The 144,179-nt window shown below is 44.1% G+C and overlaps 5 protein-coding genes, 1 long non-coding RNA gene and 1 pseudogene across 11 annotated transcripts; 6 read left to right on the top strand and 1 right to left on the bottom strand.

Annotated features, from left to right (window-relative positions):
• Window positions 1–23,865: 23,865 nt before the first annotated feature.
• On the bottom strand, window positions 23,866–55,314 carry LOC133136673 (SWI/SNF complex subunit SMARCC1-like). Of its 3 annotated transcripts, none has more exons than XM_061254319.1 (28): window positions 55,077–55,314; window positions 52,888–53,007; window positions 51,737–51,822; window positions 51,436–51,517; window positions 51,061–51,153; window positions 50,535–50,604; window positions 49,118–49,187; window positions 46,906–46,981; window positions 46,243–46,368; window positions 45,011–45,096; window positions 44,500–44,627; window positions 43,785–43,844; window positions 43,561–43,598; window positions 42,688–42,806; window positions 42,112–42,183; window positions 41,674–41,787; window positions 39,074–39,227; window positions 35,369–35,479; window positions 34,736–34,795; window positions 34,041–34,299; window positions 33,488–33,616; window positions 31,540–31,595; window positions 30,486–30,621; window positions 29,616–29,767; window positions 29,072–29,206; window positions 26,565–26,769; window positions 26,310–26,429; window positions 23,866–25,877 (listed from the first exon to the last, which is right to left on the bottom strand). In XM_061254319.1, the coding sequence occupies exons 1-28, from the start codon at window positions 55,311–55,313 to the stop codon at window positions 25,807–25,809; spliced, it is 3,165 nt and encodes a 1,054-aa protein (XP_061110303.1). In that variant the 5' UTR covers window position 55,314; the 3' UTR covers window positions 23,866–25,806. The 3 variants fall into 3 exon arrangements, with proteins under 3 accessions (XP_061110303.1, XP_061110302.1, XP_061110304.1); XM_061254318.1 differs by having other exon boundaries at window positions 45,011–45,120; XM_061254320.1 differs by lacking the exon at window positions 26,310–26,429 and having other exon boundaries at window positions 45,011–45,120.
• A 721-nt stretch (window positions 55,315–56,035) lies between these two features.
• LOC133137979 (KAT8 regulatory NSL complex subunit 1) lies at window positions 56,036–68,555 on the top strand. Of its 2 annotated transcripts, none has more exons than XM_061256409.1 (12): window positions 56,036–57,974; window positions 60,051–60,192; window positions 60,481–60,578; window positions 61,030–61,201; window positions 61,669–61,822; window positions 62,609–62,803; window positions 64,363–64,484; window positions 64,787–64,914; window positions 65,124–65,244; window positions 65,631–65,734; window positions 66,293–66,473; window positions 67,324–68,555. In XM_061256409.1, the coding sequence occupies exons 1-12, from the start codon at window positions 56,170–56,172 to the stop codon at window positions 67,720–67,722; spliced, it is 3,621 nt and encodes a 1,206-aa protein (XP_061112393.1). In that variant the 5' UTR covers window positions 56,036–56,169; the 3' UTR covers window positions 67,723–68,555. The 2 variants fall into 2 exon arrangements, with proteins under 2 accessions (XP_061112393.1, XP_061112394.1); XM_061256410.1 differs by having other exon boundaries at window positions 67,354–68,555.
• A 2,369-nt stretch (window positions 68,556–70,924) lies between these two features.
• On the top strand, window positions 70,925–76,138 carry aste1b (asteroid homolog 1b). Its single transcript, XM_061254941.1, has 5 exons — window positions 70,925–71,481; window positions 71,922–73,261; window positions 73,693–73,906; window positions 74,401–74,593; window positions 74,973–76,138. Exons 2-5 carry the CDS (start codon window positions 71,927–71,929, stop codon window positions 75,250–75,252), a joined length of 2,022 nt encoding a protein of 673 aa, XP_061110925.1. The 5' UTR covers window positions 70,925–71,481; window positions 71,922–71,926; the 3' UTR covers window positions 75,253–76,138.
• Window positions 76,139–86,657: 10,519 nt separating this feature from the next.
• Window positions 86,658–91,297, top strand: LOC133137571 (protein asteroid homolog 1-like). Its single transcript, XM_061255904.1, has 5 exons — window positions 86,658–86,788; window positions 87,443–88,812; window positions 89,226–89,415; window positions 90,455–90,647; window positions 91,027–91,297. Exons 2-5 carry the CDS (start codon window positions 87,451–87,453, stop codon window positions 91,295–91,297), a joined length of 2,016 nt encoding a protein of 671 aa, XP_061111888.1. The 5' UTR covers window positions 86,658–86,788; window positions 87,443–87,450.
• Window positions 91,298–95,502: 4,205 nt separating this feature from the next.
• Window positions 95,503–110,228, top strand: LOC133137964 (protein asteroid homolog 1-like). Of its 3 annotated transcripts, none has more exons than XM_061256393.1 (5): window positions 95,503–95,662; window positions 103,460–104,832; window positions 105,190–105,403; window positions 106,452–106,644; window positions 107,031–110,228. In XM_061256393.1, the coding sequence occupies exons 2-5, from the start codon at window positions 103,468–103,470 to the stop codon at window positions 107,296–107,298; spliced, it is 2,040 nt and encodes a 679-aa protein (XP_061112377.1). In that variant the 5' UTR covers window positions 95,503–95,662; window positions 103,460–103,467; the 3' UTR covers window positions 107,299–110,228. The 3 variants fall into 3 exon arrangements, with proteins under 3 accessions (XP_061112377.1, XP_061112376.1, XP_061112378.1); XM_061256392.1 differs by having other exon boundaries at window positions 103,463–104,832; XM_061256394.1 differs by lacking the exon at window positions 107,031–110,228 and having other exon boundaries at window positions 103,463–104,832; window positions 106,452–107,015.
• A 1,506-nt stretch (window positions 110,229–111,734) lies between these two features.
• On the top strand, window positions 111,735–113,122 carry LOC133137572 (protein asteroid homolog 1-like; annotated as a pseudogene).
• A 3,882-nt stretch (window positions 113,123–117,004) lies between these two features.
• LOC133137424 (uncharacterized) lies at window positions 117,005–119,777 on the top strand. The gene is made up of 2 exons (XR_009709602.1): window positions 117,005–117,050; window positions 117,437–119,777. It is a non-coding gene; the product is annotated as an uncharacterized LOC133137424 (long non-coding RNA).
• Window positions 119,778–144,179: the final 24,402 nt, after the last annotated feature.

Consider the following 144,179-nt stretch of genomic DNA (forward strand, 5'->3'; position numbering starts at 1 on the left):
GTCAGTGTCTCATGGCAGGAACAACGTATTTTTAACTGAAACACTCCATTCAGTACTTTTTGCATCGTATTTTAATAATTTGTTGTACCACTTTTAGCAGCAGCAACTGCAAGTCAAACACTTTTTATAATTTAATATCAATCTTTCACGTTAAGTAATCAAATAAATCAAAGGATTGAATTAATTAACTGAAGTCTGGGTAATGTTTGGTGCAGCGAGCTTCTCTCAGCGTAAATGAGAAAATTGTAAAACTTCCTCAAAATGGTTTCCAAAAGATGCCTGACAGGCTATGTGTAAGAGAGGGTAAGTGTTGCATTCTCAACTGATATAAACATCGAATGTAACATTTCAGTAGCCCCTGCCCTGCAAAACCAGTCATTAAATCATATGCATGCAAGACCAGCTCAGCACAGGACTTTCCTGGGAAACAATCAAACCGTGGCCACACCACCAGAAATGCGATCTTTCATTATGAATAGCAGGCACCCATTGAAAAACACTGCAGATCATGTCTAATAAGGTCAATCTTCTCTCTCTTCCCATCTCAATGGCTGCTGTCCTGGTCTGTCGCTCTATACCCCAGTTTTCCTACTTGCCTCTTTGAAAAATGATGTACACAGTTTTACAGTGAGTTGGCCTCGGTCCTAAAATAGATTGACCTGGCCTACAGAATGTGTGAGTAGTTCCTCCTCTCTTTATTTAAGTGCTGTCAGTGCAGTGTTGCTATTTCCGGCTCTGGGCTATGGCTCTAGGAACACACACTGCCAAACAGAGCAGAAATAAAATGTTTGCGCCCCCGCCCCCACCCTCGTTCCCACCCCCCTCACACTGTCCCTCACCACACACACACATAACATTTCCACTTTATTTCTCTCAATCCCAGCCATTACACTCCTCTGTCTCTCTCACCCTGTGTGTGTGTGTGTGTGTGTGTGTGTGTGTGTGGGTATATACAGACCCAGAAGCACTAAAATATTCAAGACATTGTGTAGCTTTCAGAGGCATCTAAGATGCTCACAGACTGCCTGGCCTTCCACATCTCTCCTTTTTTTCCAATTTAATCCTCCTCACTCCTGTTCTGCCTGCCATTAGACATCAATGCAGCTGTCAGCTGAGCTGCAGTGTTTCTCCAAAATATTAGTCAGCCTGACCTTCTTTATTCTGAAATGTTTATTGTGCCATAAACAGTTATCCAGTCAAGGTAATGGCTGTTTCCAGTGATGGGTGGGCATTCAGCAGTTATTATCTTTATCTTTGTGGCAGCAACATTAAAGTTCATTGCAAGCAATTATCTGCGATCCAAACAACATTACCAAAGCAAATATAATTATATCCTGTTCCCTGTGTCATGTTCTTTTAATGACAAGTCGTCATATGGCAGCAAGGTATTCTAGCAATCACTTAAGTACTATATGGTATGGCTGCTGCAGACTGTATTACGGCAAAATGTCATTCAAGGACAGATCCCAGACAAATAAATATGTCCAAAGGCAACCACTCAGAGTCAGTTAAGCAGAACCATTTCTCTGTAGTGAGCTTTGAGGTTCCAGGACATTGCTCATTATTGGCTTTGATTCCTTGTCAGTGTGACATTGTTGATCCTGCTTCCATTGACTCTTTAAAAACCATGAATAACATATTGTTTAGCAGACAAAACCAGCTTATTGTGCCTACCTATCAGATGGGAATAATATACAGTACCTGTACTTATATAAAAACAAATGAGATTCAAGAGAACTGCACTCTCATTTATTTGGTATATGTAAAATGAGTTCAAGTGAAGCTAGAAACAGTACACTACTTATAGAATTATTCAAGACTGCAGCATTTATTCAACTGTTCACACTCTCTGTGAATCATAGCATTCTACCCACATTAACCAATGTGCACACCATGGTATGCCCATCCAATGAACTATGTGGACATTCTTCACCCCAAATGCACTGAGATATGGACCCAAACACAATGGCTGTCCCTGGTACAAAACAGTGTGATTGCATCTACTGTAAATGATGGTCCAGTGAATCTGATGTGTACCAGCTTAGGTACTTATTGTACTTATTTTTTTAGACTTATTAAGACTTCTGCTGCTGTAGACTATCCACTAAGAGGTTTGACACATTGTGTGTTCAGAGATGCTCTTGTGCATACCATTGTATAAACTCTAGAGACTGTTTTGCGTGAAAATTTAAGTCATTTAGATCACATTTCTTCCCCATTCTGACATTTGGTCTGAACAACAGCTTAACCCCTTGACCACATCTGCATGCTTTTATGCATTGCTGCCACTTGATTGGTTGATTAAATATTGGCATTAACAAGCTGGTGTACAAGTCTCCCTAATAAAGTGCTCACTGAGTGTATATGTTCATCTTAATCCATCCATCCATCCATCCATCCATCCATTATTTTAACCCGCTTATCCTGAACAGGGTCACAGGGGGGCTGGAGCTTATCCCAGCATACATTGGGCGAAAGGCAGGAATACACCCTGGACAGGTCGCCAGTCCATCGCAGGGCACACACACCATTCACTCACACACTCATACACTCATACACTCATACACTCATACACTCATACACTCATACCTACGGGCAATTTAGACTCTGCAATCAGCCTAACCTGCATGTCTTTGGACTGTGGGAGGAAACCGGAGTACCCGGAGGAAACCCACGCAGACACAGGGAGAACATGCAAACTCCGCACAGAGAGGCCCCGGCTGACGGGGATTCGAACCCAGGACCTCCTTGCTGTGAGGCGCCAGTGCTACCCACTGCACCATCCGTGCCGCCCTCTTAAACACTCTTTTTTCATAATTATACTATATGATTTTTCGAATTTAAAAATTTGGTGGGATTCAATAGTAAACATGCAATAAACATAATGCTATGCTAAATCCTGTACCAACTTGGCCTAAACATGTGGGATTATCTTGACCCTCTGTAACGGTATAAATTGTCAGAAAATATACAACGATTTTTATTTTTATCTCAGATTTCTTTGTGAATGATTCTGGTGGGATGGGCAGCATGGATGGTGCAGTGGGTAGCAGAAGGAGGTCCTGGGTTTGAATCCCCGTCGGCCGGGGCCTCTCTGTGTTGAGTTTGCATGTTCTCCCCGTGTCTGCGTGGGTTTCCTCCCACAGTCCAAAGACATGCAGGTTAGGCTGATTGGAGAGTCTAAAATGCCCGTAGGTATGAGTGTGTGAGTGACTGGTGTGTGTGCCTTGCGATGGACTGGCGATCTGTCCAGGGCGTATTCCTACCTTTTGCCGAATGTATGCTGGGTTAGGCTCCAGCCCCCCAGCGACCCTGTTCAGGATAAGCGGGTTAGGATAATGAATTAATGAATGATTCTGGTGGCACTTTCCCATACAGGTGCCAAACTTTCACTGCACCTTAGGATCTAAAATTAGATGTTTCTCAGATTTTTCATATTTATGGAGAAAAGGCTAGTCATTTTGAAGACAATAATGAGGTGACACCCAATGTATCAACATTTTTCTCTCACAATAATTTTGTGTTTATTTAAACTGTTGGGCTCAATTTGACCCCAAATGTAAAACCAATCATAAAATCATCATACATGTAACATAATACTGTACAAGGGTTAAACACATTTCCATTGCCGTACATGTGCCTGTGGTCACAAGTTACCACTGTAAGCTATCTGTCATGTGTCAACATCCAGCACAGTGAGACCACGCAATGGGAGAACAAGGCAGATCACAAAATGACGCACAGTCACGTGAGAGGACCATAGACAGCTGCCAAGTCATTCAAAGCAGGTAAATGCCCTTCTTGCAAGCCCTTCACAGGGTGTGATAACACACAGAAATCACAGAGATATGGAAGTTAACAGAACTGAGTGAATTACCTATATCGGGTACAGCATCAAAGCTCATCGAACTGGATGAGCCAATCACAGGGCATAGCTCTGAGAACAGAGGAGGGTGACGATGAAGGGTGTCAGAATGGAGGGGCAGTGAAAGGAGAGAAAGGGGCAGTGAGGGCTAGGGGACAGGAAGGAAAGAGAGGGAGTAAAGGAGGGAGAGAGGAAGAGGGATGGAGCCAAACTGCAGTCCAGCAGGCCTGGAGGCAGCGCACATCAACGGCCATCATCTCCATCGTGTTAATTAGCCTCTCATATCTCCTCCGGGGCTCTCAAGATTACACACTGTCATATTAATAAAGACGGCAGGGAAAACATGCACACAACATATGCACTGAAACACACGCACACACACTCTCTCTCCACTTCAGCACCTCCACTGTGTCGGTACTCTGGTATTCTGCACACACAATGCAGAAAAGCGCTACAGGACAAACAAGGGGAGGACACTAAAGGAAATAAATCATGGGGAAAAAACAGAAATAAAAGATTTCTACCAAGATTCACTGGATCCAGAATATTACACTCACAACCTTTTCACATGAACCTGTTTACGGCTTGCTTGTACCCTGTTCCAAGCTACATCCTAGGTTTGAGATCTTAGGAATTTAAAATAAGAACAAGGTGCGGCAATATTGCATGAGTGTAAATAAGCACCAGCGTGACTTCTGAGAAGCTCAAATATAGAGTCACACCCTGGGCATTATAGTAAATGAACACAGCTTCGGTGCCTGGCCTTGTGGTGGGGTGCAGACTCAGACCCAATCCGAGGCAGGGGGCGCAGATGGGGCACCGCGAGGGTCCGGGGATTAGGGCATCGTCCAGCAGGCACGGCGAACGCGTTCGAACAGCGCACGTCATCCACCCACGGTCTGTTCTGTCCTCTCCTCTGTCAACCAGCAGGGGGCGCCCACTGTAGAGGCCTTCACACAGCTCTACACTGTAAATCTCTGGGCCCCTTCTGAACAGACAGGCCCTCAGTATATACATAAAACATTCATATGCATTGTGCAATGTTTCAGTTAGCTCTGCATTATAGCAGCTCATTTTCATTTAATTACTGTCCTAATCACTTAGTGAACCCAGCTGATTCCGTACGCCATGTCATCAGCATTAAAATTAATGCCAAACGTGGTGGTAGGTTATGACTCCAGTCTGAACTAATTTCCTGTCAACTTACTCGGGTGGATATGGAAGGCACTCAAGTGAACCGAGAGGATTCTGAACGGGAAAAAAGAGTGTGGGGATGAAATGAATCGATGGAAATTCTGCACAGACTTCAGGCCCTTTGAAGTAGGGACACAGGGGCAGCTGATCCTCCCTAGAACAGCCTCGCTTTTGTAATTATCACAGTGGTGTTTCTGCAGCATGTGACCTGTTCCTCAGTCTCCCTCGCCATCTCAATCTGTTACAAATACATACACAGTGTGGCTACGCTAGCTCTGTGCTAGTGTAGCTAGCTAAGACTGCACAACTGAGACAAAAACAGCCGCGGAACATGATTGCTGAAATCAAAAATATTTACTACTTTATCGGTGCTTTAGAATGTTGAATTTGAATGGTCTTTTACACTTTCTGACCTCTTGCACTAACTCGTTGTTACCCACCCGGATTGGCTCAGAAACAGGGCGAAAGAGAGAGTTTGGGCTGAGCCGTCTGGTGTGTGATAGGAAGTGGGGTGTCATTGTGTGGTCGAATGCCAGAGTCCCTGTTTCTGGAATCAGTGGACAGGATGAGTATTTGGCAGAGTAATCAGAAGCTGGCAGGAGACAAGCATTACCTCCAGGCTGATAGGTACTGGGTCCCTGGTTGGCCATGGAATCAAGTCTGGGGGGACGTCCCTCCTGACACTCCTACCGCTGAAGACCAGGCCCAAAACATATGATGAGACCAGTGCTTACAGAATCAAGCAAATCTCATCTGGCCATGCCTGTTTTTCTGTTTTGTGATTGTGTGGTTGGACTTTTAAACTATGTCTGGGTTTGAGTGTTTTGGGATTGTCTACCATCTTTCGAAGACGTGGAAGTTGACCAGATGGCTTGTGCTTGAAACCTGAAGAGAATCTAGGCCTACGCTTGGGATGGGCTCAAGACTCTTCCCAAGGAAATGTTTTTAACTACGGAAAACTTCACTCTCCCTCCAAAAATTATCTGAGAGTTGTGAGTCCACTGGCCACTGCATTCCAACAATAAGCACATTTTTGGATTTTATTTTGAACATTTCTTTTTATGTGCATTTGTCTAGGTAAAAGCTGTGTTAATTGATACGTATGGGGGCTTGTCTATTGTTTTAATACCACCAGATATATTTAGTGCTGAGGAGTAGGTTGCTTGCAGCTTATTTCACCATCTACATTGCTGGCGCAGGTCCCTAGATTTAAGACATAAATGGAGTACAGTTTGGATGTTGCTGCCTCGGTTTGCTAATCGCACAATAATTAAATTTTATACAAGTTAAAATGTATTCTTTCCTCTGCTATTTCAGAGTCCATTTGATTGAGACATGTGTTACCACTTTTACTGTTCTTAAAAGTCACAAACAGCATTTTAAACTTGTTACATGTCATTTCTTGTTTTGTGATGGCTGCTTGGTCAAAGCATCTTCATCATGCATATTGCTGACATTGTCATACAGAACATAATAAAGCTAAAGGCAAATCTGTGCTTCATACCAAAGGGAGTGAACAGCCTGCAAATAGACATGGACATCACGTTGAAACAGGTGAAGACTCAGGACAATCAGTGAGTATTTATTGAACCAAGTAACAGAAACTATACTTTGAAAAGTATATAATTCTGTTTTATGTGCCTTTTGTGTAGGTACAAATTTCAGTAATGTCAACAGGGTCACCATCCCCAGCACTAAGCTGTGAACCAACTGGACAAATAATACTTTTTTAATAGCCTAAGTATGTGTATTTTTTATTTATTGCTGCTCTATTAATTGCTCTATTAATTGTTCAATGAATTACAAGAGCAACAAACTCAATGTAGATGGAGAAAATGGAAAACACACCAATAAAAGATATGTGTACCCTGTATTTGCTTGTCTACAAACTATCTTAGTGCAGACTTGTATCATATAAGAGTTGAAAAATACTCTAAATGTAATAAAACACATTGTCTTTCCTGTTTTACAGTGGTACTGGCATTGGTAATTGTGTGAAAACCAAAAACACAGTGAAGGTGAAAATATCAACAGGAGCTGTTGTAGTGGTTGCAGCCATCGTCGCTGCGAAAACTTTTTTGTCTCCATGTAAGTTTCTCTCTCTCTGGATATCAAACTTGTGAAACATGTCATACATTACATTAATGGCATTTGGCAGATGCTCTTATCCAGAGCAACGTACAGTTGATTAGACTAAGCAGGAGACTAAGCAATGTAGGGTTAAGGGCCTTGCTCAAGGGCCCAATGGCTGTGTGGTTCTTATTGTGGCTACGACCTTGCGGGTCCCAGTCATGCACCTTAACCACTACGCTACAGGTCGCCCCTAGCACATTACACAAGTGTTACCTCCTTGCCTCACTGGCTCTTGTCTCTGCAGTGGGCACACAGCAAAACAGTAAATAAGAACCTGCTGCAGGAATCGGTTACGAAGGCACATCTCACCTGTTCCTGCGCTTTCTTGGTCTCTGGCTGGAGCCTCCATAGTTCTCTGCAGTTTAAAAATGGCATAAGTGTTTGAACAATACTAATAAATCCTTTGCTGATGCACTGTTGTGTGTTCCTGCTCATTGCTGATGCATTATTACTCCAAAACAAACATACATTAGGAATTTCTGTTATATAAAATACAAAAAATAAAAAGAACTGCAGTAAAACGGTGTTCTGCCTATTTAATCAATTTTGAACAGAATTTCCATGTGAAACTAGAAAAGGGTGTACACATTTGAAATTAGGTATCAGCTAAACTGCATAAAGATATAGGGAGTTGTAAATGCATATGTTCCACACTCTGAGTAAGTTTGAGTGTAGATGGACGGGCAAATTGAGTTTTTATCCATATAAGATCTACAACACAATAAACTTTAAGGGGTCTGAATACATTCTGAAGCCACTGTACATAATGACACAGCCCTCTATGACCTCAAAATAAGAGTTCCAGGTTGCAGTTCAGTCAGACACACAGGCTGGTATGTACCATACAAAAAACTTTTATTTATTCAACTGTGATGGTATGAATTCAACAATAGAAAAAGGTACAACCATTCAAGAACAGAGGGAGTCTACGCAGAAATCAATATTACAGAAAGCAGCACAATAACAGTAAAGCAATAACAACAAGCAAAGGGCAATGCTCTTCTGGTTTCTGCCATTATAGAATTTAATTACCCATTCTGGAGGACTGGGAGGGGAGATGAGCGGAGAGGTTGGGATTAAAAGGGAAAGTTGATCCACGGAAAGAGCAACAGACAGTCCACACAGGTCCACGCAAGTCCTGCAGCCAGGTGGACAGAGGCAGCACTGACACCTGAGGCCGAACACGATGAGTCTGTGCTGAGGGTCACACTGTGACAGAAAGACTACACACTGCTCCGCACACATCTCACACATTCTGCATTCATCAGTACAAAAAGAAACCCAAACTCTGCATCATTTCAGCTGTATGTGACTGTATTTGGACAGACAACACGGCCCCAGAAACATGATCTTGATAATGTCCAATGACAATTCTGAAAGGTTTGATTATAAAACAATTTTAGCCCCCCTAAAAACGGTCCTGCTTTAAAGCATAGGGCAGTCACTAGGTACAGTGGGAGCAATAATTATTTGATCCCTTGCTGATTTTGTAGGTTTGCCCACTTACAAAGAACTGTGTAGAATTTTAATCATAGGTACATTTTAACATTGAGAGACAGAATCACAAAATAATCCACAATAACATCATATAAATATAATAAATTTAATATATTTTCACATGAAATAAGCATTTGATCCATAGAACAATAGGACTTAATACTTGGTGGAGAAACCTTTGTTGGCAAGCACAGAGGTCAGACATTTGTTGTAGCTTTTCACCAGGTTTGCACAGATCTTGGGAGGGATTTTGGTCCACTCCTCTTTGCAGATCCTCTCCAAATCCTTAAGGTTCCGAGGCTGTCGCTTGGCAACTCAAAGCTTCAGCTCCCTCCACAGATTTTCGATGGGATTTAGGTCTGGAGACTGGCTAGGCCACTCCAGGACCTTAATATGCTTCTTTTTGAGCCACTACTTTGTTGCCTTGGCCGTATTTTTTGGGTCATTGTCATGTTGGAAGACCCATTTTCAGTGCTCTCACTGAGGGAAGGAGGTTGTCGCCCAAAATTTCCTGGTACATGGCTCCATTCATCCTCCCCTCGATACGGTGAAGTCGTCCTGTCCCCTTAGCTGAGAAACACCCCCAAAGCATAAGGTTTCCACCTCCATGCTTCACAGTGGGGATGGTGTTCTTGGGGTTGTACTCAGCATTTCTCTTCCTCCAAACACGGCGAGTCGAGTTGATGCCAAATAGCTCTATTTTGGTATTTTGGTCATCACCTTCTCCCAAGCCTCCTCTGGATCATCCAGGTGTTCTTTGGCAAACTTCAGACGGGCCTGTACATGTGCCTTCTTCAGCAGAGGAACCTTTAGGATTTTAATCCTTCACGGTGTAGTGCGTTTGTTACACCCCCCTCTGATGGTCGGAGGCCGCCGGCGTAACAGTGAGGGTGTGGAAATGGAGGAGGCAGTGACACCAAATAGTTGTAACAATTTATTAACAAAAAAAAAAAACAACCGGAACACAGGGCCGAGACACAACATGTACCCAACCCCCTGAGCTATGCAGCGACTACTAAAAGAAAAAGCCCAAAACAAACTAACCCTACCTAAACACACAAAAACAACCCCAGGCCTAATCCCCCTAGCCTAACCCCCTTGACAGGCGTGCTAGCACCCCAAAGACATGGGTTAGTGTCGCCGCTCTAACTGTTAATACAGAGAGTCTACATGTGGTGCAGGACAAGATGTAGACCTGCAGGCGGATACCTAAGTTCCCTACCTCTCGAACCCTGCGTCCGGCTGAATCTAGAAAAGACAAAAAGAGAACAAAGTTACCAAACAGCTGGTAAACTGAAACAGGTAAAAGTGAATCAAACTACATAATCAAAACCGAATCAAAAGTATCAAACAAACAAACAGAAATCTGAGACCTGCCACATCCCCTGACAGGGAGCAAACAAATAACTTAAATAGGGTGTGTGTGTTCATAGATTGATTGGGTGACTCCAGCTGCAGGCAATCCAGATGATTAGCTGACAGAGGAATCTACTAAGGGATGACAAAAGTGAATTACTGAAATGAAACCAGAGGGAAAACACACAACGAAACAGAACAGAACTACATGTACACAGATCCAACTATGAACATGTACAAAAACCCCACCACCCGTAACAGTGTTACTGATGGTTCTCTTCGTGACTGTGGTCCCAACTGCCTTCAGGTCATTAACAAGCTCCTCCTGTGTAGTACTGGGCTGGTCCCTGACCTTTCTCATGATCATTGATATCCCACTAGGTGAGATCTTGCGTGGAGCCCCAGACTGAGGGAGATTGGCAGTGACTGTGTTTCTTCCATTTTCTAATAATTGCTCCAACAGCTCCAATTGCTCTCACCAAGCTGCTTGCTTATTTTCTTGTAGCCCATCCCAGCCTTGTGCAGGTCTACAGTTTTGTCCCTGATGTCCTTAGACAGCTCCTTTGTCTTGCCCATAGTGGAAACATTGGAATCTGATTGATTGCGTGGACAGGTGTCTTTTATACAGCTACATAACGATGTAACGAGTTGACACAGGTGTTTTGGGTAATGAGTTGAGATTAGGAGTGCTTCTTAATGGAAAACTAACTGGTCTGTGTGAGCCAGAATTATTGCTGATTGGTAGGGGATCAAATACTTATTTCATGCAAAAATACGATAATAAATTTATAAAGTTCATATGACTTTGTTATTGTGGATTATTTTGTGATATTCTGTTTCTCAATGTTAAAATGTACTTATGATTAAAATTCTACACAGTTCCATTCTTTGTAAGTGGGCAAACCTGCAAAATCAGCAAGGGATCAAATAATTATTGCTCCCACTCCCACTCAAGAAGCACATTCCAACAGTGTTAAAAATGTGAAAAAAATGCAGTAATTGTAATTGTCCAGGGGCCTCATTTATAAACGTTGCGTAGGCACAAAAGAATGCATACGCCACTTTCTAAGCAAACCTTGGCATTTATAAAAAACGAACTTGACCGGAAAATGTGCGGTCCTCCACGGAAACTCTGACCCATGCGTACGCACATTAACTGGAGAAATTAGAAACTGTGCCTTTAATGCTCATGACGTAAGACCAGGAAAATGGGAAGTGAAACAGGATTTAAAAAGGTATAAAGATTTTCCGGGAGTTGTGGCTGGGTATGGCTGCTGTAAGGACGTGCTTCGTCCCTGTTATACTTATTAAAGTGTTGTGTTGTTGAATCTCGCTATACGGGCTCTCTCCCTTCCTAAGTGCAACACAACATTTGGCGACGAGAGAAGTCGAAAATGATATACAACAGATACCACTGTGTAAAATAAATCGAAATTGATTGTTGTTGATTGTACTCCTGTTTCTTCTTTCTTATATCATCTCATATTTAATTATCATCCTATGTTGTCTGTTTCTTCTTTCTCGTATCAACTGATGTTTAATCCTTAAACATTCTATTTTCTTTTCTTTCTCGTATCATCCTATGTTGGATTTGGATTGGATACATTTATTACTAAATGTAATAAGTGTTGGCTAGGTGTGGAGCTCTGTACAAGCCTGTAAGGGCTTCGCTCCCACCTTGCACAGATTTGTTTCATGCTTACGCAACCTTTTGACGTGAATCCTAAGCACAGTTTTATAAATGAGGCCCCAGATCTTTAATGCACCCTGTATCCCAGTCATCCTTCGCAAAAACATCACACTCTTCCCTGAGCATTTGCTTTACTTGCTGCTGTTGGTCTTCTGACAGATGGCTGAGGTCCACGGGTGGGTCCCAGGGCTCACCATGTGGCTCTCCACTTGACTGTCGCGCTGGTGGACCAACACTGCTGTCTGATGCCTGAGGCGTCTGTGCCTCAGAGGCCTTGGTCTGCAGTGGGTAGATGGCATCAACACTGTGCAACAGGCCAAGTGTAGTGCGACTGCAAAGCACAATGTCGTTATCAGTCATATTTTCTACAGTCACCTCAATTTTACCATTATCTTCTGGAGGGAGCTTGATTAACTGTTCTCTAATGGCAAGGCCTGTTGGCCATGGGGCCTCATAGTTTGGCTCCAGCACTACGTGTGACGCACTCAACATGCTCTTGTTTAGCCAGCCGCACTGCACCGCCATCACTTTGTTCTTCGGGATGGTCACTGGCTGTCTGCCTACTCTGGCTAAGTGGGGTTGGCTTTCAGGCTTTTGCTTTTTCAGAACAGATAAAACAGATCTGGCAGTTTTGTATCCTACCTCCAGTGCTGAGCACAGTCTCTTTACCATGTGACCAGAAGGAATACAGTCTTCATGTGTGTCATTTGTCAGGGATAGTTCTTCAATTACATTAAAGCCAATGATTGGGCGTTCAATGTCATGGCTAGCAAACAGGATCGGCACCAGAACAGGTTTGTCACTCATCCCAGCCACAGCGTCTTTGGACAAGGTCACTTCAATTTCCATCCATCCCTCATACGGTATGTCTGTTCCACTTGCAGCTGAGAGCTCCAATTACCCGTTTTCAAGCAGCTCTGTCACTGGTCTTACCTCAACATCTGGCAGGTACTTCCTTTTCCAGTTTGTTCCCACTATTGATGCCTGTGAACCAGTGTCCCACAGTATCGTAGTGTCAATTCCCCCAGAGAGGCTCGAACTAGACATCTCTAGTTTCGCTGTTTGCCACCAGTGAATGGTGCTCCTAGACTGAACAGATCTACTTTCTCTATGTTTTCGGGAGGATGGTGCAGAATTTCAATTTTGCTTGTGCTGGCTGAGACGTTTTTCTTTTGACAATCCGATTCCCAGTGTTCTGTGCTGCCGCACTTGTAGCAGTGACCACACTTTCCATCAGGATTGGACCGTTGACATTCCTGACACTGTCTGCTATTTGTAGTCTTACGCTGTGCTCTGTATTTTCGATCTGGCTCTTCACTCACTCTCCTCTGTTGAGACGGAGGGGTCTGCTGCAGGCTTGTGAGTTGGGTAGTAAGATTCTGGATAGCTTCACATATGGCTTTGTTACCTTTATCAACCTTTTCCATCAGTGTATCACAGCCTGTACCTAGACATGGATGGCAAACAGAAGTAACATATGTGAATATAATATAATAAGACTGACAGACTGGTTGCAGTGTGTTATGTCCTGTTCTTGCATTAAGTGATGCCTAGGTGGTGCGAGTGAACATGTATGAGATTAACCCTCCTGTTATGTTCAACTTTAGGGAACAGCAATAATGTTCCCGGGTCAAATTGACCCGGTGCATGTTTCACCATCTGAAAGTAGTTTAGAAATATATTTTTCTCCATAAACATTATCTTTAGCTCAATTAATATCAATTTAATTCATATTTACTGTAATCAAGTTACAGAACATGGTTTACTGATGAGAATCCATTCGTTTTCCATTAAAAAAATAATTTTTTTATAATAACTTTTTTTCTGTACACTGGCAAAATTTGTCATTCACCACATTTGCTTCAACACATTCTTATTTTATTCTTATTTTTTTTAATAGTTTCTGTTATGGGGGCATGTTAATTAATTCAAACAATACATCTCTTCTATTAGGTGTCAAACTGTCCCTTTAAATTCAAATATACATGTTGAAACTACATTGAATTTTTGACAATGTTTACAATGTTTACAACAGGAAACCTGAACAAGAAGGAGAGAACAATTTGTTTGTGTGTGTGTGTGTGTGTGTGTGTGTCTATGAAGCACATGAGTGGCAGTAGGTCACCACATGTTTTGTGCAAATTTATTTTTTGCACTTGAAGCATGGTACTCCTCCAATAGGCTTACTAGTGTAAACCTGCATGTTCAATGCATAGCTTGAACAAGCTGCCCAGATCTTTATGCCATATTTTGCTGGCTTTGAAGGCATGTATTGCCTAAAGGGGCAGCGACCTCTGAATGCCACCAGGCACCCTGGTGCTGCCTTTATTATGTTTCCAGCTGATGTTGTTCCCTGACGCCTGTTCGGGGATGAGAACCATTCTATTTGACCATTTTTTGATATGAATGACTTTCTTGGAGTTGATGAGGGTGAGACATTGCCCTCATCATCTGAAAATTCATCATCATGATTAGAATTGATCTCAAGATAATCTTCACTTTCAGAAACTTCCTCCTTTACTTCACTATCCTGACCAAAAATGTGTTCCAGAGCCTCTTGGGCTATCATATTGAGCCTCTCTTCTGCTCATATTGCTCATCTTTTCAACCTCTGAGAGAGTACAGAGGCATAATGTTGGTAGGACTACATGCAGGGGCCCTTTTATATATGAATCTGCTCACTTATTCAAAAGAGATAATACCTGTAAAAGGGTGTATGCATGCCACAGTATGTCATGATGGGTTTTTTACTACAGGCTCATTAACAGTGGTTAAGTCAGGCACTGCTCTGCTAGGGCTAGATTTATTTGTGGCATTGCACATGCGTATTGAGGGCAGTAAAGTAATTAACTCGACAGGCCGAAATGACTTTTCTGCTATGCAGATGAAATGCGCAGTACCAAGCATTACTCCACAGGCTGCACCAGAGGCCCAGGTGCAGGAGATTGGGTGTGCAAAAGGATTTGTGCATAAAGTACAACTTAAACCAGATGCTGTGCCAGTACAACAGAAACTGCGGAGGCTTCCACTCTCGGTGAGGCAGGCTGTGACAGATGAGCTCAAAGACCTACAGGAAAGGGGCATTATAGAACGTATCGACGCATCACCATGGGTCTCCCCCATTGTAGTGACCCAGAGAAAGGAGGGAGAAAAGCCTTGCATGTGTGTTGACTTAAGGGAGCCAAATAAGGCAATTGTCAGTGATTGTCATCCTTTACCCCATATGGATGAGCTGTTCGTTGAACTGCGAGGAGCCACAGTCTTCACAACCATTGACTTAGCCTCTGCTTACCACCAGCTCTTACTACACCCAGACAGTCGTGACATAACTGCATTCATAACACACAAAGGCCTTTTCCGTTTTCGCCGGGTTCCATTTGGACTCGCATCCGCTCCATCTGCTTTTCAAAGGATGATGTCGACCGTACTGGCAGGTCTTCCGGGGGTACAGGCCTACCTGGATGATGTGATCTGCTACGGTGCCACCCAGCAGGATCATGATGCTAACCTACGGAGGGTGCTGCATGCCCTGAATGAGGCGGGACTCAAACTGAACATGCACAAGTGTAAGTTTAACCAGACCTTTTTTAGTGCCTTTTCTAGGCCACACTGTATCCAAAGAAGGACCTCACCCTGAGATCGGGTCAGAGCAGTGGCCGACGCCCCTGTCCCAAAGGACACATCCTCCCTGCGATTCCTCCTTGGGCCTTGCATCATGGTACAGTAAGTTTATTCCCGACTTCTCTACCATTGTTGAACTGCTACGTGCAACACTCAGGGAATCTACAGACACAAGGTTCAAATGGACTGCTGAAGCGGAGTCCAGTTTCTCTGATATTAAGAGACTGATATTGGAGAGCCCTGCCTTGGCTCTATATGATCCTTTGTTACCTACTCATGTGACTACTGATGCCTCCGACTATGGACTGGGGGGTGTACTCACACAACTTCATCCAGATAACACAGAGAGGATTATAGCGTTTGCATCCAGGACACTTTCACCTGCTGAAAGAAAGTATTCAACTGTTGAACGTGAGGCATTGGCATGTGTTTGGGCAGTAGAACGGTGGAGAACATATCTTTGGGGACCCCACTTTGTGCTGCGTACTGACCACCAAGCACTTACAACCCTGCTCATGTCCAAAGGGACTGGCCGCGCAGGACTGCTAATTGCAAGATGGTCAGCGAGACTGCTTTGTTTTACTTATGATGTTGCTTACCGTCCAGGGAAACAAAATGTGACAGTTGACTGCTTGTCCAGGCTTCCCCTGCCTACTACAGCAGATGCAGACGAGGAACCAGACATGGTGGCTACGGTCTTTCGACAATCCCTACAGGCCATATCTGTCCCAGAGTTCACCACTGCCTGTGAGTCCTGTCCGGAATTAACACAACTGCGACACCAGATACAGAAGGGCTGGCTGAAAAGCCGAAAGAATGTGTCAGATGAACTTGTTCTACAAGTTCAGATGAACACATGCTACAACTGGAGCTACTCCTTTTGAGTTGCTGAAGAATAGGAAGATGCGGACACAGCTGAATGTCCTTCCTCACACAAAACTAAATCGCACAAACAAGTACAAGAGACTGTAAGACATAAGCAACAAGTGAGTAAGGAGTACACAGACCGAAAGAGGAGTGCAAAAGTACCCAAGTGAATGACACTGTACGTGTCCAGAGACCTGAACATGTTAACAAGGGATCATCCAAATTCACAAGACCTCTGACAGTCATTAAGAAAGTGGGACCGAGCACTTATCTCCTCAGTGACGGTCGAAAGTGGAATGCATCAAAATTAGCCCATTTCCCAAAGGAGCTGCTAACTGGTACCGCTAATGATAATGAGACTGTGTTTGACGGGCTTACTGTGTCCGACCATGTGATTCATAGTGCACATGAACCAAGTCTAAGGTGGAATGTGAGAGAAAGAAACCTGCCTCGGTGGTTGACAGACTTTGTAAGGTAAAAGAAAATGGACTGAGAATGTTGTCCTGGGTTAAATTGAAAGGTTCTGATGCTGTTAATGTGAAAAAAAAAAGTTTTGCATAAGAGCCACTTCTGAGCTCTCAGTTATTCATATTGCTCCTTTGATCCTTGTTACTAATTACTCCACGGGATATGATTTCAATCCGAGTGTTTATTTTTCTGGGTTATATGAGATGCAATTCCTTCACGAAAAGGGGAAAATGTTGTCCTGTTCTTGCATTAAGTGATGTCTAGGTGGCGCGAAAGAGATTAAAAGAATGAGAATGCTTGGGGGAATTCGGAGAAGAAGAATAAAGTTGAATGCATACTAATGGTGACATCATGAAACACATTCAAACAAAAAATGAATGGGAGGAGCCTGTTTGAAACTGTATAAAAGCCAGTGTGAAATAGATTTTAGGTCCCTTTGCAGAGACACCACAGCTTTACGATCCGCATATGAAGAAAACACAAACTGATCCAATACAAAATGTTTATGTGAGTATTTATCTTGCTAACTATATGCTATGATAAGATAAGATAAAGATAAGAAAAAAAATAATAATTGGCCCTCGTCCTTATCTTTGTTGTACAGGTAGCAGTTGAAATTGTACTTCCCTCTAGGGTCTTTCAGCGAACTTATCCCTGGTTATGGGTATGCACTTTGTTGTACGCCGCTCTGGATAAGAGCGTCTGCCAAATGCCAATAATGTAATGTAATGTAATGATTTATTGCTAATTACAGCAGAAAAACAAATACACAGTAATAAAACATCTTTTTTTCTGTATTACAGGCATGTGAGACATCGTTTATACCAGCTAACACTTAAGATGACACCTCTGGAAATGGTCATTGGAACTTTAGGAATATATGGCATGAAGGGTAGGTCCTCTCTTTCTTTATGTCAGTACAATACCACTGCTCAAAGCAGAACTAGCAAAACGTGATAGTCTATTCACTGATACCAATGCACTGTAAGAAGTCTTCAGAAAAACCCTTTTAAAAATACATATATTTTGTTTTTTTCTTTTAGATTTTTATTGTCATTATTTTAAAAAGAGAGCATGTGATAAAGACACTTCGCTTTGGAAAGAATCTATGGTAGGTCCTCTCTTTCTTTATGGGAAACTTGAATTTAGTCAGTACAATACCACTGTTCACTTTAGAAAATATAGAAATAGTAAAACATGTGATGGTCTATTCACTGATATCTGTGCTCTTCTAACGTTTTAGGATGAAAGAGAAGACATGTCCGGTCAAGAAATTAAAGTTTCACTTAATTTACTGATGCAGCATCTCAACTATTGTAACTGTAACTGTAACTGTAACTGTAACTGTTTACTGTAACACTGAATTCTTCTGCAAATGTTTTCAATAAAAACATAGAAACATAGTGTCTGATTATCTTTCCCAATTTACTTACAAAATTAGCCAATATTGTGTTCCTATATCTTGTTTATAATGTACAGATATTAGACATCGTTATTTTCATCACAATGCAGTACCTACTTTTGGGGTTTGCATGTGTTTGCATTAAGAAATATATTTTTAATAGTCCAGGCGTTTTGACCAATGCCATATTTGCAGGCAACGCCTTCTGCAGATGAAAGGGACATTTACATAATCACAGTCGAGTGAGACACACAGGCTGGCATGAACCATACAAAAAACTTTTATTTATTCAACTGTGATGGTATTAATTCAACAATAGAAAAAGGAACAACCATTCAAGAACAGAGATAGTCTACACAGAAATCAATATTACAGAAAACAGCACAATAACAGTAAAGCAATAACAAGAAGCAAAGGGCAATTCTCTTCTGGTTTATGCCGTTATAGAATTGAATTATTACTACAGTATAGACTTGATCATTTAAATAAAACACTTTTCATGCAGGTGCATTTACCATTAACACAAAGTTTTAATTTTGTTATATAGTATAAACAATATTAAATGACATGCTCTCAACAATAGAGCAAAGGAATCCAAAAAAGCCTCTATTTTCAGTTGTCAAATATATCAATACTATACATTACATTACATTACATTTATGGCATTTGGCAGACGCTCTTTTCCAGAGTGACGTACAACAAAGTGCATACCCATAACCAGGGATAAGTGCGCTGAAAGACCCTAGACGGAAGTACAATTTCACTGCTACCTGTACAACAAAGATAAGGACCAGGGCCTAATTCTTTTTTTTTTTTTTAACAAACAAATAAACAAACAAACAACAAAGCAAAAGTGACCAAACTTAACTATCCAAACACTGCTTACCTAGCCAACTAAAAATACCGACACACAAAGTAAATCACAAAGACAACAATTAAGGTTCACAGGGAGGTAGGGAGGGACGGGGAGAGGTGCGGCTTGAAGAGGTGTGTCTTCTGTTTGGAAGACAAAGGAAGTTCTGAACTATGAAAAAAAACCTGACAGACTGCTTGCATTGGGTATTATGCGAGTCCAGAAGCACATTCCAACGCTGATGACGCTGACGCTGATCACACCCAACTCTTTATTTCCTTCCCCCCCGACACCCAAGTCACCACACAAATCTCTGCCTGCTTGGCTGATATCTCTGCGTGGATGACTTCCCACCACCTGAAGCTCAACCTTGCCAAAACCGAGCTTATCTACATCCCTGCTAAGTCCTCTCCGTCAATCAACCTCTCACTGACTGTTGAGGACTTTGTAGTTTCCTCCTCCCGTACGGCAAAGAATCTCGGAGTGACTCTTGATAACTGCCTTACCCTGGCTCCACAAGTATCCTCCACTGCCAGAACCTGCAGGTTCTTTCTGTATAATATACGCCGTATCCGTCATCTCCTGACGGAGAAAGCCACGCAGCTCCTAGTCCAGGCGCTCGTCATTTCCCACCTGGATTACTGCAACTCCCTCCTAGCCGGTCTCCCAGCGTGTGCCATCAAGCCCCTCCAGCTGGTCCAGAATGCTGCAGCCTACCTGATCACCAGTCAGCCCAGGTCGGCTCATGTCACCCCGCTTCTCTTTGGCCTCCACTGGCTTCCTATTGCCGCACGCATCCGATTCAAGGCCCTAGTGTTGGCATTTCAGGCTGCTAAGGGGACTGCCCCACCCTACATACAATCCTTGATCACTCCCTACTCCCCAGCTAGACCACTCCGGTCTGCCAGCTCTGGTCGCCTTACGGTTCCCTCTCTACGTGCACCTGGCGGTCGAGCTGCACGTTCACGCCTGTTTTCCGTTCTGGTTCCTCAGTGGTGGAATGACTTGCCTACCACTGTCAGAACAGCAGAATCCCTCCCCCTATTTTGACGCGGACCAAAAAAACACACCTTTTCAAACTCTATCTTAGTCCTCCCTCTTGATTTCCCCCGCCACCCTTTCTGTTATCCCTATCCTCCTTGTCTAACCCCCCCAAAAATAATAATTTAATATAAATTATATAAAAAATAATAAATTAAAACAATTGCACTTATCATGACTATGGGTCTCATTCATGAAACGTGAGCTGAACGAATTTGTGTGTAAAATGCGAGTAGAGGGAAATTTACGGGTTTTTGGCATTCATCAATATTTTAGTAGCTCTGATCTTTTCGTAGCTACTAATAAAATCTACACCTGCTGCTGACCACGCGTAGTGCTTGTGTAAATTCAAGAATGCACATAAATAATGCTTGTCACTATTGGAAATTTACGTTTTTATTCATATTGCGCTCTGTTATGTAAACAATACGCAGATGCCTTTGAAACACGTGATATGAACATGACCATTAAAAATATCATACATTTAGTTAAATTAGTTGGCAATTAGCAGGTTTAAGATCCAGATTAGGTTCATGATTGTGAATTATCTATGAAACTCAATAGATTACACATTCTACACATTATGATGCATTTGCTTACATAAACCGGAAAAACTTTCATTCCGTTAATGTGCAACTGATCTGTGAGGCACACGCTGCTACTCAGGCCGTTGTGGAGCGGACAAACGGGGTCTTGAAGGCAAGATGGATCTGCCTGGACAATAAAGGTGGTACCCTTCTTTATGCACCCGTGAAGGTGTGCAAAATAATATTAGCCTGCTGTGTCCTGCACAATGTGGCCATTAAACAGGGCCTTCCCCTGCCTGAAGTCCCCAATGCAGAGGAACGACTGCCTCCGGAACCAGCTCTTGGGCCTCGAAATGCGGCTGCTATACAGACACGCCAGCGACTTGTAGAGCAATTTTAAGGTAAGTGTTGCTAAGACTGAATAAGCTGTGCACATTTTAGGCCGACAAGCTTTGCAAAAAGTTAGTTTCATTTGTATTTTGTTTTATATTTATATACAACATCCTGTTTCAGTTGGCTACCTCAGTTCATTTTCAGGTCATGCTCTTTAAAATGTATACAAATAGGCTATATTTAATTATCAGAGTAAAAGAGAGTAGCTTGATTATCTTGTAGTAAATAAGTGTTTTCCCAGGATAAACACAGACATCACACAATACTGACAACATAACACTTTATTGTTGAGGACGCAAAAGTGCCTTGCAGATTTCCTTCAAGCTGGTGTTAATTTCTTGGAGGGACGTGTTGATTTGGTTGACTGCTGTATGTAGACTTTCTTGATTCCTCAGGACCTCATCCGTAAGGACAGCCGGATCACCTCTTCGGCCTCGGTACCTGGGTGCAGCAGGTGGTGGAGCCACATCATGGGAGGAGCACTCGCCAGCTAGAAATATGATACAACGTTTGTTTTTTTTCGTTTGATGTGTGGCTCTTTTTTCATTTGAAAGAAACATTAAATAAATCTTATTTGAAAAATGTTCAATTTACGTTGGCTGCAGACTGACTTATTTTTACATTACATTACGTTACATTACGTGGCATTTAGCAGACGGTCTTATCCAGAGCGACGTACAAGTCAAACACAAGAACACGTGCAAAAGTGGACCTGAGAGGACAGTACAGTTCCGAGTCCTAGTGTAAACATACAGAAATTCAGAACCCTTGAAGAGTTGTTTGGAGCTGTACAGTATAAAACAGAGCTTTAGGCTATTAAGATTCAAATAATTTGAAGACGATGCATACGAAACTGCAGTGGGCTATACGCTATCCGTATCCTTTCTTGAAATGAATGTTAAATAGCTCTACATTCCGACACTGATATCCATTACGCACCATATCGCACAATATAACATTACTGGTTTCCCGTTTCCACTTCATTCAATCCGAAGAGAAACCCCCACAAATGTTCTGTTTGTTTGGTGGGACTGTACGACCTAGGTTAAACTATACTAACCACTAAGCTATCAGTGATGGTTTTCAGAATGTATTATGATACAACAATTATCACCTTACCATCTGGGTTTGATGTTGTCTCCAGTGGAGGCATGTCGGTGTCTCCGTCAGGTATAATTCCTGACAGAGAGGTCTCCCCAATAATGCCAGCGATGCGCGCAGGTGATATTTGTGCCTGTGAGCCTCCTCCTCCTGTGGCTGATGCATGTTTTTTTTGTGCGCTTATGCGTTTCTTTGCCTCCAGTTTCATGTCAAACCATTTACGTTTAACCTCGGATATGGTTCTATTGTCTACAGAGGCAACATTAACAGCATCTGTCACCTCCTTCCAGGCCTTCGCTTTGCCTGTCCCTGTCACAACACCACTACTGATAAAGAAAAGAAAATATTTTTTACCCAATAAAATATATTTCACCCAAGATGATTTCGATCTCCGCTTCGGAAAAGTTTAAATTTTTTTTTTTTTTTTTTTTCTATTTCCTTGTTTGCGCCATGATGACTGACAGGTCGACTGGATGCGTCTACACCTCCTTATATGGCAATCATTGTCTATTCATGGGCGGGGATTTATGCTAATAGCTGATTACCGGGAGCGCGCTTTCACTTTACGATGGATTGGCATTCATGATCATACACACGAGTTTACGATCACATCTGAGTTTCCCGCGGCGTTCATGAATCCGGAGTAGGTTTTTAGTAGCCTGGACGTTTATGTGCAAATCTGCACATAGACTTACTACCGTTTCATGAATGAGACCCGATGAGTCTGTGCTGAGGGTCACACTGTGACAGAAAGACTAGACACTGCTCCGCACACATCTCACATTCTGCATTCATCAGTACATAAAGAAACCCAAACTGCATCATTTCAGCTGTATGTGACTGTATTTGGACAGACAACACGGTCCCTGAAACATGATCTTGATAATGTCCAATGACAATTCTGAAAGGTTTGATTATAAAACTATTTTAGCCCCCCTAAAAGCTGTCCTGCTTTAAAGCATAGGGTAGTCACTAGGCATACTCTATTACTACAGTATAGACTTGATCATTTAAATAAAACACTTTTCATGCAGGTGCATTTACCATTAACACAAAGTTTTAATTTTGTTATATAGTATAAACAATATTAAATGACATGCTCTCAACAAGAGCAAAGGAATCCAAAAAGGCCTCTATTTTCAGTTGTAAAATATATGAATACTTGAATTGTAGCAGCAAATCCAAAATGAAATGCATTTCTAAAATAGAAATGGATTGCTGTTTTATTAGAGGAGACAAACACTTCCAAGTCTTTCATACAGCAGTGTATATGAACACCAACGCGACTTCAAGGGGAACAGGAAGACAAAGTAAGTTCTGAACAATAAAAAAACCTGACAGACTGGTTGCATTGGACATTATGAAATTATTAAGCACACTCCGCTTCTCATTGGCCTCCACTGGCTTCCTATTGCCGCATGCATCCGATTCAAGGCTCTAGTGTTGGCCTTTCAGGCTGCTAAGGGGACTGCCCCACCCTACATACAATCCTTGATCACTCCCTACTCCCCAGCTAGACCAATCCGGTCTGCCAGCTCTGGTCGCCTTATGGTTCCCTCTCTACGTGGTCGAGCTGCACGTTCACGCCTGTTTTCCGCTCTGGTTCCTCAGTGGTGGAATGACTTGCCTCCCACTGTCAGGACAGCAGAATCCCTCCCCCTATTTCGACGCAGACTCAAAACACACCTTTTCAAACTCTACCTTAGTCCTCCCTCCAGATTTCCCCCACCCCCTCTTTCTGATATCCCAATCCTCCTTGTCTAACCCAAAAAAATAAAAGGGACATTTACATAATCACACCGCCCTCTATCACATCAGTTCCAGGAGGCAGCGGAGTGAGAAACACAGGCTGGCATGTACCATACAAAAAACCTTTATTTATTCAACTGTGATGGTATGAATTCAACAATAGAAAAAGGTACAACCATTCAAGAACAGAGGGAGTCTACGCAGAAATCAATATTACAGAAAACAGCACAATAACAATAAAGCAATAACAACAAGCAAAGGGCAATGCTCTTCTGGTTTCTGCCATTATAGAATTGAATGACCTGGAGGACTGGGAGGGGAGATGAGCGGAGAGGTTGGAATTAAAAGGGAAAGTTGATCCACGGAAAGAGCAACAGACAGTCCACACAGGTCCACGCAAGTCCTGCAGCCAGGTGGACAGAGGCAGCACTGACACCTGAGGCCGAACACGATGAGTCTGTGCTGAGGGTCACACTGTGACAGAAAGACTACACACTGCTCCGCACACATCTCACACATTCTGCATTCATCAGTACAAAAAGAAACCCAAACTGCATCATTTCAGCTGTATGTGACTGTATTTGGACAGACAACATGGTCCCTGAAACATGATCTTGATAATGTCCAATGACAATTCTGAAAGGTTTGATTATAAAACTATTTTAGCCCCCCTAAAAGCTGTCCTGCTTTAAAGCATAGGGTAGTCACTAGGTATACTCTATTACTACAGTATAGACTTGATGATTTAAATAAATCACTTTTCATGCAGATGCATTTACCATTAACACAAAGTTTTTTCATTTGTAACATATATGAATACTTGAATTGTAGCAGCAAATCCAAAAAGAAATGTATTTCTGAAATAGAAATGGATTACTATTTTATTAGAGGAGACAAACACTTCCAAGTCTTTCATACAGCAGTGTATATGAACACCAAAACGACTTCAAGGGGAACAGGAAGACAAAGTACTTTCCCCATTCTGGACAATAAAAAACCTGACAGACTGGTTGCATTGGACATTATGAAACTCGAGAAGCACATCCCAGCAGTGTTCAAAATGTGAAAAATATAAATGCAGATATGAAAGGCCAAATTCAAAAAGAGAAGAGCTAAAATATATGCGGGGCAGAAAGAGACAGGTGTCCAGAGCATGATTAACGAAGCAGACATGTCTGTGCAGACAGGTGCGGAGCACAAAATGGAGAAGGCTGAGGTCAGGGGTGAGTGTGCAGTGATGATGATGATGGGGTACAGCGATGTGGGCAGAGCCATCAGTCTGGCGGGTAAGCTGTCTGGCTGTGTTACCCTGCAGAAGAACCCCCCTGTAACTCTGTATCTGTTACTCTGTAACTCTGTAACTGTAACTCAGTAACTGTGCAACCTGCACCGTGCTCACCGCCCCTCCCCTGGCCAGCGTGGACGGATGCAGACGGCAGCTGAAGGTGGACAGAGCAAACATCGATGGTCGCGGTAAGTGAAACAGACAGCACACAGTAACCACAGCGCTAGGCGAGGCAGAGGGATGGAAATGGGCAGTTCTAAGAGAAAGCTTCAGCTCTGGCCCCACGCAGGTCTGACGGCAGTGGTGAAGGAAGAGCTGCCCCCAAACTCATAGAGGTCCAGCAGAAGCCTCTGTGCCCACTACTTACTTAGTCCTGACTGAACAACAATAAAATGCAGACATCAACCAGTCACACACGAGAGGACTCCTCCAACTGCCAGCCTGCCTGTCTGTTGCCACAGCTGGCCTCTCTGGAGCCCTCCAAAAGACAGAATGAGAGAAAAGCAGCAGTGTCCAAAACTAAAACTAACAGGTGCTGGCCGGCATAAGCACCCTCAAAGCTGCCTACCAGAAGAGATGCTTTTAGCTTTTATCTGCTATGAGAAAACTGAAAATCCTTGTCATGGTTTGTTATAGTTTGTCATGGAATGCATGTGTGTGTGTGTGTGTGTGTGTGTGTGTGTGTGTGTGTGTGTGCGCGCGCATGTAACTGCAGGTATCACAGAGTTGTGTACAGATTTTTTTTGTTTAGCAAGGCTTCAGTTTTAGCTCTCAGCTCCTGCATGGATTGGAGCAGCTGCTGTCCCATCAGGCTGTGCGGGGGGCGGAGTCGGGTCTGAAAGGGAGAGAAGTAAAAGCAGAGATTAGTGAGCCAGCAGGATGGTCCCTGCCGAACAGGGAAGGGGCTACAAGTGAAAGTGAACCACACAAGTCTTCTTTTTTTGCAGTGCACTCTTATGCCGATCATATGCTGCAGCTCTAGCCAGTTCCCTGTATTGAATGAGATTTTAATCTCAATGAGTTTCGCAGAAAGGAGGGGCTAGCAGGTTAAGTGTTGCACAGAGAGGAGGGGCTAGCAGGTTAAGTGTTGCAGATAAAGGAGGGGCTAGCAGGTTAAGTGTTGCACAGAGAGGAGGGGCTAGCAGGTTGAGTGTTGCACAGAGAGGAGGGGCTAGCAGGTTAAGAGAGGAGGGGCTTGTGAGGCAGGGTCAATGGAACTGCCAGGCAGATTTAAACAGAAGCAGAAGGAAGGAGCCACGGGACTCACACATGCCGTTAGTGGCCCCGGGGAGCCGGGACCCCATCATTGGAGGCTGATGAGGGCCACTGGGGGGAGCAGCAGGCATCATGCGCCCTGACATGTCTTGGCCGGGGCCCCCCATGGACCCTTGTCCCATTCCCATCAGCAGGCACAAGACACGGAGGAGAGAGAGACACATGCAGATATTAGCAGACCACTCCCGCTAAGCCCAGGGTGTGGAGATTCCTGCCCACCCCACACGTGGAAGCCCATGGCCCTCACCGGTCTGTGGAGCATGGTGGGGGCCCAGTGAGTGGTGCATGCTGGGGTAGCCCTGCAGGGGTACGTGGAGTCCGCCGGGGTTCTGGGCGGCGGTGGCAGACTGCTGCTGCTCTATCTGCTGACGGGCCTTCATCTCCGCGTACTTCACCTGCTCCATGTGGAAGGCCTGCCTCTCAGACAGCAACTGCTGCCTCTGCTGCTCCAGCTGTGTGGGTGTGCAAAAGAGAGTGCGTGTGGGAGAGAGAGAGAGAGAGAGAGAGAGAGAGAGAGAGAGAGTGCGTGTGTGTGTGTGTGTGTGTGTGTGAGAGAGGAGAGTGTGTGTGTGAGAGAGAGAGCGTGTGTGTGTGTGTGAGAGAGAGGAGAGTGAGTGTGTGTGTGTGTGTGTGTGTGTGTGTGTGTGTGTGTGTGTGTGTGTGAGAGAGAGAGAGCGTGTGTGTGTGTGTGTGTGTGTGTGAAAGAGAGGGAAAGAGAGCGTGTGTGAATGAACGTGAGATGTGTGTAAGAGAGAGAAAAAGAGTGTGAGTGTGTGGGTGTAAGAGAGAGAAAGAGAGAAGAAAAAGAGTAGGAGGGAAGAAAGTGATGGCCCAGGAGGAAGGCGGGAACAGTCAGAGGTGGGATTATTAGCACTGTAGTACTACTTCAGAGCACCAGAAAGGTTCCTCGTATCCATCAATCAGACCCTTAATTATGTTGTTAAAGTGCTTCAATTACAAATCTCAGTCCACAGACACTTAATCAACACCATTTTAACTGATGACAATCCGCACAGAAGACTTTAGTTTTAGTTTCTTCAAATGAACGGCAATAAAATTGGGGGTAAGAAACGAATGGCAATAAAGTGGTGACAAGGTGTCCCTGAGCACAGCGGTTTGAGAATGCAGGGCCTGCTCCCTGCCGTAAGCGCAGGGCCGTACACAGCATTACGGCGCTTTGGGTCAGAGAAGTGACCCCCCCACCCCGTCACCTGGCACCGTGCGAGAGGAAACCTGGCTGCCATATTTATGGCTGTGCTCACCCTTTCCAAACAGCAGCAAGAAACTCAACCATAGAGAGAGGCTGATGTGCTGTTTTTAGGGCGCGTCCAAACAGAAGCAGAGGACCATGGCTTCCTGTCACGACTCTTACACACCGAAACGCCCCCCTCTCCACCCCCCCACCCAACTGCTCACTGGTCCACAAAGGAACTGGCTGGCAATTCATATCGAGCTTTTATCCAAAGTGATGTACAACTGATGCTTCTCATCCACCCATTCATATACGCACTCGCACACCAACGACGGCTGGCTGCCATGCAAGGAAGAGATAGGAGACTCAGTTTGCGGATTCTCCTCCCCTGACCCTGCCAACAATGAAATACAGCCCAACCAGTCCTTGGTATAAAACACTACTTCCTCTTTGCCTAAGTGGAACCGTCAGCAGAAAGAGTGAAATGGCAGTGCTTTGATGGAGAGTTCTCCTGGATCCTCTCCAGCTCCTGTTCTCAATTACCAAACTGCTGCTCTGATTTAATTCCAGCTGCCACTTCTGACAGCGGATCTGACTGTATGCTTCCTGTCTGCGAGAACCTGCCCACAGTCAATTATCATTATGGTCTGAAAAGGCAAAGGCTGGATTCTGGTGAACAGAACCGTTTAACCAAGGAGTCAGGGAGCAGGGAACTGGAACAGGGCTGTGACATCACAGGGCACAACTTTCATCCTGGCCCCATGGGTGGGTAGGGCAGAATCGCACAAATAAAGACACGGCGCTGTGTGTGTGTGTGTGTGTGTGTGTGTGTGTGAGTGTACGTGTGTATGAGTGAGTGTGTATGTGTGCATGCGTCTGTGTGCGTATGTGTGCATGTTTGCATGAATGGGTGTACGTATGTGTGTATGTGTGTGTGTGTGTGTGCATGGGGACTAGAAGCTGTACTCATAAATTTACCTTGCAAAATGCTGAGTGAAATCTGATATAGCATAATGTTCTTGATCCTATCACTGAAAGGCAGTGAGAAAGCAATGGTGCTCAGTAATTCGACATGCGGAATGTAGCCCCTGAACGTCAGTAACTTGGGGTGATGAGGTCTATGTGCTGTAGGGTGGAGGTGGGTCTGCAAGCTTTAAGGTGATGGGGTCTATGTGCTGTGGGGTGGCAGGAGGGTCTACGTGCTGTAGGGTGATGGGGTCTACAAGCTGTAGGGTGTCAGGAGATCTACGTGGTGTCGGGTGATTGGGTCCACATGCTATATGGTGAAGGGGGGGGCCTACGTGCTATAGGGTGGTGGAGGTCTATGTGCTGTATGGTGATGGGGTATCCGTGCTATAGGGTGAAAGGGTTCTTTGTGCTGTATGGTGGTGGGGTCTAAGTGCTGTATGGAGGTGGGGTCTAAGTGCTGTATGGAGATGGGGTCTAAGTGCTGTATGGAGATGGGGTCTAAGTGCTCTATGGAGATGGGGCCTACATGCTGTATGACTTGTGGAATGAGCCTCTGGAGGAGGTGCAGGTTTGGTCGCAGGGGAGAGGCTCACCGCTTCCTTCTCCCGGTCCATGATGGTCTCCAGCTCCTCAAAGTGCCTGAGCTTGATCTCCAGCTTCTTCATCTGCGTCTCCACCAGCAGGGCCACCAGAGATTTGATCTTCCTCTCCTCCACCGCTGCCAGATGCTACAACAGAGAATGGGAGAGAGGGAGAGAGAAAGAAAGAGAGAGAGCAGGAACTATAAACAGAACTGGACTCCTAAAGAGGACACACTGAGCAAAGAACCATGACAAAGTCAAGCAGCAGCTAATCTCCTAGTGGACTGGATACGTACAGTCTGCTCACATCAGCTGTCCAGGAAGTCTACACCTCCAACACAACAAGCTGACCACACACTGAAGACATGCACGCAAGTGAGCAGTCACCAGAACCCACAGACAATATTTCAGTGATACAATAGGCCTATAAAACAATTAAACAATCCACCTTGGGGGAAATGATGAGGAGAAGCTCTTAAAACGGAAAGGCAATCAGTGTGGTAATATGCAATGACGACATATGAAACCCGTTGTTTCTTGGGGGGGTGTGCCTCACCTTGGCCTTGGTGGCGGCAGACGCCAGGGCGGCCGCAGCAGCCGTGGCGACATTCCCCTCCCCCAGCCCCGAATCCAGCCTCCTCCTGCCCTCCTCCCCATCCGCCTCCTTAGGGCCCTGGTCCGACTCCACGGCCTCCACCTTCTCACACTCTGAAACAGAGACAGTGTGAGACCTCCTTCTCCTCCAGCTCTGAAACAGAGACAGTGTGAGACCTCCTTCTCCTCACACTCTGAAACAGAGACAGTGTGAGACCTCCTTCTCCTCCAGCTCTGAAACAGAGACAGTGTGAGACCTCCTTCTCCTCCAGCTCTGAAACAGAGACAGAGTGAGACCTCCTCCTCACACTCTGAAACAGAGACAGTGTGAGACCTCCTCCTCCTGCTCATTGGGAGACCTCTATTTTCTCCCTCACCCATTAAACCATTAAGAAGCAGAACCGGACCACAGTTTGGTCTACAGTGAGGGAGAGTCTGCTTTTCAGTGGCCGTCACACCCACTAGCTTCATCTGATGAGCTTTATTTCAGTTTCATTGTCGTCATTCTTTGTTTCAGACAAGAAAATTTCATTTTTGTTTTTCAAGCCCATCATTTTTATCATCATTTATCATCATTACTTCTATTAAACCGAGTCTTTGACTGTCTGTGGTGGGCATTTTCAATGGAGACTTCTATAAAATATAATTTTCAATTTTTGATCTTGCACAAGCAGAAAACATTTAGCAAGGCATTCAGTGCAAGAGCGATGGACAGACGAGCACGCACACACCCTCCCGCTCCTCATGAGCGTGTGTACGCACACACTCCCGCTCCTCATGACCGTGACGAACAGGACGTCCGCCCACGCCCCACTGACGGTCAGACACCAACCCGTTTTACTTTCTATCGCTCCTTCACTCTCCGCCTCGTCTCTCTCCGCCAGCTCCATGCGCTCTATCTTCAGGCCTCCCTCCGCTGGTCTTTCTGCCGATTGGTTGGGTCTCTCAGCCTCCTCGCTGTCCTCAGCCTACGACAGAGAGGCGGGTAAGGTGGGGATCACAGCACCAGGGCTGCCCTGAGTCCCTGGAGCTCACACAAAGGGATGCATTCACCTGCGGTTTATATGCAGGCCCCTGTTATCTGAAGCCCCCCTGAGCAACCGTTCATAATCATCCCACTGCAGTACCCAGTCATCACAGACATTTCATTTACAGTAACTGCATATTAGTTCAAGGAGCCCATATTAATTCAGACCCATATCGTTGTATGTATGTGTATTAAGGGCAAATCAATTAAAATGAAAAATGGTAACTGGTACAAAATATGATTTGTCAACTGGCTGCTACTAAAAGGTAATATACTGAATTTGTATATGTGGTAAGGAAGCTGCTGCAAAATCTAAGAAGTCTGCTCCTTACAGCTACACTCCGAACATTCACAATAGCACTTCACATTTCTCCATAATTTGTGGAACTTTCTGAAGTCCTTGATTAGAAAGTTCCATGGGCCATTGATATATGATGACAACAGAAAAAAATAAAAACCAAACTAGGAGGAGTGGGTGTTCAAGGAAAGCTTTTAGATGCCATTGCTCCTTCTATTTTCTTACTCGTATTATTCCATCCAGTTAATGGGCTTATTTTTGGACTGCACAAAATTCATGACTAATCGTTGATGATTCACTACCTACTCGACTGCCTACATATGCGTTCTGAAGGGAATACGGACATAAGGTGGACTTAAGCTCAACTGCAGGCAGCTGAACATGGCTGAGAAAGATGAGTTCTAAATTACAGATATGCACTCACACCTGTGCAGATGTGACTCCCGCTGAACCCAGACCAGTGTTCCTATAACACCCAGTGAGCTGCCGATGACCCCAGATTACCGCTCATCTCTCACCCTCTGACCCACCACTGACCCCAGAACAGCAGCCCTACTTCACCTTGTCAGGCTGCTGGGACTCCGAGTTGGTCTCCATCTTCTCAGGCTCTGCCGGTCCTGCACAAGAGACAGAGAACGAGGAGCTCAAGCAGCTTCCTGTTAAAAAGGGCCCCACTGCAGGGGCCAAACACCGACTTTTATTACACATGTCTATGGGAACGAATTCCTTAGAGGACAGTGGAGAGTTTCTGACAAGAATGTGGCTATTTTTGTCTGGACAGGGTACAGAAACCAGATTGTGAACTGGCTAAGCAACTTAGGAAGGGTGAGTCCTTTACTCTATTTACAGAGACATATCTTCAGTGGCATCTTGTTCTGCGCACCATGACGTCAAACGGTGAGGAATGCATTCAGGAATGCTCAGAATGGTAATGAAACATCAATGAGATAAGATAATACATTGCTTTGTACATTGTTCATGACACCTTCTGACATGACTGAGAGCCATGGCATTGCTGCTTCTTGGCCAATCAGAGGCCATCGGGAGAACTGTGCACAATCAAAGAAATAAAAAGTCAATAATCCATGTTTTATTAAGTAAATCCCTCAGTAAAATAGCCACTAAACTGAACAACGTGATTCCGGGTTGTGATTTGGCTACAATAAGGGCAGTGAAACAGGGGAATTGTTGCATGTACAGAAATAAACAGCTGGCTGGTAATAGCCCTGGTCTGTAGATGAAACATTTCCTGGGCGCTTTTCAGTGCGGTCAGTCCCAGTGTGTATAACTACACAGCGACAGGGTGCAGAGGGCCTGTAATGCCCATCCATTATACAGGAGGAAAACACCGCTCAGTGACGGGGCCCAATGAAAAATTAATGCCCGTTTCAAAGCGGCAATAAAACCTGGCCGAGCCCCAGTCTGACAGACAGCCTCCCGTCTCTGGTTCCAGAGCGTGAGTCCGTGTGGTCGCATATTTGAGCTCCAGAACAGACCCACAGCCAGGACGTCCTCCAAGAGACACGGCTTCAAATCTCTCGCGCACCCTCGGCGTCTAAACCGGGCGGCTCCGACCGTATGCGGCCGGCGATTTCACGAATGTCAGAGTTCCTTTTTGTTTCTATCTCAATGGACGTTGTGCTGTTGAACAAACTTTTATTTTATTTTATTTTATTTTTTAAGTTCCTGATTGGATGCCTTGGTCCTGGTCCGGTTGTAGTTCTGTTTCGGTTGTATTTGGGTTATGTTCGTTAGCTGCAGGGGTAAAAATGGCAGTAGGGCAGACTGTGGCACACACAGAGCTCACACTGACCCACTTTCCACCTCCCCCCCAGCCCCCCTTCCTCTCCCACACAGACCCATCTGCCATGGTGGCACTAATCTACTCATCGCCACGGAAACACTCCCCCTCAGATACGCATGCGCACACAACGCCTTTAACACCGACCCCAAGTGCCATGCCACACCCTGAGCAGGCATCGCCCCCTCTTCCCACTGCATGCTGGGACGCCACTGCTCGTTTTTTCAGCATGAATCATTTATTTTTCTATGACAAACCGGTGATTTTCCTGCTCTCTGCCCCTCTGCACTATACTCATACAGTAAGGAACAGAGATGCAGAAAGGTGCAGAGGAGAGGCGGTCAGGAGACAAGCCTACTGACCCGCAAACTCCGCCCAAAGCAGCCACCCAGCACTGCCCCTGCCCATCACTCCTGGGGCACTGCTGCCCTCTGCTGGCAGCACACTGAACAACACCATTACTGAGACACAGAACACTACACACAGGGCAACCACCTCAAGCCTTACTGTTTTAGATAACAGCCATAAGAGTAGGGCTATTTTCCCCAATGTGTGGATACACACGGACGCGCCTCTCCACATTTAGACACCTAATCTCCCCCTGCATCTGATTGGCTGCACAATCCCATGCATTGTGTCGCTCTCCCGGAGATGCTCAGCCGACCTACCTGGTGAGATAAAGGTCATTGGACTAAAAATAAAGGGTACCGGTCTTCTCCAGCTCCTCTGGGGCGGTGCTCTCCAGGCTGAACAAAGCGCGCGCCCCCTCCTGCACCCTCTTCACGTGACTCTCCAGCAGCTCCACCGGGACCTCCTCCCGCACCCGCGAAAACTCCTCTGGAGAAAGGGATATAGGTTAACACACGCGCAAGCACGCGCGCCATGCTTAAGCACAACCGCTCTCAAAATCCGGTGAATTTACTTCACCAATATCACAACACAATTCTTCTTTCATGTGATTTCACGTTTTGCAGGTAAAATTTGGTTTCACTGAATCTGAATCTGCAAGGGTGTTAAAGTGTTCAAATGTATGTGAAACTCACTCACTCACTCACTCACTCACTCACTCACTCACTCACTCACTCACTCACTCACTCACTCACTCACTCACTCACTCACTCACTCACTCACTCACTCACTCACTCACTCACTCACTCACTCACTCACTCACTCACTCACTCACTCACTCACTCACTCACTCACTCACTCACTCACATACGCTGACTCAAACAGCTGCTCACTCTCTCAGCAGAGTGCTCACCCAAGGCTGCCTTGGCTGCAGCAGCTGCCACTCGGGGGTCGACCACGGAGGCCAGGAAGGCCACGGTGCTCATGACGGGGTTTCCCGATTGGCTGAAGGGGATGGGCTGGTAGGCCAGGGGACCGAGGGAGGCGTCGGAGTCCTCCAGGTACGGGTCTTCGATGGGAAGCCGCAGGAAGTGCAGGATGCACTCGTCCTGCGTGCGGCTGCCCACGTGCTCCGACACCTTATTCCAGTCATCCTTATACATCTCCAGGGCCTGGCAGGATGGAGGGACGGAGAGGAAGAGAGAGGGGGGGAGGGAGAGAGAGACAGAGAGAGAGAGACAGAGAGAGCGAGAGGGCGAGAGGAAGAGAGGGAGAGAGGGGGGGAGAGAGAGAGACAGAGAGCAAGAGGGAGAGAGGGAGAGAGAGACAGAGAGAGCGAGAGGGAGAGAGAGGGAGAGAGAGAGATGTGAGAAAAAGGAGAGCATTTCGGGGCAAGGGTTGGCCCAAAGGCATTACAGAGATATGAGCAGAAAAAGAAAACACATTCCCCATATGACCGGAGATTCCCAAAATGTGTGATGAATCGGTGCCGTTTTTCCACCGATGACGGTGAAGCAGCGCTTGTTCATGACTGGTGGAGTTTAAGCAGTTTCTGCTTTTGATCGGTGAGGGGAAAAGCGGAGGCTCAATTGGTCATCAGTGACTCACCTCCAGGAGCAGCAGGGTCTCCTGCTCGGTCCACTCCCGCCCTGCACTGGCGCCTTTACTCTGCAGAGACGTCCCGTCACAGGCGAGAGAGCACAGTTCAGCGCCACGCACACACACACCACACAGCCGACACACTCACCGCAGCACAGAGCCAGCCGCTGCACACGAGCCTGCAGGCCCGACAAATGTGCACCTACTAGTCTGACATCTGCTTTAATGGAGAACTCTACTCTTGACATACTGTACACGAGTGAGCATTCTAGAGAAATCGATGCGATAACTTTCCCGGACTGGCAGCAGTGACTCGCACACAAGAAATATGTCTGCGCTTCATAACGCTTGCTTCCTTGCTGGACCCAGATTTTAACAAGAAACATTAAGTCGTGTTTCAGTTGTGAAGTTCTTTAACCAAAAGTCTCTACTATTCCTGAGACGGACTGAAATGAGAAACGGGGTTTGGATACAATGAGCGTTTGCGCCCAACCTAAAAATAGATCCCGTGAAAATTGAAACGATTAAAACTAATTTATTTTGGTGAGCTCAAACCCTGCCTAAAATCAGACAGAAACTAGCACGTGCAGTAATGCCTGAAGGAGAAATGCTTCAGCCTGGGCAGGAGAGGGCAGGACGCACTTTGGGGTTCTTCTTGGCGTAGATGTCGGTGCGCAGGCCGAAGTTCTGCAGCTCCACGGGCTTCTCCCGGCCCTTCTCCGGGAAGCTGAGCATCTGCTGGGAGGCGGACACCTGGAGGGAGGGGCGGGCGTGGCCGTCAGGGGGAGGGCTGGCAGAATGAGGGCACGGCTCCCCGATTCTGTCACCCGTCTACTTCACACAGCGCTCTCCACATCATGCCAACATCCTGCTTATCTACTCTAACACAGCCAAGGCATGAAGGAAAGCATCACATCACACAAACACTGCTACCACTCCACTAGTGTATGACTGGCACAATCTCAGTGCTCTGTACTGAAGGGGGAGGCAGGCTGTACTGAGGGGAGAGACAGGCTGTACTGAGGGGAGAGACAGGCTGTATTGAGGGGAGAGACAGGCTGTACCTGAGGGGAGAGACAGGCCGTACCTGAGGGGAGAGACAGGCTGTACTGAGGGGAGAGACAGGCTGTACTGAGGGGAGAGGCAGGCTGTACTGAGGGGAGAGACAGGCTGTACTGAGGGGAGAGACAGCCTGTACTGAGGGGAGAGGGGAGAGACAGGCTATACTGAGGGGAGAGACAGGCTGTACTGAGGGGAGAGACAGGCTGTACTGAGGGGAGAGGCAGGCTGTACTGAGGGGAGAGACAGGCTGTACTGAGGGGAGAGACAGCCTGTACTGAGGGGAGAGGGGAGAGACAGGCTATACTGAGGGGAGAGACAGGCTGTACTGAGGGGAGAGACAGGCTGTACTGAGGGGAGAGACAGGCTGTACTGAGGGGAGAGACAGGCTGTACTGAGGGGAGAGGCAGGCTGTACTCAGGGGAGAGACAAGCTGTACTGAGGGGAGAGACATGCTGTACTGAGGGGAGAGGCAGGCTGTACTGAGGGGAGAGACAGGCTGTACTGAGGGGAGAGACAGGCTGTACTGAGGGGAGAGGCAGGCTGTACTCAGGGGAGAGACAAGCTGTACTGAGGGGAGAGACAGGCTGTACTGAGGGGAGAGGGGAGAGACGGGCTGTACTGAAGGGAGAGACAAGCTGTACTGAGGGGAGAGACGGGCTGTACTGAGGGGAGAGGGGAGAGACGGGCTGTACTGAGGGGAGAGACGGGCTGTACTAAGGAGAGAGACGGGCTGTACTGAGGGGAGAGGGGAGAGACGGGCTGTACTGAGGGGAGAGACGGGCTGTACTAAGGAGAGAGACGGGCTGTACTGAGGGGAGAGACAGGCTGTACTGAGGGGAGAGACAGGCTGTACTGAGGGGAGAGACAGGCTGTACTGAGGGGAGAGACAGGCTGTACTGAGGGGAGAGACAGGCTGTACTGAGGGGAGAGACAGGCTGTACTGAGGGGAGAGGCAGGCTGTACTGAGGGGAGAGACAGGCTGTACTGAGGGGAGAGACAGGCTGTACTGAGGGGAGAGACAGGCTGTACTGAGGGGAGAGGCAGGCTGTACTCAGGGGAGAGACAAGCTGTACTGAGGGGAGAGGCAGGCTGTACTGAGGGGAGAGGGGAGAGACGGGCTGTACTGAAGGGAGAGACAAGCTGTACTGAGGGGAGAGACAGGCTGTACTGAGGGGAGAGACAGGCTGTACTGAGGGGAGAGACAGGCTGTACTGAGGGGAGAGGCAGGCTGTACTGAGGGGAGAGGCAGGCTGTACTGAGGGGAGAGACAGGCTGTACTGAGGGGAGAGGCAGGCTGTACTGAGGGGAGAGACAAGCTGTACTGAGGGGAGAGACAGGCTGTACTGAGGGGAGAGACAGGCTGTACTGAGGGGAGAGGGAAGAGACGGGCTGTACTGAAGGGAGAGACAAGCTGTACTGAGGGGAGAGACAGGCTGTAGTGAGGGGAGAGACAGGCTGTACTGAGGGGAGAGACAGGCTGTACTGAGGGGAGAGACAGGCTGTACTGAGGGGAGAGGGGAGAGGGGAGAGACGGGCTGTACTGAGGGGAGAGGCAGGCTGTACTGAGGGGAGAGACAGCTGTACTGAGGGGAGAGGCAGGCTGTACTGAGGGGAGAGACGGGCTGTACTGAAGGGGGAGGCAGGCTGTACTGAGGGGAGAGACGGGCTGTACTGAGGGGAGAGACGGGCTGTACTGAGGGGAGAGACGGGCTGTACTGAGGGGAGAGACGGGCTGTACTGAGGGGAGAGACGGGCTGTACTGAGGGGAGAGACGGGCTGTACTGAGGGGAGAGACAGGCTGTACCTGAGGGGAGAGGCAGGCTGTACTGAGGGGAGAGACAGCCTGTACTGAGGGGAGAGGGGAGAGACAGGCTATACTGAGGGGAGAGACAGGCTGTACTGAGGGGAGAGACAGGCTGTACCTGAGGGGAGAGGCAGGCTGTACTGAGGGGAGAGGCAGGCTGTACTGAGGGGAGAGGCAGGCTGTACTGAGGGGAGAGACAGGCTGTACTGAGGGGAGAGACAGGCTGTACTGAGGGGAGAGACAGCCTGTACTGAGGGGAGAGACAGCCTGTACTGAGGGGAGAGGGGAGAGACAGGCTATACTGAGGGGAGAGACAGGCTGTACTGAGGGGAGAGACAGGCTGTACTGAGGGGAGAGACAGGCTGTACTGAGGGGAGAGACGGGCTGTACTGAGGGGAGTGACGGGCTGTACTGAGGGGAGAGACAGGCTGTACTGAGGGGAGAGACAGGCTGTACTGAGGGGAGAGGGGAGAGGGGAGAGACAGGCTGTACTGAGGGGAGAGGCAGGCTGTACTGAGGGGAGAGACAGGCTGTACTGAGGGGAGAGGCAGGCTGTACTGAGGGGAGAGACGGGCTGTACTGAAGGGGGAGGCAGGCTGTACTGAGGGGAGAGACGGGCTGTACTGAGGGGAGAGACGGGCTGTACTGAGGGGAGAGACAGGCTGTACTGAGGGGAGAGACAGGCTGTACCTGAGGGGAGAGGCAGGCTGTACTGAGGGGAGAGGCAGGCTGTACTGAGGGGAGAGACAGGCTGTACTGAGGGGAGAGACAGGCTGTACTGAGGGGAGAGACAGGCTGTACTGAGGGGAGAGACAGCCTGTACTGAGGGGAGAGGGGAGAGACAGGCTATACTGAGGGGAGAGACAGGCTGTACTGAGGGGAGAGACAGGCTGTACTGAGGGGAGAGACGGGCTGTACTGAGGGGAGAGACGGGCTGTACTGAGGGGAGAGGCAGGCTGTACTCAGGGGAGAGACAGGCTGTACTGAGGGGAGAGGGGAGAGACGGGCTGTACTGAAGGGAGAGACAAGCTGTACTGAGGGGAGAGACAGGCTGTACTGAGGGGAGAGACAGGCTGTACTGAGGGGAGAGGGGAGAGACGGGCTGTACTGAGGGGAGAGGTGGGCTGTACTGAGGGGAGAGACGGGCTGTACTGAGGGGAAAGACGGGCTATACTGAGGGGAGAGACGGGCTATACTGAGGGGAGAGACGGGCTGTACTGAGGGGAGAGACAGGCTGTACTGAGGGGAGAGACAGGCTGTACTGAGGGGAGAGGGGAGAGACGGGCTGTACTGAAGGGAGAGACAAGCTGTACTGAGGGGAGAGGCAGGCTGTACTGAGGGGAGAGACAGGCTGTACTGAGGGGAGAGACAGGCTGTACTGAGGGGAGAGGGGAGAGACGGGCTGTACTGAGGGGAGAGACAGGCTGTACTGAGGGGAGAGGGGAGAGACAGGCTGTACTGAGGGGAGAGACAGGCTGTACCTGAGACGGGCGGTGCTGCAGGGGCATCAGGCCAGAGGGCGTGTCCGCCAGCACGTTAAAGTGGGGGGTGGGCGGGGGGCCCATGGGGAGGGGCCGGCTCTCTGCATCCACCTGGTAATTCACCAGCCCCCACTGCTCCAGGAAAGCGTGGACTCTGAGTGCGGCGGGAGGGCACAGGGGTTAGTGAAGATGCGTACAGAAATGTATAAACACCATGTACATGGGTCAATGATGTGACGTGTCCATTCTGATGTCCAGAACACATTTATGATATAAATATAAGTATGTTTTTTTATTAAAACACAAAAAAACAATACATTTTACATTTTACATTTTAGTCATTTGGCAGACGCTTTTAATCCAAAGCGACTTACAAGTGCATAGGTTCTACCACAAGTCAAAGCATCACATCCAGAACTAGGACAATACTATCCGTAATGAGTTAAATTATATAAAACAAACTATTAGAAATGTCTATTGGAAATGTAAGGGACTGTTAAACTTCAAATTTGCTAAATGTCATACAGGACAACTGTCCGCACCAACATGCCAAATGCAAAAATTATACAAAACTAGTAACTATCAACATATAAAAATATAAAAATATTTCTAATTAAATATTCAAAATGAATAAAGTTTAATAATTGTTTAGGCTTCAAAGCCCTTTCTCCCAGTGCCAGCAATGTCATCCTGGAAAACAAACAATCTGGAGAAAATTTAGAAAACATTATTTTGAGAGTTTGAAAGTGTTTTTATTCACCTTTTACTCAGTGGTACACAAGGTTGCAAAGCCATACTGGATAACTACTAAAAAGCATTAATAATGTTGTTTAACATTAACATATTATAATAATATAATGTAAAGTGACTGTAAGGTAAGGTAACAGACCGTGCTCCTACTTTCCACACGTTGTTGTTTGTTAACATCGCTTCATGATACGCGCTCATCTTGGGAGACTGAATTTTCACACTGAATTACCTCATTTCTCCTCCTGAAACCCTGTGTCCTCGAACGAAGACAATACATTCCAGCTTCCTCAAGCTCTATGCAATAGCTCTCTTAACATACGGGACATTCAATTACAATCAAATAAAATACATTCGTGAAAATATCCTCCCTGCAACTTCCTTTTGTCATCTAAGACAATTGTATCATGTCAAAAAAAAATCTATAATACTTTTGCTTTTTTTCTCCTGGGTCTCAGGAGGATATCAACTATGATCAATTGCTAAGGAAAGGACGCTGACTTGAAAAAAACATAGAAAAACCTGGAAAGTCTGACCAACCACCATGTTACTCCTTTAATACTTGTTTTACAAGTACAGATTTCAGATTTATGGCCTGCAAATTGACTATTATTGCTGACCCATCAGCTAGAGAGGAGTTTCTTGCAAAAAAAGAACAAGAAATTAATATAGACCAGCTAAGTAGGAAGTGCAGTTCATTTAAAAGAAAATCTGAGCTATGAAAACGTTCTTTTATCATACTGTCTGTAAATGATACTATAGTGGTCTATTTCTGCCAGACTAATCAGTAGGTCATTATTTATAATCACATGGCTGTATTAGTTACCCATTGGATCAGCTAAATAGCAAGTGCAGTTGAAAAGAAAACCTTCTTTTATCATACTATAGTTATTTTATCATATTATGCAAGTCTATTATTGTGAGACTAATCAGTACATCATTACTTAAAAAGACTGCCGGGTAACAATTTCAGTCAGGTTGGATAACACAGATTTTATGTGATGGGTTGTTGAGTTGAGAACACAATAACAGTGTGGTGACATGTATTAGAAAGCATTTACGTTTTGTGTAAGAAACATAATTCGACATAATTAATTGAAACTTAAATAAATAATTAAGCAATGTTTTATTTCCTGAGTACTACATACTTTTATTATCATATTACTGGGTGGTAATAAAAGCAAGAAAATAAATATTTCTAAAATGTATCTGTTATCCCGTAGGACATTTGTGACCGATGTGATCATATTATTAAAACAGACATATAAATTACAATTGCTGAAAATAACAATTTTGAAATAACTAAATATTCTAATGAAGGTAAAAACTACTTTTTGTTGCATTTTTTTCTTCACTGGAAGCCCTTATTTGTCACTGACCCACATACAAATCCAGCCCTTCTTACACACACAAACTCCCAACTCTAGCACAATGAAAACACACTGCTCGTCTCACACACACACAACACCTCACTGATACACAACCCGTGTCACAACAACCCAAAACTGCTGGGTGACTCACTCACTCACTCACTCACTCACTCACTCACTCACTCACTCACTCACTCACTCACTCACTCACTCACTCACTCACTCACTCACTCACTCACTCACTCACTCACTCACTCACTCACTCACTCACTCACTCACTCACTCACTCACTCACTCACTCACTCACTCACTCACTCACTCACTCACTCACTCACTCACTCACTCACTCACTCACTCACTCACTCACTCACTCACTCACCTCACTCACTCACTCTCAGAGAAGGGCCTCGCATCCCTGCAGCTACGAGACAATCCGGAGTTACGGCTGGCAGACACCCATCATGCACCGCTCTCGGCCCTCACCTCAGGACGGCGCACACGTCCCCGGTCAGGTTGCGCCGACAGGACGTGGAGGTCAGGTACTCCTGGGGGTTGAGCCGGTACGTGTCAATCATGAAGTTACGGTAGGCCAGGTATCTGAAGGGCGCGGGTAATCAAACGTGAGTGCATGCAGGGGACAGATGCGGCGTCCTACAAAGAGCTTTTCTAAGAGCACAAGCCCCTGGTGGTCATCTGTGTGTGGAAATAGAGGGTGCTGTGTGGAGCTGTGTACACAATGATGTATGGGTCAGACACTGTATATAAAATGAGTGTGTGTTTTGTCTGAACGGGTGTGCATTTCTGCGTGTGTGTATGCTTGTGTGTGCGTTTGTTGGCATTAGTGAGTTTTTGGAGTATTGTATGGATCATGTAGAGTGAGTCTGGGTGCAAGTACAGGGCACAATGTTTGTGCACACTTACATCTCCGGAGACTTAGACTTGTTCTTTCCGTTGAAGAACTCTGGGAGAGCCCGTCTTTCGATCTGGTGAATACTGCAGCAGAGTGTGGGAGTGAGAGAGGGGCGACCACAGGACACCCACATGCAGACACACACACACACACACACACACACCATTCCATCTGATGTTTAGGCATTCCACTGGCCTTGGGCATGAAAATAAAGGCATCTTTCAACTCAGTGCCGCAGTGAAACAGTCATAAAAGTCTATTTGTTGAGGCTGCACAGGTGACTTACGACCAAAAACACTGCATTCATCAACACACACATGCCTGGTTTTCTTAAATACATATTTTTTATTTACATTAAACATAGCTGCCAGCTGTTGAGCACCATAGATAGCAACAGAAGCTAGCAGGTTTGACGGCTAGCCTGAGTGTGACGCTGGAGTCAGAGTAAAGACTGGGGAAAATGTGACACGCTGCTGCTCTACTTTAACATCTGGCTAATCCACCAGAAACGGGGATAAGCAGCAGCCCCAATAAAGCACAGAAAAGCCGCACGCCATCACTGCACGCTGGGGACGTGGAGCTCTCACCAGTTGTAGTCAAACCAGGAGGAGTAGCTGGGGATGATGATGTGGTTGGTCTGCTCCGTCACATTGTCTTCGCCCGAGTCTATCAGCCGATTCATCTCCACCTTGCCCTCCTCCTCGTCCTGTGAGGGCCGGGAAGCCAATGTTTATCCAACGTTAAACCATTGGTTTAATGTTTCACCAACATTAAACCAACGTTTCACCAACATTGACAGCATTTCACCAATGTTAAATCAAAGCAAATGTTTGCCCAATGGTTAATCAATATTAACCAATGTTTCACCAATGTTTAGCCAACATTAGACCAAGATTAAACAACATTTACGCAATGATTAACCAACATTAAACCAACTGTTCACCAATGTTTAAGCAACATAACACCAATATTTAATCCATATTAAACCAACAGTTCACCAATGTTTAACCAACATTAGACCAACTGTTCACCAATGTTTAAGCAACATTACACCAATATTTAATCAATATTAAACCAACAGTTCACCAATGTTTAACCAACATGAAACCAACATTTCACCAATGTTTAACCAACATTAACCAATGTTTCACCAATGTTTAACCAACATTAAACCAACTGTTAAGCAACGTTTAAGCAACATTAAACTGATATTTCATCAATATTAAACCAACAGTTCGCCAACATTAAATCAACTTTTCATAAGTGTTTTAACAATGTTAAACTAATGTAAAAAAAAAAAAAATCTGTGTTTATGTTTGGTGACTGATTTACTGTCATGGGTCAGAGCTTCAAAACAGATTCAGGAATGCTGATGGTATATTGCAGGCTATGTGTTTTGTAGATTTAGGAATAATACTGGTATGCAATTGAACTATTCAGCACAATGCTGCTGATGTTACCTTGCCTAGAGAGAGCATGGATTCATCCTCCAGTTCATCTGAAAGGAGGAAAAATAACTTGATTAACATGACATTTCCTTTTCTCGCAAGATGGCCATGCCCATCCCAACCCACAACAGCAGAGCACACTCCCCGAGTAATACAGTGGAACAGCAGCTAACACGCTAACCTTCTAAACATGGAGGCAGACACGAGCATGGGCGGACACACACACTGTCACTCACCCAGGTCAGCCATCACGCCGCCCTTCACTGGAGTGTTCTCACTGTCCTTCTTAGGGTTCACTGCAGACCAGGGCAGAGAACATGGCTCATAGCAACACATCTCTAACGGATGAGGGATAGCATGGTGGAGCAGTGGTGTGAGACGGTGAGAAGGGTGGGGTTAGTGGTGTGAGACAGTGAGATGGGTGGGGTTAGTGGTGTGAGACAGTAAGATGGGTGGGGTTAGGGGTGTGAGACAGTGAGATGGGTGGGGTTAGTGGTGTGAGACAGTGAGATGGGTGGGGTTAGGGGGTGTGAGACAGTGAGATGGGTGGGGTTAGGGGTGTGAGACAGTGAGATGGGTGGGGTTAGTGGTGTGAGACAGTGAGATGGGTGGGGTTAGGGGTGTGAGACAGTGAGATGGGTGGGGTTAGGGGTGTGAGACAGTGAGATGGGTGGGGTTAGGGGGTGTGAGACAGTGAGATGGGTGGGGTTAGTGGTGTGAAACCGTGAGATGGGTGGGGTTAGTGGTGTGAGACAGTGAGATGGGTGGGGTTAGTGGTGTGAAACAGTGAGATGGGTGGGGTTAGTGGTGTGAGACAGTGAGATGGGTGGGGTTAGGGGTGTGAGACAGTGAGAAGGGTGGGGTTAGTGGTGTGAGACAGTGAAAATAGTGGGGGTTAGGGGTGGGAGACAGTGAGAAGGGTGGGGGTTAGGATTAGATTACTACTCTCACCGTTTTTGGGCAGGGTGACCTCCTCCATGTTGGGCACGGGGGTGGGGTCCTCCATGTCCTTGGTGAGGTCCTCCTCTGGCTCCTCCTCCTCCCGCTGCCCGCGGCGTTTACTGTGCAGCCCCGCGCTCCTGAGGGAGCACCACACACTCACAACACAGCACTGAGTACAAACTGACTAAACCAGAAGACATCACTCTACAATCAAAGATTCATAGAGTCCTCACTATTGATTTACCCCCTTCCCCCCACAATATCCCTCTTGTACGCCCTATATTAAAAAAAATAAAAAAATTAATCCGATGACTAGTTTTTTGGTTAGAGCTGCTCTTCATGTGTGTTTTGCTATTTATGGATTTGATGCTTTAAGCTGTTGAAGAACTTACGCACTTGTAAATCGCTTTGGATTAAAAGCGTCTGCTAAATGACTAAAATGTCAATGTAAAATGCAGAGTCCTACACTGAGGTTTGTGGTTTTATATGAAACAGGAAGATTTGGGAAGTGAACCCTTACCCCTTCTTGGCCCCTTTCTTGCGTGACTCTGAGGTGGGGGAGGGCGAGCGCCTCCTCTTCTTCCCCGCGGTGGCCGCCTTGCGCTCCTTGCGATCGAGTGTACGGGAAGACTGATCAGACACCGGGGTGTGGGGATGAGAGGAAGCGAGACGATGAGGAATGAGGAATGAGGAAGCCACACGCACACGCGCACGCACACACGCGCACGCGCACGCACACGTACACGCACATACAGCACACACGCACGCACATACAGCACACACATGCCGACACGAGCACATGCAAACACACACACGCAAACACACACCCGAGCACACACACACACGCTCATGCGCACACCCATGGGTATGAGCAGGAAGGAGGCAACAAGAAGTAAGAAGGCGTACATGCCAGCAGAAGCGGCGAGAAGTTGGAAGGCGAGTAGGAAAACTGAGAAACAGTTCACGAGATCAAACGACTGGGAATGGGAATGATGTTCAATTGAACATTTAAACTATTAAACTGGGGTGGGAGATTAATCTTGAACATCAATTGCCCTGTTTAAGCAACCATGTTCCCATCAAATACTTGGATTAGACTACATATTCTTGTTTTAAAATATAAGCATGTCATGTATAAGCATTTCACACTGATTTTGTACTCTTATGCACTCTTAGGAAAATATTTTCTGAAATTGTTATCAGCAACACAAAACTTTTCTAGCCATGCTACAAATAAATGTTTTTTATCAAGATAGAACTGCACTGTTACAGTTGAGGAGAGGCGTTCCAACTATACATTCACGGACGTTAAATTGTGTATGAGTCGTTAGGATGGTTAGAAAATGACATCGCCGTGGTTTGGCTTAAAATGGCAATATTTTTGGTAGATGAGAAAGAGAAGGCAATACGTTTGAGTTAGAACAAATATTATATTTTGTTAACACATAGAGCGTTATCCACTAAATCGTTTAAACCAGGGCTCTCATCCCTAATTTGTTCTGATATAGAAATGCTCGAGCACATATGAAAACATTGGCTTGCAGAGTATGTAATATACACAAGGTTATTTTTGTCAAGCGCGGGTCACAACCCATCTCAATCGCTCTCACGACCCACTAGGGTCACAGCCCAATTCTTGGGAAGCACTACGCTAAGCTACTTCACCCCGGAGAAGAACAGCAATCCCCCCGCGCTCCTCTCCACCTGCTGACCCCAGCGCTCTCTCAAGTCTCCGAGCCCGCTGACTCCTACCTCCTCCTCCCGGGGGAATATGCGCTTGCGGACGCCGGCGGCCTTCTTGCTGTCCTCGACCTCGTAGTCCTCCTCGTTCATCCACTCGTTGAAGGCGTCCGTGTCCAGGACCCACTTGGCATGAACCTGCGAGAGGCAGAGGAACAAAGAGGGCAAGACCGGTTCGTTTAGCCGGCGAAATCAGTCCCAGAGGCGCGAATTACACTGACTTCCTCAAGAAAACTGCAAATCAATTCCGCTCCCCAGGTAGACACAGCCCATAAGATATTATTTCACTCTGCCACAGAGGTGATAGCTGAAAGTGCCGGCAGGCGTTTTTTAATGTCCGTATTTAAACGTCGAACTGAAAGATGAAGAGCTGAAGGGCTAAAGTATTGCACAGCAATAATTACGGTCAGTAAAAGCTATAACTCTTCTTAATCTGCTGGCCCGATGGCCTTATCTGTGACTTACATGGCACAACTTTTGTAACATTATATGTGTACCCAGCTGGAAACGTACTGCAGCCATTCAGGTTAAGTACTTTGTTAACGATACAAAACCACAATACAGGCCTAGTCAGCATTCAAAACATTTTTGAGTCTGGCTATTCAAACCCTTAACTTCAGCATCAGAAACAAGGATGACAGAGAGATGAGGTATGGATGGGGGGTCAGATCCTACCTTCCAGGGTTTCTCTGTGTTGGGTGGGTCCTCCACGTCTGCCTCCAAATCACTGGTAGACACCCAGGTATCGTAACTGCAGGATGGTAGGGCAGTAGGGAGCATCCCCAAGGGCAAATTCAAAACCATGTCAGGGCAACAAGTTTATTTTATTTATAATCCGCAGCGAATTCAGAGCTGCCGTTTCGCTATGTAACCATAGAGAAGTGCACACCGTTCGCAGATGTTGACTTTGGGGCAGATCCCACCAAACACGCTATATCAGCTGGAGGCACCTTTATTTACAGTTATTTTCAATGGGTTTGAAGCGCTTTCTATGCTGCTTTACTGCACCATGCGCCTTGAATTCCCCTGCCTCGGGCACACCGCTGTTTTTAGCTGGGCATCCAGCTACAAACGATCCCATTGAGATGCGCTTCGAGAAAAAGAGCCCCATGTCACGGTCATTCTTTTCTCTGCTGTCCACTGAAATGGAGGCAGGTTTGATTTTACTAAGACAGAGGAGAAAGTGGTCACCGTTTAGCCCCATAGACATACGATTTTGGAAAAGTTGTTGTCTCTCATTCTCCAAAAAAACCTTTAACGGACTGTCCAGTGAAGTAAGTTTTGCTAATGCCATTAATATCATTAAGAACGTTATCAAAGCAATTGACAGGAGTAAAGTGTGGTTGCCTTACGCTAAAGACTAGGCTTCATAAAATCATATATGTAGTGCCCCTCATGTTTTCAATCGAGTTTGGTGGAATCGGCCCCTTAAGTGCCCAAGCCAACCAAAAACATGCAATATTAGAGAAGACATTTCTCCTGGACCTGGCTGTCGCTCCCTCTGTGGGTGTGGGGTGTGTGTAGTGTGGGTGTGGGGGTGTGTGTAGTGTAGGTGTGGGGGTGTGTGTAGTGTGGGGTGTGTGTGGGGTGTGGGGGTGTGGGGTGTGTGTAGTGTAGGTGTGGGGGTGTGTGTAGTGTGGGTGAGGGGGTGTGTGTAGGTGTGGGGTGTGTGTAGTGTGGGTGTGGGGTGTGTGTAGGTGTGGGGGTGTGTGTAGGTGTGGGGTGTGTGTAGTGTAGGTGTGGGGTGTGTGAAGTGTAGGTGTGGGGTGTGTGAAGTGCGGGTGTGGGGTGTGTGTAGGTGTAGGAGTGTGGGTGTGGGGTGTGTGTAGGTGTGGGGGTGTGTGTAGGTGCGGGGTGTGTAGTGTGGGGTGTGTGTAGGTGTGGGGGTGTAGTGTGGGTGTGGGGGTGTGTGTAGTGTAAGTGCGGGGGTGTGTGTAGTGTGGGTGTGGGGTGTGTGTAGGTGTGGGAGTGTGTGTAGGTGCGGGGTGTGTAGTGTGGGGTGTGAGTAGGTGTGGGGTGTGTGTAGATGCGGGGGTGTAGTGTGGGTGTGGGGTGTGTGTAGTGTAGGTGTGGGGGTGTGTGTAGTGTGGTTGAGGGGTGTGTGTAGGTGTGGGGTGTGTGTAGGTGTGGGGGTGTGTGTAGTGTGGGTGCGGGGTGTGTGTAGGTGTGGGGGTGTGTGTAGTGTGGGCGTGGGGTGTGTGTAGGTGTGGGGATGTGTGTAGTGTGGGTGTGGGGTGTGTGTAGGTGTGGTGTGTAGTGTCGGTGTGGGGGTGTGTGTAGTGTCGGTGTGGGGGTGTGTGTAGTGTAGGTGCGGGGGTGTGTGTAGGTGTGGGGGTGTGTGTAGTGTAGGTGTGAGGGTGTGTAGTGTCGGTGTGGGGGTGTGTGTAGTGTAGGTGCGGGGGTGTGTGTAGGTGTGGGGGTGTGTGTAGTGTACGTGTGGGGGTGTGTGTAGTGTGGGTGCGGGGTGTGTGTAGGTGTGGTGTGTGTGTAGGTGTGGGGGTGTGTGTAGTGTGGTTGAGGGGGTGTGTGTAGGTGTGGGGGTGTGTGTAGTGTGGTTGAGGGGGTGTGTGTAGGTGTGGTGTGTGGGTGTGTGTGTGTAGGTGTGGGGGTGTGTGTAGTGTAGGTGTGGGTGTGTGTGTGTAGGTGTGGGGGTGTGTGTAGTGTAGGTGTGGGGGTGTGTGTGTAGGTGTGGGGGTGTGTGTGTAGGTGTGGGGGTGTGTGTAGTGTCGGTGTGGGGGTGTGTGTAGTGTCGGTGTGGGGGTGTGTGTAGGTGCGGGGGTGTGTGTAGGTGTGGTCTGTGTGTCGGTGTGGGGGTGTGTGTAGTGTGGGTGTGGGGGTGTGTGTAGTGTCGGTGTGGGGGTGTGTGTAGTGTAGGTGCGGGGCTCACCTGTCAGGGTACATGCCCCAGTGCACGAGCAGCTGCTTGTCCCTACGCATGACCGGCCGCAGCCACTCCTCTGGAAGGGAGGAGACAGCACGCATCAACCCAAGCTCCAGCGCAACCATATACAGCATCCATACACGTCCCACACACACACCCTAACTCAGACAACACTACCGCGGCCGTCTGCTTTCACTCATCTCATCTTCCGAATGGCATTGCTCAACTACGGGGAGAAAAAATATGCCTATACAATGCATTCATTCCCAATATACTATTCAGGTTTACTGCCGTATACCAGTGTATCATCTTAGACGAGTTTCACTAACTTGCATGCCAACAAATGAAGAAAAATGGGGAACGCTATGCAAAGCAGGCAATATTCATATACAGTGAGCAGCATAATTCATTGGACAGTGACACATTTTTTTATATTTTGGTTCTGTTCTCTAGTACTTGTTAGCACTTTCAAACCAGCCTCTAGTTTGAAAGGATATAACATTTCTGCTTTAATTTGAGGACATTTTCATCCATATCGGATGAACCAAATATTTCATTGTTCTACTTCCGATCACATGATCGACGAAGACAAGTCAGCCCGTTCCACTGGCAGCCATACAGGCCCAAGCCATAACACCCCCTCCACCATGTTTCACGGAGGAGGTGGTATGCTTTGGACCATGGGCATTTCCTTTTTTTCTCCACATTTTCCTCTTTCCATCACTCTGGTGTTAATTGTTGTCTCATTGGTCCACAAGACATTGTTCCCCTAAACTCTGCAGGCTCTTTTAGGTGTTTTTAAGCAAACTGTAAGTTCGCCTTTCTGTTCTTCAGGCTTATCAGTGGTTTGCATCTTGCAGTGTACCCGCTGTAGTCCTGTCGGTGCAGTCTACTACATATGATAGACTTTGACACATCTACACCTGCATCCAGTAGAGGATTTTTTATTTCATTTTTTATCTGTTGGGCCATTGTCAGGGGGGGGTTTTCCTCACCATAGAGAGCGCTCACTCTCTCACTCTCTCACTCTCTCACTCTCTCACTCTCTCACTCACTCTACCAGGTGTCTTCACATAATTGAGTTCACAAGTTGCTTTTTTTCTTGTTAATAATGAACCAAACTGTTGAAACAAAAGACCCTCAAATTAAAACTGACAGTCTGTACTTCAACCCCATTGTCATTGTATCCTTTCAAACTCAAAGTGAAAGAGTACAAAACCAAAATAACAAAAAATGAGTCACTGTTCAATGAATTATGGTGCTCACTGTACATTAGAATAATTTGAAGGTTTAATTCTAGAGTAGATTCAATCTGTTCAACTTCAATAACAGGAGAGCCAACAGGTTCTGCCCCAGTTTGACACTGCATGTGTCCATGGGATTGCCTGGGCCTGAAATAATCTTGCCAATGCCAAATACTGACCTTCATCCACCGAGGTGGGAGATGGGGAGATGTGGTGTGTGGCTTTAGCCTTCTCCTCAGTGACAGACCCCTAAAACAGTCAGACACAGGAGAGTTTGAGTGGCATAAACACAAGAGGAGAAGTTTGAGCACTGTTGTCTGTTTGCAGAAACTTTGCAGCAATGGATGAAAGTACAAGTAGTAAAGTGAACAAGAAAAGTTAACCAATGTTGCAAAACAGGCCGCTACACTGTTAATCCACCAAAATCTAAATTTTTCATCCCACCTAGGAATCGAATCTGCAACCTTTGACTGGCAAGCCCAGTTCCCTAACCATTATGCTTCACAAAGCTGTCCACAAAGTTCCAGTTAAAAAAATCCCCGTTGACTTCAGTCAGGACTGTAATGTGAAGTATCAAACTTGACTGTCAGCAGTTATTTCCCCCCACATGGTTTACACCTCCACCTCCCTCCAATAATGACCAACGACCTCCCATCTCTCTCCCTTCTCTCTCCCTCCCTCCCTCCGCTCCTCCCAGCCCAGCACCTGGTGTCTCTTAACGATGTCCTTGAGCTTGCTGGCCTGTTTCTGCTCCATTTCTGGGGCCAGGAACACAAGCGGCCGCACCAGGCAGTTGTTCTGAAAGCACATTTAGGTTAGGGCGACGTGCTCCGCTACACGCAGGCAAGGAGTGTTCCAAACAGCAACACCTGCTGGACCAACTCCCAACACCCAACAAACAGCAGGACGATGTTCAAACCACGGCTACAAAGAGGAAAGGCAAATGACAGAGAGCTATAAGGTAAAATTACTAAAATGACAGTGTTTGGTAGTTAAAGGGAAGACTTTGTGTTGTATGGAAAAAGAGGTGCTTGGAGTGATAAGTCAGAGGGTTCAGCTGGGGACTCTTTGAAGTAGTACCTGTATGAGGGTCTTCTCCACAGTCATGAACATTTCCACATTCCTGTCCACCCTGGAGGGGTTCTGCAGATCAAACCTGCGCCTGTGGACACAGGAGAGGCCGGTCACTGACAGTGTAGTTTCTGTTACAGGCTTGAGTCTTCATGGTAGATAAACAACAAAGAGCTAGAGGCTTGTGAGGTGAGGCTACTAATGACAAAGCCCATATGAGTATTGGGTACCATAGCTCGGACGGTCACCCTTTCTATTTTGGCAATGAACAGCCCATCCACCACTGATAAAGGCACAACCTCTAACTCACCAGCCTTGTTCAGTCTTGAACTTGTATGCCGAGCCCAGGATATGACATAGACTACCCCCTGCTTTGAAGTCCAGGAAGCACTTGGTCTAATAAGAGGGAATTGACAAGAGAACACTCAGCATAATTATGGACAATCACTTACAGCAAGCTTTGGCAAGGAAAATTATGTGGACAGAGGTTTCCTCAGGGTGAATTTCTTCAAGTAAATCTACATGAACATTATGCAAACTTTAAGAGTAACTTTATAGATATTAAACCTGCCGATTCATAGCTATCTAGCTAAATGTGGGTGGCAAATACTAAGGTGGATTACACAACAATTAATTTTAATGCTATGCAACATGCAGGCAAGGAGTTAAGGTTAATGCTCTGCTTGCATGAAACCAAACAATGAACCATAATGATTAGCAGCAGGGCATTTTGCCATCGTATGTCTATTTTTTGGCACACAAGATACTCAAGATACTGTCTAAAAAGGGGCTACATATCTCTAGATAACTAGTTAACCAACAACTAGTTACCCTTCACCAGTCCGTGAACTGGCAAGCAAGCTCGGTAGTCAGTTGCCCTAATTACTGTGTGTCCACTAGACGTAGCATACCCAGCTCATAACTGCCATGTGTGTGGACAGAGATAATAGTTCAACCAGTAGAATTATCCTATGTGCTGTGGATTAGAGAAGATAACTGTTTAGTTGTAAGTAAGCAAAGGTTAGATAAAAATCAAGCAAGATGGCTTGCTACAATGAACTATTATTGTTCAACTAGGTAGTGTCCTCAATTTTTCCATCGGATTCCCCCACAATGGAGGTATATTTTAATGCACATCGGAAAACATTAGAACAAACTTGGTTCACATTTCTTTCACTGTGCAAGTTCAGGGCTTTAATGAATGATCGGCTGAGACTTATTAGTCTACAGAAATATCGGTGAGGTAACCGCTGTTCAAGATGAAGAATGAGCAGGTGTTGTGCCTGGGTTAGGCGTATTGCTTTTTCCTGAAGCACACATATTCATATTTAGTTAACGGAGCAGCATTTAGCTACCAGATGAAAGTACACTTTCTTATTTTCAGGTAAAAAGGGCAAAACGGACACTGGTAGGCAGTGTGTTGAGAGACCCACTGGCAGAGTGAGAGGAAAGGGCACTCACTGGCAGCTTGGTGAGGGCAGGGTTGTTCACTCTTCTGCCAAAGGCATCTTCCTGGAACTGGAGCAGCTGGACCACCAGCCCAGCCAGTGACTTGCTGGAAGGAGAGTCTGTCTGAACATACTACAGAGGAGAGGTGCTTGTATCACACACTGAAAGCAAGTCCATTCGAATGTTGGATGTTCTCATAACAAACATACATAATCTTTCAGAACGATTGCATGACCAGGTGGTATATTTCTTGATGCTATTAGTTTCAAACTCAGTACTAGTTGGGCACCAACAGCTCATTGTTATTGATTACCCATGCTGGTATTTCCACTTCTTTCCTGGAGTGATTATTCAGTCAAACAGAAAATGACACACTGTAAAAAGGCAACTACTGAATTTGTACAGCAAACACCCAGGAATCCTATTAACATGCACAAGCCTGCTTTGACATTCATTGTAACTTGCAAAATGAGTGATACATTGTAAATCATTTAAAAACATTTCCAGTGAAAACTCAGAGGGAATAATAGTACAGTTAGGCAAGCAGATCCATGATTGCAATTCGTGCAGCATATGGATCATTTGGATGGGTCTGCCCACAAATTGTATAATTGTATAAAGTGGAAGATTGGATAAGTCCCCGCAGACAATAATAACATACTCTTCCATGAAAGAACATCAGCTACCACATTAGTGATGATGATCACAATGACGGATTGCATTTTCAGAGACTCAAAGCAAATTACAGTGTAGAAGGAGCTTTGCTAGTCAGCACGGATGGTGCAGTGGGTAGCACTGCCGGCTCACAGCAAGGAGGTCCTGGGTCAGCCAGGGCCTCTCTGTGCGGAGTTTGCATGTTCTCCCTGTGTTTGCATGGGTTTCCTCCGGGTACTCCGGTTTCCTCCCACAGTCCAAAGACATGCAGGTTAGGCTGATTGGAGAGTCTAAATTGCCCATAGGTATGAGTGCGTGAGTGAATGGTGTGTGTGTGCCCTGCGATGGACTGGCGACCTGTCCAGGGCGTATTCCTGCCTTTTGCCCAATGTATGCTGGGATAGGCTCCAGCCCCCCTGCGACCCTGTTCAGGATAAGCGGGTTAGGATAATGAATGAATGAATGAATGAAGGAGCTTTGCTACCAATCACTACCAATTCCTAGCACCCACCAGTGTGACGCAAATTGGGCAGTTTGTGCTATAAGGCTACTGCAGATGTGGACGTTGGGAAAGTAAAACACAGCTGAGGATGTTTATGCGGCCAGATTTAGAGTTGGTTGGGAATTTGGCTAGGACTAGCGTGAACACCCTACCATTTCCGAGACGTAGCGTCTGATATTGACAACAATGAGTCAGGCATTGAGTTTCACTGTATGGGGGGAAACTGTATTGCAGGAATTCAGAGACTCGTGCGTGCGCTAACCAGTGTTCTTTTCGGGAAGTGGCACCCAAAAAAGACTTAAGTCGACAAGTTTCTATAACTCGTAGTCCAGCTTGACACTGCTCCGCCCCTTGCGCACGTCTATTTGTGCCAACCCACTTGTCAGAATACAAAATAGCATTGGCCCAAAGGGCTGACCATAATGGAACAGGGAATCCAGAGAACAATATTAAGTTCCATCTCAACAAAGACAACGCTATCGGTCTCCTGCCACTTTTGCAGCACAATTTGTTAATTTACTTGTAAAACAGAGATGTGTTCGTGCTGTCCAGAAGACTTGGTGTTTGCATCGTAAACTTAGTTAACATCTGACTCTCAAGCAAAATTGGAGTGGACCACTAAGCAAAACATGCTGATGTACTCTGTATCGGCCTATTTTACTAAGTTACCGTAAAAGCTAGCTGGCAAGCAAACGACATATGCCCAGCTAATTTATAACCACCACAAATGACCTACTGCTATCATGTGTAGACAGCTAGCTGTATGTCATACTAATTATTGTGCAGAACCCATTTCATCCCTCCTTTAGCTTGCTAACCTACTGTAACGTTGCTGCTTGTATACGGTTAGCTAGAAACTATATACATACTATCTATATTCATTGTTTACTAGCTATAGTCTTTACTATAGTCTATATTAAGTTAACGTTATGTGTGCTTAACTAATTAACTGCTAACGATAATATATGCTAACGTTATGTGTGTTCGGGTTCAACAACAAGTCATATAACTTAGCTAATGCATTGCCTTGGAGAAGCAAGCTAACCTTTTTGTAATGTTTTCCAATCCACGTACGAACAGATTCCAGTTGCGAGACTGTTTCCGAACTTTCCCAAAATTTCGAGGAAGGGCCACCATCCTTTTTTCTGCTAAGCGAGGTTCCAGTTCCCGCATGGCTGGCTTGTGGTGACCCTGAAACCGTTTCCCCACTTGCCGCAACCGTCGAAGCCATTGCCGTTACCGGTCTTCTCCATCCGCAGAGGCCGCGAGAAACCTTGCGCATCCGCCCCTTCCGAACACAGATCTCGCGATAAAGTACAGCGCTTAATGGGAATAGTAGTTCGCTCAGAATTGGCACAAACAATTGAGTTTGACAAATAGCTACATTACTACATCTGTACAGGTCCAACATAAGATATGCAGGCCATATTGGAGTTAAGACCATATTAGAGGTCACAAGTAAATAATACATCTGATATCTGGAAAATGTCTAAAAACTTTTGTGTAAATATGAGAATTAATGTAGCCTTGAATCACTGTTCAGTAATTCGTGAAAAAGCAAGCACATCCAGCCTGTGGATGTATTGGTCTGATCAACAATCACTGTCAGGTCTCTGAAAATTAAATGTGAGATGGATGCGTTGCCAAATTAAGTAGTCATATAATAAGGCACGAAACAAACTAACGGCAAATGGGAAGGCATTGTGCTTGTCATGCTATATTTAGTGAATAAATCGGATAACACAAACATTTTATACTGCACATTACTACGACTACTAGCCTACTACTAAATACTACTAAGTTACTGTTATAAGTACTAACTACTAACATTGCCATGTGTACGACTAATTACTTTACGATTATTCCATAAACGTTGTTAATTATACGGTTATTCATTCATTTTATTTTTTTAATTAAGGAAACTTACTAAATTTCAAGTTTATTTCAAAATACAATATGAGCGTTGGCAATTGTCTGGCGCCTGCGCATTGCGTAAAACGAGAAAGCTGACTGCCACACGGAGGGGAGAGGCAGTGACGGGCTAGTCAGCAGCCTCTCTACCCGAGAACGCAAGGTCGCTGCGGCGAAAGTGTTTAAATTTTGCTGCTGCCTGGCCATGCCAACGGGCCGACAAGGGGATGTATTATTATTTCAATTGGCCTAAAATGAGCGGTAATGCAGCGGGTGTGGGAGGTGGGGCTGCTGGGATACTGCACAGAACACTGGGCAGCGGGGGAGGAGGCTGCGGCGAGCTGGTCAACGGTGACGGAACCTGCGCTGCGGCTGCTACCGCTACTACCACAACTCTAGCGCAGTGCTCTGAAAGAGAAACCAGCGTCGCCGAGGCCCAAGCGTATAACAATCGGAATAATACTTCCTACATCGATGCAGACGTAAAAGGGGAAAATAATGACGGGCATGATGTGAACAATATGGATAATGCAGATGAGAACAGGGGGTGTGCGGATTCGGGAGAATACGTGCTAGGTTGCCTCGGTGCAGTTAATGGACAAGACGTTCATCTGAAGGAAGCTGGTAGCATTAATATTGATCACAAACCCAGCGGCTCCCAGCACGGGGGCGGGCATAGCAGTTTTATGGCCGCTGCGTCGAGGAAGACTGTGAGCAGGCAACAGCGGGGTAATACTGGCACAAGTAAGAATACAAACGGAGAGTCCGTCTCAGCCGAGAACGAAGGAAGCTCGTTAACGGCAACCGCTGAGAATGGCTCTCGGAAGCCTGATCCGACTGTCACTAAGCGCCGGGGGTGCAGTATGAGCAGAGCGCCAAAGAGGGTGTGTTTTGCAGGAACAACGACAATAGCACACTGCGGCATCTCGGATTCTGGGGCTCGTGGTCCTAGGTTGGGTTACTCTCCGCTCAGGAGCACCGGGGGTAAGAGTGTTTTATTACTAAAAAACTATAACCACACAGATACTCCGCAACCCGGATACCGAACACCCACCACAGATGGACATCATCGGGGAAGCAGCCGTGAGTATGTACCCGGCTGTGACAGATCAGATAACTCGATCAGACAAGCCTCAGTGTGTCCACCAAGTGCGGTAACAAACAGCTGTGTGGATAATATTAATAGCACGGATGGACGGCCGCCCAGAACTGCAAAGGGCCGCGTAAGATTGTACAGGGTCCGCTCTTTCGTGGCTACAACACTGGGATACAATAACAGAGGAAACGGTGGTGTTGCTTTGAACGGCGTCACAGATGGCACGTCGGGCGGGAGTACTGTCAATCCAGTGCTTCCTCAGGCACGTCCTTTAGGTGGCCATAAGGGTCTCCCAGACGGCCAAGAAGGGCAGTCGGGGTCTGGTGCCCAAGTGTGCGGTCTCGCCAGCAGCCGTGCTATTGGCAGAAAAGGCCTAGAAAGACAGACCAATAGCATTGTTCAAAATAATAGCATTCAAACACCTAAGGAACAGACTGTGGAACAAAATGGTGTGGAATTAACCCAGAACAATGCCAGCAAGGGGGCCACCAGGGTCTGTGGGGTCCCGGCTGAGGGTACAGCCCTGGGTGCAGAGAGGGTCCCGGTGGAGACCCTCAGTGCCGAGGAGCTGGAAGCAGGTGCCAGCCAGGCCCAGCACAGGCAGGGACAGCTGGAGGAGCGTACTGAGAGGTTGTGGCGCCGCCTGCAGGTGGTTCAGGTAAAGCAGATGGAGAGGCACGTTGTACAGCAGTTGCAGGGGTTGGCGGGGGCCATGGACCAGAGGAGGGAGGGAGGACGGGCCCGCTTGCAGCAGGCCTCTAGGCCCCCGAACATGCCCAGCTCTGGGGAACTGAGCAGGCTGGCAAGGAGCTGCAGTGAAGCCCTCCGTACAGCAGAGGGAGCGCTAGACTCTGACCACACCGCCAGTAGCTCCGGAGGGGAGAGTGAGGGTGAGGAGAGAGATGGGGACTCCATCCCAGCTCGGAAGAACTCAATGTGAGTATTGCACACACATTAACAGTATATTTGTTGTTAACTGCATCTATCCTGCATGCTATGAAGCTATCAAACTCATCTTAGCCTGCAGGGTTAGGATTCAATCTTCCAGATATATCCTACTATATACATGTCTAGACTTGTCTACAGAGTGTATGTATGGCAACTAATTTCCTCTGCAATAGGTATCTTTCTGGGTTTGTGTATGTGCCCTGCCTGCACAATGCAGGTTAGTTGCAGAACAGTGGTTTTGTTATATTCAGCTATACCCTGAATACAGCTACACTGCAGTTGGGTATATACAATGAAGCACAGTGGTGTTTCATATATTTTTTAATAATCCCTGAACATACTCTCACTGCTACAGGAAGTCAGTTTTTTTTACATTCACTGGGCCCCTGGTCCTCGACAATTCCCCCTATACCTGCTAAAGGCTAACCATCAGTACTGGAGTTTTGCGGTTATAAACTGCCATATAAACTGCTTCAATTCCAAAGCCAGATCATTGTGCCCCCAGTACTTGTCAAAGTATCTAGTTCCATTTTCCGTTATGTAAATTCAGTGCAGCTTCACTGTTACATAAAATACTTTACAGAAGTACAAGAATTGAGAGAATTGCTTGGAACAGTTTTGAAAAATGGGTTGTCCCTTTATCCCTCTCTCCTTTGTGATGCTTAATAGCATTTTTTATATATTTTTGTGAAGGAAACCCTTTGCTGCATTTGTTGATTATTTTATTTACATTGCTTTTGAGTGCTTGCTTACTCTTGCTTTGATCACCACAAGGGTGTTTGCGATTACAAACTATTACAAACAGGTCACAAAATATTTCATGTATCATTCAAAAAAGGTAACATTTGCACCAATGTAATGGGGAAATTTAATGTTATCCAGACATTCCATTTTGTTTTAGCAAAACAAAATGGCCGTGCTAAAAGGAACCCATTTCCTTCACTTAGGATCTGAAACATCCAAATCAAGGTCCCAGTTCTGGCATTGATTTGGTATTTAGCGTCTTGAGGAACCCTCACCCTCTGTAGAGCATTTGATGCTTCTACCATAGACATTATGTAAAGTAATAGCCTAATAACAGCTCGTAAACACATTGAGCAAGACATAATGTCTAAGCAGATGGGCTTTTCAGGGCCACGCATGATGACTATCAATGGTTATTTTCATGATGATGATGATGGTCAGGGCCGAAGTCATATGATGATGAGCAAGAGGCTTACCAAGCAGGCCAAAAATAGCCTCTATTGAATTGCTAAGCTGAACACTTCACGACCAGCTGCATTGCACCTGATGAGAAAACACTGTTGGGAAAAGACCTCAACCTTAATACAGATACTGGGTCAGGCTTGGCACAGATGCTAGATTAGTTTCTTTAATATGGGTTCATCTTCCTGAGACTGCCACACGGTTAGTACTGCGCTTAGGGCTTTCTTTGTTGGGTTTTCTGGGGGAAAGCCACAGATATCCAGATGCTCCGATGTTTCACGTTTGCAGTACCGTTCTTCTGTATCAGCAGTGCTAATGTTGGATTAGTATGTGCTCACTTCACTCCTGCCTCCCAGGAGAACTCTGAGTAGCAGAGGAAGCAGACGGAGTTGTCTGAATGCTCTTTCCAATTGCTTCTTTTTCTCCTCACTTTTCTTTTACTTACTCCTGACCCGGAAATCGAAAGAGGTCCACCATCTTTAAGGACATTCCGACCTGATAGTTGTTCCTTGTAGGAGCTAGAAGTAGCTAGGAACTGCCCATCTTTCATTTCAGCAAGAAAACATCAGCACATGCTTTGCGGAAGTATTTGTTTGTGGACCTGTTTGCGGATCCACAAACAGGTCCGTAACCAACGTGGTTTCGAGCTGATGTTCAAAGGACATTCCATTTGCCTAAACCACGCTTTCTTAATTTCCCCATCTTCGTTTCGTTTTCCTGCTACTTTTCCTAGCCTCTTCCGATAGGTGCAGCCAGGAGCAAAATAGCCAAATAGAAAAAAAAATCAAAAAGATGAGAGAAATAAGCGATTTTTATGAGTCCACGGCGTGTTTAACTCCTGCTTTCTCCCTCGCCCAGCCAGAACAGCACTGAATGGCAGTGGGCGAAATGCAGGGCAGGGCTGGGCAGCAGGTGGGTCTGGCTGCAGGCTCAGGTGTCGGAGCTGGAGTACCGAATCCGCGCCCTGACGGAGCTGTATACCCACCTGAGACAGGGCAAGGTACCTCTCTACCTGACTGACGTACAGATAATGCCATTCACAGTCTGGCAGTCTTTGTCTTTATGTTCGTATGTATGTGTGTGTGAGGCATTGTGGTTGAAGGACTGGGAGAATGACCCTGCTTGTACACTACTGAACAGTGTATGTTGCTTGGTGTGAGTGCATCAGGCCCCTGGGGTTAAAAGAGCGGCACATTTTGCCTGTATTGTTTGCTGCAGCTGCTATTTCTGCGGTATATGTAGGGTTGCCCTGGTAACAGTGGCTGTAATTCTGATCTGTCTTCATCAGGGTAGGGGTGTGCTACAGCCCACCAGCAGCCTGCCCCTCCCAGTGACCCCCTTGCGTGCATCCCGGCCCCCTCGACCTGCCAACAGCTCCCTCTGCAGGTTAGTAAAATCAGAGCACTCTTGGACAAGTGCACACACACATATATATATACACACACACACACACACAGCTACCATTCTGGCCAGGTATGCTCTTCTCTAGCCCCTGCTGAGGAAATTGATACCTGGGTTGTTCACCGTCATTTGAATGTACTGCTGAATTTGACTGGGCTGAAACTAACCCTGCTGTGATCTGGCCTGTTTATCTTTCTTCACTGTGGAGATTCATCAGGCCTTAGTCATTTAGCATCAAGGACACCCTGTGCTTCATAGTTGTGTTCAGTACAGAGCAACCCAGGACAGGGAGTGAAATGTATTCTCTGTATTTTAGCAATGTTACGTACAGTCTCAAAGCCCTTATTCCTGCGGACGCCATAGCAAGTGCTGTAATGCTGTGACTGACCTAGTGCTCTGTGTGGTCACTGCACTGGTTCTCCCCTGGTCCTCCCAGCACCTCCGAGCTGTCCCAGAATGCCCTCAGGAAGAAGCCCGCGGAGGAGACCCCCCACCCGCCCCCCGAACCTCCTGGCTCCCCCTCTTCGGCCGCCAGGGTCCGCCCCCTGCTTCGACAGCGCCGTCGCAAGCTAATCCGCCTTGGGGCGTCCGCGCCACTCGCTGCAAAGGTGACCGAGCCAGAAGCATCCGGAAACATCTGCAGTTATAACAGCACCATGGCAGTTTGTTGCCTTAAGTCAGTGGTACTCCATCCTGGTGCTGGACAGCTGTCCTTTCGTTGACTCGGCACTTATCCCATCGATTAAAGCAGATCATCATGCAGCTATCTGACCTCACGTGGTCTCCTGAGTTCTAATCAGTTCATGATTTTATTTGGAAAACAAGTCTTCAGGACCGGGTCGGTCTCCCTTGCGTTACATAATGCAGTTGGACATGTACTGTACAATTTTGGTGAAGTTCCTTACCCTTTAAATTCTGTCAGCAGAGAGAATTTGTAGCCCAAGGATATTGTTATGAGTCCAGCTAAACCGTGTATCCATACTGCCCTCACCACTAGTGATGCTACATGCAGGGCTAGCTGCCTGTTCCACAGCAGTCAGGTTTTTTTTCCCCCCTTTCTCTTTCCCTCTCCCAGGCTGTCAGTGTGCAGTGCTGGTGTACACCCCCAGCAGTCTGCGTGCTGTGTGCAGATAGCCCTCCCCGCTGTCCTGCTCAGAAAGGGGCAGCGCCATGGGTACAGTGGGCCCAGCTGGACCTCTGTCTGCACCCTGTCCTGTCCTTTCCCCCCGGTGAGTGCTGTGTGGAGGAAGGGTGGATGCCTCTGTTAGCCTCAGGCTATCTGGGGCGGCCTGTAGCATAGTGGTTAAGGTAAATGACTGCGACACGCAGGGTTGGTGGTTCTAATCCCGGTGTAGCCACAATAAGATCCGCACAGCCGTTGGGCTCTTGAGCAAGGCCCTTATCCCTGCATTGCTCCAGGGGAGGATCGTCTCCTGCTTAGTCTAATCAACTGTACGTCTCTCTGGATAAGAGCATCTGCCAAATGCCATTATTGTGATGTAATGTAATCTATCTGACGAAGGTCCTCTGATCATGGTCAAGATAATGCCTTTTTCAAAATTAATCAATGTTTCTTAGTTTTTTTTTTTAAGTTCTTGAAGGGTGCGGGTTTCAGTCAGGTGAAAACCATGGTAAATGGACTGCATTTATTTTGCACTTTTATCCAAAGTGCTTTAAAATGGATGGCTCTCATTCGTCCATTTTCACACCCACACCAACGGCGACTGGCTGCCATGCAAGGCACCAACCAGCTCATCGGGAGCAATTGACATTTGTGGATATGTAATCTGAGACATGCTGATATGAGTCTTTGTGTTCAGTCCTTTGTCCTGAAGGTCTGGTTGTTTAACATAGTCAACAGCACTGAGCTGTTTACAGAGAGCGATGTTTGCGGACATGCGGACCAATATGCGGACATGTGTCTGAACATTGTGTTTTTGTGTGTGTGTGCGTGTGTGTGCGCGTGTGTGCGCGTGTGTGTGCGTGTGCGTGCGTGTGCGTGTGTGTGTGGACAGACGTGCCCCTGGCGCTGCGGTGTGGAGTACCACCACGGGCCGGCCCCCGCTGCCACAAACCCGCGCGGCCTGCTGGAATGCCTCCTCCACCCTCCTGGCTGGCCAGGCGGGGCCAGGGCTCCCAAAAGCCCGGCAGGCTGAAGAGAAGGCCAGCCTGCACCCCCCTGCCCCACGGCCACCTCGTCCCTACCCACGGTACTGCTGGGCCCCGGTCACTGACACCGAAGTGGCCAAAACCGGCCATAACTGGCCTTCTTTTCTGAAGCTCATTTCCTGGTCATGAGACGGTGCTCACTAGCGCCACTGCGGTTGGCTCCAGTGTAGGTCATTCAGGCCCGTTTTCAAAGTAAAGTCAATGATACAATTGCGGTGAAAATACAGTGGGCCAGATTTACGTACATAAAGCTCGCAGTGCCAAATGCGGCTTGATGAGCGTATGTCTACTTTACGAAGGTTACAGCTCATTACGCAATCAGCGAATGGGACTGCCTACCAACCGCATTTTGCAAGAGTGATCTTAAACAGAGCAGTTAAAACACGTGAATATCTTCATTGCGTGTGGTGATTTCCACGTAAAAGCGTATCCAGTGCAGGACAAGATGTGTACATATTCCAGCTGTGGTGGCTAGTGTAGTTTGAATTAATGCAAGATGTAACGTTGCAATGAGCTTGCTTTTTGCTAGGATAGAACGGGAACGTCATGTGGGTGGTACCCATACATCTTTTATATCTCACCCTACAAGAGTAATTATTTGTATGGCTGGGTGTTTGTCACAGAAGTCGCAGGTGATTTTCTCTTTTTTGGCAGTCCCTGTAATTCCCTGTTTCTTCTCCGTGATTGTTTTGGAGGATAACTAATAAAAACAAGCTCTTTCCACGATGGACAAAAGCAATTCAAATCAGCATATCATTGCATTTACTACTCGTATTATTTACTAGCAGCAACACTGATTTTTTTCAACTTACTGTCACTCCGGTTGAGCAAGTTATTTCACTCACTTCCCACTGCTTTGCATTTAAATCAATTATTTAGTAAATATTTTCGGTGACAAATACCCAGCCTTAATTGTTGCTTGGCTGTAATCATTCATTAATATTTATACATAATCACTTATATCTCCACCCTTTGTTTACACGATCCACCATTATATGCATATGCATATGCATTAAGGACATAAGCAGGTCTTGCAGTGACTCGAGTAGATCACACGCATACTGTGGTTCTAGTTTGATACATACAACGAATGTGTTATATGTGCACTTAAAAATTGTTGCAAAAGGCTTGCAGTACATGTGGCAAATGTAGTCGGAATCTGTGTTTTCTTTTTTTTTTCACCATGAGCAGACTTTCTTTAAGTTATTGTGTTATTAGGACAATGCAGCCATACTTTGTGGTAAGATTACATCACTCTCTGACACACTCAGTGGTGGCTTCCCTACTGCGCAGTCTCTGGCTCCAAATTTTACAACATGGCGGTGCTGGTAAACTTGACTTCCCAGGCTTTTCACAAGCCCATAGATAGTCTGCGGGTGACGTAAGAGGCACTGGGTCCGTAATTCTCGACAGTCTACGAGCAGAACCCTGTCCTGGCCTATCGCAGTGTGGTGTGGTGTGGAGCGGAGCTAGGGCTGTCGTTGTCGGACAAAGCTGTTCCGCCTTCTTCTTGTTTTTGGTGTTTTTGGCGGTTTGGTTAGAGTTTGTCTGCGGTGACGCCGAGCGATTCCCTCAGTCTGCGTCTCTCACACCTCTGCAGACAGATCAGCCGAGCGGTCCCAGAGAGGCCTGGTCAATCTGGCGTTCCTCTCCCACCGGACGTGTCCCTCAGACCTCCCCCTCCGACCTGCCACCCCACCTACGCCCGACACCCCCACACAGGTGAGCCTGCTTTCCGGGTGGAGGAGTAGACACAGCGGAGGTCTGGCGGGATCGTCCTCCCAGGGCTCTCCTCTCTTTGCACAGAGTGCTCTCAGGCCTGCAGGCTTTGGAGGTGTATGGAAATACAGCTACACACTTTAGAATAATGCAATGCTGCGTTAAGAGCCCTTCAATACACAGTTTACCTTTTATATATTAGCAGTGATTTTGTATGATTTTGCTGGTCACATTGTTCAAAACCATTTAATAGTCTCTCTCTCTCTCTCTCTCTCTCTCTCTCTCTCTCTCTCTCTCTCTCTCAGCCCACACGCCGGAGGCGAGGGGAGAGCTCTTTTGACATTGATAATCTGGTGATGCCTCTGGGCTTGGCTGGTCTAGGGGGTGGGGCCAGAGTACAGAAACTGCAGTACAAAGAGATCCTAACTCCCAGGTTAGCCAGACACACACACACACACACACACACACGTGTGTATATATAGACAGACCATACACACACACACACACACACACACACACACACACACACACTCACTGGTACGTAAGAGACACAGTCTCTGCAGACACGATGGCCGCACACTTAGTACATTATACAAATGTGTTATCTTGGCCATTTCGACAGTTGTACTCCCTCTCTCGTAGCTGGAGGCAGCTGGAGTCTCCGTCTGCGACCCCTGCTGGCCAGGAGGCCCCCAGCCCTGATCCCCCTGAGGAGGAGCAGAGGGCCACTGCAGTGCAGGAGAAAGAGCAGGAAGAAGAGGAGGTGGGACTGATGGGATTTTCATTGGCTGTCAAATCACCTTAGTTTTCTACATTGAATTCAATGGGCAGCAAGCCCTTCCCACTCAACGTGTGCAGTAGGCTTCCCCTCCCCTCTCCAGTTCCATGGTGCGCGTGTATTTCTGAATGCATTTTGGTGTTGGTTTGTGTGTACATGCCTGCGTGTGTGTGTGCGCATACTTGTGTGTGTTTTTGTGAATGCTTTTCTGTGTTGGTTTGTGTATATGTGCCCGCATGTGTACACAAACTTGTGCATGTTTTTTGTGAATGCTTTTCTATGTTGCTTTGTGTGTACGTGCCTGCGTGTGCGTACACGTACTTACGCGTTTGCGAATGCTTCTCTGTTCGGTTTGTATGTGTGTGTCCCAGGTGGAAGATCTTTCGGACGCTGCTTTCCTGTGCCGTCACACACAGTGTGAGCGGAGGGAGAGAAGTCGATGGGGAAGCTGGGCACAGCGTCGGCGTAGGGGCAGGTACACACACATACACATACACACACACACATACACACACACACACACACATGCACACACACACACACATACATGCACACACACATGCACACATACACACACACACGCACACACACGCACACACACGTACACACACACGTACACACACACACATACACATCCACACACACACACACACACACACACACACATATTCTGGGCGTGTACCGTTTCAGGCATACACAAACTACGATATCTATGCCCTGCTGTTCCACAAGCAAATATTATATTTACAGATATGTCTATACATTTTACAAGACAATGCAAACGTGCAAACCCATAAATACTGTAAACCCCTGATCGCCCCGGAATCACGGTCCAGGCCTTGAGACGACGCGGCGTGTCGTTCTCCTTCCAGCCCCTGGGGGGCAGGGTTGTAGCAGTGTTTCCTCAACAGTACATGGGGGATTGAAAATATGGGGGTACAATTAGCCAAATGGGGGGGAAATCAGAAAAAAAAAGCCCCATACATGCTTGCTTTCGGCCATGGTGGAATCGATGACATCCACTCTCTCCCAGGTCCTCCTATCGCGGTGACGGGAAGCTGGGTCCCCGGACCCCTGAGCAGCCGCCCTCCCCCGAGCCCAGGCCCTGTTTGCCTTCAGACTGCGGATCGTGGCCTCCCAGTCCGCAGGAGACCCCCGGCACCCCCGGGCCTGCGGAGGAGCCCTCCTCCTTCGCTCTGGAGGAAGAGCAGCTGGTGAGGAAGGGAGCTGCTTATAGCGCTGTGCTGGTGTAAGAGCCAAGCGTTCAGACCGCTTCTGCGTTTCTCTGTGCGCTCTCTGTAGGAGACCGCAGTGCTGTCTTTGCATTAGAGCTGCCCGGGTCCACTCGAGCGTCGGTCTGAGAAACGGTGCCAAAGGGTCCGTGGAAAAATTCATATTTAACTGTCCCGAATTCTGAATTCTGAATGACAAAATGGTAAATGGTTGGCATTTATATAGCGCCTTTATCCAAAGCGCTGTACAATTGATGCTTCTCCATTCACCCATTCATACACACACTCACACACCCACGGCGATTGGTTGCCATGCAAGGCGCCGACCAGCTCGTCAGGAGCATCTGGGGGTTAGGTGTCTTGCTCAGGGACACTTCGACACAGCCCGGGCGGGGGATCGAACCGGCAGCCCTCCAACTGCCAGACGACTGCTCTTACTGCCTGAGCCATGTCGCCCTCAAAATGAAATTAAATCGATTAAATAAAGCGCTGATAAGATAGTCATGACATCGCCTTACTGGTAGAAAACAAAGAGGAACTCAACTAATCAAAGAATGTTAATATCCAATAGACAAATTGTAATTTCTTAGGTCTACTTTCTGGCTCCCAATGGAGATCAACAGGATGCAATCCACAAATTATTATTAGCCTTATTCTATTGGATGTTACCAACATATTCCTTGATTGGTTGAGTTGCTCTTTCTTTTCTAGTAGTTAATAAGATGTCATGACTGTCTAATCTCTGTTTTATAATGCCTTTACTGTTCTGGCTGAGAGCTGAGGTCAACGTGCTCGGTACATGTTTTCATGTTTCGCACATCTTCATACGCAGGCAGTGCACAGAGCTGTGTTTCTGTGTCAGGCGGCGTTGCCATGGGAGCGCCGGTCGTTCCCACTGTCGGAGGCAGAGCTGCAGTGGCTGCAGGAGGAAGAGGAAGAAGAGCCCCCCGAGGACCCCAGCTCCACCAGTGCCCGCAGCCAGAGCACCGACTCAGGCATCTCCGTGGGCAGCCTGGAGCTCTCCCCCATTGGCCTACTGCCTCCACCACCAGTCCGCCAGGGTCAGGACCTGACCCCCAAGCCCCTGGGCACTCTGGCTGTTGCCTTCCGCCCCGAAACTCAGGACTCCCCCTCCCTCCAGTCCCCTGAGTCGCCCCTGCACCCCCTTCCCCTCTCCCTTTCCCCAAAGCCACCTGCTCCCCTGCTGCAGACACGCCCAGCCCCCAGCTGAAATACGGAAGGAGGGAGTACCTCGACACGCCCACTGCAGCCAGCTGGAGGAGGGCCCTCGCTGGGTCTGCCCCGCCCCCCGCTACACCCTGCCCTTTCTCTCTCCCCCCCCCCCCCCCCCCCGCAGTCCACTTCACCTGGAAGTCACGCATGATTGGACGACCCAGTCTGTGTAGCATATTCTGTTCGTTCGTTTGATATTTGGTTTGATATTTAATTTCGTGTAAGCTTTTGTTCGTCTGTTTTGCCACCTATCCCCAGAATTTTCTGTTTAATAACAAATTGCAGGCTGTTAGTCTGTCTCAGCTTGTTATTTAAGCAGACATGTTACCGCCGACATGAGCATTGTATTTACTCAACCACAAATAGCCACAGATTCAATCCTAACCTTGCAACATTTAACAAAATTAATTGGACCCTTAGATCAGAAAAGTAAACTGGACATCCACTGTAATAACAGCATAATCTCTACAAGTATTTTTTCAAACATTGGCTGTGTGTCATTTCATTGGTTTCTAATGCAGTACCTGATGGGAAAACTGCTCTCTCAGAATGAATATAAATGTGATTATGAAATGGGTTTTTTTTTGTTTTGTTTTTTTTAAGGGACAAAATGTCAATTTAAGTATCTGTCCCAAATATATGATATTTAATTTAAAAGAATGGAATATGGAATTGGATTTCTTGTTAGGTATGAGTAAATATGCTCTTTTGTTCTTTTCAGAAGCACATTGTGAGATGTGCCTTTGTCCTCCTGCTTGTTTGTTGGTTTTGTGGAGATACCCAGCACCCTGTGTGTCGGGGGACCCCCATCACACCCGCCCCCCCCCCACCACCGCCACCCCCCCTTCCCTAGCGGACTGGTCCTTTCCACTGACAAGAAAGGCCTTGTTGGAGGAAAGAAAAAAAAAATTGTATAAAAAAAAAAAAAAAAAGGAATCACTACGAGTAATAATGAAATACATTACCAGAAAACGCACAGTGCTCTAAATGCAAAGATAACAAAATAAAATGTCTCAAAAGAGAACTGGCCTTTGTTCGGTGTCTGTTATTCAGAACAAGCTAATTACATACAGTATAAGGAGAATATGTAAGGAGTTTTTGTAATTTTTCACCCCACTAAAAAGGCTATTGTGGTAACTTGCATGGCAGAGGGGTCATTGGAGGGCAACAGCTACAACAAGTGACAATAGAACATACTTTAAAATGACACTCAGATGGTACTAAAATATCAGCTTACTACAGTTGAATTTAGCGGAGACATCATTTCTAGCCATTATCCAGGCTTTAAAATAATCTACAAATGTTATTTTGTGAGTGGCTCAGCACCTTTGTGGGATTTATGAGATGTCGGTGTAAGCCAGACTGTGAAATAGAGCAGTGGGGACCATTGAGGAATATCTGTAAATTCTACAGAGCAATGCTGTTATCATCCTCTGCAGTAGGTGTGTCAAACTCCAGTCCTGTCGGGCTGGGGTGAATTAAGGCCTTGAGAACAAGGTGTGTGGACTGTAGCTAATTGATCACTTGTGCTGAAACACACCAAAAACCAGCAGACACTGCGGTCCTTCAAGACTGGCATTTGATACCCCCGCTCTACAGTCTAGACCTGTGCTATTCAACTCCACATCGGCATTTGCTTTAGCCATGTGCTACACCACCTGATTTCACTAATTAGCTTATTATCTGAACCAAGCTGGTAAAATAATTAGTGAAATTAGGTGATGTAGCGCACTTGTGTAATGCAATTGTGTCTAGAAAAGTATAGATGGGAAGATGGAAATTAGCGAAAAATATTCACACCAGGGGGCACTCTTGCCGAATTTATTAATCACATATGAAGCAGGGGAGAGTGTATGGCCAATGTGTATAGATGATTTAACAGTGCACACCACACACACCACACACCACATACAATTAGTTCACTCATAGATTAGGCCAAAGCAAGTTCCATAAAGGGACACGTCTTCAAACTGTCATTCACCGACATATTATGAAATTTATCAGATTGGGTTAATTAAATTAACAGCCAAAGTTGGCATAAGATACAGAAATGGATACTGCCTTCCTTTCCCTCTCCAAGCCTGAACCATATTTTTTCTCACTCTTTCAGTTTATTGCCTATTTGTCAATGTCGCCACTAGGAGGCCTCATAACTCTTAGACTGGTGTCTGCAGGAAGATTGCTGGCCAGGGTCACGTGGGATTATAAACTGGGGGTGGGGGTTATAAACAGTCCCTCCACACAAACTTCCTCTGCACCAGATTATTTCCGTTTAGTGCTCAGTATATTAGGAATAATTTTCACTTATCAGTGCTCAGTATATTAGGAATAATTTTCACTTATCAGTTACATTATCTGGAATGCAGTCTAGAGTCTGGGAACTCACTGAAATCTTGTCTGATGAGAATATTTACTCACTTTGCTTCAAATAAGAAAAAATGTACTAATTTTAAATCTCATAACGTATAAGGAAAAGCATTGTATGGATGAAGGGAGTTTGCAATTGTTACCATTCTATTACCTATTCAAGACCAACCATACATATGTATTTAATTTCCATTTTTAATTAAGTGTTCCCTCTTTCTAGCAGCTTGACATATTTTAAGGGAGACCAAGTGCTTCTCTAAACTTTCACAGATTCACAGAGAAGGCAGCAGAGATGAGTGTGAACACTAACTTCAGATTTATGAATGACCTATATTGCTCTCAAGAGTTCATATCTCTGAGGGTCTAATTAATGTCTTATTTTCTGTGCTGCAGTACAGCATGGTGTATAGATAATTGGTTTTGATGCTCAAAGTTCAAGGGTTCATTTTTCAGAGGAGGCACTGGATTTGAATGCAACTCAGAGCATTCAAGCTATAAATTGTTACAAAAACATAATGGCACCTGCATGCATTTTTAGCCAAAGCTGCCCATCATTTTAAGTCTTCTTGTTCCTGAGTAGTCACTTCCTTAGTATGTCTATCTATAAATAATGTTTCATCTGATTGTCTGACTTCCTGTTTATTCTCACTTGCAGTAGAGTTGTGCCTGTTTTGGATTGCAAAACAAAATGGTCGTTTTAAAAAATGGTTTTCACAACTTCCCAAGGAGAATGAAATGTGCTGAGGGCTTGTGAAATCCAGACAAACAAAGGATTGCCAAAGTGGTTTAATAGGTGTTTACAGCTAAGTCACTCCTGTCATAACTGTGACATGAAGGTTTCTTGTAAATCTCAGTTATCTTTGTCTAATGTCTTCCATAATGTCTACAGTGAATGATTTGGTTTCTTAGTACTTGTCAATCATTAAGATCCATTTACCTGCATGCAAGATATTGCAAGATGGGTTGAAAATGGGGTTGAGGTCTTTATTCTTGTTGACATTAGACATGTAATAGACCTGTTCTCTTTTTGGACTGAGATCTTATTGAAAGATTTTATTTCAAATTAAATGGGTGGATCACTAACGCCTCCGATTAAGTCTAACTGTGGCAACTGCAACATTTTCACAAAAGTGATCTGAGAAAAATTGAAACGACGACGCGCCTCCTTTCGATTCAGGACTACATTTCCCAGGTTTCAGTGCGCCCCGTCGGAAGCGAATGATCCAAAATCGGAGGGTGTGCTTTGGCAGTGCCATAAGGAAACTGCGGGCAAATAACAGGAGTAAATATGAACAGTTATGTTGTTAAAATACGGCGAAAACAGTAACTAATATGTTCTGAAGGCGTGTAACTTATTTAGATAGTAGCACCTCTGCGTTCTGAATACAGGGTAAGACCAGTTGTTTCCATTTCTTAATGTTGATAGCTAACGTTTTGCCTGTTACTATTCTTCGTCTTTTTAAGTTGGCTGCATTAGCTTTAGCGCTCACTTTGCTTTTATGTAAATGATGCCGTGGCTGTTCATTTATTTTAAATTCACATCGTTCAATTTGGTCAGTAAAAGGTATGCATATACCAATAGATCTTTCGGGACGTCATAACATTGCTATACTGTACTTTAAAAAGTCGCGCCTTAGCAGACTCCATAATATCTAGGTTAATATACAGTATCGTAGTAAAAAATATTTTATTATGAAAGCCTTAGTCTTATTTGCTTCCAATATTTTGTATTGTAGTCGATTTTATAGTGTCTGAAGCTATGAAGAAGAAATGTTAGTTGCTGGTGGAGACTAATTACCTTGCCAACTGTGATCATTTCTTGAATTTCAGAAACCATGGGTGTTCATGGACTCACGAGTTACATTGAAGAAAACGGCAAGCAGTTCTTTAAGGACCTGAAGTTAAGAAACACCACACTTGTAATTGATGGATGCAGCTTGTTCTTCAGATTGTACTTCACCTCAGGCTTGGACCAGCAGCACGGGGGAGACTATGAATCCTTCGCCAACCTCATCCAACAATTCTTTGAGGCCCTTTCCATGTGCAACATACGCCCCTTTGTCTTGCTGGATGGGGGGATTGATTACACAAACAAGAAATTTCCAACGCTAGTACAGCGAGCCCAGAAAAAGATCAAAGAAGCTGACGCTCTGTCAAGGGGGTCTCACGGTTCAATCTTACCGCTCCTCACCAGACAGGTGTTCAAACAGGTGCTGTACAGCCTTCATGTCCCCTTCATCCAGTGTGTAGCTGAGGCTGATTGGGAGATTGCCTGCTTGGCCAACCAGTGGAACTGTGCAGTGCTAACCATGGACAGCGACTTCTATATCTTCGATTTGAAGGGTGGCTACCTCCCCTTTGCATTCTTTCAGTGGCAAAACGTTGGTATGTGCCAGAAGACCTCGGAGAGGTACATTCCAGCCTCACATTTCTCCATCAACAAGTTTTGCTCCCGCTTCCATCACATGAACAAAGAGCTGCTCCCTCTCTTTGCGGTGATGGCTGGCAATGACTACACCAGCCCAGGGTCCATGGATAAGTTTTTCAGCCGGGTTGTCTTCTCCCAAGTGGCCCAGCCTGCACACAGCAGGACACACGCCCGCATCGATGGCCTGCTCCATTGGCTGTCCCAGTTCTCTGGGCCGCAGAAAGCGATGGACGCAGTTCTTCAGATTCTCGGGAATAGTGATCCCAGTATCAACCGGGACCTGCTGTCCTCCGGGGTGCAGGAGTACAAACTGTCCCACAGTAACCTGGCGCGGTACTTCACACACGGAGCTGCGGTGACCAACCTCCCAGAGCCTGTGAGACACTTGCCGGAATGGCTCCTGGCTGGACTGACCAGCGGCCGCTTGCCCTCCTTCATCCTCAACGTCCTGGTGCTGCAGAGGAGCTTGCTGATAGTGCAGGTGGAGAACTGCCGGCTTCCCAGCAGCCACACAACCTCCCTGCCAATCCGCCAGGTCCTCTACGGGCTGCTTCTGGATGGGAATAGGAAGCTTCTCCAAGGGCACGGCAGCAAGCAGAGAAAGTCCACTAACCCAACTGAGGGCAGCCCGCTCTACCGCGTGCAGGAGTTTGACAGGCACGGTCTCAACTTGAGGGGATCCCCTGTACAGGCTGTTCTCCCAAGAGGCATCCAACAGCTGTCTCTGGACAAACTGAATGAGGTAGCTAAGCTAAGTCATGGTGTCAGTGAAGCTTTTTCTTCATAAAGTACTCAGTGGGGCCTTTAGGGAGCATTTGGTTCAGATTAAGCTTGACTGCACATCTTTGCCAATTACAAAGGAACATTCATACAGTTGCAATGTGAGAATTAGACTAGAGACAAATGAAAATATTATTTGTGTTTATCTCATTTACCTCTGAACCTCTCAAGGTCTTTTTTCCCATGCAGTGCTCAGTAACGGGGCATTGACTCACTTAATCTAAATATGATGCCAAAGGTGTTTTAACTGTATTAATTTACACCAAACATCTCAGATTAGGTCATTGATGAATGGTGGAGAAATTTCATGAGCTTCCATTACAGCCAAACTCCCAGTCCATGTGTTCACCACTGTTTCCTTGACTATGTTTCATGTACTCACTTGTTTTGTAGGTGCCTTTACCTGTCCGACTCCAGGTTCTCCTGGAGACTCTGGGAGTAGACGAGTTCATTGCCACAGCTCTCCCTCCTCACCTCAGCTTACCTGTGTGTGTTACCTGCTACTGGATAACCAGCTCTGAGCCTAAACCTAACCTGCAGATGGTCCAGGCTCTGCTGCTGGGCATTGTGTATGGAGAACTCTGCAGACTTGGAGGCAGCCAGAGAGGTACAGCATGCACATTCTTTGGCATACTGTCTGTGTGCTATGCTAGCACTTACTATCTGCCTTATGCATGGGATATCTGGTGAAACTGCTAAGATCTACATGTTATTGGTGGCAACTAGTAAACACTTTCAGTCATCTGTAGTTGGGAACACATTGTAGTCCCATCTACACTGAGATGTGCAGCACATGATCTATAGGTGGGTACCTACTCTGCTCTATGTACGAGGATGTACATTGAACTATCCATACTGGAGCACACATTCCTCAGGGTTGTGTGGAAATAATGTACCCAGTGGAATACCATGACTCCCAAGCGGTTCATTCTTTGCCTTTTTCCTGGTCTCTCTCAGTGTAGCATCGGAAGAGTTATGTCTGTAGGAAGCTCAGCGGCTCATCTGAACTGATGTCAGTCACTGATACTAATGACAGTCACTGATGCCCAGACGGGTGGTGTTACATCATCGGTAACAGTCGACACAACTCTCTCCCTCTAGGGCCAGCGGCTGGGTATCCAGGAGTGAGGGCAGTCTGTGATAGGCTGGGCAGGCTACGGGTCAGAGCGAATGAGAGGAGAGGGCCTGATTTGGACGTGGCTCATGCTTACAGCCAGTGGCAGTCCTGCCTGTGGATGAGCATCTACCTGAACCAGCTGCTCTGCTGTCCACTTCCAGAGCCAGAGTGTGCCTGGTACAGTATGCCTGACTGTGCCCTTTCTCACAAAGGGCTGTTTACCCTTTCAGATAAAACAATATTCCAGGAGAAGTAGTCAGGATAAACATGAATGCTCAAATTGTCAAAAACAAGTATGGCTTGTTTTTTATTTTCTTACCAGATACTTTCACGAATAATGTCAGTGAATCATTAATTACACAAATCCTAGAATTCCAGGAGTGTTGTCCCATGAAGTTGTATTAGCTATTCACATGATCACTGCAATGATCTAACCCCCTATTGTTGACACTCCCAATCATGAGCAGTTCAGGTCTTCTGAGTGAAAGGCTCTTAGTTAAGTGGTGAATTAGCTTGTGCCTGGGTCATGCAGACTTTCGTGTCTCTCTTGGGACAGGCTGTACGGTGGGACATTTGTGCACGGTGCCGTGAAGGAGATGAAGGGGGGCAGTACCCCAGAGGTTCTGCTGACGGGAGCCCCCTTTCCTGCACAGCTCTACAGCGCCATCCAAGGGGCAATGTGGCACTCTGTGGGTGCTGACTTCTTTGCCCCCTCCTCCACAAAGAAGAGAAGAGGACGGAGGCCAAATAAGCGGGGCAGAGCCCCACGTGCCCAAGGTGTGGTCAACAGGTTCGCTCTGTTAACATGCGAGGATGACGATGCTGATGAAGAGTAGGCAGCACTCAGTGCCCATTTTTAAAGTTGCAGGCTTAGGCGAAGACATTGTGGCATTCCATGTGTAATTACAGCTCAGGAATTGCTTGCCCATTTGAATTGCTTGCCCATTTGCACTGTGTCTAAAAATATATTTTAATAGCACAGCTGGATTTTTTAAACTTTTGCAATGTATTCAAATCATCAAATTCTTTTTAATGCACATACATTTCCTTATGTGTATATTTCTATTTATAGAGGTCGTATTTTAAAGCCTTAATTATTGTAAACACAATATGCGGCAGCTAAGTGCATAGAGAGGAGATCCCTTGAAATACACTTGTTTAAAAAAGGATATTGTAAAAGTGAATGAATGACCAAATATCTTTTTGATAATGTACAGCTGACAAAAGGTAAAATAGGCTCAAATAGGTGTGGAGGATATGAACAGCTTGTTTTTATCACTTGTATTTTTAGACTGTATTTGTGCTTTGCAGTTGGAGACTGAAGTATCTTTCATTTTTGAAAGTTCCAGCTTAGCTTTGTATTTGAATGCATTATGTACTGGCAGCACAAATAAAATTGAGCATAGCAATGCAAACAATATGAGTCAATTTATATGGTGATACTACATGCTGCCAGTCTTCACTGCCATTTGTACCACTGCAGTGGTGCAACGAGCACCATCTAATTTCTAGAAAAAAACAATATAGCTTTATGTTCTAGCCAATAAATATTTGTTGATGCTGCATTTGGGTAAGTTAAAAACTGTCCCTCATGACAAAGAGGTTTTCACTCAAACGTTTGCATGAAATGCACTGTGATACATCTCACCACAAATATATTTCCCCTGCATACTGTATTGATGCGAATTAACTGTAAATAAAAGCTTGATTTATATTGCTTTAGATTATGCTGCTGTGAATTCTTTCTGCTGGATTTAAGTTAAACATAGTAACAGGTGGCACCCAATGAATAACTGTTCATGGAAGTTGTAGTGCTTCGCACATCTGGTGGAGAACCTGATAATTACAGCCACAATAATTGTTAGTCACACCCATGTCCCATGCCTGGACAATGGCACTGTGTGATGAGCTTACGATTGTTAGTGTAGTTCATATGCATGATACAGTGCTTAGAGAATGGGATTTACCCAACAGGGACTGCCTCTGTACTGTTCCACTGTGAGTCCCAGGTGGATAGGCACTGTGTCTGTTAATAGCACAAAAGCACTCTCACCTGCAAACCTCAGGTCAATCTGTACAGCTGTCAGTCAGTCCAGACACAATGTGAGCTGCTGTGGCATTTGGAGCTGAAGCGCTTTGCAGCTTGAAATGATGAAAAGAATTTCACATGGAAATGATGTGAAAATATATAACTTGGGGTCAATACAATCTAATACCCTTTGGAAGTACTTTGGTATAAGCAAAATATAAGCATTTGATCATAAAATATTGGAAGGGTTATAGATTGGCTGTCCATCTGATATGTAAATTAGAAGCAGAATAAATGTATGTTTACAATAAATGCATGGTCATATTCCGCTTCATTTCTGCATAGATTCATTGATCTGCGTCAATCTTTGTACCAACCATAAGCCTAAATCTCAAATAATGTATAGGTCATTGAATGGATACATTTTAAAAAAATACAACAAATGGGCTTCATTCCTTCCCCGATCGTAATCTGCCATACCATTTTTAAGCACAACAGTGCCCTCTACAGAACTTTGTTTTACATAGGATCTAGCACACATGGAATGGTATCTTTATATTATGATCCTATCTTGAGCTTGTAATTATTCTATTCCATAGACTAAAAAATATATGTGAACTTGATTAATATAGATTGACCATTTGTGGCTGACTTAATTCTTGTTTTTATTTGTACAAAAATATTTGCCATGAGATTATAGTACATTGATGATAACAAGGAGATATAAGCTTTCAATCACAGCTAATCAAACAAGGTATTTTATAACGAATGTCTCTACTCAAGCTCCTCCAACTTCCCTAAATACATTATTCCAAAGGTATTTTTCTATGAAAGACATACAATTTAGTATTTCCAGGCAGGACACCATGGATCTTCATCCAAATTGAGCCACGTAGGGGCAACTGCAAAATACAAGACTGATTAGCTTTTTTTTCTCTCACATAAGTCTCCAGCAATCATGTTTATTTGTGAAAAAAATATTCTGTGCGGGGGTAAAGAAAAAGTGAACAACATTCTTCCAGCAAATTCTCTCCAAGTAGGAGAGGTTGTTGTTTACATAAACCCCTCTGTTGACATTGCTTCAATTATCCACCACTTCCAATTGTTCTTTTATATTGAGGGTGTTTTCTGATTTCAACTGCAACTGCCTAAATATTTTTATTTTTTGGCGTGATCCATCTCTACCGTGAGATATGCAATTTTCAATATTTTATTTTCTGTTACTATTTTATACTATAATTGTCTTGTTAATGTATTCTTTTATTTGTAGGTACCTAAGGTACTGGTATTGGTTCTGTAAATTGAATTTGTCTTTTAATTCCTTTTTTTAACACAGTTTTACCTTGATTATCTCTATCTGATAGCTGGTTCAATAATGTGGTATCTCCCAATTATTGCATTAACTTACACCTCCTCTCTTACTGTCCACTCAATTTCTTTCCATCTGGCCTTGTAGTTGCATTTTATTCTGGGTTTATTTCCAATCCATCTACACTCACCAAGCAGTTAATTAGGAAGTACTGGGGGAACAGACGTTATTTTCAGGCTATTCACGTGTTGCTATTTATTTGTTTATATATATTTTTTATACCCAAAGCGAGTTTCACCTCCGGATTTTCAGTTTGCTAGCATATGTATTCCACGTCTGGACAATAAATGAAATGAAATCAAATAAATGAATGTAAAGTACTAGCTAGCCTATGTTGTATATTCAGCAGAAGGCCGAATGATTGCAGTAACCAACATTGCTATTCAGCTTTCGCTTTTACCTACTGTGGCTTTTCATCAGACTAGGCTGCTGAATGGAAGGCCTCGGCTATTATCTGGTTGGTATTTGTAACTATAAATAATAAGTAGTTATTTATCCATCATTGCTCTTTATGAGTGCACAACCAAATGATAATACCAGTTTAATAAATAGGTTAGGCCTACCGGTTGTCGCAGGGTGTTCAATATTTATTGTCGTTGGAAAATAAAATGTATACAATCTGGTGGTATTCATATTAACGCTATGCATAGCCTAATTTAATATGAAATAGTTTATTTTATTGGTCTCTTTACATGAAAAGCACATAATTTATAAAATCTTCCAATCAGAGTCAAATTTCTTGGTACACAGATAAACACACTAAACAAGTAAGTATCTAAACAAATCATACAGATTATATCATCGAGCAGTTAAAAACGATGGAGCACTGGTGAAATTAAAACAACAAACAAATTAATTGGATATGAAATAGGCTAAAACAATGAAAACCCCAAGATATTTACATCCTGATTATGCACGATTATATTAATCTTCGCGTCGCCATGTCCCTATCTATGGACATAGCCACCGGTAACGGTAACTTCTGATTGGTTGTGGGGCCACATAATTCAACAAATAAAAATGTAGTGCATTTCAGAGTTCAAGAAATAAAACGAAATTTGGAAGGAACTATCCTCATTAAAAAGTTCTGGTCAGTTTAAACACGTTTTAATACGCATAGCTACGCATCAAGGCAATATGGATATGAAACCAAATTCGATTGAATTCATGCCAGAATCCGAGAGGTAAGCTATTTATTTTTAAAGATATTAATTAATTCTTGTTCACCTAGCTTATTTTGTCTCTGACCGAAATATTTTGTTGTTTTCGGAGATGTTGTCGAACTGTTTACTGTAGCCTAGCCCCAGACAATTTAGTGCACAATTTTCCGAAAGAGATATTGTCATTCTAAATTTAGATTTAAACTGACAGTCCCAATTTGTTTTTATATGGGCAAAAAACCAAAAAAAACCTATGGGCTTTTTGATTGAAACGTAACGTACGGTGAAGTGCAATCCCTCCAAAATGACCATAAGTGGGCCTATATTACTCGAAGGACAAAACTGTTCATAGCCTAGTCCACACTGTAATGTATCTTGCTTTCTCTTGGCTTTTGTCATACTGCAGACTAAAGGTCACGGTTATGTTTTCGTGGAATGCATGCCGACTGTCGAAGAACATCTGGAGCTGGAGGTGGACGTGGTGGGGATGGAGGATGGAGTAAGTACCGTACAGCACTTTCATTTTCATTTCAGTCATTTAGTAATGACCCAGTTTTAACCCAGGAGAGACACAGTACAACTGTGGTACCATACATTATGAACTAGAACTGTAATGTAACTATCCTGCAGGAGACCCACAACACCATCATCGCAGTGGCTGAGGCAGAAGCCTCCAGCCAGCTCTGCCATGGAGAGGAGGCCGTCCCCAGCATTGTTGTGATGGTGGATGTGGTGGAGTTGGTGGATGTAGTAAGTACTTTACACAGTGCTTTCATTTTCATTTCAGTCATATTGTTGGGGGGGGGGCCTTAGCTGAGGAGGAAGTGCAGTCGTCTAGTAATCTGAAGGTTTTTGGTTCAATCCCCACTCAGGGTGTGTCGAAGTGTCCCTGAGCATGACTTTTAACCCCCATTTACCCCCAAATCGCAACAAGCTGATTGGTACCTTGCAAAGCAGCCGATTGCCAATCGCTGTTGGTGTGTGTGAATGGGTGTCTGAATTTACCATCCAGTATTTCTCTGTTTTAACCCAGGAAACCCTATTTGTTTATTCTCCATGAAAGTGTTGTGTAACCTTAAAGTCATTAATCTGAACTGCCTGATTAATTATCATATGGGTCAGAACTTTGTAGAGGCCCCTGAATTTGGTATTATGTTCTCTACCATGCCTTCATCCAGTGTGCTGCAGATGAAGAGATGGGGGCGCTGGGAGATGGGGAAGCAGCCCATCAGCCAGAGAGCCTCCCACAGAGTGAGTCTCACAGATAATGTGCTCTGGATGGAAAATGGCGAAATGTACATTTTGCTCTTAAATTCACTGTGTATATATATGCATATTCAATTGGAACCCCTCAGCTCAGTTAAATCCAGAAATTGTGTGATCAAAGGGAATCCAGAAAATGGTCTGCAAACCTTGAATGATTACTTTGGTATTATTGGTATTATTTTACTATTTACGATCAAACTTAATTACTTAACTTAAAATGTGAGGACCAGTGAATACTTGAATAGATAGTTGACATACTAAAACGATTCAGATTTGTTTCCCCCATTTGATTACACTGAACTCTCAGGTTTTACAGTGATATTAACAATAAGGGGACACTCTGTTTTTCTCAGAGGTGGGAAAGAAGAAAGCTTTCCGGAGCTTCTTCAGCAGGGTGTGGAAAGCCCTCAAGAGCTCGCTGTGCTGCTGCTCTGTGGAGGAGACAGAGTGAAACACCACCCACCCTGCTCCTCCCCCACCTAAACCCACCTCCCAGCCTACCCCCACCCAACCACTCCCCAACCTATACCTCCACCCAACCATCCCCCAGCCGATACCTCCATCCACCCACATGAGAGGCAGAGGCTGGCCATTTACCTATCACGGTAAGCCAATGATACTGCAACTGATGAGCCAGCACTGGCAACTAACAGGCCTGTGCCGATGACTGATGGGCCAGCAGTGAGCAGTGGCAAATGAGACAGCATATGAGCCTGACTACTGACTCTCCTAGGCTGGCAGCTCACTCATGTGGACTAGTAACCCAATCTCCTAGAAAAGCAACTCATTACATTACATAACATTACATTATTGGCATTTGGCAGACGCTCTTATCCAGAGCATTAGACTAAGCAGCAGACAATCCTCCCCTGGAGCAATGCAGGGTTAGGGGCCTTGCTCAAGGGCTCAACGGCCATGCGGATCTTATTGTGGCTACACCGGGATTAGAACCACCGACCTTGCGTCTCCCAGTCATTTACCTTAACCATTACGCTACAGGCCACCCCAGACTCAATAGTTCAGACTAGTGTCCCACCTGCCTAGACTAGCAGACCACTCTCCCAGACTAGCAACTCACTCAGCTAGATTAGCGACCCGCATGCCATGACTAGCAACCTACCCTTCTAGGCTGCTAATCCCTTGACTGGCAGCATATTCACCTAGGCTGGCGATTGGCTTGTTGGACTACTGTGATGCTGATGATCAACAAGTGGACTCCGGACTTATTGGCACATGAAGGAAAAATGGCACAGACAAAGGTGATTGAGCTCGACTGCTCCGTGATTGGATCAAAGACAGGTAGATAGACATAATGCTGAGTCTAATTCCTTTGTTTTTGCAATACAATGAATGCATTTTGGGTTGAGATAAAAAGATGAACACAAGACAAGAGTTCAGAATTTCAGCTTTTATTTCCTGGTATTTACACCTGATGTTTTAAACAACTTTAACCCTTTGGGTTAAGGTCTGGTGATTGACTCAACGCATTTCTTCATAAGTTGGCAGACAGAATGTTTTTGTAGACTTCTGAATTCATCTTGCTGCTACCATCATGAGTTACATTATCAATAAAGATTAGTGAGCCCACTCCAGAAGCAGCCATGCAAGCCCAAGCCATGGCACTTCCTCCACCGTGCTTCACCGATTAGCTTTTATGTTTTGGATCATGAGCAGATCCCTTCTTTCTTCACTTTGGCCTTTCCATCACTTTTGTAGAGGTTAATCTTAGTTTCATCAGTCCATAAAACTTTGTTCCAGAACTTTTGTAGCTCATCTCTGTCTTCTTTGCAAATTCGTCTTCCGATTCTTACTACTGATGAGTGGTTTGCATCTTGTGGTATAGCTTCAATATTGCTGCTCTGTAAGTCTTTTTCGTACGGTTAAGATGCGGTTAAGATACCTTCTCCCCTCCCCTGTGGAGATTGTTTGTTTGTGATGTCACTGCCTGATGTTTTGTGGGTTTTCTTCACAGCTCACAATTTTTCATCAACTGTTTGAGGCAAAACCCAAGGCTAAAACCAACAGTAGACATTCAGTACTATTTATTGTTTAAAGGTACAAATAAATACTTCAAACATTCAAGAGAGGAATTGCTACGACAAACAACCTCAGACCACAACACTGTTTAAGCTTCCCACAGTCTATGAATATAACGCGTAATGTAAGTACAGTTAAGTGCTCTTGTTTTTGAAAGCTGACAGTGAAAACGCAACCTCTTTTCGTAGTGTTCCCGTAAGAAAATGTTCGCCAAACAGGTGACTTCATGAAATTTTGACTTTGGTGCGCTGCATAACACAATTTATATGTTTTGTCTTTTTGAAGTTTTCACTTCAGCTAACCTTTTTCCTTCAGTTTAGCCCTCCTCCCTGATCTAATCACGGAGCAGTCAAGCCATTTTTTCTTCATGTGCCAATTGTTCTGGAGCCCACTGTATATGTTAAACCCCTTGTTGATCATCAACATCATGGTAAATCAGTAGCCCAACAAGTCAATCGCCAGCCTTGGTGAATGTGCTGCCAGTCAAGGGATTAGCCGGCCAAGGAGGATAGGTTGCTAGTCTAGGCAGGTAGGACGCTAGTCTAAACTATTGAGTTGCTAGGAGGGGAGATTGAGTTCCGAGTCCACGTGAGTGAGCTGCCAGCCAAGCCAGCCAAGGAGAGTCAGTAGCCTGGCTCGTGCTGTCTCTCATTCCCACTGCTGGCTCATTAGTGGTCGGCACAGGCCTGTGAGTCATCGGTGCTGGCTCATCAGTTGCTTTTATCATTGGCTTACTGTGATACTATATATATAAATAAACATCTCAACTTTCAACTTTTTAGTAATTATAGTTAATATTACATTTTTTAAAAAGCAAAATAGAACTTGAAACATCTATGGGGCAGGTTGAAACAGCGTCCGAATTGTCAGGAAACAGACTGGAAAATGATTTGTATTAATAAAGTCAAAGGTTGGTGAATCCAGCATTCGTACCATTTCATCTGATAGTAGTTTCATCTGTCGTAATGGTCTATATTTTGATTCAGACTAACCACATATGGCAACATTAATATGTAAATGAATACCCGGGAAGAAATGGATAAGAGCGAGTGCTAAATACGATAATGTAATTGTACATGGAATATACGACGTTAAAGTAAAAGCTGTTGTTGCTGATGCATTTATAATAGCATGCCCCGGCTGTGCTGTAGCTGTACTCCTGCATGGCTCACAGTCTCTGGTTGCTAGTGAAATGTGCCAAAACTATACTGCCTTATAACCCACAAGACAGTGATTTAAATGGCGTACATGTGGAGTCATCATCAGTTAATCGAAAAAACACTTTTGTGAAAAAAGCGTGCTAAAACACAGATTTGTTAATAACTTTCAAGTTTTCAAATCACCATGCCACTCACATACAAGAAGCGGGTTGCTATAATCGGTTCTAGGATTTTTTTACTGGTGTAGGCAAGGGCTGTCTGGGGGTGGCCACTATATCTCCTGGCTTCACGCACATCAAGTATTTTTGGGGGAAATTAGCCAAAATATGCGTGAGTGTAACCATGTCAAGGAAAAGACCCAATGCTATGATCTTTGCCAGAGGTGGATGCACCAAGTACTGAACTATGTCAATAATGTTGAAACCTTGATTTTGGTGAGATCTATTTTTTATTAAAGGAAAATTAGATTTTGCTAGGTTCCATTGAAACATTGATAAAGTACAGTCTTTTTCATGTTGGCATTTTGAGTTTGTCTCAATTTCATTTTTTATTTTTTGTGCACTGCCAGTCAGGAGTGCCAATACTTGGAGCCCAATATACATTAGTTAATGCCAATGCTTCAAATAACATTGTAAAGTGTGACCAATTAAATACATTCTCCTCCAAGCTCCATAACAAAAGACAAATTGTTCTTGCTAACGTAGTTTCTTACAGAAATCATTATACAGCCTTCCTTTTTAATTGCAACATTGGAATGTAAATAACTTTTTTTGCAACGGTATCTTTAACAGCATGAGCCCATCTTGACCCTCTAAATATTCCGTATGAAGAAATACTCAATATTTTTTCGAATATTTTTAAGTTAAATTCCAGAGTGTTTCATAGAAAAATACTGTATATCTGAACTTGATTCAAACAGATTGACCAGTTGTACACAAATCAGGACATCATCTCAAGGTAATAAGGTCCAGAAGTATTTTCAAGTACCTTGTGATCTGTGCAGTAAAATGCCAGTGAATTGAACTTTATCATCATCTGCTTTCATGCTAGTCGTCTGCTGGTGTGTTTCTGTCTCTGTTCAGGAGTCAAACAGGTGGCTGCCCCAGTCAGCTGGGAGTGTACATCAGAATTGCCTCAAGAAATTGAAGTCACTGAGCTCAAATATTTTGCTGTAACCTACGCTCACCAAGCACTTTATTAGGAACATTTTTACTTTATTACACCTACTTATTCATACGATTATCTATCTCAGCCGATTGTGTGGCAGCAGTCCAATGCTTACAATCATGTAGATATGGGTCAGGAGCTTTAGTGAATGTTCACATCAACCATCAGAATGGGGGAAAAATTTGATCTAAGTGACTTTGACTGTGGAATGATTGTTGGTGGTAGACAGGGTGGTTTGAGTATCTCAGAAACTGCTGATCTCCTGGGATTTTAATACACAGTAGTTTCTAGAGTTTGCAAAGAATGGTGCAAAAAAACTAAAATAAAATCCAGTGAGCAACCGTTCTGCCGACAGAAACGCCAGACTAGTCACAGCTGACAGGACGGTGACAATAATGCAAATAACCGCCCATTACAACAGTTGTATGCAGGAGAGCATCTGAACACAGAATGCATCATAACTCTAAATGGATAGCCTACAGCAGTAGAAGTCTAAAAGATAAGTCTAATAAATACCTAATAAAGTGCTCACTTAGTGTATAGCCTACTTGCATATTTTTGTGAATGCTGTTCTGTGTTGGGTGTGTGTCCCAGGTGTGTTAGGTTCTCCCACTTCCTGATTGTTTCCCACACCTGATTGTCCTTTCCCTCTCATTACCTGTGTATAAAAACCCCTCTGTTTGTGTAGTTTGTTGGCAGATTGTTATGTGTCCTGACCATACTCTCCAGTGTTTCTTTCTGATTAACCCATTTTGTCTTAGACTTGCACCTCTTGATTTATCCTTCTGTTCTGATTCGACCCATAGTTTTTCGACCCTGTTTGGCTTATTGGTGTTTTGTTTCTGGATTCTGTTTTTGTTTGGACTGCCCATGTGTTATCGACCCTTTCCCTGTGACATCGACTTTGTCTTGGATTATCCCTACTATATCTCTTTGCTGTTGTACTGACCCATTGCCTGGACTCTTGTTTACTCTTGTTCCTCCCTGTCTCCTCAGGTTATGGGGATTGATGTGGGAGCTGGGCACAGTGTCGTTCTAGGGGCAGGTACTGTACATACACATGGGTGCACGTGTGCGCACACACACCCATTACTCATTTGCAGACCGTGGAGTGTTTGTTGGTGCCAGACAGGTCCCAGACATGGGATTTTAACGCATAAAAGTCTCTAGATTTTTCAAAGAATGGTGCGAATGGACAAACAAAAAACATCTCGTGAGCAGCAGTTCTGTAGGCAAAAATGCCTTGTTAATGAGAGAGGTCAGAAGAGAAGGGCTAGACTGGTCGAATATGACAGTAACGCGAATAACCACACATTACAATAGTGGTATGCAGAAGAGCAATTCTGAACACACAAAGCGCCAAATGTTGCTCCTGCTGTAGCCTATCCACTTAGAGGTTTGATGAGTTTACAGTGCAAAAAACTAAACAAAAAACATCCAGTTAGCAGCTGTTCTGCAGGCAAAAAATGCCTTATTAATGAGGTCATAGGAAAAGGGCAGGTTGGTCAAATCTATCTATTATTAATTAAGTTTCAAAATATCATCAGTGTGGAAATGTTTGATATTCTCCATTAATTTACAATAGTGCTCAGAGGGGCTCATAGCACAGACAAACTTCAAACACTTCACTGCTTAGGTTAGCTGTGGGCGTGCTTTCCTGACAAGTCATGTCTGTGGCTTAGGTTACCTAAGGGTATGTCTTGTTAAATATGCATGTCTACAGCTTTGGCAGTGGCATCAGGAATAGTATCCAAAATTCAGAACGGACAAGGGCACCTCTGAGAAAAAATACACTAAATGTAGGAAGTGGCAGGGATTTTTGGTTTCTACAACTTCGATAGTAGAAGCAAGCGGTGACGTCCGTTCCATATCACAGAGTTCAGTGCTGTGTAGAGTGTACACATTGAAAGTCATTTATCTGCAGTAATTGTCAGTATTCAGTAATGTGTTCATGTCTCTTTAAGAGATCAAGTTCAGTTTCGATTTGCCAGAATTTGCATTGTATTGTTATTAGATCAGTTTATCGCTTCGGCAGTGACATAAGGAATAGCATTCAGAATTCAGAACAAGCAAGAACACGTCTGTGAATAAAATACACTAAATGTAGGAAGTGTTTTGAAGTACGTTAACTTATTCAGATAGTTAGCATCTCTCATTCTGAATCCACGCTGACACATTTGAGATGTAAGTAAACTTTTTTGCTTGCTTACAGACAGTTCATGTCTTTTAAGGATGCATTATTGGCACTCACCATGAGCTTATTCTAAGGATTTGATGGCTAGCGAGTCCATGCTTATTTATCTTAATTTAGTTCACCTCCTTTAATCTTTCACGGCATCATCAGCCCAATACTTCAAAATTAGTGTAAGCTAGTAAGCTGTTAAAGCAACCCATGTTGCTAGTTTACCACATCCAAGCTGAGCGAATACAATTCCAGGTGACTATACTGTAGTAATAAATATGAATGAAAGCCTATCATTCTTTTAATTATTATTTTTTCTCTATTGTAGTCAATTTCCTGATAGAACTTTGTGATAAAAGCATAGATACTATATTAATTATAGCTGGAACCAGTTTCTGCTCCAGCTGGATGGTCTGTTACCTGTACCAAGCTGCTCCATCAGCTGGACAGGGTCTTGCCAGAATGGTTGTTTTATCTACCAGCTTGTTACAAGTTTGACCATCTCCAAACCAGCTGGTCCAGCGAAAAACCAGGCTAGAACCAAGCTGGCATTTCCACCAAGGTTTTAAACAATTTTACAATGGCTGTAGCTATGAGGAATATGTTTTATATTTTCTGGTGGAGGCTGTATATAATAACCTTGCCCTTGCCCCTAGCAAAAACCATGGGTGTGAGAGGACTCACAAGTTACATTGAAGGAAATAAGAAACAGTTTTATGAGGGACGAAAGCTAAAAAACACCAAACTTGTAATTGATGGAAACAACTTGCTCTGCAACTTGTACATCGAATCAGGCTTGGACCAGCGGCACGGGGGAGACTATGAATCCTTCGCAAACATCATCCAACAATTCTTTGAGACCCTTACCACCTGCAACATAGAGCCCTTTGTCGTGATGGATGGGGCGATTGATTACAGTGGCAAGAAATTTCCAACACTAATAGAGCGAGCCCAGGGCAGGATCGAGGAGGCTGGCAAGATATCAAGTGGGAAGGCAAGGCAGACCAATATTTCGACCACACTCCTCTCCAGAACGGTCTTCAGACAGAAACTGTCCAGCCTTAATGCCCCCTTTATCCACTGTATGTTTGAGGCAGACCAAGAGATTGCCTGCTTGGCCAACGAGTGGAACTGCGCAGTGCTAAGCAAGGACAGTGATTTCTATATCTTCGACTTGAAGGGTGGGTACCTCCCATACGAGTTTTTCGAGTGGCACAACATCAGCATGTGCCAGGAGAACAAGGAAAGGTACATTCCAGTCTCACATTTCTCCATCAACAATTTCTGTGCCTGCTTCAATCACATGAACAAAGAGCTGGTCCCTCTTTTTGCGGTGATTGTTGGCAATGACTACACCAGCCTAAGGTCCATGGATGCGTTTTTCAGCCGGGTTAACTTCTCGCAAGTGGCCCAGCCTGCATACAGCAGGATGCACGCCCGCATTGATGGCCTGCTCCACTGGCTGTCCCAATTCCCTGGGCCGGAGGAAGCGATGGATGAAGTTCTTGTCCGAGACAGTGCCCAGGATATCACTCAGGATATAATCTCCGGAATGCAGGAGTACAAAGTCTCCCACAGCAACCTGGCGCAGTACTTCATGCACGGAGCTGCAGTGGACAACCTGGCAAAATACTACACACCATCCAACCTCCCGGAGCCTGTGAGACACTTGCCCGAATGGCTGCTGGATAGACTGTCCAGGGGCCACTTGCCCTCTTTCATTCTTGACGTCCTGGTGCTGCAGAAAACCATACTGGGAGTGCAGGTGGAGAACTGCCAGCTTCCCAGCAGCCACACAACCTCCCTGCCAATCCGCCAGGTCTTCTATGGCCTGCTTCTGGATGGGAATCGGAAGCTTCTCCAGGGGCAAGGCAGCGAGCAGGGAGAGACCACAAATCCAACCGAGGGCAGCCCGCTTTACCATGTGCAGGAGTTTGACAGGCAGGGTCTCAAATTCAGGGGAGCCTTCATTGACGCCATTCTTCCAACTGGGATCCAGCAGCTGCCTCTGGAGAAACTGAATGAGGTAGCTACGCTTAGTCATTGTGTCAGTGAAGCTTTTTGAGCCCTTCACACCTTCTTCAAAAAATACTATGTGGGTCCTTTAATGAGCATTTAGTTCAAATTCAGCTTTATTGCGCATCCTTCTTCATCCGCACAGTTAACCAGTTATTCCAGCTGAGTAGTACCATTCTTACGATGTGAGAATTTGAGTTTATTGCTCTCACCTCCAAAGGACATTTCTCTCAATGTTCTATCTCCTTCCAGTACTCAATAACTAGGCATTAAACCCCTTGACCTAAATTTGATGCCCAAAGATATTGTATTCATTTGCATCATACCATATGAATAATGGAGAGATCCATATCACTTCTGTTTGCTTGACTATGTTTCATGTACTCACTTGTTTTGTAGGTGCCTTTACCTGTCCGACTCCAGGTTCTCCTGGAGACTCTGGGAGCAGACGAGTCCATTACTATAGCCGATCGCCCCCACCTCAATTTACCTGTATGTGTTACCTGCTACTGGCTAAGCAGCTCCAAGCCCAAACCTAACCTGCAGATGGTCCAGGCTCTGCTGCTGGGCATTGTGTATGGAGAACTCTGCAGACTTGGAGGCAGCCAGAGAGGTACAGCCAATTGTAAGGCATACTGTCCCTCATATATGCTAGGGATTACTGTCTTTTTAGGATTATTATTTAATAGTAATAATAAATTCAATTCATATAGCGCTTCTCATTTGCGGTGGCAAATCTTTACAGCAGATTTTATAGATTATATATTTTAAAAGCAAGGCCTGTTGGCAAAAAAAAAAGGTTTTAAAAGCATCAGTAGATGGGGTAGTTCTAAAATCATCAGGGAGGGTAGTTCCAGAGGTGAGGGGCTCACGAGCAGAAGGTCTCCCTTTGTCCAGATGTAGGGGGAACCTGAAGCTGTAGGGAACAACATTTTATCAACATACACAGGCACACAATCACATCAAATCTTGTAAAATCTAGTTTTCCAGGAAGTGGATGAAAAACACTTTGGCGTGTATTATACACTAAGATGTGTTTATATGGGTATGAATTCATAAAATTGAGGAAAAAGTACATTTTCATTTCAGCTTGTCTTTAAGTGTAATTAAGAAAAAGTTCTGGGATTGCACTCATGTTTGGAATGAAAACCAGCCCACAAATTGATACCCCAGAAGCAAGATTCGGAACCAATAGTGCATGCATTGTGTAACTTATATTGGGACAGTGCAGTGGGACTGTTAACTGTGTCTGGACATACATTTTATCTATATCAGTTTAAGTTATCATTGGCACTAGTGAACATTCTATCATCTGTAGAACGCAATGTATCATATACACTAAGATGAGCAGTACAATACCACATCTGTAGTTGGTTACACATTTCGTTATGTGTACATTGAACTGTATATGTATAATGCTGCATAAATTCCACAATGGTATGGAAATAATGTTTCCAATCCAATAGCATGACTCCCATGCTGTTTGTTCTTTGCCTTTGTTCCTTGTCTCCCTTAGTGCAGCATTGGTTGAGTTCTGTAGGAAGCTCAATGGCTCATCTGAACTGATGTCACTGACCGTAATGACAGTCACTGATGCCCAGACAGGTGGTGTTACATCATCGGTAATGGTCAACACAACTCTCTCCCTCTAGGGCCAGCGGCTGAGTACCCAGGCTTGAGGGCAGTCTGTGATAGGCTGGGCAGACTACGGGTCAGAGCGAATAAGAGGAGAGGGCCTGATTTGGACGTGGCCCATGCTTACAGCCAGTGGCAGTCCTGCCTGTGGATGAGCATCTACCTGAACCAGCTGCTCTGCAGTCCACTTCCAGAGCCAGAGTGTGCCTGGTACAGAATGCCTGACTGTGCCCTTTCTCACAAAGGGCTGTTTACCCTTTCAGATAAAACAATATTCCAGGAGAAGTAGTCAGGAGAAACATGAAAGCTCAAATTGTCAGAAACAAGTATGGCTTGTTTGTTATTTTCTTACCTGATACTTTCACAAATAATGTTAATGAGTCATTAATTCCACAAATCCTAGAATTCCAGAGGTGTTGTCCCATGAATTTGTTTTAGCTATTCACATGAACACTGCAATGATCTAACCCCCTATTGTTGACACTCCCAATCAAGAGCAGTTCAGGTCTTCTGAGTGAAAGGCTCTTGGTGAAGGGGTGAATTAGCTCGTGCCCAGGTCATGCAGACTTTCGTGTCTCTCTTGGGACAGGCTGTACAGTGGGACATTCGTGCACGGTGCTGTGGTGGAGATGAAGTGGGGCAGTACCCCAGAGGACCTGCTGATGGGAGCCCCCTTTCCTGCACAGCTCTACATGGACATCCAAGTGGCGGTGCAGCGCTCTGTGGGTGCTGACTTTTTCAAGCCCCAGTCCACAAGGAGGGAGAATGCCAGTAAGGAAGATCAGGGTGTTGGAGCTACACAGAAGTTTTTCTCCCCCAACAAGTACGCTGTACTAGATGATGATGCTGATGAAGAGTAGGTAGCACTCATTTTTAATGTCACTGTTTTAGGAGGAGACAGGACACATAGTGGCATTCCATTTGTAATTACAGCTCAGGAAATGCTTGCCCATTTGCACTGTACCTGTAATGTTTCTGTATCTGTCCTGCTTCTATTTATGTTTATTCTTGTTATGTATTCATTATCATACATCCTTGGTTATTGTTTTCCATTACAGTTTCTCATTTGTGATCCCTTGTTATGTCTGCGTCTGAATGTTTACCAGCCGAGTCACTCCCCTGTCTGCATGTCCCACTATTCGGGTGTTTACGGTAGTTTCAGGTTTTCAATCTATGCAAATGTCTATTCCCTAATCTGGAGCTGTATGTTTTCCATGTTTTGTTTTGCCTTCGCCCTTTTGTACGTTCGGCCTTTGATTTACTGGATTTTTGACCTTTTTGCCCGTTTACTCGACTATTCTTTTGCGTTCTACTTTTGGCATTGTCTTGGATCTCTTGGCTCTTGAACTCAGAATAAATTACAGCGTTTTTAGATTATCCCCTGGTCTGTGTCCGAGTCCTCAGTGCCGTACATAACAGTACCTAGAAACACATTTTAATAGCATAGCTGGAAAGAGTTTACTTTGGAAAGGCATTACGATATACTCTTTAATACCACATGTACACTGTCGCCTGGAAGGTAGGTGTGCATTATAAACATATAATATGCAGGTATTGCAGCATTACAGGAAAAGACACCCCACCGTTGTCCTTGCCAGCAGTGGATGCACCCAGTACTAAACCAGAGGTGCCAAAAATGATGAAACCTTGATTTTGGTGAAATCTATTTTTTATTCAATTATTTTTTGATTTTGGTTGGTTCCATTGAAACATTAATGAAGTATTTTTCATGTTGGCATTTTGAGTTTCTCTCAATGATGATATTATTTATTGTGCATTGCCAGTCAGGAGTGCCAATAATTCTGGAGCCCACTGTAGATTAGTTTATGCCAGTGGTTCAAATAACATTGTAAAGTTTGACCGATTAAATTAATTCTCTTCCAGCCTCCAAAACAAAAGCCTACAAATGAATGTTTTTGCTCATTTCATTCCTCCCCCAATCATTATCAGACATACAATTTAAAGCCCAACAGTGCCCTCTACAGAACTTTTTTTCCCACACATGCAACAGTATATAACACCATGAGCCCATCTTGAGCCTGTAAATATTCCATATGAATAAATACTCAATATTTTTAAGAAAAACATTAGGCCAATATCTTGATTTTGTGTTTTGGATTTTTGATGGGAAGTTCCATAGATTAATTTTATAGATGTGCAGTTGACATCTGAAGTGGCCTGTAGCATAGTGGTTAAGGTAAATGCCTGGGACACACAAGGTTGGTGGTTCTAATCCTGGTGCAGCCACAATAAGACACCGCACAGCCGCTGGGCCCTTCAGCAAGGCTCTTAACCCTGCATTGCTCCAGGGGAGGATTGTCTCCTGCTTAGTCTAATGTGCTTCTGCTAAATGCCATTAATGCAAATAATGCAATGAAGCAGCTCACCCTCAGCAGCGCCACCCAGTCTCCTAAACAGAGAGGCCGTGTTAATGACAGCACCAACACAGCCATGCACAGAGCGAGGAGTTCTACCATTCTGCACATTTACTGTATGTTCACAGTGGTGTGTGGTCTATATGAATGTAACATGAAGGCCACATACAGCACAGGAGAACTGGAATTTATGGGTCTATTGGAAGTTAATCAGCCTCTCCCAGTAACTCATTTCAGACACTGAAATGGAAATGATTAGCTTCTGCTTTCCTCATTGTGCGTTCTGGTTACACACTCCCAGTCACAGCGGCTGACAGGGTCAGGCCAGCTAGGAGCTCGCAGCAGATAGAGTGGTCACTGTGGTATCCCCTAGTGAGATGGAAAAATTGGAGAAAGGAGAGGTTAGAGCAGGGATGAAGATTACCTCCGTCTTACCTGGGTTGAGCTTTAGATGGTGGTTGCCCATCCAGCTCTGGATGTCTCTCAGGCAGGCAGAGATACGGGTAGAGACCTGTGTGTCTGATGGGGGGAAGGAGAAAAAGAGTTGGGTGTCATCGGCATAACAATGATATGAGATGCCATGAGCAGAGATAACGGGGCCAAGGGATCTTCTGTAGTAGAAGTGTAGTAGTAGAAGCAAGCGGTGATGTCTCTTCCATATCATAGAGTTCAGTGCTGTGTAGAGTGTACATATTGAAAGTAGTTTATCTGCAGTAATTGTCAGTATTAAGTAATGTGTTCATGTCTCTTTAAGAGATTTCACATAAAGTTGAGTTTCGATTTGCCAGAATCTGCGTTGTATTGTTATTACCCTAAATCCTCAAATTGTGGCCGGGGTCTTTTATTTACTTAGGCTGCACAAAGCACAGGCCTTTATTTGGGGCAGGCTTCTGTTGTAGAATTTAATTCTTAGAAATAAAGTAAAAAGCTACACTTAAAGTGGGCCGACACTGTTCAACACTTCCTGTAACCGTTCAGAAATCAATTAGTGTTGGCTAATCAGGAACACCGTTTGGTAAGTCATAGTGTCAGTCTTAACAGAGTTAGTTTATTGCAAATATTCTCAAACACAATAAATCAAATGCAAGTCCAGAATCCAATAAAATCACAACTTGCCAGACACGCCTTCATGAACAATAATAAATTAGCGTAGATAACAGCAAGTTAAGGATCTTTTTTTCCTAAAGTGCGTTTTATTGTGATACATGCGTTTCGTTTGGAGCAGCATACCGGTAGGCTATGTTGAAGTTTGATCAAAATGCCCTTATTGAAAATCAGGAATGATGAATTTTGATTTAAATACTTTCAGAATCATGTGCAAAAATACCCTTTCCTAAATGTTACTATATATCTCTATACTATATTTCAAATGCTGTTTAGTACTACAATGATAAGCCATACTGTTTGAAGAATTATTATTAATTATGTTCAAATGAATAAGTCAGTCATCTTGAGCAATTAGAACTGTGTGTCTGTTAAAACACATTGAGCTGCAAAGTACAGTCTGTTTAATGAAAGTGCAGAGAACACTTAATCAGGTGTTTACAAACCATGGCATTGGATGTGGCCTGTTTTGACTCTGTGATGCAGCCCAAGAGATGTGGGTCTTTGCAAAGAGATGTTTTGAGTTAGTGATCACCAGCTCAATTTGCCTGCATCATTATATAGGCGAAAGGTTAAGACAGCTCAGCTTTCATAGAGTGACAGAAAATATTAAGGCGGGTTAAGAGAGACAATGTGATGATTTATGACAAAGGATTGGTTAGCTATAATGTATAAAGACTAGGATACTTCCTACTGTTACTTTGGAATTCTCTGATCTCTGGAAGTTCTCTGGAGCGCACAGACTCCCCAGATTAATCTGTTTTATTTTTAATTAAAGATTTATAATGAGCAACTACTGAGTCTGAATATTTTTTCAACATCATTGCTGCCAAAACAACTTCACCTACGTAAAAGGGACGAGGAGGAAAAGAGACAAAAAATATTTCCTCAACAGCTATCAAAAGATTTTCGCTTTGGTTTGGGATTTAATTTACTTTTGGACTGTTTGATTCTATTGCTAAATGTTGGGACTGATGGGCACTGAAATCTGTGGGGTATTTGATGGTTCACTGTTAAGTTTTATGTAGTTGAAAGAGTGTCGGGATTTCCACCCGTCTGTTTATTGCGAGCCAAGGCAGCCGCTTTCATTCATTCACTGAACGTGCGCTGTGCTGTAAATACATGGAAACCTTATTGCGTAGCCAAGTAGCCTAAATTGAGTTCATTTTAAATTTTACCTGATTTACTTTTTATTAAATTCGTAGGCTGGAATGCCTCGCGGCAACAATTGTGTTTAAATGTATACTGCTTCAGCCTTTGGCAAGCTACTCAGCAGGGGACGGCAAGCGACTGGTTCTCTAGCTTGAGAGCAACGTGTTGGAGACCCATGGTGTAGGACAACGACTTTTCATTGGCAACAGTATTAAACCAACCAACAATATAAAATATTAAGAAGAGCTCTTTTATTTAATTGAGTTAAATCGAAACAATGTCTTCTAGTGCTCATGGACTGATAGCCCTACTGGTAGGCAATATTACCCCGGTTTGTATTTGGGGGCCGGCCTTTATTTGTCCGAATCGACCACGCCCCCGGCTTCAAAGAGAATCCCGGACACAATTTGAGGATTTACGGTAGTCCAGTTTATTGCTTTGGCAGTGACATAAGGGATAGCATTCAGAATTCAGAACAAGCAAGAACACGTCTGCGAATAAAATACACTTAATGCAGGAAGTGTTTTTAAGTATGTTCATTTATTCAGATAGTCAGCATCTCTCATTCTGAATCCACGGTGACGCATTTGAAATGTAAGTTAACTTTTTTGCTTGCTTACAGACAGTTCATGTCTTTTAAGGATGCATTATTGGCACTCACCTTGCGCTTATTCTAAGGATTTGATGGATAGCGAGTCCATGCTTATTTATCCTAATTTATCCAATCTTTCAAGGCATCATCAGCACAATACTTCAAAATTAGTGTTAGCTAGTGTAGGGATTTTACTCTCTACGAAACCGGGGCGCCAGTTAATGTCATGTAGCAGTATACATGCAAAAAGTAATCAGTCTCATAAAATTACTGTTATCAGAAATATCTAAACACTTTATATCAAACCACCAATTTAGTATTTTAATTAATAATTAAAACAACTAATATTAATGATTAAACATACCGATAACCTGAAGGTTGGAAGTTCTTCGAAAGACTGCTTTAACTCGGCTCACATGTCTATGTGACGCCAAAACAGACACCGGGTTTAATAAAATATATTTATTAAACAAACGTACAAACACGGAACAGATAAACTAACGGGAAGTTAGTAGTGTGTGTGTGTGTGTGTGTGTGTGTGTGTGTGTGTGCGCGCGCCCGCGCCCGCGCGCGCCCCTTGGACAAAGGAAAGGTAAATTGGGCGTGTCAGTGATAGTTAGCTGTGAGAAGAGACTACTTGCGTAGTTTTACTCTAATTACATACGCGAAAGACGGCGAATCAATTCAGGTATATATATGGCTAACAAAAATACAGTAAAACGGTAAGACGGCAAATATAGAACACAGATTCACAATATCAGACAAGACTAAACTAAACACTGGCTATGCCACGAAGTTACCGCGAGGTAACTAGGTGTGTCCGTGGGCCTGGTAGTGCGCTGTGCAGCATTCAGCCTCTGTCCGAGTCTCGGAGCAGATGAGCTGAAGCGAATGGCCAAAAAGGGTGCGTCGAGGAAGGGAAGGAAGAAAGGGAAGAGAAGAGAGGGATCCCGAGAACATGTATTTCGTCTATACGGGAAAGTTTGTTGCTCCCGCCATTACGGGATTGGCTGAACCAAGCTAGACGTCATGCGGGGTGGACGTCGCGGAATTGTCCTGTGGGATTGTGGGAGTTATGGTTCCTACATCCCCCCTGTGGTCTCCAGGATGCGGCTGAAGCTAGTGTTCCTTGAGAGCACAAAAGTCAGTTCACAGTCCACAGGTCAAGTACATTTGGTCGGTAACACTGTTCACAATTGACTGACAAACATCAGGCATTTATCAACAATGAACTAAACTGGTCTAAAACACATGATACAAACAATGTGAAACACTAAGGTCGAACAGTGAAAACATTGTCACAAAACATAAGAAACCTTGGTGAAAGGGTTAGTCGTTTTGTTAGTTATTGGGTGGCGTCCAGAAGTTTGGAGCACCAACAGGAATGTCCCAGCCACGAAAATGTTCAGATGACATAGGGGTCTAGGATGGAGAGGCTGTAGCCTTTGGAAGTCTTCTTCAGACTGACCAATTATTCTAGTCCCTTCAGTCAGGTTGCTGACGAGGGTTGTCATCTGAAATATGTGAGGGGACATTTTCAAATTAGGACAGCTTCCTGTATCCAAGCTTAACCTTATGGCTGTGTCATCAGGAAGGAAATGGAGAGGTGGTCTCATTTCTAAACGATGAGGTAAGCTCACAAGTGGTCTTGTCTTACTTGTGGAAGAGGTGGAGTAAGGCATACTGGGGTGTGGCAATATACAGTGGGCTTAAAAATTATTGGCACCCCTGACAGAAAATGAACAAACAATACTCAAAAAAATTCTAAACAATATATTTAGACAAACGCGAAATACCAGCATGTGATAAATACTGTGCTATATTAATGTTTTAATGGAACCAACAAAAATCATTTACTGATTTAATTAAAAATCAAATTTCCTCCAAATCAATGTTTCACAATCATTGGCACCCTTAAAGATTATTGTAAATAACACCTACCAAAATTAAACCACGTATTAAATTCCACTTATTTAAGTTTATCTATGTGTTAAAGAACTGTATTGAGTGATTACATCACTTCCTGTTTCACCAGGGTTTAAAAATGAGGTAACACACATGCAATATCCCTTTGTCATCCAACCCCATGAAGAAAACAAAATAATTGGCAGTTCAAAAGAGGCAGATTGTCGTAGACCCTCATAAACGTGGTGATGGCTACAAGAAAATTCACAAACGATTGAATATACCACTGAGCACTGTCAGAGCAATTATAGATATGGAACTGTTGAAAATCTCATGGGTAGAGGATGCAACTGCATCTTGCCCCCCAGGATACTGAGGAGAATGGTGAGAGAAGCAACAAAATCCCCAAGGATCACAGTGAAAGAATTGCAGGTCTTGGTGGCATCTTGGGGTCACCAGGTTTCAAAAAGCACCATCAGACGCCACCTCCATAATCGAAGAAACGTTTTGGTCAGATACAGCATCGGTATGTTTGGCGTTGGAACAGAGATGCATACAAGGAGAAGCACCTCATACGCACAGTGAAATATGTTTTGGGGCTGTTTTAATTCCAGAGGTCCAGAGGCACTGGTTAGGATTGATGGCATAATGAATTCCAGCAAGTATCAGGCAATTTTGGCTGAAAATCTGGTTCCCTCTGCCAGAAGTCTGGGACTTGGTCGTAGGTGGACTTTCCAACAAGACAATGACCCAAAACACACCTCAAGATCCACACAGAAATGGTTCCGTGACAACAAAATCAACGTTCTGCAATGGCCATCTCAGTCACCAGACCTCAGTCCAATCGAAAACCTGTGGGCTGAGTTGAAGAGGTCTGTTGAAGAGGTCAGCACAAACCCAAGAACGTGAAGGATGTTGAAAGGATATGCAAAGAGGAATGGTCCAAAATCCCTCCAAATGTGTTCCTTAATCTTGTCAAAAAATTACAGGAAGAGACTCCATGCTGTTATCCTTGCCAGAGGTGGTTGCACTAAGTACTAGGTGAAGGGTGCCAATAATTCTGAAACCTTGATTTTGTTGAAATTTATTTTTTATTAAATGATTGTTATGATTTTGGTTGTTTCCATTGAAACATTAATAAAGTACAGTATTTGGCACATGTTGGTGTATTACCTTTCTCTATAATTATATTATTCTTTTTTTTTTAAGCCTTGTTTGTGCATTGCTGGTGAGGGGTGCCAATAATTATTGAGCCCATTGTACTTGTAAAGATTACACTGTAGTTCCTACATGCAATACTTTACCATGGTTCAGTAGCTCTAGAAAGAAGCAATTATTGAACTTTACAGTAGCTACTTACGATCTGCGTTTGCTGCTGCTACATGCAAATCTAAGTGACTGCTGTAAACTACCAGCTTATTTTGCCACCCCCCTTTGGTAGGAAAGGTGTGCAAAAGAAAGCGGTCAAAGCTTCAGCTTAGAGTCTGCCTGTGAGGAGACCATGGCTATCAATCGGTCTTACTCTTGACGGATGTTGAACAAGACCAAACAGCTCTTTGGAGTGGTTACTCAAGGCATACACACCACTGAACAAAGGTTAGAGGCTTTAGTTGTCCTCAGAAAAACTGAAGAAGCTCTCTTCAAACAAGGTATCTTCCCTATCATAGTCACGCTGGTGACTCTCAGGCTTGGGCCTACCGGGTCGGTCTTCTCTCCAATTCCGGCTGGAATCAGAGTGTGAGAAGTGGCCACGGTGGCTCTTAACCGGGAATTTACTCATATGCCATTGTTTTAAGCTATTAGACTTTAAAGGGGCAACCTGGAAAGTGCCAGCGAGCTTGGTTGGCACAACGTGCTTAGCTGTTTCCAATCCCTCGTTCCTGGGCACAATCCTTAAAGTGTCCCAGACCATTTGGGCTTCATTCCTTAATTCAAGGGCTGAGTGTTGGCCCCTTGAAAACAGTGAAACATGAGTTTGGATGCAGGGGTGCAGGTTGTGCACAAACAGGGATTTGAAAGCTTGATCTTCATCTAAGCCTGGTCCATTTCTTCCCTGGAAAAACGTATGTTTAAGTCGTTGGTAAAAGTCTTTTGGACGTTCTGTGCGGCTATGTTTAACCTACACAGATTTGATCATGGCTGTTGCCTGATCAAACTGTGGCAGGTACTCAGCTACCAACGCTTCACAAACCGTAGCATAGCAAGAACGAACCTTTGGTGGAAGTTGTTCCATAAATGTATGGATCTCTCTGGTAGAGGTTTTCCATACAAGTCTTACCTTTTCTCGATCGGTTGCCCTGGGCAGATCCGAGAGACAGTAGTCAACTTCTCTCAAGTAACTCTGAATGTTAAATTCGGAGTCCTTGGGGTCAAATACATGGACATACTTTGCCATGGCCTCTAGCTCCTCAAAGCGAAGACCATGTGAAGTTGCACTAGTCTGCCTGTTTGGGGAAGGAGAGACTGAAATCACATTTGAATGTCAACGCGTTTCATGCGGAGCTCGACGTCCTCAGTTTGGTTTAGGGGGTGGAGCTGCAAAACAGTCATTATTCTCACAATCGTTGGCAGAAGATGAATTGTCACTGTCAGTGTACTGTACAGAGCGGTCACCTATCCTCTTAGTTATAAAGGGAAAGCTAGCAGCATTAGCGTTGCTTTCTGTGTGCCCAATTAATAATACAGAATCACTTCTACCGTGTCCACGGGAGGGTTCTCTGACCTCCTTGCTAGAGGGGTAAGCATGGAAGGTGCAGTCCTGTACTTGCCTGACTGTTCCTCCTTTGTGGAGATGGACCACCATTGGGATGGAGTCCCCCCTTTCCCTCTCTAGGGAAGAGGTGGACAACCCATTGCAAGGGTGGTCAACAGCACTGCAATCTGAGGAGACTGAGGAGTCTCCATCAGAGCAAGCTGTGGAACCGGGATCTGACAAACCTGAATCAATTTGTAACCCCCCTTCCCCCGCCTTGTGGTGGAAGGAGGAAGCAGGAGAAGCTGGAGTTGGGCAAGCCTGAGAAAGCAGGTTCAGAGAAGAGAGTGGATGTGGTAGCTTGTGGCATCCACTCTTCAACTGAAATAATTCCTCTCTGTAGGAACAAAGATCTGATTCGGCTGAATGCAGATCACGCAAGTATTTAACTGCTCTCTTGCCAACAGTTTGAAGCTCAAGTAAAACACTAGTGTGTTGTCCTTTGAGGTATGCCATCTCTGATTCTAGGTTTTTGTTGCTTTGAAGAGCAAGACTAATCTGTCTGGCAAAATTCAAGACCAGACAACTTAGAATTGGGTCTTTTGAATGGTTGGGTGACGTTTCTTGTTGATTAAGGAGAACATTTCTTTCCTACAATCAGTGAGGTTCATCTGATTCAGGAAAGCTATGTAGCCAGGTGCTAAACCGTGGGCTAAAAAGGAAAGGTACTTATCAATAGATATAGGTTCCATATCTCAAGCCAAATAAAGCTAAAAGCTGAATCAGTAACTTAAGACGGTACTCTTGAAGTTAACTATTTCACAAGGGCCTTGAGCTCCTAAAACTTGGCAATGAATTGTTCACCCAAAATCACAATCCAACATATAAGTTGTGATGAAGGATAAAGAATTTAAAAAGCTCTTTGAATATTCTCTAGCTATAGTACAAGGTAGCTATAGCATCACATAGGGACTCGGGTAGCACAAGCGGTACTGCAATGCAACAACAGAAAAACGACCAAACATATGGCGGATATTCAGACCGTAAAATAGGAACTGTGATGCTGATCACATTAATCCTAAATATCAGAATGTGACAGGTTGAAATTACAATTAAATTTGGATTTAAAGGTAAAATTCAATAAATTACAAAAATTACTTTGATGAGGTAATTAAAATTAATAATACAGTACGGCTAATAATACTATTATTGATAATACGTATTACACCGGAAGGTAAATGCCAATCAACAAACTACCGTGTAAGATTACGAATGTAATGCCACAATGTTACACGAGGGGGCAGTGTATTGAGAAAGCGGCTCATGCAGGCTTTCAAAAATGGTACAATGGTGACATCTAGTGGTCTTTTCGGAAACTTGCACTTGTGGCTATTTAGCTGAGAGAGCCAAAGAATGCCGAGAATTCGTTCTGGAGTCACATGACATGAAATATGAGCCAAAGCTCGTCTTTCTCACGCAGAGCTCCAAATAATGAAGGGGAATTCGTTATGAAGTCGCAAGACATGAAATTTGAGCCAAAGCTAGTCTGCCTCACACGGGGCACAAAATTAAGGATTTCACTCTCTACGAAACCGGAGCACCAGTTAATGTCATGTAGCAGTATAACTGCAAAAAGTAATCAGTCTCATAAAATTACTGTTATCGGAAATATCTAACCACAAATTTAGTATTTAAATTAATAATTAAAACAACTAATATTAATGATTAAACATACCGATAACCTGAATGTTGGAAGTTCTTCGAAAGACTCCTTTAACTCGGCTCTCATATCTATGTGACGCCAAAACAGACACCGGGTTGAATAAAATATATTTATTTAGCAAACGTACAAACACAGAACAGATAAACTAACGGGAAGTTAGTAGGTGTGTGTGTGTGTGTGTGTGTGTGTGTGTGTGTGCGCGCGTGTGTCCCTTGGACAAAGGAAAGGTAAATTGGGCGTGTCAGTGATAGAGTTAGCTGTGAGAACAGACTACTTGCGTAGTTTTATTCTAATTACATACACGGAAGACGGCAAATCAATTCAGGTATATATATGGCTAACAAAAATACATTCAAACAGTAAGACGGCAAATATAGAACCCAGATTCACAATATCAGTCAAGACTAAACTAAACACTGGCTATGCCTGAATGTTTGTTCTCTTACTGAGTCCATACGCATTGGATTCAAAAGACGTGCTGTCCTTTTAGGAGCCGCAATGGTGCTGTGAATGCGTGTCCTGGAGAGGTGCTGGGGCGTTCCGGTCTTAGCCGCGCGTTGCTGTCTGGTCCGCTCGGTTGCTGGAAGGATGTTCGCTGGTCCTTTTTCCGGGTGGAAAAGTTTGTTGATGTTGTTCCTTGGTGAGCTTTGCAGGGGTAAACTGATGTAGCATTCCGTGTACACCAGTTTCCACTCGCTATAGGCTACGAAGTTACCGCAAGGTAACTAGGTGTGTCCGTAGGCCTGGTAGTGCGCTGTGCAGCATTCAGCCTCTGTCAGAGGCTCGGAGCAGATGAGCTGAAGCGAATGGCCAAAAAGGGTGCGTCGAGGAAGGGAAGGAAGAAAGGGAAGAGAAGAGAGGGATCCCGAGAACATGTCTTGCTCTTATAGGGGAAAGTTTATTGCTCCCGCCATTGCGGGATTGGCTAAACCAAGCTAGACGTCATGCGGGGTCGCGGAATTGTCCTGTGGGATTGTGGGAGTTGTGGTTCCTACACTAGTAAGCTCTTAAGGCAACCCATGTTGCTAGTTTACCATATCCAAGCTGAGCCAATACAATTCCAGGTGACTATACTGTAGTAATAAATATGAATGAAAGCCTATCATTCTTTTAATTATTATTTTTTTCTCTATTGTAGTCAATTTCCTGATAGAACTTCGTGATAAAAGCATTGAGGCTATTTGAAATCCCAGCTGGAACCAGCTTCTGCTCCAGCTGGATGGTCTGTTACTTGTACCAAGCTGCTCCATCAGCTGGACAGGGTCTTGCCAGTATGGTTGTTTTATCTACCAGCTTGTTACGAGTTTGACCATTTCAAAATCCGCTTCAAACCAGCTGGTCCAGCGAAAAACCAGGCTAGAACCAAGCTGGCATTTCCACCAGGGTTTTAAACAATTTTACAATGGCTGTAACTATGAGGAATATGTTTTATATTTGCTGGTGGAGGCTGTATATAATAACCTTGCCCCTTGCCCCCAGCAGAAACCATGGGTGTGAGAGGACTCACAAGTTACATTGAAGGAAATAAGAAACAGTTTTATGAGGAACGAAAGCTAAAAAACACCAAACTTGTAATTGATGGAAACAGCTTGTTCTGCAACTTGTACATCAAATCAGGCTTGGACCAGCGGCACGGAGGAGACTATGAATCCTTCGCAAACATCATCCAACAATTCTTTGAGACCCTTACCACCTGCAACATAAAGCCCTTTGTCGTGATGGATGGGGCGATTGATTACAGTGGCAAGAAATTTCCAACACTAATAGAGCGAGCCCAGGGCAGGATCGAGGAGGCTGGCAAGATATCAAGTGGGAAGTCAAAGCAGTCCCAATTTTCTCCCTTCTCACTCCTCTCCAGAATGGTCTTCAGACAGAAGCTGTCCAGCCTTAATGTCCCCTTTATCTACTGCATGTTCGAGGCTGACCAAGAGATTGCCTGCTTAGCCAATGAGTGGAACTGCGCAGTGCTAAGCAAGGACAGTGATTTCTATATCTTCGACTTGAAGGGTGGGTACCTCCCATACGAGTTTTTCGAGTGGCACAACATCAGCATGTGCCAGGAGACCACGGAAAGGTACATTCCAGTCTCCCATTTCTCCATCAACAATTTCTGTGCCTGCTTCAATAACATGAACAAAGAGCTGCTCCCTCTCTTTGCGGTGATTGTTGGCAATGACTACACCAGCCCAAGGTCCATGGATGCGTTTTTCAGCCGGGTTAACTTCTCGCAAGTGGCCCAGCCTGCATACAGCAGGATGCACGCCCGCATTGATGGCCTGCTCCATTGGCTGTCCCAATTCCCTGGGCCGGAGGAAGCGATGGATGAAGTTCTTGTCCGAGACAGTGCCCAGGATATCACTCAGGATATAATCTCCGGAATGCAGGAGTACAAAGTCTCCCACAGCAACCTGGCGCAGTACTTCATGCACGGAGCTGCAGTGGACAACCTGGCAAAATACTACACACCAGCCAACCTCCCGGAGCCTGTGAGACACTTGCCCGAATGGCTCCTGGATAGACTGTCCAGGGGCCACTTGCCCTCTTTCATTCTTGACGTCCTGGTGCTGCAGAAAACCATACTGGGAGTGCAGGTGGAGAACTGCCAGCTTCCCAGCAGCCACACAACCTCCCTGCCAATCCGCCAGGTCTTCTATGGCCTGCTTCTGGATGGGAATAGGAAGCTTCTCCAGGGGCAAGGCAGCGAGCAGGGAGAGACCACAAATCCAACCGAGGGCAGCCCGCTTTACCATGTGCAGGAGTTTGACAGGCAGGGTCTCAAATTCAGGGGAGCCTCCATTGACGCCATTCTTCCAAGTGGGTTCCAGCAGTTGCCTCTGGAGAAATTGAATGAGGTAGCTACGCTTAGTCATTGTGTCAGTGAAGCTTTTTGAGCCCTTCACACCTTCTTCAAAAAATACTATGTGGGTTCTTTAATGAGCATTTAGTTCAAATTCAGCTTTATTGCACATCCTTCCTCATCCGCACAGTTAACCAGTTATTCCAGCTAAGTAGTACCATTCTTACGATGTGAGAATTTCTCTCAATGTTCTCTCTCCTTGCAGTACTCAATAACTAGGCATTAAACCCCTTGACCTAAATTTGATGCCCAAAGATATTGTATTCATTTGCATCATACCATATGAATGATGGAGAGATCCATATCACTTCTGTTTGCTTGACTATGTTTCATGTACTCACTTGTTTTGTAGGTGCCTTTACCTGTCCGACTCCAGGTTCTCCTGGAGACTCTGGGAGCAGACGAGTCCATTACTATAGCAGATTGCCCCCACCTCAATTTACCTGTGTGTGTTACCTGCTACTGGCTATGCTGCTCCAAGCCCAAACCTAACCTGCAGATGGTCCAGGCTCTGCTGCTGGGCATTGTGTATGGAGAACTTAGCAGACTTGGAGGCAACCAGAGAGGTACAGCAAATTGTAATACTGTCCCTCATATATGCTAAGGATTACTGTCTTTTTAGTATTATTATTTATTAATAATAATAAATTCAATTTATATAGCGCTTCTCATTTGCGGTGGCAAATCTTTAAGCAGATTTTATAGATTTTAAAAGCAAGGCCTGTTGGCAAAAAAAGGTTTTAAAAGCATCAGTAGATGGGGTAGTTCTAAAATCATCAGGGAGGGTAGTTCCAGAGGCGAGGGGCTCACGCGCAGAAGGTCTCCCTTTGTCCAGATGTAGGGGGAACCTGAAGCTGTAGGGAACAACATTTTATCGACATACACAGGCACACGATCACATCAAATCTTGTAAAATCTAGTTTTCCAGGAAGTGGATGAAAAACACTTTGGCGTGTATTATACACTTAGATGTGTTTGTATGGGTATGAAGAATTTATTAAATTGCGGAAAAAGTACATTTTCATTTCAGCTTGTCTTTAATTGTAATTAAGAAAAAGTTCTGGGATTGTACTCGTGGTTGGAATGAAAACCAGCCCACAAATTGATACCCTAGAAGCAAGATTCAGAACCAATAGTGCATGCATTGTGTAACTTATATTGGGACAGTGCATTCGGTTAACTGTGCCTGGACATACATTTTATCTATATCAGTTTAAGTTATCATTGGCACTAGTGAACATTCTATCATCTGTAGAACGCAATGTATCATATACACAAAAGATAGGCAGTACAATACCACATCTGTAGTTGGTTACACATTTCCTTATGTGTACATTGAACTGTATATGTATAATGCTGCATACATTCCACAATGGTATGGAAATAATGTACCCAATGCAATAGCATGACTCCCGTGCTGTTTGTTCTTTGCCTTTGTTCCTTGTCTCCCTTAGTGCAGCATTGGTTGATTTCACAGTTATGTTGATTTCAGAGTTCTGTAGGAAGCTCAATGGCTCATCTGAACTGAGGTCACTGACAGTAATGACAGTCACTGATGCCCAGACGGGTGGTGTTACATCATCGGTAATGGTCAACACAACTCTCTCCCTCTAGGGCCAGCGGCTGAGTACCCAGGCGTGAGGGCAGTCTGTAATAGGCTGGCCAGGCTACAGGTCAGAGCGAATGAGAGGAGAGGGCCTGATTTGGACGTGGCCCATGCTTACAGCCAGTGGCAGTCCTGCCTGTGGATGAGCATCTACCTGAACCAGCTGCTCTGCTGTCCACTTCCAGAGCCAGAGTGTGCCTGGTACAGAATGCCTGACTGTGCCCTTTCTCACAAAGGGCTGTTTACCCTTTCAGATAAAACAATATTCCAGGAGAAGTAGTAAGGAGAAACATGAAAGCTCAAATTGTCAAAAACAAGTATGGCTTGTTTGTTATTTTCTTACCTGATACTTTCACAAATAATATGTTTTTGACAATTTTACAAATAATGTTAGTGAGTCATTAATTCCACAAATCCAAGAATTCCAAGAGGTGTTGTGCCATGAATTTGTATTTGCTATTCACATGATCACTGCAATGATCTAACCCCCTATTGTTGACACTCCCAATCATGAGCAGTTCAGGTCTTCTGAGTGAAAGGCTCTTGGCGAAGTGGTCATGCAGACTTTCATGTCTCTCTTTGGACAGGCTGTACAGTGGGACATTCGTGCACTGTGCTGTGGTGGAGATGAAGTGGGGCAGTACCCCAGAGGACCTGCTGATGGGAGCCCCCTTTCCTGCACAGCTCTACAGGGACATCCAAGTGGCGGTGCAGCGCTCTGTGGGTGCTGACTTTTTCAGACCCCCGTCCAGGAAGTGGGTGAATGCCAGTAAGAAAGTTCAGGGGGTTGGAGCCACAAAGAGGTTTTTCTCCTCCAACATGTATGCTCTACAAGATGATGGTGTTGATGAATAGTAGCAGCACTAATTTTTAATGTTGCAGTTTTAGGAGGAGACTGTAGCAGGTTTCGGAGAAGACAAATTGTAATTACACCTTAGGAAATGTTTGCCAATTTGCACTGTACTGAGAATTACATTTTATTAGTATAGCTGGAAAGAGTTTATTTTGCAATTCATTCAGATATCATTTATCTTTTTAATACTGCATGTACATGCACAAGTATTACAGTATAATGCACATGTTTCTATGCACAGGTAATACCGTTTATATGTACAGGTATTACCGTATAATGCACAGGTATTAGAGCATTACAGGAAAAGACTCCTTGCCAGCGGTGGATGCACCAATTTCTAAACCAGAGATGCCAAAAATGATGAAAGCTTGATTTTGGGGAAATCTATTTTTTATTACAGTACACATCACTTTGGCACTATTCTCACAAGTTTGTGCTAAATTTTCAAAATCTTAGACATAAGACTGAAAAGGGTAACACTGCACTTCCAAAACAAATTTATTGTGAAATACTCATAAATAAGTAAACAATCAACAAAGCAAAAGTGACCAAACTTAACTATTCAAAATGCTGCTTACCTAGCCAGTTCGATCCCCGCCCGGGCTGTGTCGAAGTGTCCCTGAGCAAGACACCTAACCCCCAAATGCTCTCGACGAGCTAGTCGGTGCCTTGCATGGCAACCAATCACCGTCGGTGTGTGAGTGTGTGTATCAATGGGTGAATGAGAAGCATCAATTGTACAGCGCTTTGGATAAAGGCGCTATATAAATGCCAACCATTTACCATTCCAATCACAAGACAAAATCAGACTAAACCGTCAAACTGTCAGAGTTGAGCAAGCTGGTTCCTCCAAAACTCTTAAAGCTTCATGCCAAAAGTATACCAATATGTATGCGGCCTATAATCAATATATATCACATGTATGCTGCCTATTACTCATGTAATCAATATGTAAGCCAATTAACCTATATCATTAATTACAGATGAGCTTATGGAAACGCAAGAAACCACCATTAATCAAATATTAAAGTATGATTGAGTATGTCTGTATATTTTCAAACTGATTAAGTGCTCATTTGTGCTAGAAGTATAGTGACCCATATGTAACCTGAATTGAATAAAATAATGTGTATGCTTAAAAGGAAAACTGGAAAGTACAGAATAACACCATGTTTTGCATCATTAATCTTTTATGATTCCTTTTTGTTAAAAAACAGCTTGCAGGGCAGGATGTCTTGCGTTGTGGGGGTGGGCTACCTTTGTCAAGGACAGTTTGCAGAACAGCTGTATGCCTGTACAATGCGATAAGAACATTTATTTTTAAGAATAGCTTATGATGCAAAATATCATTTCTTTTTGAGCTTATGATGCAAAATGTCAATTATTTTGGACAAGAGAACATTTCAGAATAGCTTACAAAACAAGTGTCATCTTTAAAGAAAACATTCATTTTTAGAGAATAGCTTACCAAGCAAAATTGTGACGAGAGAACATTTATTTTTAAATAGCTCACAAAGCAAAATTATAATTTGGGCGATTGCCACAATGATGTTGGCACCCAAGAGTGCTGAAATCATTGTGGCGTGTCAGAGATCAGCTGGTATTTTTTAGGAGGAGTTATAGAAGTGTATAAAATGGGTGTGAAACCAACAATTGACATTCAGTTCTGCAGAATTGATCCGGCTTTGTGCACTTGTACTAATTTTTTTCCCGAAGAGCTTGCTGAACAAAATCAGAATTCTGTGAAAAAAAATGTCAACATACTGTGGGTTTGTTTCAGTTTTTTTTTTTTTTTTTTTTTACAATTGCAAACCCATTTTTTGAGAGTTAACTTTTTTAGAACTTTGCATATGGACTGTATGTGGACTAAACTGAATTCTGAATTCTGAATTCTTCATTGCTTTTATAAAAAATCATACAGCCATCAAAAACTATGCATTTCTACATTCCAATTTGAAAATCACTGAAAATATTTTATATGTATATATATTCTGTATGCATACTAATAAGGCTTTAAGTATAAACTATTCATTAAACTTGTGGCAGGCTAATTCATTTGGTGGTGGTGTTATTTTCTGATATGCCAAGTGTCATAAGTGTTAACCGTGACAACCGTGTATTTCTCAAGCACGTAAATATGGTTTATTTCTCAAGCACGTAAATACGACATCACAGGAAGGGCACTACGGTGGCCCATGCATTCACTTATCACTACATCTCCCCCTTTAAGTAGTTGAGAAATCACATGAATTACCCAAGACAGAACAGGTATAATTTCATAACAAAGGGTCACATAGAAACTAGGATTTTGGGGTAGACTGCCCGCCATCCACAGCAACGTAGGGATTATTCTGCCCTCGATAGTTGCTGTCCCTATTACTCTGGAACAGTTCAAACAGTCCATGGGTGTTCGACTTCGGCAACAGCCATACAGTCCATTTCCATATCTCCATGTCATAACTCAAGAGTGCATAATTTATAACAACTGTATGTCAGTATGAAAAACAGTCAAAATCATCAATGACAATATCAATACCATCAATACGTAATCAAACCGTTTTCAAACCGAAAACGTATTAAAGCTAGAGAGTTAAGTGTCTCTATACCTGTAAGGAAGTCTGACCTCACGGCCTCTGGAAGTCACCTGCACCACACTATGCGGTGGTGTATTCGGGGATGCATACCCCACGGCTCGGTCTGGTGATGTCTGGTCTGGTGACTTGTCCCTGAGAGCAGGACTGACCGCAGGAGAAGGCCCACTCGGCAGTGGTTGGTCAGACGAATCCACAGACTCCTATATCTCTTTGCTTTTGTACTGACCCATTGCCTGGACTCTTGTTTGCAAACTGCCTGATCTCTACTGCTACTGCTTGCTGGTTAGCGACCCTTGCCTGTGTACTCTGCTGCAAGTTTAATAAAGATTTAAAAATTGCTCCTGTGGTCTCGCTATTGTTTATTGTTCTGGTTCCTGACACGGTGTATCATTCAGACGCTGCCTCCCTGTCTCCTCAGGTTATGGGGATCGATGAGGGAGCTGGACACAGTGTTGTTCTAGGGGCAGGTACTATACATACACATGGGTGCACGTGTGCACATTCCACTACTCATTTGCAGACTGTGGGATGTTTGTTGGTGCCAGACAGGGTGGTGTGAGAAACTGATTATCTCATGGGATTTTAACGCATAAAAGTCTCTAGAGATTGCAAAGAATGGTGCGAAAAACAAAAAACATCTAGTGAGCAGCAGTTCTGCAGGCAGAAATGCCTTGTTAATGAGAGAGGTCAGAGGAGAAGGGCCTGACTGGTCGAATATGACAGTAACGCAAATAACCACACATTACAATAGTGGTATGCAGAAGAGCAATTCTGAACACACAAAGAGCCAAACGTCTAAGTGAATAGGCTACAGCAGCAGAAGACCAATAAGTCCATAAAATGAGTCTAGTAAATACCTAATAAAGTGATAATGATTCAATCCATGCTGTAGATGCATTCTGACTATGATACAAATAATTCTGAGGAAACATAATGAACATGCATAACAATGTTGTCTAACTGAAACCAATTCAATTTGATATTTTAATCACACACACAGGCAAATGACAGTTGTAGCAGCCAGCAATGTAGGCTTACTAGTCTAACCAGTCTAACTCAAACCATGTTTGATACTCATTCGTTATTCACTTTGACAACAAGCAAGAACATCTCTGCGAATAAAATGCACTAAATGCAGGAAGTGTTTTGAAGTATGTTACCTTACTCAGATAGTCAGCATCTCTCATTCTGAATCCACGGTGACACATTTGAAATGTAAGTTAACGTTTTTGCTTGCTTACAGACAGTTCATGTCTTTTAAGGATGCATTATTTGAACTCACCTTGCACTTATTCTAAGGATTTGATGGATAGCGAGTCCATGCTTATTTATCTTAATTTTGTTCACCTCCTTTAATCTTTCAAGGCATCATCAGCACAATGCTTCAAAATTAGTGTTAGCTAGTAAGCTGTTAAAGCAACCCATGTTATGCTGTAGTAATAAATATGAATGAAAGCCTATCATTCTTTTAGTTATTATTTTTTCTCTATTGTAGTCAATTTCCTGATAGAACTTTGTGATAAAAGCATTGAGGCTATTTGAAATCCCAGCTGGAACCAGCTTCTGCTCCAGCTGGATGGTCTGTTACTTGTACCAAGCTGCTCCATCAGCTGGACAGGGTCTTGTCAGTATGGTTGTTTTATCTACCAGCTTGTTACGAGTTTGACCATCACCAAATCCGCTTCAAACCAGCTGGTCCAGCGAAAAACCAGGCTAGAACCAAGGTGGCATTTCCACCAGGGTTTTAAACAATTTTACAATGGCTGTAGCTATGAGGAATATGTTTTATATTTGCTGGTGGAGGCTGTATATAATAACCTTGCCCCTTGCCCCCAGCAGAAACCATGGGTGTGAGAGGACTCACAAGTTACATTGAAGGAAATAAGAAACAGTTTTATGAGGAACGAAAGCTAAAAAACACAAAACTTGTAATTGATGGAAACAGCTTGCTCTGCAACTTGTACATCAAATCAGGCTTGGACCAGCGGCACGGGGGAGACTATGAATCCTTCGCAAACATCATCCAACAATTCTTTGAGACCCTAACCACCTGCAACATAAAGCCCTTTGTCGTGATGGATGGGGCGATTGATTACAGTTGCAAGAAATTTCCAACACTAATAGAGCGAGCCCAGGGCAGGGTCGAGGATGCTGGCAAGATTTCAAGTGGGAAGTCAAAGCAGTCCCAATTTTCTCCCTTCTCACTCCTCTCCAGAATGGTCTTCAGACAGAAGCTGTCCAGCCTTAATGTCCCCTTTATCTACTGCATGTTCGAGGCTGACCAAGAGATTGCCTGCTTGGCCAAGGAGTGGAACTGCACAGTGATTTCTATATCTTCGACTTGAAGGGTGGGTACCTCCCATACGAGTTTTTCGAGTGGCACAACATCAGCATGTGCCAGGAGACCACGGAAAGGTACATTCCAGTCTCCCATTTCTCCATCAACAATTTCTGTGCCTGCTTCAATAACATGAACAAAGAGCTGCTCCCTCTCTTTGCGGTGATTGTTGGTAATGACTACACCAGCCCAAGGTCCATGGATGCGTTTTTCAGCCGGGTTAACTTCTCGCAAGTGGCCCAGCCTGCACACTGGTGGATGCACGCCCGCATTGATGGCCTGCTCCATTGGCTGTCCCAATTCCCTGGGCCGGAGGAAGCGATGGATGAAGTTCTTGTCCGAGACAGTGCCCAGGATATCACTCAGGATATAATCTCCGGAATGCAGGAGTACAAAGTCTCCCACAGCAACCTGGCGCAGTACTTCATGCACGGAGCTGCAGTGGACAACCTGGCAAAATACTACACACCAGCCAACCTCCCGGAGCCTGTGAGACACTTGCCCGAATGGCTCCTGGATAGACTGTCCAGGGGCCACTTGCCCTCTTTCATTCTTGACGTCCTGGTGCTGCAGAAAACCATACTGGGAGTGCAGGTGGAGAACTGCCAGCTTCCCAGCAGCCACACAACCTCCCTGCCAATCCGCCAGGTCTTCTATGGCCTGCTTCTGGATGGGAATAGGAAGCTTCTCCAGGGGCAAGGCAGCGAGCAGGGAGAGACCACAAATCCAACCGAGGGCAGCCCGCTTTACCATGTGCAGGAGTTTGACAGGCAGGGTCTCAAATTCCAGGGAGCCTCCATTGACGCCATTCTTCCAAGTGGGATCCAGCAGCTGCCTCTGGAGAAACTGAATGAGGTAGCTACGCTTAGTCATTGTGTCAGTGAAGCTTTTTGAGCCCTTCACACCTTCTTCAAAAAATACTATGTGGGTCCTTTAATGAGCATTTAGTTCAAATTCAGCTTTATTGCACATCCTTCCTCATCCGCACAGTTAACCAGTTATTCCAGCTAAGTAGTACCATTCTTATGATGTGAGAATTTCTCTCAATGTTCTCTCTCCTTGCAGTACTCAATAACTAGGCATTAAACCCCTTGACCTAAATTTGATGCCCAAAGATATTGTATTCATTTGCATCATACCATATGAATGATGGAGAGATCCATATCACTTCTGTTTGCTTGACTATGTTTCATGTACTCACTTGTTTTGTAGGTGCCTTTACCTGTCCGACTCCAGGTTCTCCTGGAGACTCTGGGAGCAGACGAGTCCATTACTATAGCCGATTGCCCCCACCTCAATTTACCTGTGTGTGTTACCTGCTACTGGTTATGCTGCTCCAAGCCCAAACCTAACCTGCAGATGGTCCAGGCTCTGCTGCTGGGCATTGTGTATGGAGAACTTAGCAGACTTGGAGGCAACCAGAGAGGTACAGCAAATTGTAATACTGTCACTCATATATGCTAAGGATTACTGTCTTTTTAGTATTATTATTTATTAATAATAATACATTCAATTTATATAGCGCTTCTCATTTGCGGTGGCAAATCTTTAAGCAGATTTTATAGATTTTAAAAGCAAGGCCTGTTGGCAAAAAAAGGTTTTAAAAGCATCAGTAAAATCTAGTTTTCCAGGAAGTGGATGAAAAACACTTTGGCGTGTTTTATACACTAAGATGTGTTTGTATGGGTATGAAGAATTTATTAAATTGCGGAAAAAGTACATTTCAGCTTGTCTTTAATTGTAATTAAGAAAAAGTTCTGGGATTGTACTCGTGGTTGGAATGAAAACCAGCCCACAAATTGATACCCTAGAAGCAAGATTCAGAACCAATAGTCCATGCATTGTGTAACTTATATTGGGACAGTGCATTCTGTTAACTGTGCCTGGACATTCATTTTATCTATATCAGTTTAAGTTATCATTGGCACTAGTGAACATTCTATCATCTGTAGAACGCAATGTATCATATACACAAAAGATAGGCAGTACAATACCACATCTGTAGTTGGTTACACATTTCCTTATGTGTACATTGAACTGTATATGTATAATGCTGCATACATTCCACAATGGTATGCCGATGACGGAGTTATTGCGTAAGGACAGAGAGTGGAAATGGTCTGATCAATGCCAGGCAGCTTTTGAATGTACTAAAGCCAGTGTTAACTCATTACAACCCCAAATTTCCAGTGATTTTGGCTTGCGATGCTTCTCCTTACGGAGTCGGGGCAGTAATTTCGCACCAGTTACCTGATGGCAGTGAGAAACCCATTGATTATGCGTCGCACACGCTAACTAAAACCGAGGTTAACTATGCACAAATAGAAAAGGAGGCGCTGGGAATCATTTTGGGTGTAACAAAATTTAATGAGTACTTGTATGGGCGTAAATTCACTTTATCCACTGATCATAAACCGTTAGTGAAGATTTTTGGACCTAAAACGGGTGTTCCTACACTAGCTGCAGCTAGACTGCAAAGGTGGTGACTTATTTTTGCTTCTTATCACTACGAAATACAGTACAAGCCCTCATTGCAACATGGCAATGCCGAGTAGATCTTCTATCCATCTGTCTTATCAGGGTGTCGTTTTTGGACATGGTACAAATCTGAGCTCAAGAGATAGCTAATCAAACAAAATGTGATGCAGTGTTACAGAAAGTGAAACACTTTACTTTAAACGGATGGCTAAAGCATGTGACTGATGCTGAGCTGAAGCCCTACTTTGTGAGAAATTCAGAGCTTACTGTTGAAAGGGATTGTGTAATGTGGGGTTTCCGGGTTATTGTACTGGAGGTCTTAAAACCACAAATGTTGAAAGAATTTGGCAACAATCACCTGGGAATAGTGAAAATGAAGGCCGTAGCCATTTTTGGTGGCCAAATCTTGATTCAGACATAGAATCACTTACCAGTACATGTCAGACATGTCAGTTGGAGAGGAATCAGCCAGCCACAGCTGCTGTGCATAATTGGAATTGGCTTAACACTCCGTGGCAGAGAACCATTTGCATTTTGCGCAGAATGGAAAGCACAATTTCCTAGTTGTCACTGATAGCTATTCTCGTTGGCCTGAGATTGCACTTATGTCCAGTACCACAGCTGAAAAGACCATAGAGGTGTTACGGGGATACTTTGCTACGTGGGGACTTCCAAGTGAGGTAGTATCCGATAACGGACCTCAATTTGTGTCAAGGGAATTTCAGACATTTTTAACGGAGCTGCAGAACGCTTAGTGCAAAATTTGAAAAGGGCATTGGAAAAAGGGAAGAGGCAACCACTGTATTCAGAATTTCCTCTTTTGCTATAGACGCACACCACAATCCACTACAGGTAAAACTCCACTACAGGTAAAACCCCAAACAACAACAAGTGTTGGTTCGAAACCACAGGGGAGGGGAAGGTGTTAAGTGGTTACAAGGTAGCATTGTGAAGGTATTGGGTCCTCTTGCATACTTGGTAAAAGTGTATGGAAAAATTTACAAGAGGCATGTAAATCAACTAATCAGTACTGAAATGTGCACCAATGTGGCGGGTGACATGGTTTCTCATGCGGATGCAATGTCCAGCAATGTGTTCTCATTCTGATGCAACTGATTTGGCAATGTCCTCAAGTGTGTCACATGCCAGTGTGGCAGGATCTGAAAATTCTAATGAATTCAATCATACTGTGAATGTAAAATTGCCGGTGTTGAATGCCCCTGTTCCTATGGCATGTCAGGAATCTGGGGAGAGACCCAAGCAGCAGATTAAGCCGCCAGATAGGTTAAATCTGTAAGAAACTAGTTTCTCTTACAGTAAATGGGAAAATATAATGGGAGTGCTTTCTGAGAAACTGGTTTCAGATTTCAGGGGTGGAGTGTTATATACTCCAGGCTACAGAAAAGATGCGTTTAATTAAAATGAAGTGAGAAAGGATAAGACATTTTATGTATTAATTAATAATTGGATAACCTTGCCCTTGGATAAGGATTGGCTGAGCGTGCCAGGTTAAATAGCGCCACCCTGTGCATTTGGCGCGCTCTCAAGTTGAATGCCTAAGAATATGCTCCTTGTCTGTTTTGCAAGTGTTGAGCATGAACCGTGCTTTTTGGCTTAGCAAATAAAAAGAACTAAGTAAAAGAACCCGTCATTGTGTTTACCTTCATTTTGAGTAGATACATGACACATGATTTCCAGATGCACTGTATATTGGGACAGTGCATTCTGTTAACTGTGCCTGGACATACATTTTATCTATATCAGTTTAAGTTAGAATGTTCACCAGTGCCAATGATATCATCTGTAGTACCCAATGTATCATATAAACTAAGATGAGCAGTACAATACCACATCTGTAGTTGGTTACACATTTCCTTATGTGTACATTGAACTGTATATGTATAATGCTGCATACATTCCACAATGGTATGGAAATAATGTACCCAATGCAATAGCATGACTCCCGTGCTGTTTGTTCTTTGCGTTTGTTCCTTGTCTCCCTTAGTGCAGCATTGGTTGATTTCACAGTTATGTTGATTTCAGAGTTCTGTAGGAAGCTCAATGGCTCATCTGAACTGATGTCACTGACAGTAATGACAGTCACTGATGCCCAGACGGGTGGTGTTACATCATCGGTAATGGTCAACACAACTCTCTCCCTCTAGGGCCAGCGGCTGAGTTCCCAGGCGTGAGGGCAGTCTGTAATAGGCTGGCCAGGCTACAGGTCAGAGCGAATGAGAGTTGAGAGGGCCCATGCTTACAGCCAGTGGCAGTCCTGATTGTGGATGAGCATCTACCTGGACCAGCTGCTCTGCTGTCCACTTCCAGAGCCAGAGTGTGCCTGGTACAGAATGCCTGACTGTGCCCTTTCTCACAAAGGGCTGTTTACCCTTTCAGATAAAACAATATTCCAGGAGAAGTAGTCAGGAGAAACATGAAAGCTCAAATTGTCAAAAACAAGTATGGCTTGTTTGTTATTTTCTTACCTGATACTTTCACAAATAATACGTTTTTGACAATTTTACAAATAATGTTAGTGAGTCATTAATTCCACAAATCCAAGAATTCCAAGAGGTGTTGTGCCATGAATTTGTATTTGCTATTCACATGATCACTGCAATGATCTAACCCCCTATTGTTGACACTCCCAATCATGAGCAGTTCAGGTCTTCTGAGTGAAAGGCTCTTGGCGAAGTGGTCATGCAGACTTTCATGTCTCTCTTTGGACAGGCTGTACAGTGGGACATTCGTGCACTGTGCTGTGGTGGAGATGAAGTGGGGCAGTACCCCAGAGGACCTGCTGATGGGAGCCCCCTTTCCTGCACAGCTCTACAGGGACATCCAAGTGGCGGTGCAGCGCTCTGTGGGTGCTGACTTTTTCAGACCCCCGTCCAGGAAGTGGGTGAATGCCAGTAAGAAAGTTCAGGGGGTTGGAGCCACATAGAGGTTTTGCTCCTCCAACATGTATGCTCTACAAGATGATGGTGTTGATGAATAGTAGCAGCACTAATTTTTAATGTTGCAGTTTTAGGAGGAGACTGTAGCAGGTTTCGGAGAAGACAAATTGTAATTACACCTTAGGAAATGTTTGCCAATTTGCACTGTACTGAGAATTACATTTTATTAGTATAGCTGGAAAGAGTTTATTTTGCAATTCATTCAGATATCATTTATCTTTTTAATACTGCATGTACATGCACAAGTATTACAGTATAATGCACATGTTTCTATGCACAGGTAATACCGTTTATATGTACAGGTATTACCGTATAATGCACAGGTATTAGAGCATTACAGGAAAAGACTCCTTGCCAGCGGTGGATGCACCAATTTCTAAACCAGAGATGCCAAAAATGATGAAAGCTTGATTTTGGGGAAATCTATTTTTTATTACAGTACACATCACTTTGGCACTATTCTCACAAGTTTGTGCTAAATTTTCAAAATCTTAGACATAAGACTGAAAAGGGTAACACTGCACTTCCAAACTTTGGTTTGAACCAACATTGGTTCAAACAAATGTATTATGAAATACTCATAAATAAGTAAACAATCAACAAAGCAAAAGTGACCAAACTTAACTATTCAAAATGCTGCTTACCTAGCCAGTTCGATCCCCGCCCGGGCTGTGTCGAAGTGTCCCTGAGCAAGACACCTAACCCCCAAATGCTCTCGACGAGCTAGTCGGTGCCTTGCATGGCAGCCAATCACCGTCGGTGTGTGAGTGTGTGTATCAATGGGTGAATGAGAAGCATCAATTGTACAGCGCTTTGGATAAAGGCGCTATATAAATGCCAACCATTTACCATTCCAATCACAAGACAAAATCAGACTAAACCGTCAAACTGTCAGAGTTGAGCAAGCTGGTTCCTCCAAAACTCTTAAAGCTTCATGCCAAAAGTATACCAATATGTATGCGGCCTATAATCAATATATATCACATGTATGCTGCCTATTACTCATGTAATCAATATGTAAGCCAATTAACCTATATCATTAATTACAGATGAGCTTATGGAAATGCAAGAAACCACCATTAATCAAATATTAAAGTATGATTGAGTATGTCTGTATATTTTCAAACTGATTAACTGCTAATTTGTGCTAGAAGTATAGTGACCCATATGTAACCTGAATTGAATAAAATAATGTGTATGCTTAAAAGGAAAATTGGAAAGTACAGAATAACACCATGTTTTGCATCATTAATCTTTTATGATTCCTTTTTGTTAAAAAACAGCTTGCAGGGCAGGATGTCTTGCGTTGTGGGGGTGGGCTACCTTTGTCAAGGACAGTTTGCAGAACAGCTGTATGCCTGTACAATGCGATAAGAACATTTATTTTTAAGAATAGCTTATGATGCAAAATATCATTTCTTTTTGAGCTTATGATGCAAAATGTCAATTATTTTGGACAAGAGAACATTTCAGAATAGTTTACAAAACAAGTGTCATCTTTAAAGAAAACATTCATTTTTAGAGAATAGCTTACCAAGCAAAATTGTGACGAGAGAACATTTATTTTTAAATAGCTCACAAAGCAAAATTATAATTTGAGCGATTGCCACAATGATGTTGGCACCCAAGAGTGCTGAAATCATTGTGGCGTGTCAGAGATCAGCTGGTATATTTTAGGAGGAGTTATAGAAGTGTATAAAATGGGTGTGAAACCAACAATTGACGTTCAGTTCTGCAGAATTGACCCGGCTTTGTGCACTTGTACTAATAAAGTCTGATTTTCCCGAAGAGCTTGCTGAACAAAATCAGAATTCTGTGAAAAAAAATGTCAACATACTGTGGGTTTGTTTCAGTTTTTTTTTTTTTTTTTTTTTCAATTGCAAACCCATTTTTTGAGAGTTAACTTTTTTAGAACTTTGCATATGGACTGTATGTGGACTAAACTGAATTCTTTTTTTCATTGCTTTTATAAAAAATCATACAGCCATCAAAAACTATGCATTTCTACATTCCAATTTGAAAATCACTGAAAATATTTTATATGTATATATATTCTGTAGGCATACTAATAAGGCTTTAAGTATAAACTATTCATTAAACTTGTGGCAGGCTAATTCATTTGGTGGTGGTGTTATTTTCTGATATGCCAAGTGTCATAAGTGTTAACCGTGACAACCGTGTATTTCTCAAGCACGTAAATATGGTTTATTTCTCAAGCACGTAAATATGACATCACAGGAAGGGCACTACGGTGGCCCATACATTCACTTATCACTACATCTCCCCCTTTAAGTAGTTGAGAAATCACATGAATTACCCAAGACAGAACAGGTATAATTTCATAACAAAGGGTCACATAGAAACTAGGATTTTGGGGTAGACTGCCCGCCATCCACAGCAACGTAGGGATTATTCTGCCCTCGATAGTTGCTGTCCCTATTACTCTGGAACAGTTCAAACAGTCCATGGGTGTTCGACTTCGGCAACAGCCATACAGTCCATTTCCATATCTCCATGTCATAACTCAAGAGTGCATAATTTATAACAACTGTATGTCAGTATGAAAAACAGTCAAAATCATCAATGACAATATCAATACCATCAATATGTAATCAAACCGTTTTCAAACCGAAAACGTATTAAAGCTAGAGAGTTAAGTGTCTCTATACCTGTAAGGAAGTCTGACCTCACGGCCTCACGGCTCGGTCTGGTGATGTCTGGTCTGGTGGATTGTCCCTGAGGGCAGGACTGACCGCAGGAGAAGGCCCACTTGGCAGTGGTTGGTCAGATGAATCCACAGACTCCTATATCTCTTTGCTTTTGTACTGACCCATTGTCTGGACTCTTGTTTGCAAACTGCCTGATCTCTACTGCTACTGCTTGCTGGTTAGCGACCCTTGCCTGTGTACTCTGCTGCAAGTTTAATAAAGATTTAAAAATTGCTCCTGTGGTCTCGCTATTGTTTATTGTCTGGTTCCTGACACGGTGGATCATTCAGACGCTGCCTCCCTGTCTCCTCAGGTTATGGGGATCGATGAGGGAGCTGGACACAGTGTTGTTCTAGGGGCAGGTACTGTACATACACATGGGTGCACGTGTGCACATTCCACTACTCATTTGCAGACTGTGGGATGTTTGTTGGTGCCAGACAGGGTGGTGTGAGAAACTGATTATCTCATGGGATTTTAACGCATAAAAGTCTCTAGAGATTGCAAAGAATGGTGTGAAAAACAAAAAACATCTAGTGAGCAGCAGTTCTGCAGGCAGAAATGCCTTGTTAATGAGAGAGGTCAGAGGAGAAGGGCCTGACTGGTCGAATATGACAGTAACGCAAATAACCACACATTACAATAGTGGTATGCAGAAGAGCAATTCTGAACATACAAAGAGCCAAACGTCTAAGTGAATAGGCTACAGCAGCAGAAGACCAATAAGTCCATAAAATGAGTCTAGTAAATACCTAATAAAGTGATAATGATTCAATCCATGCTGTAGATGCATTCTGACTATGATACAAATAATTCTGTTGTAGCAGCCAGCAATGTAGGCTATCAAACCAAGTTTGATACTCATTCGTTATTCACTTTGACAACAAGCAAGAACACCTCTGCAAATAAAATACACTAAATGCAGGAAGTGTTTTGAAGTATGTTACCTTACTCAAATAGTCAGCATCTCTCATTCTGAATCCACGGTGACATATTTGAAATGTAAGTTAACGTTTTTGCTTGCTTACAGACAGTTCATGTCTTTTAAGGGTGCATTATTGGCACTCACCTTGCGCTTATTCTAAGGATTTGATGGATAGCGAGTCCATGCTTATTTATCTTAATTTTGTTCACCTCCTTTAATCTTTCAAGGCATCATCAGCACAATATTTCAAAATTAGTGTAAGCTAGTAAGCTGTTAAAGCAACCCATTTTGCTAGTTTACCACATCCAAGCTGAGCCAATACAATTCCAGGGTAGCACTGCCGCCTCACAGCAAGCAAGTCGGCTGGGGCCTCTCTGTGCGGAGTTTGCATTTTCTCCCGTGTCTGCGTGGGTTTCCTCCGGGTACTCCGGTTTCCTCCCACAGTCCAAAGACATGCAGGTTAGGCTGATTGGAGAGTCTAAATTGCCCATAGGTATGAGTGTGTGAGTGAATGGTGTGTGTGCCCTGCGATGGATTGGCGACCTGTCCAGGGTGTATTCCTGCCTTTTGCCCAATGTATGCTGGGATAGACTCCAGCCCCCCTGCAACCCTGTTCAGGATAAGCGGGTTAAGATAATGGATGGATGGATGGATTTATTTGATTAAAAAAACATTATCAATCACCCATATCACCCCTGTGAAAAAGTTATGGCCCCCTTAAACGACACTAGCTCAGGCAGTAAGAGCAGTTGTCGTGGTTCGATCCCCTACCCGGGGTGTGTCGAAGTGCCCCTGAAAATGCTCCTGACAAACTGGTTGTTGCCTTGCATGGCAGCCAATTCCTGCTGGTGTGTCAGTGTGTGTGTGAATGGGTGAATGAGAAGCATCAATTGTACAGCGCTTTGGATAAAGGCACTATATAAATGCCAGCCATTTACCATTTACTGTAGTAATGAATATGAATGAAAGCCTATCATTCTTTTAATTATTATTTTTTCTCTATTGTAGTCAATTTCCTGATAGAACTTTGTGATAAAAGCATTGAAGCTATTTGAAATCCCAGCTGGGACCAGCTTCTGCTCCAGCTGGATGGTCTGTTACTTGTACCAAGCTGCTCCATCAGCTGGACAGGGTCTTGCCAGTATGGTTGTTTTATCTACCAGCTTGTTACGAGTTTGACCATCTCCAAATCAGCTTCAAACCAGCTGGTCCAGCGAAAAAAACCAGGCTAGAACCAAGCTGGCATTTCCACCAGGGTTTTAAACAATTTTACAATGGCTATAGCTATGAGGAAAATATGTTTTATATTTGCTGTTGGAGGCTGTATATAATAACCTTGCCCCTTGCCCCTAGCAGAAACCATGGGTGTGAGAGGACTCACAAGTTACATTGAAGGAAATAAGAAACAGTTTTATGAGGAACGAAAGCTAAAAAACACCAAACTTGTAATTGATGGAAACAACTTTTTCTGCAACTTGTACATCAAATCAGGCTTGGACCAGCGGCACGGGGGAGACTATGAATCCTTCGCAAACATCATCCAACAATTCTTTGAGACCCTTACCACCTGCAACATAAAGCCCTTTGTCGTGATGGATGGGGCGATTGATTACAGTGGCAAGAAATTTCCAACACTAAAAGAGCGAGCCCAGGGCAGGATCAAGGCTGGCAAGATATCAAGTGGGAAGTCAAAGCAGTCCCAAGTTTGTCCCTTCACACTCCTCTCCAGAACGGTCTTCAGACAGAAGCTGGCCAGTCTTAATGTCCCCTTTATCCACTGCATGTTTGAGGCTGACCAAGAGATTGCCTGCTTGGCCAATGAGTGGAACTGCGCAGTGCTAAGCAAGGACAGTGATTTCTATATCTTCGACTTGAAGGGTGGGAGGGTGATCCATAACACTTCTGTTTGCTTGACTATGTTTCATGTACTCACTTGTTTTGTAGGTGCCTTTACCTGTCCGACTCCAGGTTCTCCTGGAGACTCTGGGAGCAGACGAGTCCATTACTATAGCCGATCGCCCCCACCTCAATTTACCTGTGTGTGTTACCTGCTACTGGCTAAGCAGCTCCAAGCCCAAACCTAACCTTCAGATGGTCCAGGCTCTGCTGCTGGGCATTGTGTATGGAGAACTCTGCAGACTTGGAGGCAGCCAGAGAGGTACAGCAAATTGTAAGGCATACTGTCCCTCATATATGCTAGGGATTACTGTCTTTTTAGTATTATTATTTAATAATAATAATAAATTCAATTTATATAGCGCTTCTCATTTGCAGTGGCAAATCTTTAAGCAGATTTTATAGATTTTAAAAGCAAGGCCTGTTGGCAAAAAAAAGGTTTTAAAAGCATCAGTAGATGGGGTAGTTCTAAAATCATCAGGGAGGGTAGTTCCAGAGGCGAGGGGCTCACGAGCAGAAGGTCTCCCTTTGTCCAGATGTAGGGGGAACCTGAAGCTGTAGGGAACAACATTTTATCAACATACACAGGCACACGATCACATCAAATCTTGTAAAATCTAGTTTTCCAGGAAGTGGATGAAAAACACTTTGGCGTGTATTATACACCAAGATGTGTTTGTATGGGTATGAAGAATTGATTAAATTGAGGGAAAAGTACATTTTCATTTCAGCTTGTCTTTAAGTGTAATTAAGAAAAAGTTCTGGGATTGCACTCATGGTTGGAATGAAAACCAGCCCACAAATTGATACCCCAGATGCAAGATTCAGAACCAATAGTGCATGCATTGTGTAACTTATAGTGCATCCGGAAAGTATTCACAGCGCTTCACTTTTCCCACATTTTGTTATGTTACAGCCTTATTCCAAAATGGAATAAATTCATTTTTTTCCTCAACATTCTACACACAACACCCCATAATGACAGCATGAAAGAAGTTTTTTTTTAAATTTTTGCTAATTTATTAAAAATAAAAAACTAAGAAATCACCTGTACATAAGTATTCACAGCCTTTGCTCAATACTTTGTTGATGCACCTTTAGCAGCAATTACAGCCTCAAGTCTTTTTGAATATGATGCCACAAGCTTGGCACACCTATCTTTGGGCAGTTTCGCCCATTTCTCTTTGCAGCACCTCTCAAGCTCCATCAGGTTGGATGGGGAGAGTCGGTGCACAGCCATTTTCAGATCTCTCCAGAGATTCAAGTCTGGGCTCTGGCTGGGCCACTCAAGGACATTCACAGAATTGTCCTGAAGCCACTCCTTTGATATCTTGGCTGTGTGCCTAGGGTCGTTGTCTTGCTGAAAGATGAATCGTCACCCCAGTCTGAGGTCAAGAGCGCTCTGGAGCAGGTTTTCATCCAGGATGTCTCTGTACATTGCTGCATTCATCTTTGCCTCAATCCTGACTAGTCTCCCAGTTCCTGCTACTGAAAAACATCCCCACAGCATGATGCTGCCACCACCATGCTTCACTGTAGGGATGGTATTGGCCAGGTGATGAGCGGTGCCTGGTTTCCTCCAAACCTGATGCCTGGCATTCACGCCAAAGATTTCAATCTTTGTCTCATCAGACCAGAGAATTTTGTTTCTCATGGTCTGAGAGTCCTTCAGGTGCCTTTTGGCAAACTCCAGGCGGGCTGCCATGTGCCTTTTACTAAGGAGTGGCTTCCGTCTGGCCACTCTACCGTACAGGCCTGATTGGTGGATTGCTGCAGAGATGGTTGTCCTTCTGGAAGTTTCTCCTCTCTCCACAGAGGAGCGCTGGAGCTCTGACAGAGTGACCATCGGGTTGTTGGTCACCTCCCTGACTAAGGCCCTTCTCCCCCGATTGCTCAGTTTAGACAGGCGGCCAGCTCTAGGAAGAGTCCTGGTGGTTCCGAATGTTATATACTGTAGGCAACAGAAAAGATGCATTTAATTAAAATGAAGTGAGAAAGGATAAGACATTTTATGTATTAATTAATGATTGGATAACCTTGCCCTTGGATAAGGATTGGCTGAGCGTGCCAGGTTAAATAGCGCCACCCTGTGCATTTGGCGCGCTCTCAAGTTGAATGCCTGAATATATGCTCCTTGTCTGTTTTGCAAGTGCTGAGCATGAACCGTGATTTTTGGGTTAGCAAATAAAAAGAACTAAGTAAAAGAACCCGTCTTTGTGTTTACCTTCATTTTGAGTAGATGCATGACAAGGTTGGCGACGAGGATTCGGATTAGTATCTTTTTTATATGAAACGGAAAACCTCCGTCTTGACTCAGTAAGCCAAGAACTGAAATTGAGAGCAGCAACATGGCGTTGTACAGCAGTGACGCAGGATACATTTTTGACGAAACGGCAGAAACGTTCGAAAACTACGAGGAAAGACTTACGCAATTTTTGTCAGCTAACAACATTGAAGATGACCGAAAGCGCAGTATTTTTATCGGTGGTAGGCCCTAACACTTTTTCAGTGTAAAAAGATTTGGTAGCACCGAGCAAAGTGAGCGAAACGCCACTCGACAATTTGTTAAAAGTAATGAGAGACTTTTATACGCCAAAGAAGAACGTGTTAGCCGAAAGGTACACTTTTCGAAATCGCCGTCAACAGGTTGGAGAGTCTTTTGCAGACTACATAGCTAGCTTAAAAGGGCTAGCAAGCACATGCGATTTTGGCACGGGTCTGGAAGACCAGCTGCGAGATCAGTTCGTCTTCGGCATTTCCAGCAAGGAACTGCGCCGAAAACTACTGAACGCAGCCAGTGATAACGAATTAACGTGGCCGAAAATGATCCAGATAACAAATAACTTCGAGTGCACCAGCATTGGCTTGCAGTCCATCCAGAGGGGACCGTCATCACCGCACCTACGAGCTGACCATGTAGGCCTGCAGCAACGGGGGGCGAAGCAGCGCGAGTTCAGAATGGGGAGAACGGAGCCAAGAAGCAACACCGGCAGCGAGTGCCATCGATGCCTGGGAAAAGGGCATGCACCAGGCGACCGCCGGTTTAAAGAGTTCCATTGTCGAGGATGCGGCAAGACGGGACATTTGGAGCGAGCTTGCAAGACCAAGCACCCCGACCTCCACGCCACCGCCAAGGAGCAGCAGCAGCGGCGGCAGACTGGTGGGTCGGCGAGCCGTTCTTTTCATTCTCGAAGCGGTCCAGAAGTGAACTTTGTGGACAAAACGGAGAGCACAACTGAAGGTACTGTGACTTTGCAAACTAATGCAACCAACGAACGAACTAAATTGGGACTTTATGTAGTGAAAACAAACTGTGAGTATGTGAAACCGTATAAAGTTATGGTGAGATGTAATGGAGTTAGGATGTACATGGTAGATACTGGGGCAGCAATGTCTGTCATCTCTGAAAGCTTGTATTGCTCCAAGTTTAGAAATGTGCAATTGCAACCATGCAATCTTACTTTGAAAACGTACACTGATCAACTGTTAGACTTGATGGGCAAAATCAGGGTGAATGTACAATGTGAAAAGCAGCAATTGCAACTGACATTGCTTGTTTCACGTGGTAAGGGTCCAGCGCTTATGGGTCGCGATTGGATTCGAGTTCTAAATCTAGACTGGTCTAAAGTAAATCGCGTAGATGACCCAGTGGAACATTTGTGCGCTGTTCACAAATCAGTGTTCAGTTCAGAGCTAGGCTGTGCAAAAGGTGTAACCGCCACACTGCGAGTGTCACCAGATGCCAGACCGAAATTTTGCAAAGCGAGACCAGTGCCGTACGCACTGCGCGAAGCTGTTGACAAGAAACTAATTGAACTCGAGCAACGGGGAGTAATTTCTCCTGTACCGCACAGCGAATGCGCTGCGCCGCTCGTTTGCATTCCAAAGCGTGATGGGTCAGTCCGCCTATGCGGAGATTACAAAGTAACCATAAATTCGTGGCTTGATATAGATCAATATCCGCTACCGAAAACACACCACCTGTTCTCCACATTGGCAGGTGGGAAGCATTTTACGAAACTTGACTTGACTCAGGCGTATACGCGGTTGCAGTTGAATGAGAGAAGTAAACCATTTCTTACCATTAACACGCAACGAGGCCTATACGTTTACAACAGATTGCCATATGGGGTCGCTAGCGCGCCCGCAATATTTCAATTTACTATGGACCAGATATTGCAAGGTCTTGAAGGTGTCGTGTGCTATTTAGACGACATATTGAGAACTGGAATAGACAAATGAACACCTGTTTAATTTTAAAAGGGGTTTGCAAAGACTGCAAGAACGTGGCCTTAGAGTAAACAAGGAAAAATGCGTTTTCTTTGAGAAAAGTGTAATATACCTAGGGCATGTTATATGCCCCCCATGAAGGAGAAAACTGAAGCAATTGACAAAGCTCCTGTGCCTAAAAACGTGACAGAGTTAAGGTCATTCCTAGCTATGACCAAACCTGTCTAGTGAAATTAAGCCGATGACGGAGTTATTGCGTAAGGACAGAGAGTGGAAATGGTCTGATCAATGCCAGGCAGCTTTTGAATGTACTAAAGCCAGTGTTAACTCATTACAACCCCACATTTCCAGTGATTTTGGCTGCGATGCTTCTCCTTACGGAGTCGGGGCAGTAATTTCGCATCAGTTACCTGATGGCAGTGAGAAACCCATTGATTATGCGTCGCACACGCTAACTAAAACCGAGGTTAACTATGCACAAATAGAAAAGGAGGCGCTGGGAATCATTTTGGGTGTAACAAAATTTAATGAGTACTTGTATGGGCGTAAATTCACTTTATCCACTGATCATAAACCGTTAGTGAAGATTTTTGGACCTAAAACGGGTGTTCCTACACTAGCTGCAGCTAGACTGCAAAGGTGGTGACTTATTTTTGCTTCTTATCACTACGAAATACAGTACAAGCCCTCATTGCAACATGGCAATGCCGAGTAGATCTTCTATCCATCTGTCTTATCAGGGTGTCGTTTTTGGACATGGTACCAATCTGAGCTCAAGAGATAGCTAATCAAACAAAATGTGATGCAGTGTTACAGAAAGTGAAACACTTTACTTTAAACGGATGGCTAAAGCATGTGACTGATGCTGAGCTGAAGCCCTACTTTGTGAGAAATTCAGAGCTTACTGTTGAAAGGGATTGTGTAATGTGGGGTTTCCGGGTTATTGTACTGGAGGTCTTAAAACCACAAATGTTGAAAGAATTTGGCAACAATCACCTGGGAATAGTGAAAATGAAGGCCGTAGCCATTTTTGGTGGCCAAATCTTGATTCAGACAGAGAATCACTTATCAGTACATGTCAGACATGTCAGTTGGAGAGGAATCAGCCAGCCACAGCTGCTGTGCATAATTGGAATTGGCTTAACACTCCGTGGCAGAGAACCATTTGCATTTTGCGCAGAATGGAAAGCACAATTTCCTAGTTGTCACTGATAGCTATTCTCGTTGGCCTGAGATTGCACTTATGTCCAGTACCACAGCTGAAAAGACCATAGAGGTGTTACGGGGATACTTTGCTACGTGGGGACTTCCAAGTGAGGTAGTATCCGATAACGGACCTCAATTTGTGTCAAGGGAATTTCAGACATTTTTAACGGAGCTGCAGAACGCTTAGTGCAAAATTTGAAAAGGGCATTGGAAAAAGGGAAGAGGCAACCACTGTATTCAGAATTTCCTCTTTTGCTATAGACGCACACCACAATCCACTACAGGTAAAACTCCACTACAGGTAAAACCCCAAACAACAACAAGTGTTGGTTCGAAACCACAGGGGAGGGGAAGGTGTTAAGTGGTTACAAGGTAGCATTGTGAAGGTATTGGGTCCTCTTGCATACTTGGTAAAAGTGTATGGAAAAATTTACAAGAGGCATGTAAATCAACTAATCAGTACTGAAATGTGCACCAATGTGGCGGGTGACATGGTTTCTCATGCGGATGCAATGTCCAGCAATGTGTTCTCATTCTGATGCAACTGATTTGGCAATGTCCTCAAGTGTGTCACATGCCAGTGTGCACCAATGTGGCGGGTGACATGGTTTCTCATGCGGATGCAATGTCCAGCAATGTGTTCTCATTCTGATGCAACTGATTTGGCAATGTCCTCAAGTGTGTCACATGCTAATGTGGCAGGATCTGAAAATTCTAATGAATTCAATCATACTGTGAATGTAAAATTGCCGGTGTTGAATGCCCCTGTTCCTATGGCATGTCAGGAATCTGGGGAGAGACCCAAGCAGCAGATTAAGCCGCCAGATAGGTTAAATCTGTAAGAAACTAGTTTCTCTTACAGTAAATGGGAAAATATAATGGGAGTGCTTTCTGAGAAACTGGTTTCAGATTTCAGGGGTGGAGTGTTATATACTCCAGGCTACAGAAAAGATGCGTTTAATTAAAATGAAGTGAGAAAGGATAAGACATTTTATGTATTAATTAATAATTGGATAACCTTGCCCTTGGATAAGGATTGGCTGAGCGTGCCAGGTTAAATAGCGCCACCCTGTGCATTTGGCGCGCTCTCAAGTTGAATGCCTAAGAATATGCTCCTTGTCTGTTTTGCAAGTGTTGAGCATGAACCGTGCTTTTTGGCTTAGCAAATAAAAAGAACTAAGTAAAAGAACCCGTCATTGTGTTTACCTTCATTTTGAGTAGATACATGACACATGATTTCCAGATGCACTGTATATTGGGACAGTGCATTCTGTTAACTGTGCCTGGACATACATTTTATCTATATCAGTTTAAGTTAGAATGTTCACCAGTGCCAATGATATCATCTGTAGTACCCAATGTATCATATAAACTAAGATGAGCAGTACAATATCTGTAGTTGGTTACACATTTCCTTATGTGTACATTGAACTGTATATGTATAATGCTGCATACATTCCACAATGGTATGGAAATAACGTACCCAATGCAATAGCATGACTCCTGTGCTGTTTGTTCTTTGCCTTTGTTCCTTGTCTCCCTTAGTGCTGCATTGGTTGATTTCAGTTATGTTGAATTCATTCATTGATGCCCTGACGGGTGGTGTTACATCATCGGTAATGGTCAACACAACTCTCTCCCTCTAGGCCCAGTGGCTGAGTACCCAGGCGTGAGGGCAGTCTGTAATAGGCTGGGCAGGCTACGGGTCAGAGCGAATGAGAGGAGAGGGCCTGATTTGGATGTGGCCCATGCTTACAGCCAGTGGCAGTCCTGCCTGTGGATGAGCATCTACCTGAACCAGCTGCTCTGCTGTCCACTTCCAGAGCCAGAGTGTGCCTGGTACAGAATGCCTGACTGTGCCCTTTCTCACAAAGGGCTGTTTACCCTTTCAGATAAAACAATATTCTAGGAGAAGTAGTCAGGAGAAACATGAAAGCTCAAATTGTCAAAAACAAGTATGGCTTGTTTGTTATTTTCTTACCTGATACTTTCACAAATAATGTTAGTGAATTATTAATTACACAAATCCTAGAATTCCAGGAGTGTTGTCCCATGAAGTTGTATTAGCTATTCACTATCATTATTTGTGAAAGTATCAGGTATAAGAAAATAACAAACAAGGCACACTTGTTTTTGACAATTTGACAAGTAATGTTTGTGAGTCATTAATATCACAAATCCAAGAATTCCAGAGGTGTTGTCCCATGAATTTGTATTAGCTATTCACATGATCACTGCAATGATCTAACCCCCTATTGTTGACACTCCCAATCAAGAGCAGTTCAGGTCTTCTGAGTGAAAGGCTCTTAGTTAAGTGGTGAATTAGCTCGTGCCTGGGTCATGCAGACTTTCGTGTCTCTCTTGGGACAGGCTGTACGGTGGGACATTTGTGCAAGGTGCCGTGAAGGAGATGAAGGGGGGCAGTACCCCAGAGGTTCTGCTGACGGGAGCCCCCTTTCCTGCACAGCTCTACAGCGCCATCCAAGGGGCAATGTGGCACTCTGTGGGTGCTGACTTCTTTGCCCCCTCCTCCACAAAGAAGAGAAGAGGACGGAGGCCAAATAAGCGGGGCAGAGCCCCACGTGCCCAAGGTGTGGTGAACAGGTTCGCTCTGTTAACATGCGAGGATGACGATGCTGATGAAGAGTAGGCAGCACTCAGTGCCCATTTTTAAAGTTGCAGGCTTAGGCGAAGACATTGTGGCATTCCATGTGTAATTACAGCTCAGGAATTGCTTGCCCTTTTGAATTGCTTGCCCATTTGCACTGTGTCTAAAAATATATTTTAATGGCACAGCTGGATTTTTTAAACTTTTGCAATGTATTCAAATCATCAAATTCTTTTTAATGCACATACACTTCATTATGTGTATATTTCTCTTTATAGAGGTTGTATTTTAAAGCCTTAATTATTGTAACCACAATATGCGGCAGCTAAGTGCATAGAGAGGAGATCCCTTGAAATACACTTGTTTAAAAAAGGATATTGTAAAAGGGAATGAATGACCAAATATCTTTTTGATAATGTAAAGCTGACAAAAGGTAAAATAGGCTCAAATAGGTGCTGAGGATATGAACAGCTTGTTTTTATCACTTGTATTTTTAGACTGTATTTGTGCTTTGCAGTTGGAGACTGATTTTTGAAAGTTCCAAGCAGCTTAGCTTTGTATTTGAATGCATTATGTACTGGCAGCACAAATAAAATTGAGCATAGCAATGCAAACAATATGAGTCAATTTATATGGTGATACTACATACTGCCAGTCTTCACTGCCATTTGTACCACTGCAGTGGTGCAACGAGCACCATCTCATTTCTAGAAAAAAACAATATAGCTTTATGTTCTAGCCAATAAATATTTGTTGATGCTGCATTTGGGTAAGTTAAAAACTGTCCCTCATGACAAAGAGGTTTTCACTCAAACGTTTGCATGAAATGCACTGTGATATATCTCACCACAAATATATTTTCCCTGCATCCTGTATTGATGCGAATTAACTGTAAATAAAAGCTTGATTTGTATTGCTCAAGATTATGCTGCTGTGAATTCTTTCTGCTGGATTTAAGTTAAACATAGTAACAGGTGGCACCCAATGAACAACTGTTCATGGAAGTTATAGTGCTTCGCACATCTGATGGAGAACCTGATAATTACAGCCACAATAATTGTTAGTCACACCCATGTCCCATGCCCGGACAATGGCACTGTGTGATGAGCTTACGATTGTTAGTGTAGTTCATATGCATGATACAGTGCTTAGAGAATGGGATTTACCCAACAGGGACTGCCTCTGTACTGTTCCACTGTGAGTCCCAGGTGGATAGGCACTGTCTGTTAATAGCACAAAAGCACTCTCACCTGCAAACCTCAGGTCAATCTGTACAGCTGTCAGTCAGTACAGACACAATGTGAGCTGCTGTGGCATTTGGAGCTGAAGCGCTTTGCATCTTGAAATGATGAAAAGAGATTTTCTAGGAATTTCACATGGAAATGATGTGAAAATATATAACTTGGGGTCAATACAATCTAATACCCTTTGGAAGTACTTTGGTATAAGCAAAGTATAAGCATTTGGTCATAAAATATTGGAAGGGTTATAGATTGGCTGTCCATCTGATATGTAAATTAGAAGCAGAATAAATGTATGTTTACAATAAATGCATGGTCCTATTCTGCTTCATTTCTGCATAGATTCATTGATCTGCGTCAATCTTTGTGCCAACCATAAGCCTAAATCTCAAATAATGTATAGGTCATTGAATGGATACATTTTTTAAAACCTCCTCCAGGCTCCATAATAAAATACAACAAATGGGCTTCATTCCTTCCCCGATCGTAATCTGCCATACCATTTTTAAGCACAACAGTGCCCTCTACAGAACTTTGTTTTGTTGAGATTACGAAAATATAAGCTTTCAATCACAGCTAATCAAACAAGGTATTTTATAACGAATGTCTCTACTCAAGCTCCTCCAACTTCCCTAAATACATTATTCCAAAGGTATTTTTCTATGAAAGACATACAATTTTGTATTTCCAGGCAGGACACCATGGATCTTCATTCAAATTGAGCCACGTAGGGGCAACTGCAAAATACAAGACTGATTTGCTTTTTTTTCTCTCACGTAAGTCTCCAGCAATCATGTTTATTTGTGAAAAAAATATTCTGTGCGGGGGTAAAGAAAAAGTAGGAGAGGTTGTTGTTTTCCACAGTTGTCTACATAAACCCCTCTGTTGACATTGCTTCAATTATCCACCACTTCCAATTGTTCTTTTATATTGAGGGTGTTTTCTGATTTCAACTGCAGGAAGCCTAAATATAATTTTTAAATATTTTTGGGCATGGTCCACCTCTATGCCATGAGATATGCAAGATATGATTATTTTATTTTCTGTTATGATTTTATACTATAATTGTCTTGTTAATGTATTCTTTTATTTGTAGGTACCTAAGGTAGTCTTGGTTATGTAAATTGCATTTATCTTTTAATTTCTTTTTTTTTTTTAACACAGTTTTACCTTGATTATCTCTGTCTGATAGCTGGTTCAATAATGTGGTATCTCCCAATTATTGCATTAACTTGTACCTCCTCTCTTACTGTCCACTCAATTTCTTTCCATCTGGCCTCGTAGTTGTATTTTATTCTGGGTTTATTTCCAATCCATCTACACTCACCAAGCACTTAATTAGGAACATTTTTACTTTATTACACCTACTTATTCATGTGATTATCTATCTGGCGGCAGTGCAGTGCACACAATCTTGTAGATACGGGTCAGGAGCTTCAGTTAATCTTCACATCAACCATCAGAATGGGGAAAATGTAATCTAAGTGACCCTGGAATGATTGTTGGTGGCAGACAGGATGGTGTGAGTATCTCAGAAACTGCTGATCACCTGGGATTTTCACACATACTAATCTCCGGGGTTTGCAAAGAATGGTGCATTAAAAAAATCCAGTAAAACAAACGCCTTGAAAATGAGATATGTCAGAGGAGAATGACCAGACTGGTCAAATTACTGGTCACAGTAACACATACAACCACACATGACAACAGTGGTATGCAGAAGAGCATCTCTGCACACACAACGCACCATAACTCTAAGGCTACTTCCATCCATTATCTTAACACGCTTATCCTGAACAGGGTTGCAGGGGGGCAGGAATACACCCTGGACAGGTTGCCAGTCCATCACAGGGCACACACACCATTCACTTACACACTCATAACCACGGGCAATTTAGACTCTCCAATCAGCCTAACCTGCACTGTGGGAGGAAATTGGAGTACCCTGGAGGAAACCCACGCAAACACGAGGGGAACATGCTAAACATGTAAACTCCACACAGGGAGGCCACGGCCGACCGGGATTCAAACCCAGGACCTCCTTGCTGTGAGGCAGCAAAGCATAATGTCCAAATGATTCGCTCCCTTAACAATTATTTAAGATAAAATGAAACAAAGTGAAATTGGCAATACAATTTTACTTTCATTTTGTTAATCTCAATCAAAAAGAACTATATTGACCATCACAAGTTGGTCACAAACAGTTAAACATACCACTTAGCACTGAAAGGGCAATAATACAAAGGAATACAAACCATATGGAATGGTTGCAGACTTGCCAGGAAGAGGATGCAAGTGCATATTATCCCCACCGACATGGCAAGATGGTGAGGGAGGCCATGAGTAACCCAAGGATCGCAGTAAGAATTGCAGACATTGTTTGTGTCTTGGGGCCACCAAATCTAAAGCAAAACATAAAATGGCACCTCCATGCTGTCTTTGTGCAAACTCTTTGGAAGGGCGGCACAAAGACAGCTCTTACTGAGCACAATAAACAAAGCATCTTGAGTTTGCCAAGCCTCATTGGAATTATGCCCAGAAGAGAGTGAGATGAGACCAGCATTGAATGTTTGGCGGCAAAATGGAATGCATACAAGGAGAAGCACCTCATACATACTGTCAAATATGGAGGTGGGGGGATGTTTTGGGGATATTTTGCTGCCAGTGGTCCAGGGACACTGTTTAATCAATATCATACATTGAATTCAACAAAGTACCAGGAATTTTCAGCAGTCAATCTGGTTGTCTCTGCTAGGAAGCTGGGACAGGAAGATTGTCCAGCAGGGCAATGGCTCCAAACATGCACCAAATCTACACAGAAATGGTTGAGTGAAAACAACCTACATGTTCTGGAATAGCCATCTCAGTCTCCAGACTCTATCTGGTAAACTACTCAAGCACACTAAATTACTATTAGGTCCCATTCTATTTGAAACATTTTTATTTGAAACATTTTGAGGGTCCCGAATGATTGGTTTAAATTACACTCTGTGACGCACCACCAGTCATCTTTACGTCATTTCTCCAGTATTTACATTTCAAATCGAGTTTAGGCTGTGACGTCACAGTAGATGCCTTTCAGTTCAGAATTAAATAAATACAAATAATCCTGCTTTGGCGAGTATTCTGCTGAGTATACTAGAGGACAGGACATAAGTAATAGAAGATGGATATTAGAACCGGATTTTATAGCAGAATCCTCTCGGTAGGCTATTTCTTTTTCAATGTATTATATAAGTTATATATAAGGAATGGAGGAATGGTCAAAAATCTCTCCAAATGTGTTCTCTAACCTAATCACAAATAATAGAACTTAAAGACTTATGGCCCTCATCTTCAGGGGTATTAGATTTTTTATTTGAAAAATTTGAGACTTTGGTTAATAAAGTACACTTCACATGTTGGGAAATCAAGTTTTACAATAATGGTATTATTTTTTAGTCCAACGAGAAGATCGTAGGAAAGAGATAAGTGGCTTTTAAAAATAGTATTAAAGGAAAACAAACGTTATTTTCAGGCTATTCACATGTTGCTCTTTATTTGTTTATATATATTTTTTTACAAAGTATGATTTTTGGAAAATCCCCAAAGCGAGTTTCACCTCCGGATTTTCAGTTTGCTAGCATATGCATTCCACGTCTGGACAATAGATGAAATGAAATCAAATAAATGAATTAATTCACGGAAAAGTACTTGCCTATGTTGTACATTCAGCAGAAGGCCGATGATTGCAGTAACCAACATTGCTATTCAGCTTTCGCTTTTACCTGCTGTGGCTTTTCATCAGACTAGGCTGCTGAATGGAAGGCTTCGGCTATTATCTGGTTGGTATTTGTAACTATAAATAATAAGTAGTTATTTATCCATCATTGCTCATTATGAGTGCACAACCAAATGATAATACCAGCTTAATAAATAGGTTAGGCCTACCGGTTGTCACAGCGTGTTCAATATTTATTGTTGTTGGAAAATAAAATTTATACAATCTGGTGGTATTCATATTAACGCTATGCATAGCCTCATAATTTAATATGAAATAGTTTATTTTATTGGTCTCTTTACATGAAAAACACATAATTTATCAAATCTTCCAATCAGAGTCAAATTTCTTGGTACACAGATAAACAAACTAAACGTAAGTATCTAAACAAATCATACAGATTAAATCATCGAGCAGTTAAAGACGATGGAGCACTGGTGAAATGAAAACAACAAACAAACAAATTGAATATGAAAACCATGAAAAACAATGAAAACCCCAAAATTCTGATTGGTTGTGGGGCCACATAATTCAACAAATAAAAATGTAGTGCATTTCAGAATTCAATAAATAAAAACTAAATTTGGAAGGGACTATCCTCATTAAAAAGTTCTGGTCAGTTTAAACACGTTTTAATACGCATAGCTACGCATCAAGGCAATATGGATATGAAACCAAATTCGATTGAATTCATGCGAGAATCCAAGAGGTAGGCTATTTATTTTTAAAGTTATGAATTCCAAAATTAATTATTGTTCACCTAGCTTATTTTGTCTCTGACCGAAATATCTTGTTGTTTTCTGAGATGCTGTCGAACTGTTTACTGTAGCCTAGCCCCAGAAAATTTAGTGCACAATTTTCCGAAAGAGATATTGTCGTTCTAAACCACTGATTTAAACAGACAGTCCCAATTTGTTTTTATATGGGCAAAAAACGAAAAAACCTATGGGCTTTTTGATTCAAACGTAACGTACGGTGAAGTGCAATCCCTCCAAAATGACCATAAGTGGGCCTATATTACTCGAAGGACAAAACTGTTCATAGCCTTGTCCACACTGTAATGTATCTCGCTTTCTCTTGGCTTTTGTCATACTGCAGACTAAAGGTTACGGTTATGTTTTCGTGGAATGCATGCCGACTGTTGAAGAACATCTGGAGGTGGACGTGGTGGGGATGGAGGATGGAGTAAGTACCGTACATCACTTTCATTTTCATATCATTCATTTAGTAATGACCCAGTTTTAACCCAGGAGAGACACAGTACAACTGTGGTACCATACATTATGACATCTAATTGCTTTTTAAGGGTGAACATGACAGTTTAAGAAATAGGCCAGCAGTATAGCATAATAAAGAACCTGGGCTTGTTACAGAAACATTTCAGCTTTCTTTCCCAGGTGAAATGCTGCTTTTGCACCCTTGAGTAAGGTCCTTAATCTAAACTGCTTAATTAAATATCTGCAAAAATGGCTTGTTTGTAAAGTCAGTGTGAAGTCGCTCTGTAGAAAAGCACCTGCTAAATGACTAGAACTGTAATGTAACTATCCTGCAGGAGACCCACAACACCATCATCGCAGTGGCTGAGGCAGAAGCCTCCAGCCAGCTCTGCCATGGAGAGGAGGCCGTCCCCAGCATTGTTGTGATGGTGGATGTGGTGGAGTTGGAGGATGTAGTAAGTACAACACAGTGCTTTCATTTTCATTTCAGTCATTTCATAATGATCACCATAATGTTGGGGCGGGGGGGGGGGGGGGCGTTAGCTGAGGAGGAAGTGCAGTCGTCTGGTAATCTGAAGGTTTTTGGTTCAATCCCCACTCAGGGTGTGTCGAAGTGTCCCTGAGCATGATTCCTAACCCCCAATTATCCCCAAATCCCAACAAGCTGATTGGTACCTAGCATAGCAGCTGGTCACCGATCGCTGTTGGTGTGTGTGAGTGGGTGTCTGAATTTACCATCCAGTATTTCTCAGCTTTAACCCAGGAAACCCTATTTGTTTATTTTCCATGAAAGTGTTGTGCAATCCTTAAAGTCCTTAATCTCAACTGCTTAATTAAATATCTGCAAAAATGGCTTGTTTGTAATGTGTGAAGTCGCTCTGTAGAAAAGCACCTGCTGAATGACTAGAACTGTAATGTCACTGTCCTGCAGGTGACCCACAACACCATCATCGCTGTGGCTGAGGCAGAAGCCTCCAGCCAGCTCTGCCATGGAGAGGAGGCTGTCCTCAGCACTGGTGTGGCGGTGGATGCGATGGAGTTGGAGGATGTAGTAAGGACTTTACACAGTGCTTTTATTCTCATTAAAGTCATTTCATAATGATCCCCATAGTGATGGGGGGGGGGGGGGGGGGGTTAGCTGAGGAGGTAATATGGTCGTCTGGTAATCAGAAGGTTTTTGGTTCAATCCCCGCTCAGGGTGTGTTGAAATGTCCTTGAGCATGACTCCTAACCCCCAATTACCCCCAAATCGCAACAAGCTGATTGGTACCTTGCAAAGCAGCCGATTGCCAATCACTGTTGGTGTGTGTGAATGGGTGTCTGAATTTACCATCCAGTATTTCTGTTTTAACCCAGGAAACGTATTTGTTTATTCTCTATGAAAGTGTTGTGTAACCTTAAAGTCATTAATCTGAACTGCTTGATTAATTTTCTGCAAAAATGGCTTGTTTTTAAAGTGTAAACTAGCTCTGTAGAAGAGCACCTGCTAAACAACTAAAACAGTAATGTAACTGGCTTGCAGGAGAGCTATGACACCTCCACCATCGCAGTGGCAGAGGCAGAAGCCTCCAGTGAGCTCTGCCCTGGAGAGGAGGCTGTCCCCAGCACTGGTGTGGCAGTGGATGCAGAGGTTGTCGTAAGTATTTTACACAGTGCTTTCACTCTGGGAAACTACAACCTTAAATGTGCTTCCTTATGTTTTTTAAGGATGAACTAAAGACCAAGATACCGTAATAGACCGCAGTGTTTATATGAATTTTATGACAACATTCTTAACATTTCCTGGTAAAAAAATTCAAAAGATTTACCTGCCCAAACACAGCGAACTGAAGAGTGATGTCTGGTCAGGTACTCAGTGTATATCTGTTGTGCCAATAGTTGTATTTATGATGTATTTTCATATGGGTCAGAACTTTGTAGAGGCCCCTGAATTTGGTCTTATGTCCTCTACCATGCCTTCATCCAGTGTGCTGCAGATGAAGAGATGGGGGCGCTGGGAGATGGGGAAGCAGCCCATCAGCCAGAGAGCCTCCCACAGAGTGAGTCTCACAGATAATGTGCTCTGGATGGAAAATGGCGAAATGTACATTTTGCTCTTAAATTCACTGTGTATATATGCATATTCAAATGGAACCCCTCAGCTCAGTTAAATCCCGAAATTGTGTGATCAAAGGGAATCCAGAAAATGCTCTGCAACCCTTGAATGATTACTTTACTCTGGTATTATTTTACTATTTACGATCAAACTTAATTACTTAACTTAAAATGTGAAGACCAGTGAATACTTGAATAGATAGTTGACGTACTAAAACGATTCAGATTTGTTTCCCCCATTTGATTACACTGAACTCTCAGGTTTTACAGTGATATTAACAATAAGGGGACACTCTGTTTTTCTCAGAGGTGGGAAAGAAGAAAGCTTTCCGGAGCTTCTTCAGCAGGGTGTGGAAAGCCCTCAAGAGCTCGCTGTGCTGCTGCTCTGTGGAGGAGACAGAGTGAAACACCACCCACCCTGCTCCTCCCCCACCTAAACCCACCTCCCAGCCTACCCCTACCCAACCACTCCCCAGCCTATACCCCCACCCAACCATCCCCCAGCCGATACCTCCATCCACCCACATGAGAGGCAGAGGCTGGCCATTTACCTATCGCGGTAAGCCAATGATACTGCAACTGATGAGCCAGCACTGGCAACTAACAGGCCTGTGCCGATGACTGATGGGCCAGCAGTGAGCAGTGGCAAATGAGAGACAGCATATGAGCCTGACTACTGACTCTCCTAGGCTGGCAGCTCACTCACGTGGACTAGTAACCCAATCTCCGAGACAAGCAACTCATTACATTACATTACATTACATTACATTATATTATTGGCATTTGGCAGACGCACACTTCGTGTGGTACACTGTCACCAGAGTGACGTACAGTTGATTAGACTAAGCAGGAGACAATCCTCCCCTGGAGCAATGCAGGGTTAAGGGCCTTGCTCAAGGGCTCAACGGCGGTGCGGATCTTATTGTGGCTACATTGGGATTAGAACCACCGACCTTGCGTCTCCCAGTCATTTACCTTAACCATTACACTACAGGCCACCCCAGACTCAATAGTTCAGACTAGCGTCCCACCTGCCTAGACTAGCAGACCACTCTCCCAGACTAGCAACTCACTCAGCTAGATTAGCGACCCGCCTGCCATGACTAGCAACCTACCCTTCTAGGCTGCTAATAAGTGGACTCCGGAATTATTGGCACATGAAGGAAAAATGGCACAGACAAAGGTGATTGAGCTCGACTGCTCCGTGATTGGATCAAAGACAGGTAGATAGACATAATGCTGAGTCTAATTCCTTTGTTTTTGCAATACAATGAATGCATTTTGGGTTGAGATAAAAAGATGAACACAAGACAAGAGTTCAGAATTTCAGCTTTTATTTCCTGGTATTTACACCTGATGTTTTAAACAACTTTAACCCTTTGGGTTAAGGTCTGGTGATTGACTCAACGCATTTCTTCATAAGTTGGCAGACAGAATGTTTTTGTAGACTTCTGAATTCATCTTGCTGCTACCATCATGAGTTACATTATCAATAAAGATTAGTGAGCCCACTCCAGAAGCAGCCATGCAAGCCCAAGCCATGGCACTTCCTCCACCGTGCTTCACCGATTAGCTTTTATGTTTTGGATCATGAGCAGATCCCTTCTTTCTTCACTTTGGCCTTTCCATCACTTTTGTAGAGGTTAATCTTAGTTTCATCAGTCCATAAAACTTTGTTCCAGAACTTTTGTAGCTCATCTCTGTCTTCTTTGCAAATTCGTCTTCCGATTCTTACTACTGATGAGTGGTTTGCATCTTGTGGTATAGCTTCAATATTGCTGCTCTGTAAGTCTTTTTCGTACGGTTAAGATGCGGTTAAGATACCTTCTCCCCTGCCCTGTAGAGATTGTTTGTTTGTGATGTCACTGCCTGATGTTTTGTGGGTTTTCTTCACAGCTCACAATTTTTCATCAACTGTTTGAGGCAAAACCCAAGGCTAAAACCAACAGTAGACATTCAGTACTATTTATTGTTTAAAGGTACAAATAAATACTTCAAACATTCAAGAGAGGAATTGCTACGACAAACAACCTCAGACCACAACACTGTTTAAGCTTCCCACAGTCTATGAATAAAACGCGTAATGTAAATACAGTTAAGCGCTCAACGCAACCTCTTTTCGTAGTGTTCCCGTAAGAAAATTTTCGCCAAACAGGTGACTTTATGAAATTTTGACTTTGGTGCGCTGCATAACAAAATTTATATGTTTTGTCTTTTTGAAGTTTTCACTTCAGCTAACCTTTTTCCTTCAGTTTAGCCCTCCTCCCTGATCTAATCACGGAGCAGTCAAGCCATTTTTTCTTCATGTGCCAATTGTTCTGGAGCCCACTATATGTTAAACCCCTTGTTGATCATCAACATCATGGTAAATCAGTAGCCCAACAAGTCAATCGCCAGCCTTCAAGGGATTAGTCAAGGGATTAGCCGGCCAAGGAGGATAGGTTGCTAGTCTAGGCAGGTAGGACGCTAGTCTAAACTTTTGAGTTGCCAGGAGGGGAGATTGAGTTCCGAGTCCACGTGAGTGAGCTGCCAGCCAAGCCAGCCAAGGAGAGTCAGTAGCCTGGCTCGTGCTGTCTCTCATTCCCACTGCTGGCTCATTAGTGGTCGGCACAGGCCTGTGAGTCATCGGTGCTGGCTCATCAGTTGCTTTTATCATTGGCTTACTGTGATACTATATATATAAATAAACATCTCAACTTTCAACTTTTTAGTAATTATAGTTTATATTACATTTTTTAAAAAGCAAAATAGAACTTGGAAATCTATGGGGCAGGTTGAAACAGCGTCCGAATTGTCAGGAAACAGACTGGAAAATTATTTGTTTTAATAAAGTCAAAGGTTGGTGAATCCAGCATTCGTACCATTTCATCTGATAGTAGTTTCATCTGTAGTAATGGTCTATATTTTGATTCAGACTAACCACATATGGCAACATTAATATGTAAATGAATACCCGGGAAGAAATGGATAAGAGCAAGTGCTAAATACGATAATGTAATTGTACATGGAATATACGACGTTATAGTAAAAGCTGTTGTTGCTGATGCATTTATAATAGCATGCCCCGGCTGTGCTGTAGCTGTACTCCTGCATGGCTCACAGTCTCTGGTTGCTAGTGAAATGTGCCAAAACTATACTGCCTTATAACCCACAAGACAGTGATTTAAATGGCGTACATGTGGAGTCATCATCAGTTAATCGAAAAAACACTTTTGTGAAAAAAGCGTGCTAAAACACAGATTTGTTAATAACTTTCAAGTTTTCAAATCACCATGCCACTCATACAAGAAGCGGGTTGCTATAATCGGTTCTAGGATTTTTTTACTGGTGTAGGCAAGGGCAGTCTGGGGGTGGCCACTATATCTCCTGGCTTCACGCACATCAAGTATTTTTGGGGGAAATTAGCCAAAATATGCGTGAGTGTAACCATGTCAAGGAAAAGACCCAATGCTATGATCTTTGCCAGAGGTGGATGCACCAAGTACTAAACTAGGGATGTCAATAATGTTGAAACCTTGATTTTGGTGAGATCTATTTTTTATTAAAGGAAAATTAGATTTTGCTAGGTTCCATTGAAACATTGATAAAGTACAGTCTTTTTCATGTTGGCATTTTGAGTTTGTCTCAATTTCATTTTTTATTTTTTGTGCACTGCCAGTCAAGGGTGCCAATACTTGGAGCCCAATATACATTAGTTAATGCCAATGCTTCAAATAACATTGTAAAGTGTGACCAATTAAATACATTCTCCTCCAGGCTCCATAACAAAAGACAAATTGTTCTTGCTAACGTAGTTTCTTACAGAAATCATTATACAGCCTTCCTTTTTAATTGCAACATTGGAATGTAAATAACTTTTTTTGCAACAGTATCTTTAACAGCATGAGCCCATCTTGACCCTCTAAATATTCCATATGAAGAAATACTCAATATTTTTTCGAATATTTTTAAGTTAAATTCCAGAAATTCATAGAAAAATACTGTATATCTGAACTTGATTCAAACAGATTGACCAGTTGTACACAAATCAGGACATCATCTCAAGGTAATAAGGTCCAGAAGTATTTTCAAGTACCTTGTGATCTGTGCAGTAAAATTCCAGTGAATTGAACTTTATCATCATCTGCTTTCATGCTAGTCGTCTGCTGGTGTGTTTCTGTCTCTGTTCAGGAGTCAAACAGGTGGCTGCTCCAGTCAGCTGGGAGTGTACATCAGAATTGCCTCAAGAAATTGAAGTCACTGAGCTCAAATATTTTGCTGTAACCTACGCTCACCAAGCACTTTATTAGGAACATTTTTACTTTATTACACCTACTTATTCATACGATTATCTATCTCAGCCGATTGTGTGGCAGCAGTCCAATGCTTACAATCATGTAGATATGGGTCAGGAGCTTTAGTGAATGTTCACATCAACCACCAGAATGGGGGAAAAATTTGATCTAAGTGACTTTGACTGTGGAATGATTGTTGGTGGTAGACAGGGTGGTTTGAGTATCTCAGAAACTGCTGATCTCCTGGGATTTTAATACACAGTAGTTTCTAGAGTTTGCAAAGAATGGTGCAAAAAAACTAAAATAAAATCCAGTGAGCAACCGTTCTGCCGACAGAAACGCCAGACTAGTCACAGC

This window comes from Conger conger, chromosome 9, assembly GCF_963514075.1.
Source record: "Conger conger chromosome 9, fConCon1.1, whole genome shotgun sequence".
NCBI classification, from domain to species: domain Eukaryota; kingdom Metazoa; phylum Chordata; class Actinopteri; order Anguilliformes; family Congridae; genus Conger; species Conger conger.

Bases quoted from the DNA above. Each gene is read 5' to 3' on its own strand.
- LOC133136673 (XM_061254318.1), bottom strand. From the start codon at position 55,313: ATGCGCAAGGTTTCTCGCGGCCTCTGCGGATGGAGAAGACCGGTAACG. The intron at 53,008-55,076 runs GTTAGCTTGCTT...TCTCCTCTGTAG, and splicing joins TTGGAAAACATTACAAAAAG to TATGTTCAGACAGACTCTCC. The intron at 43,599-43,784 runs GTGAGTGACAGT...TCCTCCTTTCAG, and splicing joins CGGCGTGATGGCTGACCTGG to ATGAACTGGAGGATGAATCC.
- LOC133137979 (XM_061256409.1), top strand. From the start codon at position 56,170: ATGTATTATTATTTCAATTGGCCTAAAATGAGCGGTAATGCAGCGGGT. The intron at 60,193-60,480 runs GTACCTCTCTAC...TGTCTTCATCAG, and splicing joins CCCACCTGAGACAGGGCAAG to GGTAGGGGTGTGCTACAGCC. The intron at 64,485-64,786 runs GTGAGCCTGCTT...TCTCTCTCTCAG, and splicing joins CGCCCGACACCCCCACACAG to CCCACACGCCGGAGGCGAGG.
- LOC133137571 (XM_061255904.1), top strand. From the start codon at position 87,451: ATGGGTGTGAGAGGACTCACAAGTTACATTGAAGGAAATAAGAAACAG. The intron at 88,813-89,225 runs GTAGCTACGCTT...GTCCGACTCCAG, and splicing joins CTCTGGAGAAACTGAATGAG to GTTCTCCTGGAGACTCTGGG. The intron at 90,648-91,026 runs GTACAGAATGCC...CTCTTGGGACAG, and splicing joins CCAGAGCCAGAGTGTGCCTG to GCTGTACAGTGGGACATTCG.
- aste1b (XM_061254941.1), top strand. From the start codon at position 71,927: ATGGGTGTTCATGGACTCACGAGTTACATTGAAGAAAACGGCAAGCAG. The intron at 73,262-73,692 runs GTAGCTAAGCTA...CTTGTTTTGTAG, and splicing joins CTCTGGACAAACTGAATGAG to GTGCCTTTACCTGTCCGACT. The intron at 74,594-74,972 runs GTACAGTATGCC...CTCTTGGGACAG, and splicing joins CCAGAGCCAGAGTGTGCCTG to GCTGTACGGTGGGACATTTG.
- LOC133137964 (XM_061256393.1), top strand. From the start codon at position 103,468: ATGGGTGTGAGAGGACTCACAAGTTACATTGAAGGAAATAAGAAACAG. The intron at 104,833-105,189 runs GTAGCTACGCTT...CTTGTTTTGTAG, and splicing joins CTCTGGAGAAATTGAATGAG to GTGCCTTTACCTGTCCGACT. The intron at 105,404-106,451 runs GTACAGCAAATT...CTCTCCCTCTAG, and splicing joins ACTTGGAGGCAACCAGAGAG to GGCCAGCGGCTGAGTACCCA.